Below are 144,179 nucleotides of genomic sequence, written 5' to 3'. Positions count from 1 at the left end.
GATTGTGAATTGTATTTTTACTTGGTGGTATTGGACAGCTTGGGACAGGAGGGGAAGTTTTTGTTTTTAAAGGTTTCAGAGTAGCAGCCGTGTTAGTCTGTATCCGCAAAAAGAAGAACAGGAGTACTTGTGGCACCTTAGAGACTAACAAAAAGAAGTGGGCTGTAGTCCACGAAAGCTTATGTTCTAATAAATTTGTTAGTCTCTAAGGTGCCACAAGTACTCCTGTTCTTCTTTTTGTTTTTAAACAAACACAGCATTAACAGAAAAATGAAAATGAATCACAGTATAAAGTCTTATATTCTCTAGAGCTGATTCAGAAATAAGTGCTAGGTCTTCTTCCTTGTGAACAAAAAGATTATCTGCGGCTGGCTGTTCTTTCCCACAGCAGCCAGTTACATAGCATACATTTTAAATCTGTGAGATAAGGTAACAGTTCCACATTTTCTTGTGACAGTGCTGCCTTGATTTTACTTTGTAAATCACCATATACATTTGACCTTATATAAAGGTTTTCCATAACATTCATTCCAGCATTTGAAAGGAGTATTTTAAAATTCCTGATGACTAGGTTCTAGGTGATGTTCACATACACACCTCCTTCCACTTAACTGGTGTCCTCTTCTAGATATAACAGAAGAAACCATTCAGCAGACTAGTGTGTGCTGGACCAGTTAGTGTACCGGATTCAACAGCCAGATGATAGCAGTACATTACTGCCAAAGCGTAAAAAGTTAGTAACATGCCATGTCGTAAGACTGGGCTACAAAAAACAATGTAGCCCTTTTTAAAAGGTGTAACTATTTAAGGCTCCAGTATAATTTATAGACATCTAAAAAGAAGCAAAACACCCAGACCCATAGGATGTGGGAAGTAATTTTATTTAGACAAAGGGCTCAAGTTATCATTCGACCTGCCCAATGATTTTATTTCAAGCAATTTCTCTACTGAACAAGGCTGATCATTTACAAATAAGAAATCAATGCACATGGCTGGTTACTGGCAGCTGGGCCAGACTTGGCTGGCTATAGGCACGACTCTTCACTGCAGTTGACTCAGGCTGTTACCTGGCTTTTAGCCCAATTCTTCCCCCCCCCCCCCCCCCCCACAACTGGGATTATATGAGCTTTGAATTTCATTACTAGTGAGTTGGCACTGGACCAGCCTTCCTGTTCACGTTCATTTCACTTTTACAAACATTTGCATACTTTATGTAATGGCAGCTGAGCTGACCATATTAATTTTTAAAGAGTAGTTGGTTTTTACACTACACATTGGTGTGAGACTGCTTGGGAAACAACGAAGAGGTAGGACATTGCATCCAAAGCTTTGAATAAAGTCTGACTCTTAAAAGAGATGAAAACACTAGCAGATAGCTAAATGGATATGCATACTACAACACTATACAGCATCACATTCCCCCACACAACACAAGGATGTGGGCACACACATCTCTTATTTCCATTGTTTGCATGGCCCCAGCCCCTGTTATCAGAGGCCACTTTCAGGTTTCCAGTACTGGGCCTGTAAACCAGCACCATCTTGAGCCCACTCGTGGTGAAAGCTCTCACCCTTATCCTCACAGAAGTTGTGTAGTGTGCAGCATGCCCTGATAAGATGAATGGCGTTGAGCACAGTGGCATCCAAATGACTTTGCAGGCCTCACCATCTTGCTGGTCAAATGTACATTTCACTGCCATCTGCAGCTGCTCAGTGTGTAGTTAACCCTTCTTCTGCCAGGTGCTCTTCCATCAGGGTATGGGCATGCTCTCAGTGCGTCCCACATTGGTACTCATGAATGAACACAGCCATCAAGTAGTATCCTTTACAATTGTCATTCATGTGCATTGTGTGGTGGGCAGACTATGGGCCTAATTGTGCCATGAGAGTCCCAGGATGTTTTGGGAGCCCCATTCTCTCAAAGCCACCTATTATTTTAGGTATATTAGCTATGTCCACCATCTGTGGGTAAATCACAGCAAACTGCCTCAAACTTCCATCCTCACAGCACCAATAGTTGATTTGTCAACAGGAAACTAGTTAGACACTGATCTGTAACAGGCTGGGGCAGCCAGCTTCCAGATGGCAATAGCAACCTGCATCTACATGTCCTGGCATTGGAGGGTCAGGCAAGTTCCTCACACAGCTTCAAGAAGGTGGTCTTCCTCATGTGGAAATTCTGGAGTGGCTGCTGGTCATCGCAGGTGTGCATTATCATGTGGCATTACTCCTCCTCCTACTTCCTGCACCAGAACCACCAGTCCACACAGGGGGAAGTCACAGCTATTGCAATCTGTATTAGCTGTCTCCACTCTAACATGTTAGCATACAATCTGCACGATCTCCTCACAAGACTGCCAACATATTCTGAGGGCTACAAGCCACTGCCCCAACCATTTCTTTCCCTCAGTAACAATTCAGCCAAAAGCAGGAACAGGTCATTGACCTATGCTGGATCCATGCCTTGGCACCAGCTGGAATGGACAGGTGAGGTGCGTACAGAACCAGAAGGGCTTTAGTTTACTGTGTTGGTGGACAAAGAATACTTCCACACAGGAGCTCGGGAAGCATATCATGAAACAATTCCTAGAGTAGCTCAAGTTACTGCAGCACTATAAACCATGGGATATGCCCACCCTCCATTCCCAAATCCAAGTGTCTAACCCAGGTTACTGTGGGTGCCTGTGTGGATGCAGCTACACAGCTATGGCTAAAGTGTGGCTCAGCAGTGTGGATGCTCGCAGCCGGGCTTGGCTTACTGAGGGGCCCAAATCCAGGTAAACTATGCACTGAAGACAAACTATATGCTGTATTTCCTACATTCCAAGGACACACATTCCCCCACATGAAATGCAACAACAGATTTGTACACTTGAGAAAATATAGGGCATGATAAAGCCCCAAATAGCTTTGACACATCCTCAAAGGTTCTAGAACTTTACTGATTTAAACAATTTGCAAGAGGAAATGGAGCTGTTTCCTGCCCTCAGGGCTCACACCCCTTTGCCACACAAGCCTCTCTCTCAAGCTCCTGCCATCTAATTCTCCAGAATCTATTGACTGGTTGTAGAAAAACACTCAAATTTTTGAGGTTAAGAGCTGGTCTACATAGGGAAATTTATTGGCATCTATACCATTCTACTTATCCTCGTTTAAATTCCCCATGTGGACACTTATTCCAGAATAAAAGAGTGCATGTAGATAAGCCCTAAATGAGACAGAGACAAGTCTTCACAGAGCTTGGAACCATAGCTCTGAGATGTGGACTGCCCCATTTATCTTAGTGAGGCATTAACTCTGTGATGATAATTTAGATGCCAACCTTGCTAACTATTCAATTCCTCATACAAGAGAGGAAGGGAAGGATCACAGATCTGCACAATTTACCACAAGGTCTCATTCTGGTGCCCCAAGAATATAGCATTTGGGAGATACCACCACTTATTTTTCCCCTTCCAAATCATGGAGACAAGCCCAAGAAGCCCAGGAGAGTCCAAAGACTACACAGGATCATATTTTGAACATATGTACAATTTTCTGTGAGCACTGGCTCATTTTGGTCATCTGCCTGGGAAGAACTTATTGTGGGGTCAGAAAGTGGAAGAGTACCATCACCTTCCCCCACCCCACCCCCATTGTGACCCCTGCCTGCACTCCATACTTATATAAAATCAGAAGCTCACAGAAGTGGAGCTGGAAAGGTTAGGGGATGTGGCCTTTCTGTAGCAAGACCGTGACTATGAAGAGGATCAAAGCTAAGTAGCTTCCATCACCGACAAGTGTTTCCTTTACTGCACACTGTATGAGAACTGCCTAGACAGTACACTTCTGCTGAAGCTCCTGACATTGCCACAGCTATTGCCTTCACAATTTCTTTGCAAAAGGAATATTTCAAAATCATTACCTGCCAATACATGCTCAGTGTAGCTCCAGCCCTATAAACTGGAACTTTGCATTAAACATGGCATCCTGCTGAAGCTAAGTCCCACTAACTAAAACACACAATAGGGTGAGCATTTTATCTTAGCAATCCATTAATAAAGATTACCACACAATTTGTAACATGAGCAATTAGGGTTACCAGATAGCAACTGTGAAAAAACGGAACAGGGGGTGGGGGATAATAGGCACATATATAAGAAAAAGTCCCAAAAAACCAGGACTGTCCCATTAAAAATGGGACATATGGTCACCCTATGAGCAATATATACCAGTGTTTCTCAAGTGTGGCCACCATTGCTGCACATAGCCACCAGGGGCTTTTCTTACAGCCACAGCCTCCTGGGTTGTGATTATGGGGGGCGGGGAGGGGAACAGGGCCCCTCCCTGGTGCTCTTGGATGCACGACCTTGGTGTTGGTTGCTGGGGCCGCTAGTAGAGATTGGGCCATGCCTCCCTCTGGAGACACCTGGGGCACAATGCTGAGGAGCAGGCAGCTGCTGAGTTCCCTACCATCCCAGGGTTCAGGATTTGGGCTTCAGCACTAGGGGGAGGGATAGCTCAGTGGTTTGAGCATTGGCCTGCTAAACCCAGGGTTGTGAGTTCAATCCTTGAGGGGACCACTTAGGGCTCTGGGGCAAAATCAGTACTTGGTCCTGCTAGTGAAGGCAGGGGGCTGGATTTGATGACCTTTTGGGGTCCCTTCCAGCTCTATGAGATAGGTATATCTCCATATAAGGTCACAAGCTCTGAGCACAGGCTTCGGGCTTCCGACTGTGCAGCAGGGGGCCCCAGGCTCTTGCCGCGTGACTTTGGGCTCTGTTACTCCTGCCTCCCCTGACCCCCTCATCCAGGGCTTAATTTGTTCCCAGGATTGCCAGAGCTAAGTCCGCTGTGAAAAGTGATACTTGTATGTCTGTTAATGTCATAAGTAACAAAGAGTCCTGTGGCACCTTAAAGACTAACAGATGTATTGGAGCATAAACTTTCGTAGGTGAATACCCACTTAGTCAGATGCATGTAATGGAAATTTCCAGAGGGAGGTATAAATATGCAGGCAGGAATCAGTCTGGAGATAACGAGGTTAGTTCAGTCAGGGAGGATGAGGCCCTCTTCTAGCAGTTGAGGTGTGAACACCAAGGGAGGAGAAACTGCTTTTATGGTTGGCTAGCTATTCAGAGTCTTTTTTTAATCCTGATTTGATGGTGTCAAATTTCCAAATGAACTGAAGCTCAGCAGTTTCTCTTTGAAGTCTGGTCCTGAAGTTTTTTTAATGTAAGATGGCTACCTTTACATCGGCTATTGTGTGTCCAGGGAGGTTGAAGTGTTTTCCTCCAGCTATCTCCGTGACAGCACTGATTTCCTGAGAAAACTACAATGCATTGGGGATCTTCCAGAAAACACCATCCTAGCCACTATGGATGTGGAGGTTCTCTACACAAACATCCCACACACAGATGGAATACAAGCTGTCAGGAACAGTATCCCTGATCATGACACAGCACAACGTGTTGCTAAGCTCTGTGACTTTATCCTTATGCACAATTATTTCAAATTTGGTGACAATATATACCTCCAGACCAGTGGCACCGCCATGGGCACCCGCATGGCCCCACAATATGCCAACATTTTTATGGCTGACCTGGAACAACGCTTCCTCAGAGAACCCCCTATAGGCCATCATTAAGCAGCGGTTTAAATGCACTGAAGTTTATCTGCTCAACACAGGAGACTCAAAACAGCAGAGAACCAGTCCGAAGTGATCTTTGCTCAGTGTCTGCCAGGTTCCACTGTGTAATGCTGCGCTGCATTACCAAAAAGTGTTCAGAACTTGTTTATATGGCATCTTAAATTCAAATTAAAGGCAGCTGAGGCAGTTCAAGGAGCAGTGTTTCTTTGGGGTGTTTTCAGATCCAAACGCAGAGGGACTATAAATAATTAAAATAACTGATTTCTCTTAACAGAAGAGAGCAAAGTTCTAATGGCTAAATTTCATGTGTCAAAGATGGGGAGAAATGCTGCTGACATGTATGTAGGTAAGGAATATAAAGTGCATAGAATTGTTATGCAAAAAATTTAATAGTTTTTCAGGCAAAAATGTCCAAAATATACAAGGTCATAATTAATACAAAATACATAAAATACATAAACACCACCACAATAGTATTGAAACAAATTGAGAAGCCTTTTTTTGCTGAACGGGACTGGTTTATACAAATACGGCAGATGTCACCACAGCTTGTTGTACAGTAGTTATGAAATTGGATTAATATCCTGATTCCCTGATGATCTCTTCATTCTGAACAAATGTTTAATGTTAAGCTGATGTTTAAATGATTGAAATAGACATCATGAAATTCAGTTACAGTTGCCTCCATCCTCAATTCTTAAATGTTAGGGAAGGGAGTGTCCGGGTACAGAAAGGAAAACAAAAAAGGCACACTGTGGCATGAGTTAAGGCCAGAGATGCCTGCCTTTAAACTTCCTGGCTTTTGTCAGGGTGTAACATAACATTCATATTATATTACTTTAAGATGTAGGTTTTGAGTTCATTTCTCTTTTTTAAAAGTGAAAAAATAACAAAATGTTAGATACTCATCCAGTACAGCTGTAGGTTTTTGGTTTTCTTTTAAAAAACAGACTCCACCCATGAAACATTAATGTTTATGGGTCTAATTCCATGGTTCTTAGACAGTTTCCACAGCTTCTTTTGGAGTTATGCACATTTTAAGAATGCAGGATCAGCCTCTACCTTATTTTCTTATTAGTCTAGTTCACTTCTGAAGGACAAACTCTGGATGAAATAAATGCATACTAAGTAGATCAAAGCCATAGTTAAGCTGTGTCAGTGTGCTAATCATGAAAAAGGGTTTACACAACTAAAAAGCTGTAAAAATTTTGTTCTAAATGTCTGGTGCAAACAGTTCTGTTTAACCTTATGCTCTTTTAAATATCAATACTGCTTTTCAACAAAGGAATGAAATAAAGCTTAAGGCTAAAAGAACTTTTACCAAAAACAAAATCCACTTTTGTAATAATTATTTTTAAAGTACTTTGTAGGCCAAAATCTTGTGCATCAAATTCCAGCACAAAGTGATTTTAAAATTGTCCTGACGCATGTCATTTATACTGTAATTATTAACTTAACTCTATTGATAGTGGCACAACTTGTTCCGCTCTCCGTAGTTATATTCTAAGCCTAGCTCTGTTTGTGAATATGCAAGTACCCTTGGACCTATCATGAGACATGAAAATTATATCTTGGACTAAAACTTGAAAAAACTAGAAATGGAAGTTACAAAAAGATACTATTCCAGAAATACTGCTTAACATTTAGATGTGATTGTTCAGTTGATACAAATTTTTTCTTTCAATACAGCACCTACTAAAAACAAAAGATTGAAAAGCTATGGAAAAATTCATTAAGTTCCATATGTTTGGTTCCCTGAGAAGAATGTTTTATTTAGAAAGGTCTTTGGAATGCAATTTGCAGGATGAATAAATATTAACCTGTTGGATAGCTAAAGACCATCTCCTATTTATATGTAGGGGATCAGAATCTAAGTATATGATTTTTTTAAAAAAAATTAAAAGGTAAACCTTAACTCCAAGACAATGCCATTGTGAATGAGAGCAAAGAGTGACCAAAAATAAACTAGATATATTAACTCATCCTCTAGTGATTTAACGACAAACCAGGGATTACAATTATTCAACATCAAGAATCTTAAGAAGTCAACGTTTCTAGTGTTTTTGTCAGATGTAGTTGTATCTGGTTAAATATACATTAGCCTGCATTTTACATTTGAATTTTAACACATTAAACATCAGTTCCCTGAATGCATGCTAGCAGGTTGTGTGTGTGTGTGTGTATATACATACCATAACAGGCAAAATCCAAAATTCTTAGCTGAGATGATAAATTCCAGAAGAGCAGACTTAGAAGTAAATAATAAAACAAAGTGTACAGGAAAAGAATATATAAAATCTGCAACCACTTTATTTCCTTCCAGTTTGGAGTATATTAAATAAAGGAAAGGGTAATAAGAGCTTCCCTTCAGCTCACACCTTGTAGACACATACCACTTAGCAGAAAAGAGAAAGCTTATGGTGTTTTTACAAGCACTTCTGAACTGCATGGGCTTATTTCCTTCTTCTTCTTCTTCTTCTTAAGTTGTATCTTTCCCTCTCCATCCATTAATCTTTGATGAAAAATTTTCACCAGTACATTAACACTACAATGGGGGTGAGGAGGAAGGAACATTGAGGGAGTCAACAATTGGAAGGTTAAGTGGCAAGTGGGAGTATACACCACTTACAGCTGGGATCCCCACAACTTACCAAACAATTCATGCCTGCACTGTGTTCCATTTGCCATTATGATCAATGAAGGTAGATATTATGGAATTATCAATTTATGTTGTCTCAGTTAAGTACATGTGAACAAAGCAAATATCTTTGTTACATGAACAGTAGCTACTTGAATACTTAGGGTTCTTCAGATTGATTTTTAAAACTAAATAAGCTATATTTGAATCCCACCTACTAGGCAAACAACATAGTTAATTAGCTCAATTTTTGCTACTTTAAAGACATAAAATATTGAAGTGGGTTGTAGAAGGGTGTGTAGAATACTTCTCCAACTGTTTTAATAAAGAGAGTCAAGTGGCATCTTCCAAAGTTACAAGTTTAACGTTCAACACTTTTGTCACATGAAAAAAAACCCATTAAAACTGTAAAATTACATTGTAAAATGATTTTCAAAACGCACGATGAACCAGTTAATTGTGTTATTTTAAATAGGATAGTCCTAACTTAACACATGCTACTCCAAGTCAGCGGTGAGTATATGTCTGAAAAAACAAACCTAGGTAATCCTTGCTCCCAATACAACATACGGTTAAGCCATTTAAAATTATCGTTTTCAGAAGAAACACAATACATTTTCCATGAAAAAATGAGATACTCTACAGCCAAGCAACCAACTCTTCCATCCCAACACTCGTGACCATAAACATTTATTACTGAAAGCACATCAGCTAGTAGAACCCAATCACTTACATATCAGGTTATTCACAAATGTATGTCTGTCTGCTAAGTCTACACTTTTGTTTGCTTGTTTTAAGACAAATGCAATTTTTTTCCTTTTCTTATAAACAAGACTCAGGGCAATACGGGTCGATTTAGACCTGAATTGTAAACTATTTGATACCTCTCTTTCCTTCTTTCCACCTGCACCGATCTTTACACAGATAGTAAGTCAAAGGCCTAAAGGATTTGTTGATGTACAGAGTCTCATCTCATTTAACATTTATCCAAGCAAGTCTGCAAGCTCTCTCTCACACAAGGTGGAAGCGTTTTTAACAACCTTTCTTCTACAATTAGACAACTCCGTTTCAGAGATAGACATTCTTCTAGTTCAGCAGGAAGCGATTCAAGGTAGTTCCCAATCAGCTCTAGCTGAACAAGGTTCAACAGTTGGCCGACACGAGGAGACAAACTCGTCAGGCTGTTATGTCCCAGAAGTAAACATTGCAGCTTTTTGCACTGAAATAATCCATCTGGCAGTATCTCAATCTACAAAGAGGAAGGAGGACATGCTAATTAGAGCTTGTTAACCTATACAAAAACTGCATATTTTTCATTACCCAATGCACTTTTTACCCTCAAAATGTTTTTAAATTAAAAAAAAAAGATAGATACAGCGTAAGAAAATGACAATTTTGTATGCTATAAAAGGGGTACAGTCAGGAAAAAGTCTACTTTCAATATTTGCATGAAAACAGTGCTGTGTATCTCCGGTTATGAATGTGGCTAGGTGAGAAAAGTTTAATTCTTCACAGAACATCAAGGAAATCTAAAAATCAAATTGCTAGTATGATCAGATTGTTTTTCCTACTTATGCTCCTTCTTAAGAATTATGCTTAATAAATGACATTCCTTTTGCACCTCCTAAGTACCCCACAATCCTTTTGACAACGCAGGCAGAACTGCATCCATGCAATACTGTGAGTACTCAGAGACCTGGTCTGCTATACAAACACTTTAATAATATTTGAACACAGCTGTGAACAGTCAAGTTATATCTAACACTGCTGAACCCAACTGAACAGTCATTACAGATTAGGCCAATTTACACAGAACATGTGTGTCAACTACCTGATCATTTAGACCCTACTTTGACCAGTTTTAAAAAAATCAGTTCCCCTCTCAGTTAACTGGGTTTCATGTCCCTGTTGTTTACAGTGCCATAAAGCTGGTGAGCTCTAGCAGGCCAGAGAGTCTTCAAGAAGAAACAGGATAGACAAAAATCAGAATTTCTAATGCTTAAAGTAATTTAAGAGTTCTACTTACATGGTTTTTTGTCAGAGCAAAGTACTGCAGATTTGTCAAATAACTGATTTCTTCCGGAATAGACGTTAGCTTGTTATAGCTAAGATCCAAATAGTGTAGCTTTTTACAAAGAAATAGCTGCAGTGGAACATTTTTAATGTTATTGTAATTTAAGTACAGTTGTTCCAGGTTTGATAATGCACCGATCTGCGCAGGGACATATGAAATGGTGTTGTGCCACAATTTTAAGCAAGATAGGTTCTTGAGATGTTGAAAGCTCATTATTTCTTCCACTGTTCTGAGATTATTCTCTTTTAAATCTATTTCATGCAAATTGTTTAGGGTGAAAATAGAATGTGGAATGCGCTCTAAATCACAGGAGATCAACTCCAAGGTTCTCAGGTTTACCAATTTTTTCAAGTTGTTTAGTACGACCAGTTTATTTCCCTCATTATTGATAGATAAGTTTTGCAGTGAAGGCAATAGGTCTGTAACCACCTGAGGTATACGGGAAAGGCTGTTCTTTAAGTAAATTGTTCTCAGATTCTTTAGATCCTGAAAACCTTCATTGTATATAGAGTTGTGGTAATCTAGCAAAAAGCATCCTGTTAAACACAATTCCTTGAGGTTTTTTAGATGAAAGACCCAAAGTGGAATCCTTCCGATTTCACTGGATTTTAGACGCAATGTTTTCAGATTCTCTTCTAGAAAGTTTAGTGCTGGGTAATCCACAGTTAATGATGAATGATAAATATTAATTTCTTTGAGATTGACTAGCTGAGTCACTATTGAAGGAAGCTTGGCTTCAGGAATGAGTTCCAAGCTTAGAACTTCTATTTCAGTCAGTTCAAAGACACTGTCTGGAAGACCATTTAGCATGAAAAGATGAAGTTCGATCTTGTCCTGGGAATTTCTTATTAGTTTACTTTTCAGTTTTTCCACTGACCATTTATTGTTAAGATTTATCTGTTTCAGTCTGTTTTCACTCAAATCAGACAGAAATATTGAGAATCGTTGTGAATAAAGTGGATCATACTGATCTGCTAAGTGAAGAATAAATGCGAAGTCATTCTTTACATCAGGGATATCACTGTAATTGCTTTTCTCTCTTAACTTTTCAAAAGAATATTGCTTAAGTGAATTTCTCAACATCCACCACAAACTGTACGTGCAGGTCAGGCCATAGAAGGTCACTAAAACAACATAAAATGAAGCTAATACTTTAAAAATTTCTGCGAGCGTATAAACACATTGGTACCTTTTGTAACCTGTAAAGGCTTGAACATCAATTACACAATCAATTTCAAGTGTAATAAAAGTTAAATAATAGGAGACATAAATCATTATTATTATAAATACAATTACTTTGATTATAATCTGTTTCATGTACACTCTATATATGACATCCTTCTCTTCAACATGTACTCTGAATCTTTTCACTTTTTCAAATATAGCTTTAGCTTGTTCCCCTTCTTTTTTGTCTAGAACACTCGAAGAATTCTCTCTTCCAGTTGTTTCTAAACCAGGCTGTGTATATGGCAGAGACTGCCTGTTTGCCTCTGTATCCGTTTGACTCCCAGGTGATGAAAGCAATATTTTGGATTTGGATAGTGGCAGACTCTTTACAGACTGCTCAGCAACTGTTTCTGAGAGGGCTCGTGTTGTCCATGGAGAATCAAAACACTTGTGAAGAATGGCTACAAAGTGCTCAAGCCTTGAACTTGTGCTAGGATAGTAGAGCCAAAAGTTACTGCAAGCTGCAAAAATGAAAGTGTGCAGAAGCACTAGGTATGGGAAAAATTTGGCAAACCAATGAAGCTGTCTCTCATAACACACTGCGTCAATGTAGGAATATTGCTGCCGATGAAGATCATTCTGGATTCTCGAAGGGAGAATTATTTGTGTGGCAGAGCTAGAGGACACGTTAAGGTTGGTTTTAACCAAATCCCAAGGCACTGCACAACGACTGTCAAATTCCAGCTTACAAGGAAGACAACACAACACTCTAGTTTGAGTGAGCTGGAGAGCCCCGGCTAGTACAGCAACCAGCAGCATAATCATGGTGAGGTAATACCAGAAGACATCCCACCATGGTTTTAATATGTGGTAGGATGACTGAGCGTCTGCTAAATATCTGAGTTCAGTTAGCGTAATCATGACTTTCACCTGTAGGACAGCAGCAACTAGAGAAGAGAAAGAGAAAGATCCTTAGAACAAGTGCTCAAATCTATTTACTTAATATAATCGAACTATGCAATACAATTATTTTAAGTCCTGATTATTAGGCAGTTTACTCCTTTATAAACAAGCATAACAACACTGATCTAGTGGACTGAGCTTTGGACTATGGCCCAGCAATTCCCAAATTGTAATCTTAGTACTTGCATAAAATTGAATAATGAATTGGTGGAAGTCATTTAGGGCCTGATTTAACCCCCAAAGTCAATGGGAGAACTACCTAAATTAGGCATGTTCTGAGTAGTTCCATTGATTCCTCCAATAGAACTTTACCAGTGAGACCAAAAACAAGAGTAGTCCCACTGAATTCAAAGTTAAGCATTGATTAAGTGCTTTGTTCAGTCATGGTCCGGTGATCTCAGTGTCACAGTTTTTCCATCTGTGAAATGGGGTTAAAACTTATGTGGCTCACAAAGGTATTGGAAGTATTTAGAGTAATATATGTAACATTCTATAAATACTAAGTAAATGTTTAGGAAAGGCTTCAATGCTGACAATCCGATCTCAAGAGAAGAACTCATTGAAGAGACCAAGTTTTGGTCCATTTCAGATAAAGTAAACATGTCTTACAATATGAACATTTAAACAAGAAGCGTTCAAACAGCATTATATGCATTAGAGATGAGACAGACCCTTTGGTCATTCCATTTTCTACTGCTCTGACACAGGAACAGCTACAAAAATGTGGAACTTAGCTAGGGAAATTCTTACTGAAAACACGAATAGCAGTTCACTTATTGTTTAGCATTTAAAGTTATACAGTAGTAAACATTATATTGCTCCTTTTGGGAAAGGCATTTGAATCACAGCATAAAGAGTTAAGACTACTCTTGGCCATTACTTACTCCTCAGGGAATTCCCTATCACTGCGCACATGCAGAATTCATCCCCCGCAGATTTTTTTTCTCCGCAGAATATATATTCTGCTGGAGAGGCGCTGCAGTTATACCTTTTACCCTCCAGGGGCTGCTTTGGTGCCAAAAGAGAGAACAGCCAGTCTTCGGAGCCAGGTGAGGAGGCACGGACGGATAGAGCAGGGCACATGGGACTGCTGGGGGTGGGGGTCACAGACTGGGGGCTCAGAAGGGCTAGTGGGGTGGACAGACTGGGGCATGGGCTCAGGAGCTAGTGGGTGATGGCATTGAGCCAGAGGCTGAATGGGAGGGGGGCTACATGGGGGCAGATGTGCCTGACTGAATGGGAGAGACTAGGAGTCTGCCAGGGTCTGCATGGGGGAGGCACCAATAATCCTCCCTCTCCTCCCCCTCCAACTCCCTGCAAAAAAGTCCCTGTTTCATATTTCTCCCACCCATACCAAACAACCCTCCAGGTTCACTCCTAGGCTTCTTCCCAGCAATTACTTCCCTCTCCCTCAGTTCCTCTATTACCCCTGCCCTGACTCTGCCAAGTCTTTGCACTGTTTCTGAGGGGTGCGGGAAATATGTTTCTGTATTGTAATGTAAATGAATTATTACTCAAAGTTTGTCTTAATATATCTAGTAAGGAATATATTTGTCAAAATAACACTTCCTAAATTTTTTTGTCTGTATTGTTACAAATTTGCTGACAGACATTTTGAAATAAATTACTAAAATAATTGAAACTGGTATGATTAAATTGTGTTATTTTGACAAATTCATGCAGAATTTTGCAAAATTTTAAAACATTGTGTACAGAACTTTTAAATTTTTGGGTGTAGAATTCCCCCAGGAGTAATTACCCTAGCCAGATTACTATGGCCAATTAGTACAGAAAAGGAGAACATTTCAATCTTGATAAGATATCAGCAGTACTGCCTGATATAGACTTGCTGATATTAGATGGAATTCTGTTCAACTGAGGAAAACAGAACTCCCCAAATGGACTAGAAATGCAATACAACTTTGATGGCTGACACCCAATAATTCACACAGGCCCCCCCCTCAACCCTTCTGTCTTTCCCCAGCAAAAATTTAGGAGCAGAGTTCTACAGACAAATGTATGGTTACCTACACTTGGTTTTATAAGATATGCTACAGAACAGAAAACTAGCATGGTATGATATTATAATTAAGCACAGCTAAGTGAAGAGAAATACGGATCATGACACATTGTGTTTGCATTTTTTGCTTATTCCTAATTCACAAAATTCAATAGTCAGGATGAGTGGCCCAATTAGTATGTATTAGCGAGGCTCTATTGTATTTTACGTGTTAATGATAGTAAATAGTTGAGTTTATTTTAATTCAGCAAGTGCAAATCAATATTTATTTATATACCATACATAAAATGTTCATACTTACTTTACTAGTTAAACAGAATAAGATACACAACAATCTTCAATCAGGAGGTCTACACCTTTTAAAATTCCTTGGACATGCCATCTTTGCATTTATCTTCATTCTGCATGGGAAAACATTGGGAGTACAGTTGAAATATCTGAGACTATTTTGAATAGAGAGCAAGTAGGTCAGCCTTAATCAGAATTCTTACCTCATTGCTGATGTGACCTGTTTAAAGGGTATGCTTTACAAGCATTTTCTCTAATTCAGCATGTTCTCCATTTTGCAGCCACAACAACAACAATATACCCAGAAACAATCTGAAGGTCAAGTTTTCTGCACCATGCCAAACCCATACGAAAAACAAACAAAAAGGAAACCACATAAAAGAACTTATCCCTAACTAATACTGGGTGGCAATTCTATAGTTTCTTACTAAATGAATATGTGGGAGGAACCTGCATGATTTCAAAAAACGCAAGGTATAATTTAGTCCATTTCAATATTTTTTCAGCATTGACATACAAGAGGTAATAGTTTCCATTACAAGAGTACAAATTCTACTATATGGGACAAGCTAGTAAAATATTGCCAAATACCATTAATACCCATACTCTGGATGCTACTAACCCAAAGTTACAAGATGCTAGAGCTGGGCAAACTGATTAGAAAGTATACCTTTGTCTGGTAATCTCTGGGGTGCCTCAACTCCAAAGAGTTTAAAATGGGGAGACAGAGGGCTAAGTTTCTAGGAACCTCTTAATGAAAAGCAATTGAAGGAGGGCTCAGATAGCTATTGTCCATCCCTAAAGACAGATAAAATATCAGAGAATCAAAATGCTAGATGTTAGACTATAGATATTCAGTCCTGCCTGTACAGGACTATACTTTAAGAACTTAGGTGTATTTTTATCACTTAGCTAGGTACAGGTGTATAAAATCAAAGAATCAAAATCACAGTCTGCCGGTGTCTGGGCCTTCTCTCACTAGGAGAGTCTGAGGCCTTGTTCTTAGGCTAAGCAGCAGGGGCAGCCATAAGCTGGGAAGCAAATGGTCGCATCCTCACATTCCAAAACACATTGAAATCAGGTGGTATTGGGCTGTTAGGAAGACAATCCTGTCCTGATTGTGCTCATCACCACCAGATAAATAAACAGATCTTAAGAGGGTTAAAGAAAACTTAGTTTGATAGCATCCTGACTGGCAAGAAATCACTTATCAATGGTTGTGAAACCTGCATTTCTGTATTGTTTTATCTTTATGGCCCCCACTTTTCTATTGTTAATCTGTCTGGTTCTCCAATTGTTTCTGTCTGCTGTATAATTAATTTTGCTAGTTGTAAGTTGATGAGGGTAGTGGGATATAATTGGTTAGAGAATTATGTTAGAATATGTGAGGATTGGTTAGTTAAATTTCAGTAAAAATTGGTTAAGGTATAGCTGAGAATATTACTATATAAACTGGGGTCAAACAGAAAGTGGGGGGAAGAGGGGAATGGGAACAGGGACACAGGCAAGGCTCTGCAGTGTCAGAGCTGGGAAGGGGGACACGGGGTAAACACTCTGCAGGGTCAGAGCTGGTAAGGGGGAAATGGGGTAAATGTTATGCGGCATCAGAGCTGGGAACAGAACACTGGGGAACAGTCTATCCACATATAGAGATAAGCTCGACTGGTGTGAAGGGCTTCGGAATATGCTTGCTTGGAAACTAACCCCAATAAACATTGCATTGTCTGCGCTTCGGACTTCAGGTCTTCTGCTTTCTGTCTCTGTGACAAGAACCAGGGGAGAGGGTGAAGGGAAAGCCCTCTAACACTAGAGCTCCACCAGATTTGAACATCTAGACAAACAACCTCTTGGTATATGCTTGCAGAGATCCATTCTTAAACAAGATGAAAGAATCAGGGATTGCTAACTTCAAAGATCCATTTCAAAATGAATCCTGATACTTTCTAATAACAAATTTTCTGTTGGTATAGCCCCCTCTCTTGCTTCTTAAAACAAAACACTTAAGTTCAAGACCATGAAAAATGGTACTGTAAATATCCAAATTAAGGCTTTGATCCTGCAAATGACTTCAGGTGCACCTAGCCCCACTGATGCCAGTGAGCCTCGGTGCAGGGGTCTACCTGCACCAAGTCTGCTGCAGAAAGAGGGCTGTCGAACTGCTGCATTCAATTCAAACCTAGAACAAAAAGGCAATTGTATCTTTCCTGCTAGTTTAAGTAATACAAAGGCATAGATCCCAATTAGCAGTGTTTAATCACATACTTAGGAGTGCAATGCACAGTAAAGGAGACAACATAAGAAACTCAGGGGGCTGGTCAGAAGTTTCTGTTGGAATGATTTTCTGATTTTTTGTTTGTTTGTTTGTTCTTCTGAGGTTCCTGATGGAAAATTGAGATTTTCCTACTAAAAACTTTGACTTAAAAAAACAACAACTTCCCAGCTACCCCAAGGGAAGGCTTTGTCAATTCTACTTTCTGCCTGCAGGTAAAAAGTGAAATTGACAGAAGCCTTCCAGGAGGGCTTCTGAGCCTTCTGACTCTCTGCTGCCTCCCTCCCTCCCCCACTCCAAGCTCGAGGGCCAGACAGCTCTGCCCCTTATGTCTCCTCCCAACTCTGAGACTGGAGAAGCCTCTCCACCTCCTGCTAGCTTTGGAACTGGGGAGGCTGAGCACCCCATCTCTCCAGCTTCAGGAGAGGTGGGGAGATTGAAAACATGGACTCTGCATCTCTGGCAGTTAGGCTGAAAGGCTCTTGTCGGTTAGACATTCTGCGTCCTACACTGCTGTAGTTTATCTGAACAAAGTTTGTTTTTTGTTTAACAGTAAAGTAAAACTGCAATTCACTTTCTATGTCCTATTTGGAGTTGGAGAGCTTTTCCTCCTTCTAGACAGAGAAGTCTCACTGTCTAGTAGATTACTTGCAAGTATTTTAAATGGAGGGGCTGCTTTCATATGGATTTTAAATTAAGGTAGTTTTAAATACAGTACCTGCTTGTGTTGGCCGCTTTCAATCCCTTATTTACAACCCATTTAAGAATATCCAGCTCTTGCCAATAGGTCCCTATGGCTTTGATTCCATAAAGCATCCCTATTCAGGAAGGCTGTGTATGTGTTTTCCTGAACTAGGGCCTATGAGAGGACTTGCTAGAATTATAATATACATGCAGCTCGTTTACTGCTTACTTGCAGTTGCTAAAGCCTAATTCACAGCTATCCTGGGTACCCACAGTCCCTGGCCTAAAATAGTCCATATGTTACTACTGCCTGCCACACATTAATAAGCCTTTGAAACTGATGAGGATCACCAACAGAAAGCTCTGAGTAAAATTAAGACGGTTTTAAAACAAAACAGAAAAAGTTGCCTTTGAACAGACTGCACATTAAAAAGATGTTTATTTACCTCTGCCTCACTGGACTCTCAGTTCAAATAGAAGAGAGAGACTGCTTGTACAAAACAAAGGGTTTTGCCAAGTAAATAAACCAATAAATTAGATACAAATGGTGTTTAGCAACTGTAATTGTGTCTGAATTCACTTATTCCATTTCCTCCTTTGGCTCAGAAATGGACTGCTTTTTATCATTTATTACAGGCTAAGAACAATCCAGATCTACTGTGGAGGTAAAACAAAAAATGAACTGGACACTAAAATGTAGAATATAACTTGGGCATATAGAATAATTGCAAGGAACACATGATATACTGTAGTTGTTACACCAAATTATGACAGATTCCTGACTAACAAATCAGCTAGAAGTCTCTCATTATATTTACAAAATATTCCTAAAAAATCCATACCATACTCTAAGAGGTGTTTCCAATCAGTCAATCTGCTACTATGAGTGGGTCATAAGTACCATGTTAGACCTCATCCTTTACACTTAAAGTGCGTCTATCCTGGCAGAATAATACTCCTAACCCTTGTGCATTGTTGCTCAAGCTTATTCTTCTTGTGAAATGAATCACACTTCCAGATTGTTCATCATTCAGCTTTTTAACTCATCCATTTTAAAAGGTTGTAGCATCGCCCAGAAAAAAATTCCTAATTTAACACAGTCAAAACACACAGCCTACAATATTTCAGTGTTACATGAATATACCTACAGGATGCCTACGGGCAGTGCTTAATTTGTTATGAAAGAGGTGTCGGGGCTCAAGCAATTAGGTGCCGGGGTCAAGCAAGTTTTTTTTACTTTCATAACAGATGTTTCAAGCCCAGAGGTGCCAGGGCTACGAACTGCCAAGCCTAGAGACACAAATTAAACACTGCCTACAGGGGACTGTGCTATAAAGATTTAAGAAACAGCAAGAAGTGTAAAGTTGCTGTCGCATTCTGCACAAATGTGCACCACTTCCTGTTTACTCTCCCAATCTTTCTTAGACAGAGAGAGAGAGAGAAACCAGTTCGGAAACTGAGACAGAAAATATAAGCAAGTCTACATTACAGCAGCATCAGTATGGTATTTAATCTCTTAGAAAGATTTCTTCTTGTAGCTATATAGACCTGCTTCAGTCACCAGTGAAATACTACAGGTATGGCTATGTATTTTACAGGGCTCTCATTCTCAGGCCTCGTCTACATTATGAACTTGAACTATTACTGACAAGTAATTAGCAACAATTGCAGCTGAACTGAACTGATTATGTGCCTGGCTGAACTGCAAATGCAGGGAAACTTCATCTACCCCTTTTTCAAATGCTAGCAACAGTTCTATTTCATAGTGTAAGCAAGGCCTCCACTGAATACAGCAGCCCATAGAACTCAATGTAAAATAAAGCAATACAGTGATTATCCTTCATAATGTTTGATAAAGAGTTTGCATGTCCTTTAAAATATGATGGTAGTCAAGACAGAAAATAGCAAACTCAAATCAATTCAAAGCAAAGACTGATGAAATATGTCCCAAGATATTTTTAATAAACTAAATATCGAGAAAGCATGACCTAGTGACAGTTTCTTAGAACAGTCCTATGAAGCAAAGACTACAATGCGTTTGTTTATACACTGATGGAAGTTTTCATACACACACACATACAAGTTCCCTTTGTCAGTTTGTAGTTCCCTGTAACACACATATCCAGAAGGTTGCTACGTTTTACTGTATATCCCAGACAGACCACATGTTTTCTCTAGTCTCTGAGCACAAGTACATTTTTCTATTAGAAAAATTCAAGTGTCATACTACTAAGTTTTTTAGTGTTTATACACCATCTGGACTTGTTAATGACTAAATTCTGAAACCTCTGGCAAACTATGCTTGTGCATTAAAATTAACTTATAGGCATTAATCCTATTTATAACTTCAGTGTTTAATTCTGTAATATTTAAGCAATTAAATGTAATATCCCACCATTTTGTACTATATTTAATAATAATTTTGCTTAAACCAATTTTATTAAAATACAGGATCCGTATTCCAGATCGGATCTGTAGTATGAATACGTTTGAGTGACTCATCAAATGAAATAATGTTTAAGTGTAGTGGGTTTGACAGTTCTAATTCCATCTCAGCAGCTTTTAACCCAATTCAAAGCCATAAAAGCTTTCCAAAGTGCTTTAATTTAACTGGAAATCTTTCCTAAAAGTGTGAAAAATTCATCCTTACAGTAATTCTGCCGATTTCACTGGAATTACATCACAGACTAAATTGGCCTGTCACCCTGACAGCAAAGCACTAATCTGTTTCCAGGTAAATAATTACTTCAGGTCTGAAAATCTTACAAGGGTGGTCAATGGAAACAAACAAAATACTAGTAATTAGTTACAATTTATAAAGCATGTAAGTGGCTCTCAAACTTTTTTTACGGTGACCCTTTTCACATAGCAAGCCTCCGAGTGCGACCCCCCCTTATAAATTAAGAACACCTTTTTATATATTTAGCACCATTATAAATGCTGAAGGCAAAGCAGGGTTTGGGGTGGAGGGTGGCAGCTCGCAACCCCCCAGTTTGAGAACCCCTGCCCTACACAATATTACAAATCTAAAAAGTTTTGTTATACTACTTTGTCTTGTGGTCTCTAGATTTTGCTATCACTTGTCAAAGTTGCATAATTTATGCCACATTATATATAAGCTCCAGAAGCTGCATTTTTCTCCTCTCCCCAAGAATGCTGAACTGGGAGAAAAAGGTGTGGGTGTGTGAGAGGAAGATTCACTGAACAGGAGTTGCAGTTCTAGTTTTAAAGAGATATTGCTTTTTGTTGACAATTCATAACTAGCAGTCTTTAATGAGCCCTGTTACGTATTATTTGGCTCAAAGTACAATTACATTCATCAACCAAAGAAAACAAATTTATGTAGTCCACACCTTGTCGAGCATTTTAGTTGACCCTCTAATTCTGTAGGTTCTCTTTTCCAGAAGAGCACACGCATCAAGTCTTTTCAACCAGTGTCTTTCAGAAGGCCCCCTTCTGTTATTCCAGTGAGACAGGATGTACTTTCTGGCCCTGATAAGAGACACCAACAATTTTTACTTAAAATGTATCCAATACTGTTACTGCCAGGTCACTGATTAGGCAAGCTGTAGTTCCTGACCTCCAACACTAATTGCAGAAGCTTTGGAGGAAAAGCAATGCTCAAAAGCAAATAAAGACTTCAAGCGAGAAGCTAAATTTAAACAGTTACATAAGGGATAATTTTTAGAAATCTGAGTTATAGGAACTATATTAGACACTAACAGTATTCCATACTAAGGGAAAAAGTGTGAATCCACAAGGAAACAAATCACAAAAACCCTATTTTTATTCTTTTCACTCATCTTCATGTCACCTTTCATGCAGTCTCTGTTCCATCCTTCTCATTACAACCATGCACTCCACCGCCAAATCCAATCTTTAAAAACAAAGGACCTGGCACTGCAATCAGAACTCCATGGGCAGATCTCTGACTGTGTGTCAGGCTCCACCAAAGTCAACAGGCTGCTGCATAATCCAGGCAGATTCAATTGCACAACTGGCTCCTTAATTCTTTCAGGATTACACCCACCAGTATATTTATAAAAATTCTACATGACTTGAAGTTTGGCCTTTCAATGTTGCATCATATTTGTATGAACTATTCCTTCTTTGTTTTCATGCAATTTAGATTGTAGGCTCTTTAGGGTAGATATTGTGTTTCTCTGTGTCTGTACAGCACCAAGCACAATCAGGACTCAGACAACAAAATTAAAACAAATCCTTTCCTAGCTCTTTCAGGAGGATGCTGTAAGTGAGAAATAGAACATACATGAGCATTTATCCTTTTGTATTCAATGCAACCAATAAAAATGTTCCCCAAATTCTACAACATTGATAAATCTCTGCAGAAGGTCTTTGAGACCAGAATCACAATTGCCTTGCAGAAAATTCTTAACTAATACTAGTGTTTCAATAACCTATGAGAGTAAATCCCTTATTGAAACTACAGCATGCATATTCTTAAACACATACTGTTGCTGTAACTGTACTTGACAATTTTCCAGCACTGTTAGCGCTGGATAAAACTGGCACTAGTTCGCAACATCGTTGGAAAATGGTTTCAAACACTGATACAATCCATAGGCGTGAGCATTTTTAGTTCTAAGATGAAGGGTCTGTCTATTAATATATGGATGAGGTCTTAAAATCAGACCCAAGTGGGGAGTCACAATGACAACCTTAGCACTGTACTGCTTGATTTTCCATACAAAATATTATGCAAGAGAATACACACGACATCCTAAGCAGACTGGAACAAAATCATCTACTTGTACCTTCCAATCAACTGCTTTTCTTTTTAAAATTTGAACTGAGCTAGATTAGGTTTATTTCAATGTGTTTCCCCACCTATTGATGTGCTGCTGAAACGTTCTAAAAGAAGAGGCTGTTCTCCTTGTTTGACCAAAAGTCAACTGATCACATATGACAGTGACTAAATTTCAGCAATGCGCAAGCTACAGAATATTCTCCCACGCTCAGTTAAGAACAGTCTGTGTTTAACTACAAAGGATTCAGTTTATCGTCGGTCAAGTAAGCAACCACTAATAAGATCAACTGTACCAAAACATCAGGACTGTAGAAGAGATGGAATAGATTACAAAACTTTGGGCCGAACTGTCATGAATTTACGTCAATGGAGATTTCTGCCTGATTACATCATCGGTCACTTTGGCCTTTAATCTTCAGCGGTGGGTGGGAGGGAAAACCTATTTGAGCTGTAATTTTCACAAAGCTCTGAACAAACTTCAGAAGTAGTGCAAATCACAAAAGAAAACTGTCTTACTGTAAGCTGCGACAAGATCATTTTTCTAACAGATCCTGTTTATGATCCACACGTGAAAACATCAGAGATTCTTTATGCAATTTCTCAGCATTCAAAAGCCATGTGATGCAGCGTCAAGTTCTAGGATGCTGTGTTGGTGTGGAACTACTCGGTCAATTCACTCCTGCAGCCAGCCCAACTGGGTGTCACTAGTTCCAACTCACGAGTATGAACTGTTGACAATCCCAATCACTGACGGCTGAGAAAGTTGCTAACATTTCAGGAAATGTGAATTTAAACCAAAATAAGTGTGTCTATGCAGAAACTGGTTTAACTGTGGCTTTTTGCAGTTTAGCTTGAACTGATTGGGAATCAGGTGCAGTTAAAATCAAAATAAGCAAGTCTATACAGAAGTTTCCACCAGTTTAACTAAATCAGTTTTAAAATATTTAAGTTAAACTAGTGCAACTTTCCCATGTAGAGAAAGCCCAAGACAATCATCAGCTAAGGGAGGGACAAGAGGCCTTGCCAGGAGAACAATCTGCAAAATAAATGGCAGCTAGAGGTTAATTTCATGCCCCTAAGTAGGAGTTCCTTCATTGGCTTCAGTGGGCATTGGATCACACCCTTCGTCATTGGTGATATCATCTGCCCCTTTATTCTTTAAATAAATTAGCTTCATCACACTCTTCATTTCTTTCTTTCACTTGCTTTCTTTCATCTGCCCTCAGTGTTTTTCTCTGCTATGTGCGGAAAATTCTGCTTATTTATGTATTGGTTAATTTCACACAAGACTGACTGCTGATGGCAATAAGGTTTATCAAATTAACCCTGCAACTGATTGTTCCCTGAATGAAACTGAGCAATACAATCAGTGTGGTGGAAGGGCCCAATATCTCAGCATGCAGCAGTAGAATAAAAGTCTGTTCTAAAAAGTACCACATAATTACAGCTGGATTACTACATTTAAACACAGCTTTGTGGCTCCCTGTCCTTTTCTTATCTCTCTTTGGAAGATTTTATATCCAGTCATAAGGGTACACCCTATTGTTTGCGAAAGCGCTCTAGGGACAGGTTTCTATGTTTTAATCTGTGAAATAACTGTAAATAGATACCAGCCCAATTATTAGAACAAATTATTCTAACCTCTTGAAATCCTTAATAAGGGCAAGTAACTAATACCCCTGAGAAATCTTGCTGGAGAGCATAATTATCTCAGTAGCTAAACCCTCTCCAGACTTCAAACCTATACAGTGAAGATATCACCTTCCCCTGCTAGATTTTCTTCAATTTCACTATTTTAGAGTGGAGAGTTTAACTTGTGCTTTTCTCTTCAAGTCCTCATTAGGCAACATGTGCTTTATGCTGGGTGTCTGGCAGTGTGGATCATACCATCTCACCATAGGCAGATATTTTTGGCCATATCTTTATTACCTTCTTGCAAGTTCTGTGTAAGCTGAGTCATGAGGACCATTACTAGTTTACTACTGAGACCTGAAACATAAGGCACACAGAAGACTTTTGTCCAGTTCATATGGTGAGGTGCTACACTTTGAATATTAGCCCAACAGGTCAGGCAGTGAAACTTAGGACCTGTCTACAAAGGAAATTTTTTCCCAGTATAGGTTTTTCTACTATAGTTATACTGTCGTAACTACAGTGAAAGTACATCCACACCGCTTTGCTGATGCCGCCTTAATGTACTTCCTCTGTGAGTCACTGTGTCCACATGGCTCTGAACTTTTTTTTTTTTTAAATTGCTCTGCATTTTGGGCAGATACCTCATGTTCTGCTGCCAGGCTCAATGCGTTCAGGGATTTTTCTCACAGAGCACTGTGGGATACCTACCAAAACCTACTGGAATGCCAGGACTTGGGGTCAACAGAAATACAAAATAGGAAAACTCCCATGATTCCTCTCCTGGTATCCCATAAACTCATCTGGTTTTAGTGGGCCAGGACCATTTTCCAACTGCCCAAACACCTCAGGCAGCATGGAAGAAGCACAGCTAAGCACCATGATCCTGACTGTCATTAATATGAATAAGGTGTACCAGATGTACTAGCAATCATACAGGCAGGCGGCTTTGGATGAGTTGGAGGAGTTGGCATTACTTCTGTGATGTCAAGCAGATATCGCTAGAAGAGTGGGAGGACTACCTGAAACAGTATGGTTAATTAAAAATAGGGATACATCCACATGAACCTTTTAGCAGTATAACTCATTGTATAACAGAGTTATTTCACCAGATCAGATGCCAGATAAATTGGAAAAAAAACAAAACAAAACTTGCATGGACACAAAGCAGTTTATACCAAAAAACGCTAAAGTGATACTGAAAAAAAACCCTTTCCCACATAGACAAGCTCTAAGACACCATGGGTCTCTTCATTCTTTCTGCAAGACAGTCTTCAGTATAAGCACATAACATATAGTTCTGTTTGTCCACCTGGCAGGAAAATACAGATTTGGTTTACATCTGTATTTCTACTAATTTAATAGCACTTAGAGTCAACTGCTTGCCCAGACCAAATGTGTCAAAACATTTATGTTCATCCTACGAGTTTTAAACCCCCGTCCTCAAACCTAAGCTTACTCTGAAGAGCACTTACAGTAACTTTTTAAAATTATTTTGTCAAATGAAACATGGTTGTACCTTTAATTTATTAACTACAAATTTGCCTGACAAAGATTTGTACAAATTCTGAAGCAAAAGTCCTAATCTATGGCATCTAAAATGTTGAATATAGAAAAGGCAGATATAAGAAGCTATCTTGCAGAGAATGCTCCAGATCAATTTTACAAGGAATCCAAATGGTGAATTCTTTGCTATTATAAAGGCATAGGTTTTATTTGCTCTTCATGTTTTATTTATTTGACCTTATTACAATGCTTGTTGAATTTTCTTTTAGTTATTTGGTCTATACACCCACATGGAGTCTATAGTGCAATTCATTTTTTAAATGCTACGCAGAAGAATTCTGCACTTGCTCCTTTTACTTAGTTTCTGAAGTGGTGAAACTTCTGCTTATCTTATTTTAAATACAAAGAGAGATAAGGCAGAGTTTTTTCAGCGTTCAAAACACTGGTCTTACCTGCTGAATGCCAGTCACTTGGGAGCTCTGCTGTTGGAATTTCTGCTTGACAATTCCTATAGAGATAACGCAAACCAGTTATTATACATGGACAATTATGAACTGTTTTCAATATCAATAAATGCTTTAAAAACCTTAAAGGGTACACTATAGAGAACACAATATAAGATTTATAAATTGATTCTATTGGAAATAATCACTTCCAACATTCGTACAAAATGAAAATAGGACCAACTTAACCAAACCACCGCCTAGTGGAATGCTGTACAGGACCGGCTCGAGGCACCAGCAAACCAAGCATGTGCTTGGGGTGGTACAATTGCAGGGGTGGGATTCCGGCCACCTTTTTTTTTTTTTTGCTTCGGCAGTCAAAATATCAAGCAGTTCAATTGTGGGGGAAAAGAGTTACCAATAGTGACACTTCACAGAACTGAAATATATGGCCTTCCCTCACTAGGACATCTGACACTTTTAAATATCACCAGGTATCTCAGCACCATGCAAAAACTTCCAATATGCAAAACATTAAAGTGTATCAAGAAAACAAAGCAGTCCAAATACACAGACAGGCAAAACTCTGCAAGTTGGCAAAGAGGAAAACGAATTCACGTTGGCCCTCGAGAAGGGACACTTGATCACAGCAGGAGAGGTTAGTTCGCAAACCGTACAAAGAATGTGGGTGGGAAGAATAAGAATTAAGCTAACAATGCTCAATGCACACATAAGGTACCCTTACAGATAAAAGCTAGCTTGTTCCCTAGATGTTTTACTGAATATACATAACATGGATTGCGAGAGCATTATGAACCCACAGTACTGCTTGAATCTGGCAAGTCAGTTTTCTTCTGTATGACTAACTTCTTTACAATCTTTCCCATTGCATCCACATTGAGAGGGTTTTCATGATAGGAGTTTATGTAATTATATTGATTTAATTCAAAAAGCCAAGTATTTTCTCTGACTGTTGCTAAAGGCAACTCCAGCACTGTATGCCCTGCCTTTGATCAGAGGTTGGATCCAGTTACGAAGCAATTCCTTATTGTAATAGTCCAAGGCCCGGAGAGAGAAGACTGGAAAAAAGAAGGATTTAGGTTTGGACTTCTACTTGATTTTCTAGCTGTGAAAAACTGTAGAGAGTATGTAGGAGTTGAGAAGAAGGTGGCTGTCAGTGTGAATGCATGGTTACAGGGTGGACTGATTTTAATCATGATTTAAACTCAGCAGGCAGGATATCTTGATTTAAATGAATTTTAATTGTAGCCATGTAATAATTATAGTAGATATTAGAAGATAAAGGGGTAAGGAACTGATAGCAGGGACACAAGTGACCTATAGGCCTGGAACTATAAGAATAGCTTAAGCAGTTAGCATAAAGCCTTATAGCCTGAGTAGGAATTGTTGCTCAATAAATTAAATTAAACTAATAGTGACCTTAAGTCATGAGATGGCACAAGACTTTGTTTATTGTTTTGTAATAATCACAAGTATTGCAATCTGTTGGTAGGTAACCGCAAGAAGGCAGATTGCACCAGTTTAGAGTATTTTTGGAAGGGGACATCAGCAGATGCTCAACTGCAGGTAACCATGGTAATTCAACTGACATTAGTATATACTAATGAGCTTTGCCTAATTAATATACTAACCTACAGGATAAGGACACCCAATATTATGAGAGTGAGAAAGTGAAGATATGGTAAAGGAGGGAAGAACGTTGGAAATCATTAGGAAAGGGATAGATAAGAAGACAGAAATTTTCATATTGCCTTTATATAAATCTATGGCACACCCACATCTTGAATACTGTATGCAGATCTGGTTGCCCCATCTCAAAAAAGATATATTGAAATTGGAAAAGGTACAGAAAAGGTCAACAAAATGATTAGGGGTATAGAACAGCTTCCATATGAGGAGAGTTTAATAAGACTGGGACTTTTCAGCTTGGAAAAGAGACAACTAAGGGGGGATATGATAAATGTCTATAAAAATCATGACTGGTGTGGAGAAAGTAAATAAGGAAATGTTATTTAGTCCTTCTCATAACACAAGAACTAGGGTCACCAAATGAAATTAATAGGCAGCAGGTTTAAAACAAACAAAAAGGAACTATTTCTTCACACAATGCACAGTGAACCTGTGGAACTCTTTGCCAGAGGATTCTGTGAAGGCCAAGACTATAACAAGGTTCAAAAAGAACTAGATAAGTTCATGGAGGATAAAAGCCATTTATGAACCTAGCCAAGATGGGCAGGGATGCAAAACCATGTTCTGAAGTGTCCCTAGCCTCTGTTTGCAAGAAGCTGGGAACGAGCGACAGGGGATGGATCACTTGACGATTACCTGTTCTGTTCATTCCCTCTGAAGCACTTGGCACTGGCCACTGTCGGAAGACAGGATACTGGGCTGGATGGACCATTGGTCTGACCCAGTATGGCCATTCTTATATTATAAATAGTCATTAAACTGAACTAGCTGAATAAATTCAAATGAAGAAAATATTCTCAATGCACCTGCGGAAGAGGCTACTGCTGTTAAAAGCTGGTTTAACACTTCAAAAACTCTGTTTTAAGATGCTTACCCAGTGACTTCCTCCAGTTCAGTGATGTGATGTTCTTCAGAACTTCAGCAGCAAATGTACTGCTGGAATGTTTTTTTAAATTTAAATCTTTCTTTTCCTTATCTCCTCAACTGGGGTCAGATCATTGTGTAAGCATCCACCATCTTTGTCCATCTGAGGTGGCATTAAGGTCCACCTGCTTACCATCTTCTTTGATGCAATCGATCCACTGCTTCCTCAGTTTCTCTTTTTTAGCACCCCCCTTCTGCCAAGCTATCTTCAGCAGATCCCTTTCATTCATCCTCTGCTTGCATCCAAACTAACGAAGTTGTGTTTCCTGGATTTTATCAGCCACATCATGGACTTGGACTTTCATCCTAATACTTCCATTTTGAAATCTGTGTGTATTTTATTTTTATTTAAATGATTATTCTATAGTAAGTTTAGGCCTTAACATAAGTTGTCATAATTTTAAGTATGTTTATATTTTTTAAAAGAAAATGTATTTAAATTAAAAAATCATTTTTTATTTTTTTATAATACATTGTTGCTTTTTAATCCACCCTGCAGGGCTGTCTGCCCTAAGCTGACTATGTGAGGTCAGAGTCACTGGTGAGCATGTTTGACCATGGCACACTGGAGAAAGAGTGATGACAAAGACAAGGATTGAGAGGTGGAAAGACTACAAATATAGTCAAGTATCTAATACATAGTTCCAGCAAATTCTATTTGCTACCCAGTGACTTGGGGCAATGTCCCATTTCAGTTTCTCTTGCTGCAGCCTTATAGATGCTGAGCTGTAAAATACTAGCATTCTTGGACTATTCAGTTCGGAGTCTTGCTTTGGTTATTCTGACAACCCAAACTATTGAAGAGTGCCAGAGGAATTGTTTCCCCATTGAAACCTTGTATGGGTCTCTGTGAAGGGGTGTACAAGCCACACCTGCAATGCATGCATAGGCTGGAAGAGGACCTTGAGCTACTCTGTTCCCCTTTTAGTTACAGGCTGCCTATGGAGGTAAGCAGATCTACAACCTGAAGCTCTGCAAAAGGAGCACTGTGGGAGGCCCAGCTACAGACGCCCCTGACTATTGATGGTCTGACCTGCTCAGGGAAAAGGACTCTGCAAGCTGGGAGATTTATTCTTTGATTTCTTTTGTTTACATGGCTTTGCTGTTCCCTCTTGTGTTGGGAGGCTGATAGGAAGTGATCCAAGGAGACAGACGCACAGCACTCCAGGGTGCAGGACTCAGCTGCCTACCTTGGGGTCCTGGATCAGAATTTGGTGAAGAGGATGGTCCTGGGTTCCCCAACCTGCCTCCTAATAGGGCTAGAGGCAAAAAGCCTATCCTTGAGACTAGACTCAGGATGAGGAAGACCCCATAACCCAGAGAGTCCTGAGTCTGGGACTTTGGCTGAAGCCTGAAGTCCCTTGCTGGGCAGTGGAACTAGCATTTGGTGGACCTTTTACATATCCCAGAAGGGGTGGACACAACTTGTGCCCTAAATGGAGGGCTGAATCACAGAGGGGACAAACCACTGCAGGGCTGGAGTGGCTATCATCAGGTGGCTCAAGACTGAAAAGTATCTGTCATGCTCTCACCCAACCACTAGGTGGCACCTCTGGGGTACAGATCCCTTCCCAGTCTCCTTATTAGCTGTCCCCTTCTCTGTCTTCCAGCAGTACATGCACTAACATAGTTTATACTTTGGAGAAGGGGCTAATTGCTATAGTTGATGGAGATTCTGGTTCTGCAGGATTTGCTCCAAGGGAAAATAATACAGACAAAAATGTCCATAGATATTTCTCCTACTTTCAGACAGCAGAATGATACTTTATCAGGATTGTATAATGCAAAAACATTAACCACTGCTACCACCATCCCATCAAATAATCTAGCTAATGCCGATATCAAATATAGCCAGGAAAGCAATGCATCCTTCATGCACAAACACTTCACAGGGAACCATTTAGACAGAGGAACATAAGGATACAATAAATAATTAAAAGTTAATCTGTATTTAAGAAACCAACAAGGTGTGCTACTGCTACTTAGCAAGCAAGGTACAATGATAAAGAACTGAATCCTACAGCATTTAGGGCTAAAATCCAGCCCCAACTGTCTCTTAGCACAGGGCTTCTGGGTCCATTTTGCAAATCCATAACCAAATCAGGGGAGGGAAGAGGAGGGAAAGGGGAGAAACCTCTGCACAGAGGTGACTGCATGAATGTTATGGAGCAACTTAATTTTGATATCACAGATTTCACCCCCAGTAAGCTCTGAAAAAGGGTATTAGGAAAGTGGGTGCATTCTCAGTGGCTACCTAAAGTCTGAACCTGGGGGAAGGGGGGGAAAAGAGTCCCTATAAAGGGGGCTATCTTGCACTAATTCAGTACTTCTGGCTGACAACTCTGAAACAGAGCTGTCACCAAGCACAGGATTCAAGACACCATCATTACAAACATCCCATACCAAGGAAACTTTTTTGACAAGCTTGGGGATTCCCCTTACCCCCTTATTTTCTCTACTCCTTCCCAGTATGGCAGCCCTATGAGACTTTACAATAATCCTGAAGCACCAGTAATCACCACAGGTCCATATCAGACAGAAAGATCAGGATCTGCGACGGGCTCCCCACATCCTTACATGGCTATGCAGGCCCCAGACATGGAGCTCCTTCATCCTGACTACCTCAGGCCAGCACAGAGCCAAGAGGCATACCTTCCAGCTTTATGAAGATTGTGGGCGGGGGGGGGGGGCCTTGAAGGCCTGAGTTCCAGCTCAAACAGCAACATTGACACAGCTATTTTTAGAGCGCCAGGAGGCAGGGCCGGCACCAGCCTAGCAAGCAGGTGCCTGGGGCGGCCAATGAAGAGGGGGGCGGCACGTCCGGTGGCAATTCGGCAGCGGGGCCGTCACTCCCTCTCGGAGTGAAGGATTTGCCGCCGATTGCGACTTTTTTTTTTTTTTTTTGGTGCTTGGGGTGGCAAAAACGTTAGAGCCGGCCCTGCCAGAAGGAGCCCCACTACCACAAGTCTGTGGACCCAGGCTTGGAGGCTCGCTCCCAGATGCAGTATAGACATCTCCTAGAGCAAGAAAAAGCTTCTTCAGGTAAGGTAGGAATCTCTTCTCTGTGGCTCCCATCTTACAGTCTCTACTGTTTTTTTTCCTTAACTACTTTCTGATGCGTCACCCAGGTCACTGAAAAACAAGCAGTGTCTTCAAATGCCCCTTGAGGCACCCCAGGAAGTGCAGGCCCTCATGTAAATCCACACAGGGCCAGCCTACAGTACTTCAAAGATAACCTCTTAAAAGCAGAGCTCTCAGTCAGAGGGGGTGTTTCTGAGATATGAGGTCTATGAGGGTTGTCTCTCCATATTTTGGTGCAAGGTAGGGATACAAGGGGTCAATAGTTCTGTTAGTAGCTGCCTAACAGATTAAAGCTGAAGCTAGACAAATTTAGACTAGATGTTAAGGTGTAAATTTTAACAGTGAGGATAATTCACCATTGGAAGGACTTGTTTAGGGGTGTGATGGAGTCTCCATCACTTGAAATCTTCAAATCAAGATTGGATGTCTTTCTAAAAGACATCTTCTAGCTCAGAAAAGAAGTTTAGGGCTTGATGCAGAAATTACTGGACAAAATTCTATGGTCTCTGTTATGCATGAGGTCAGACTAGATTACCACAATGGTCCCTTCTGGCCTTAAAATCTATGAAAATTATTCAAAAGCTGCAGGGATTCTGCTGGTCTTGCTCCAACATACTAGGACCTATGAACACCAAGAAACTAAGATTGAAATGTAATACTGTGCTTTGAAAAAAATTATGTCCAGTGCTATAAAATGTACAAGTGGTCATGGATTTTCGTCATCTCCATTTTACATGAACTTAAATTTCTTCACTTTTGGAACGGCTTTATACTATTGAACTATTTATGGTCTCTAGCACACCTAATTGTAATGCTTCTGCCTGGCCTGCTGGGTCACCTTGGGCAAGTTACTGCAACTCCCCCCCACACCATCTGTAAAATGGAGATATGATACAACCCTCCTTTGTAAAAGCACTTTGAGATCTGCTAATGAAAAGTACTACATAGGAGCTAGGCATTATTATTATAGCCAAGCAATCAAAGAGCAGGCTCACACAGAAATAAATAGCATGGCTCTACACACTAACGACTCTGCACAATTCATGGCCAGTACTATTCCATCTGGAGTATCCATAATGTGTTTATTCTCTCTACTCTAACCTCGGTAGTCTAAATGCACTCTTTATGCACTTTGTTCTGGTTAGAATAGCTTTTATATTGCTAAAATTACTTGAACGATTATCTGGTACAAATAAGCAGAATTTTTCAAGATCACTGAATCTAAACTAAAAAGCAAGCTGATGTTTTTCCAACATTGATAAGATTTACACAGCTTTGTTAGAAGAACAGTTGTTAAGAACAACAAATCTAAATGAGATTAGCAGGTCAAAATGTATTTTACAAAAATACATGCATTATATATATCAAATCAATTCCCAGCACACTGAAATACAGCTAAAAGTTTAAGATTAATGCTGATTTAAAAAAAAAAAAAAAAAACAAACCAAAAAACACTTGTCTAGAAAGTTTTCAAGAGCTTCTAAATTTTGCTGACAGTAGATGGTGTAGTAGGAAGAGAGCTCGAGACATAAGCCCTTGTATTAGAGGCTGGTATGAGGCCTGAGCTAAAGTAGTGGGCAAGATTTGTGGATATAAAGCAAAGTTAGCAAAAGTCAGGCTGTGGGCAAACGTCATGCTCTGTCTGCTTGCAACTTCACAGAATCTGGCAAGAACAGGGCTGATATTGCAGAAACACACATTCCTAAGAAGTGCTAGTCACAAAGTACTTATGCAAACACATTCCAGAAGAGTGGCACCAGAACATTCCAATATCAAGGATGATACAAAAAGGATAACAGGAACATACTGACCCCTCCTAAAAGATAAAGTCAGGATGACAGTGTAATAAATAAAAATGTTTTAATCAAACCAACACGTACAAGGAAACGGGTGATAACTAGCCACATCAGGGGGCAGTAACTAACTGTGTCAGAGGGGCAGGACATAACCTGTTTGTATCAGGGTATATAGAGGTATCTCTAAGCAAGTGTCTTGGTCCAGCCGAGAGGGGAATGTAAAGTTCCGCCATTCACTGAGCTGCATCCATTGTCACAGGCATACATGTCCTAGTATCCTCAAACTATCAGAGGAGTAGCTGTGTTAGTCTGTATCCACAAAAACAACGAGGAGTCCGGTGGCACCTTAAAGACTAACAGATTTATTTGAGCATTTATTCTTTTTTTCTTTCTTTTCTCTACGTAAAAGAATAAATGGACACAAATCAGACATCAGGAATGGTAAAACACAAAATCCAGTAGGAGAACACTTCAATCTCCCTGGACATTCAACAACAGATTTAAAAGGCGCCATCCTTCAACAACAAAACTTCAAAAACAGACTTCAAAGAGAAACTGCAGAGCTACAATTCATTTTCAAATTTAACACCACTAATTTGGGCTTGAATAGGGACTGGGAGTGGCTGACTCACTACAAAAGCAATTTTCCCTCTCTTGTTATTGACACTGCCTCATCAATTATTGGGAGTGGACCACATCCACCCTGACTGAATTGGCCTTGTTAACACTGGTTCTCCACTTGTAAGGTAACTCCCTTCTCTTCATGTGTCAGTATATTTATGCCTGCATCTGTAATTTTCACTCCATGCATCTGAAGAAGTGGGGGGTTTTTTTACCCACAAAAGCTTATGCCCAAATAAATCCATTAGTCTTTAAGGTGCCACAGGACTCCTCGCTATCCTTGTAAAGTGTGCCAGGTGCTATTACCGTGCTTTGTTGACAATAAATCTGACCTAGTGCCTTCGTAGCTTAACAGATCTTGTGGTCATTCGGTGGTTTGCTGGGGGTCTGCTGTGCTGGCTGTCTGCACAAAGCTGGGGCAGCACACAGGAAAAACACACATACGCAGCCAAAAATCTAACAACACTGGTGACCCACCACCGCTGATCTGATAAGTAAGTGAGCTGTCCTCTTAAAACAGCTTTTCCAAAAGGGAAGATAGGAGATTCTGAGTTTATTATTTCCAAGTTGTACATCAGGGGTAGGCAACCTATGGCACGCATGCCAAAGGCGGCACGCGAGCTGATTTTCAGTGGCACTCACAATGCGCAAGTCCTGGCCACCAGTCCGGGGGGGCTCTGCATTTTAATTTAATTTTAAATGAAGCTTCTTAAACATTTTAAAAACCTTATTTACTTTACATACAACAATCATTTAGTTATATATTATAGACTTATAGAAAGAGACCTTCTAACAACATTAAAATGTATTACTGGCCCGCGAAACCTTAAATTAAGAGTGAATGAATGAAGACTCAGCATACCACTTCTGAAAGGTTGCCGACCCGTCCTACACTGTAACTAAATCCATGGAAGTATAAGTATAGGTGCAACACTACAGAACAGAATATATATCATTCTAGCCCTGTCATTGGAAAGCTGATTTATTTTAGCTGACTAAGTTGTTCTTGGTGGTTAGTGCATCTCTTATTAAACAAGATGAAATATTTCTGGTTCTAAAAAGACTCAGCTGTGATTCAAAGTCAGCCTAGTAAGATTAAACTAATTTTGGATGTGTACTGTATGTACTCATTCAAAAGCCGAATATTTTTGGTAAAAACATGATGCATCAAAGAGCAGGGGTCAGCTTATAAATGGGTCTACACCAAAATTTGATGATTTTTAACTCTAAGGAATCATTGAATTGAATTTCTAATACAGGGAGTATCAACCTTTGGCACACGGCCCGCCAGGGTAAACACCCTGGCGGGGCGGGCCGCTTACCTGCCGCGTCGGCAGGTTCGGCCAATCGCAGCTCCGACTGGCTGCAGTTCACTGCTCCAGGCCAATGGGGGCAGCTGGAAAAGGCAGCCAGCACATCTCTTGACCCGCGCCGCTTCCCGCCGCTCCCATTGGCCTGGAGTGGCGAACAGCGGCCAGTGGGAACCGTGATCGGCTGAACCTGCGGACGCGGCAGGTAAGCAAACCGGCCCGACCCACCAGGGTGCTTACCCTGGCGGGCTGCGTGCCAAAGGTTGACGATCCCTGATCTAATATATTGTAGTTTTGTTTACCTGGAGCGTCTGCAGGCATGGAGCCCCTCAGCTCCCTGTGGCCGCTTTCCACAGCTCCCATTGGCTGGTAATGGCGAACCACGGCCACAGGGAGCTGAGGGGCTCCATGCCTGCAGACGCTCCAAGTAAACAAAACATCCCGACCCACCAGCAGCTTTCCCTGATGGGCTGGGAGCCAAAGTTTTTCAACCCCTGAAATATAGGGTCGGCTTATGAAAGGGTCATACAGCTATCCATTTTGGGGGGTCGGCTTATAAACGAATGGGCTAATGAATGAGTATATACGGTAATTACAAATTGATATAGTGGCACAAATTGATGTGGTGGTAGAGTATTGATATCAGCTCTATTGTATGCCCACAAATCTTGTAAGGTCTCGGGTACTATACTTATAAACATTATGCAAAAATCTTAAATCCACCTTACTATCACTGAGTGAAAGTGAATATGTATCAAATTAAGCCATAAAACCAATTTTTGTGAAGTAGTGGGGGGGCAGAGGAGAAAACTATATTTCTGAGGTGGCCAAGTAGCAAGAGATTTCCATTCTTCAGATAACGAGTGAGCTGCCTCCACGGTGTACTTTGGGTCCATGTTACACCCTGCATATTGTGCTGTTGCAGGACTGTAGGGCCAACTCTGTCAAAAAATTTTAAATGAAGTACTGCAATTTCCCACCCCTACTTTAGAGCACACATTAACATTGTTAGTGCCTAAATGTGACCCTTTATAAATCTTGTTACACACACACACACACACACACACCATCTCTTAATGTAACTACTAGCAATGTTATGTCTTCAAACTGAGCGCAAACACAAAAAGCCAAATATTGCACTGAGGACCTGGAGTAATCTCATTGAGTTGCACAAGGTGAATGCAAAACATGACTCAATATCTGTACACACACTTACTTTTTATACTGCCATCAAGGCCAAGTTATACATTACATAATATGGGAAGTAAAATACAATGCATTAAGTTCTTTACAAGAGCGCTACTCAAGTCACCTTAAAAAGTGGTTTAAGATTGACAAAATCTTTTACTTTTGAGATTCAATATCTGCTTCTTCAGTTAGCAATATTACAGGAACAATCACTTCTCTGTAGGTTGCCTTTGAAACACCACTATAAATTTTCATCTAAATACTACAAACTCTGAACCAAGTTTAATAAGCTTACTAACATTGATGTCAATTAAGAACTTTAGCAAATACAATACTGGAGGTCCTTACCTGTGCACTTTTAGATTGTTGGTGTGAGACAGAGTGCATTCTGTTTGGTCCACCTACACAGCTGGCAGCAGCGATCCTCTCAGTCCAGGTTGACAGACTCAGGCTTGAGGGACTTGCACTATCATGCTAAAAATAGCTGTGTAGACAGCGCTCTGAAGTTGCAGCTTGGGCTGGAGATCAGGCTCTGAAGCACACCCCCTTCTCTAGGCTTCAGAACCTGAGTTCCAGCCCAAACCACAACGGCTACACAGCTATTTTTAGTGTGGTAGTGCAAGCCCAAGTCTGTCAAGGCTGAAAAGCTGGCTGAGGTGGGCCATGTAGAGACACCATTGCCGATACTTGGTACTTGAGCATATCAGTGATCCCATCCCACTTCAGTTAAGCACATGCTTTAGTACTTTGCTGAACTGGGGTCAGTGTCACTACAACGTTAATATTTAAACAAGATGTCTAACATTTACTCAGTCAGTTTTCACATGATGCTAATCCACAAGCAAAGCAATATAGGAATTAGTTTCACTCTCCTCCATTTCTTGCAGATTAGAAATCATAAATTATCATGCTTTTGATCAATATAAAACCACTGGCTGGAGACTCAGACATGACAATTTCAATTCGGTTCCCAAATTTACCCCTCCACAATATAGCATTTAAGTTTTCAGATTTGTTGTTCTTCACAGGATAGACTTAATATTTTAAATTTTTTATTTATTCAGATTTTATAGTGCCAATAGCATAATCATTGTATTTCAAAGAGCAATATTTTCCTAAAAAATTACAGTATTAAATGTCTAAACTATAATATTTGTCAATACAATTCCTGAGCTAATAGGAAGATACATGTTGTCAAACTGTATACTGGAACTAGAATTACTTTAAATTATAGAAAGCTTATAATTTAATGTGATTAAGGGATTTTTAAAAAAGCTGGTATCACTTTATTATGGTTGGTGACAATATTGGTTTTGGATACAAGATTGAAATGTGCTGCATCTTTTAAAAAAAGGAAACAATCTTTCTAATGTCATCTGAGTGAGTCAAATGTTTTATAAACATGATTTACTATCTAAATAAATAAATTAAAACTACAAAAAGTTAATAAAAACAGCTGCCTCCCTACTACCATGTTATATTATAATCAGATTCCTTATTGATGGGTATGTATGATGCTGGTAGACCAGGTGCCAGCTCGTTCCCATGTCTCTATTGACCAATGACAAATAGATGGAATCCTCTGGCTCACCTGTGTGTTTATATTGTTAAAATAGGCAATAGAATTACAAGAATGTGTTTAGACTTTACGAAATGCTTGACAGTTGCTGTATGCTAAAAGCTGGGACTGGATGACAGGGGATGGATCACTCAATAGATTGCCCTGTTCTGTTCACTCCTTCTAAGCATCTGGCACTGGCCACTGTCAGAAAACAGGATACTGGGCTAGATGGATCATTGACCTGACCCAGTATGACCATTTTTTTGTTCTTAACAGGCATCCCTCTATCATCCATAGACTAACTGTCTGGTAGAAAGAGTCAATTGGACATTGAAGCCTATGCTGAGGATCTATGGTATCTGGTGAATGGTGAGAGATCTGAGAGATACCTGTAACATGGAAGGTAGTGTAAGGCAGTGGTCACCAACCAGTCGATCGCAATCGACTGGTTGATCCTAGAGGATTTCCCAGTCGATCGTGATCTCTAGCAGTGTAGCAGAGCTGCCACTAAGGCAGGCTCCCTGTCTGACCCAGCCCCACGCCGCTCCCAGAAGCGGCCAGCGCAGGCCCGGGTGCAGGGGTCTCCCTCTGCACACTGCTCCTGTCTGCAAGCACCCCGCCCCACAGCTCCCATTGGCTGGGAACGGGGAGCTGTGGTCAATGGGATCTGCGGGGGCAGTGCTTGCAAAGAGAGAGGCAGCGCACGGAGCCACGTGCCCCCAGCCCCCTAGCCCTTAGCGGCAGCCACACTGCACCACACACCAGGAGCCACTGGAGGTAAGTGGTGCCCGGCAGGAGGCCACACCCCAACCCCATCCCTGAGCCCCCTCCCAGAGCCAGCACCCCATACCTCCTCCTGCACCCCAAACCCCAGCCCTGACCCCCCTCTCAGAGCCAGCACCCTGTACCCCATCCTGCACCCCAACCCCCTGCCCCAGCCCTGCCCCTCCCCCTCCTACGCCCCAACCCCCCGCCCCAGCCCTCTCCTGCACCCAAACTCCCTCCCAGAGCTTGCACCCCTCACTCCCTCCTGCACCCCAACCCTCTACCTCACCCCTGAAAGTGAGTGAGGGTGGGGGAGAGTGAGGAACGGAAAGAGGAGGGGATGGAGTGAGCAGAGGGGGCCTCGGGGAAGGGGCAGGGTAGATCCTGGGTTGCCCTTAAATTCAAAAAGTGATCTTAGACGTAAAAAGGTAGGAGACCACTGATCTAAGGGGGTAAGACTTGGGTCTGTCATAATATTCCGAAGTAGGGTATAAGGCCTTGATCAATAATAAAGATTGTGAACTGCAGAAATATTAACAGTGAGAGCCTAGAACTCATGGTCTCCTGACTCCCAGCCCAATGTATGACCTTTCCATACATTACAAAGTATTTTATGGGGGAAGGTCTCTCTCCAGCACTATCTCTGAGAAGAGTGACACTTGGCTGGCCTGGTCATGCACTGGTGGAACAGGAGAAGTGTTAGGAACCCACCAAAAATGCTATACTTTGTGCTCCCATAATAGCAGCTTGCTCTATAGAATTTATCTTGTAGTGTACCATTCCCAATTCTGAGGGATGATTATTTAGTGTCGCTGAAAATTACCCAGAAGTTACTCAGCATGTTTCATCTACTCCAGATGTTCCAGTGCCCTCAGTTTGTTACAACTATACAGGAAATTCAACAGGAAAAATGCAATTGTCTTCCTCCTCATGAGCATTTTGACTTCCTGGAAGAAAGGGAAAGTGACAGAAAAACTTAGATCAACTCCTCTTCCCTTGGCCTTTGTGAGAGAAGGATCTGTTGGTACAGGCAAGTCTCATCTTACGTGGGGGTTCCGTTCCGCGGTTAGCACAAAAAGCAAAAACCGCGTATAGTCAAAATTACATTGCGTTGAATGGTGGGCGGAATCGCCCGCACTACAGGGACAGTATTAAAATTGTTATTTTTCTCGGTTTTTGTTTTTGTTTTTGCTGACCGCATAAAGCTAAAATCGTGCATGTTAAATGCGCGTAAGATGCGGCAGACCTGTACTACTTCCATTATCTAATGTTACTGAGTCCTCTCTATCTATGAAGAAAAGAGAGTTTGTAGGAGAAGATAGGCCGGGTTAGAAGATGGGAGAGAAGAACTGATAAAGATGTCAGCCTTCCAGTTTAACATCTGTAAGATAGTTACCAAAAAAAAAAAAAAAATCTTTTCACATCTCAACAGAGCCCAAGGGCTATGCCCTAATGGTTTAATAGAAAGGATATTATAAAAAAGGTTGTGCATGAATATAGACTAAAATGGCATCAGAGAAGCCAGAATGCAGTTTTGTAATACATTTTAACATCACATTATTATAGCAGCTATTCTGTTAAAGTAACCATTAAAAACATTTGGTTTTTCTTGTTTCATTAGGGTAAATCTGTTCAAACTAGGACCTGAATGATGTCAGTGTATACTTCATTTTTGTATGGATGAGCAAAAAAGTATGTTGTCACAGGCATCTTTGAAACTGTTTTTAAGGCAAAATTAACAAAATACAGTAAAATTAGGTCATTCTACATACCAACGTAAAATTAGGGATTATACTAAGAATTTAATAGCTAGGTACAATGAGATGCCATCCAAACTGCTTTGCAAGCCATACTGTACATATGATCAATAGTTAGGATTTGCCACAAATCACATATAAGAACCACTATTTAAACTAGTACCATGCCTCCGGCAGCAACTAGTACCTGACATTTTAAATAAAGGAGAGTGGGGAGAAAAACAAAGCTCCACCCATAACTCTCATAACCAGCTGGGCAAGATTATATATGGTGCATAAACATTTCTTCCTAACACACATATTCAATGCACATAATAATCATGATAATCTTTCAACTTATATCCTGAGACTTGTACTTAAATACTGGAGGATATAGTGAATTTGCACTTTACTTTTACCCCCATTTTATCTTTTTCTGAAAGATTTAAAAAAACATATAAGGCCACTAAACTTAAAATTAGACATACCAGCTGTGTTTTGCTTTGAGGATGTGCACATCAGGCAGGATATTAACATATGCAGGAATCCTGCCATCAGAAAGCAGGATCCTTACCCTATCAATTCAGTAAGAAAGGACAGAGAAGCAAAGCAGAGGCATAGCAGGATATGTACTCTCACACATGCAGGGCTGGTTTTAGGCCGATTCCCCCAAATCGGGCCCCGCACCTGCACCTAAGAGGGCCCCACGCCCTAAAGAAGAGCGCCTAACTTTTTAATTTTTACTCACCTGGCCGCGGTCTGGGTCTTCGGTGGCAGGTCCTTCACTCGCTCCGGGTCTTCAGTGGCAGGTCCTTCAGTGCCGCGGAAGACCTGGAGCGAGTGAAGGACCTGCCGCCGAAGTGCCACCGAAGACCCGGACCGCCGCCGGGTATTCGAATCAGGCCCCACACTTCCTAAAGCCAGCCCAGCACACATGAGAGTGTAAAGGACTCAGTGCCCTCAGTTTGTTACTATAGAGCAGTGGTTCTCAAACTTTTGTATTGGTGACCCCTTTCACATAGCAAGCCTCTGAGGGCGACCCCCTCCTTGTAAATTAAAAAACACATTTTAATATATTTAACACCATTATAAATGCTGGAGGAAAAGTGGGGTTTGGGGTGGAGGTTGACAGCTCAGAACCCCCTGAGGGGTCCCAACCCCCAGTTTGAGAACCCCTGCTATAGCATCAACTAGAAATTAACATTTTTGCTCTCATTTCAGAAACAGTTTCCATAATCAGGACAGTTTAAATGACACCCTTTTAAAGGTAGGTTAAGCTATAGGGCAGTCAATTTTGACAGTTTTATCACTGTAGTGTAATTTTAATTTTATTGTAGAACTCAAGTTCCCCATTTCTGTTCAGAAAACTGGATTAGCTTTGCTCTAGAGGGTGGAGGCACCACCACCTAATCAAGTTTCATTCCACCACTGCATTTTGATATTTCAACACCATGGCTCGGAATATAAAGAGAAGCTGTGTTTGATTTTAGATAGGAAAGCAGCAAGTGCAAGAAGCCAAGTTTCTTTGTTTTCTGTTGAACGGTTTCTTGGGAGGAAGCCCAGAGGTATTCATTCACAATACAAGCCTGAGCTGCTAATTTCAGATCTGATCTTTTCCTACTGATCGGATGTTCAGATCCAGACTTTGGGCCACTCTCTTTTGAAGATCAGATACTAAGTTCACACCTGGATCTAGGGGTTTGCTCATCTCTGATCATCAGTATTTTGGGGAGAGAAGAAAACAAGCTCTGAGGTAACCTAGACCACAGGGTCACCAGACAACACGCGAAGAAAGCCGAGTTATGTAAAGCAGAATAAAGCTTTGGGTCCCACCCATCCCACACACCTGCAGGCAAGGTTCACAAAAGGAACAGGTTTGTCCTCAGGCTAATTGCGCTATGGGACATGCACACACGCTACGGGTCTTTGCTCGCCGAAGGATAATCCCCCGTTTTTTGGGGGGGGGCGCACAGGTAGCCAGACCCACTGTCGCCCCCCCCCCCCGGGGCACAGCAATGTAACTAGGGCCGGACAGAGACACTGGCAGCAACTTGCGTGCCCCCGCCCCGCGCACGCAGGAGGCTGATCCCGGGAACCCACCTCCTATGGGAGATGCCCGGGGGCACACAGCGGGCGGGGGCAGGCCGCTCCCCCAACCTCCGGCACCGGGCGGGCAGCTCACCCCGGTGCTCCCGGCGGGCGGGCGAGCCGCCCCGCTGCTCCCGGCTCCCCCAGCCTCAGGCCGCCGCCCCGGCCGCACGTCAGGGGCAGCCAGGCGCTTGCTGCGGCCGCCGCCCCCGCTTACCTGGCCGGTCCGCGTCCCCCAGGGCCCAGCGCGCCGGGCGCTCAGCCTCCCTGCCGCACGCTCGCCCCGCGGGGGACCGGCTCCAACCGGCACCTCAGGCTCCGCCCGCCTCGCTGGTCACGTTACCGCCCCTCCGCCAATGGGGGCCGGGCTGGCGGAACCGCTGACTGGGGGGGCCTGGAGACAAAGGCGCAGAGCTTCGCCCACCCCCTGCGTCCTGCGAGAGCCGGGGGCCGCCCGCTGCGCCCGGGCCTGGCCGGCGAGACACGCCCCCAGCCCGCCGGGCGCCCCCAGGGACCCGGCCCAGCCCGGGAGGGAGGCGGCTGGGGAGAGCCCAGGAGCTGCCTGGGGTCCCCGGGCAGGGTGGGCGCCCGAGTGCCCGGCGGAGCAAACCCTCCCTTGGACTCCTCTCTGCTGCCGCCGGGCTGGGCACATCACTGCGTCCCTGCCCGCGCCTCTGCCCCCCAGGCATCCGCAGCGGGGATCGCTAGGCTAGCACCCCAAAGCCCCAGCCAGGGTAAGGGCCCCAGGGTGCTGGCTGGGCACCCGACCAACACCTAGCACCAGAGACAGCGACTGCTCGCAAGAGCTGGAGAGCAAGATCCAGCGGCGGGGGCGACGACGGACGATGTGAGAAGCAGCTGTAAGTTCGCATTGTGGTCACAGAGTCCAAGCATGTACTAGCCACAGCGGTGAAACACCACCTCCTTCACCCATGCGTGGCTGAAATGGAGGCAGTGGCCTTCTTAGGACCTGGCCTTTGGACTCATATATAGTCGGAGAAGTTACAGGTGGACGGGACCCTTTAGGTCATCTAGTCTAGATGTTCCCAAATTGTGATTTTAGATTTACTAGTGTTCTGCAGAGCACTTACTGATTTCAAGTCCATAGACAGCTGGCTCTTCATTTCCAACTGCATTAAATGCTAATGCTAAACTGCATTAAAGAATTAAAAATACATGTTTTACCCAGTATTCCTATTCTAGGTAAAGGAATGTTGCCACAGGAATATTGCCTGTTTATTAATGGGAGGGAAGCCGTCCAAACGATAATGTTGCTATTAAATGTGGTCCATATCAAGACAACTCCTGATCCGGTCCAACTCCCCTCTGCAGGGGCTAGAGCAGGATTATCCCCTATAATATATTCCTTGCAGAGGACAACATTTTTTGCCATGGGTAACTTTTTTCTAATGCTTAGGATTGCTATCTTTCTTGCTGTGTTCTGTGGGGAAAATATCTTTGCATTACAAAGATATGATGACGCATTGATCTATTCTTATGTATTTCCTGTGAAGTACCTGGCACATTTGTGCATTCGAAATAATAATAATGTTGCCATTCTGGAGTGTTACAATGGAGTTGTACTCAAAGTACATTTAACATCTTTACATTTCCTGCAAGCATAAGTGACCCATCAAAATCAAAGCTGGTGGCAGCAATCCTATGAGCTACTGCAGCAAGGATTTTCCTTTGTATCCATGCTTTCTGAGTCACAGTAATATGATCTCTCTGTCTGTGTGGATAGCTCTTCCATGCCAATTCAAATTCTAATGGGAACCCTAGAGTAAAATTAAAAGGTTCACTAATATGAACAATTCTTTAAATATATATCCACATATTTATTTGAATTTCCATCTTCACTTCCTCTTTCTATAACTGACAGTATAAACTTCCCTTTCAAACATGATTGCAAAGAGCAGCTTCCCCTCTGCCTCTGTCCATTAAAGACTGAAATTAGTTTTTTTATTCCTACTTAGATTTCTGCATCTAGCTCTTCTAATCTGGGACAGGAATGCTCCTGCCTCCTAGTGACTCAGACAGACAGCCCAATCTATTGGCAGAATTTTTATGCCCAGCTTTCATTCTTAGCAGCTCTTTAACAGAGATTCATTTTAAACTCAATTGACAATACAATATTACTCTTTATACCCATTCCACTATAAAAAGCCATTTATCCAACAATCAGGTTGGCTTCCAAAAAAGTGGATCTAATTTTTTTTCAGAAAGGCACCAAACTTTCCTTTTCTGTTCAGAACACGAGAGAACGGCATAAATCAAATGGCACAAACTCTAGATTTTGTGAAAATGAGTACATGCAAATCCTAAAAAGATAATTTTGTTTTTAGTTCCAACTAAAACAGTTATTTATAAAAATACACACTCCCTTGCAACCCAAACATCACAGCACTGAGATCCTGAAAATAAAATAGACTCAAAACAAAAGTGAAACTGACTTCATTGTCCAAGCTGAGAGAAATACAAACTGTAAACAAACATCATAAACAATGACATGCAAATTTCTTTAATTATTATTTTTAATAATCTAAAATGTTATTAGTAACCTAGGGAAGGAAATGTTTACAAAGTTACTGTTGTTTTAAATCCATAGTATCCCTTTAACCTGCAGGGTATGGACTCTGATTAGCATTACTCTAAATCATTTAAGTGATTACTGTCATGTCAACAAAGAAGATTGAATGGAATTGTCTCCAGTTACTGAATTCAGAATTCTTCTTAATTCCTGGCAAGCACTAGATAGCTGGCTGGCAAATTTCTCCTTTAAAAAACAATTGCCATTTGGCTCATTACATTCCTATCTCCTCGGCTGATTGCACCTTGATTTCCATCAGAAAGATAAATCCTCTGCTGTGTCTGTGCTTTCCTGATACATGATTTAATCTATTCAGTTGTAAGAGAACTATTGTCCCTCGTGTAAACAAAATAAAATCTCCTTATCATATAATTTTTAATTCTGCTAAATTTTAAAGTGTGAGCTATATCCAGGATCTGCCACATTGTCTCATTGTCAGCAACAGGATTAGAGCCCAAAGAAGATGAGTTAATATCCTGTTAAATTTCAAAACTAGGAATAGTTATGACAAACATTCTGTTGTAGTAAAAATTAAAGGAAATGTATCAGATTAAATCATAAAACTAAATCTGATACCTCAAAAGCTGCATAACAGCCACATTAACAACTCATAGGAGCCAACCTGCTAGATTTAGCAGTTATCTGTTCTGTTACTGACTTAACAGAAGGAAAAGCATAGGAGGATCACTCAACGCATCAATTGCACCTTAGAAAAGTCAAATGGATGAAGATTAACGGTGTCCAAAGAGAATAATTTGTTAGCCACCCACTGAAAGAATCAACATGTCTTCATTTGTGCACCTATAGTCTTACATTTAACAGGCCATATTCATTGTGTTCATATAACTTCATGTTGCAATGGTGTTACACTAGAAATGAATTTCTCCCAACCTTCCTAGTGTAGCACTGCCTCAATAAAAGTTCTCCACACTACATAATATGCATTGGAGATAGCTGGCTACAACATGACAATCCAAAGTGTTTAAGAGTTCACTTCTCATAAGCCATGCCATCAGACAAACCTTTTCTAGATTGGTGTTTGGACACTATGAAAGTAGTTACAAATCTGCCTGAATTCTGGTAAGCAACATCAATTTCAAATACTATACTCTGTGTGACCAATGTGAGACAAACATCTACTCTGATCCCTTCAATTTCACAGTTCTGAGAACACTGGGGAAATAAAAAAAAGACAGGAGCTATGATATACACAAGTGTCCCAATATATTTTAGAGCAGTGGTTCTCAATCTTTTTTTTTCGCGGGCCACTTGAAAATTGCTGAGGGTTTTGGCGGACCACTTAATGATCTTTCCAAATATTGTTTGTACCATTAGCTAACTATTGTAAAGCGCTTTGGATAAAAGTGCTATATAAAAAAAACCTTACTAATAATTAATGTTTTTGTTCTACAAATAAAAGCACACAACTTATTTTAAAATCAGTAGTCTTACCTTTCTAATGCGATGGATGTGCCCTCTCTCCCCCGCTGTGGCAGCCCCTGAACTGGGGCTGGGAAAGAGGGGGGTCCCCCCCCTGCAGCAGCCACCGAGCTGGGGCTGGAAAGGAGGCGGGCATCTCCCCCACCACAGCAGCCACAGAACTGAGGCTGGAAAGAAGTCCTGCATGGCCCAAATTCCCCCCACCCCTTCTTCTCACCCCACTGCCCCCTCCCACCTACCCTCTATTCCCCCCAAGGCCACCACCTCACCTTACATGTGCATCTTCTCCAGGGTCCAGGCACCTAATTAGTGGAGCCACGCCTGTGCAGCTCCACTAATTAGGTGGGTGGTCCTTCATTCTCTTGTGTGCGGCCACCCAGGCATGCACCTTAGAGGGAACTATCCACGGACCACCTGACTGCAGCTCATGGACCACTGGTGGTTCACGGACCAGTTTGAGAACCTCTGTTTTGGAGAAAAGCCATCCACTGCTCAGGTTGCTGGTTCTCTGAACCTACTGCAAACTGTTGCTAACTGAGCTTTCTTCACAGTGCCAGAGAGATCAATATGTGGCTCCCCATTCCAGTGCTGGATAAAGAGCAAGCAACTCAGGAGGACCTACATTTAAACTGGGGATGAAAGGGGAAAAAAAAATCCAGCAGTAGACATGTGACCTGTTCATTTTGTGAGGAACTGGACAGGATTTTGCACAACTACACACCATCTAACCCAGAAATGTTGTGGATGCTGCTGCCCACTCCTCCCCCTGCCCCGAGGACAACCAGCAAGAATTACTAGATGATGGAAAGACCAATGAGGAACTGTCCCATGACAACCAGATTCTCTTTGGGACTCAGGACCCGGATTGCAGCCAGGTTTGGGACTGAGAACCCAGATGCCAGCCAGGTTTGGGACTCAGGACCTGGATGCCAGCCAGGTTGAAAGAGAACCCGATACCTGCCATGCTAGCTTCTGTTCCGGGTGACGCAGCCATTTTAGGTGTAAGATCCTGTGTCTCCAGCCCCCACCTCCCTCCCTCCTATGGTCCACACTGTCTGTTCAGTCCCTCTAGGGACCCAGGGTGGCTGCCCTCTGAACATGAGGGTAAAGGGCCGCTCTCTCAGCCTGAGTGGGCGAGGCCAGGCCAAGCTCATTCCAAGCCCCGGAAGGGGAAGGGTGGAACGGGAAGTATAAAGGGCGGGGCCCTTAGCTCAGGCAGGGCAGCACCAGGCAGGGAGGGAGATGCAGACCGCGGGCTGCTCCCTTCAGACCCTGCTGCCACGCCAGGGGAGGCCCTGGACCAGTGGAAACCTCACCTGGAGGAAGGACTGGGGCTGCCAGGACAGCCCGCTGCTGAGTACCCCGAAGGACTGGAGGAGCCGGAGGGGGAGCTGGAGCTACCAGCAACCGAGGAGCTGGAGGAGCCTGAGCCAGAGGGGGAGCTGGAGCTGTCAATCGCTAACTACCCCGACGAACTGGCGGGACCAGAGGGATTCGGACGAGCAATCGGGTAGGAAGTAGCCCAGGGACAGAACTGCACCGCGGTGAGTCTATATAGCGGAAGGACCCCACGGACTCAGTGGCGGGACCCTCGTCCTGACACTGTCAGGGCCCTGGGCTGGAACGCAGTGGTGTAGGGTGGGCCTGCGTTCCCCTACCTGGCCGACCCACGTCGGGACCATAACCCCAACAGCGCTCCCCTGCCTGAGGGGCGCTATGGACCTTTGACGGCACTCCCCTGCCTGAGGGGCACGCTACAGACCTTTGCTGGCGCTCCCCTGCCTGAGGGGCGCGTTCCGGACGCTGGCTAGCGCTCTTCCCGCCGCTAATTCCCCAGTGGCAGAGGCGTAACCCAGGCCGGCCAGTGACATTGTAGCTCTCCACTGGCCCCTAGCGGGTCGGTGGACCGACCGACACCGATCACAGTCCCCAGTACACATTTCCAAGATGGCAGCTCCCCTGCCCCGGCAATTGGCCTCTGTCACATGCTAAAGACCTGACCATCAACCATTTTCAGGCCCACACAACAAAGGACACATGTCCATCTACCTATTTTCCTTTCCCCTCTCCTGCCCAGTGAAACCCCTTCTCAACTGCCATTTGCCATCTCTAAATGGCAGCTGGTAACATGGTGCAGCCGCGGCCTCTACCCTGTTGCTTAGGGTTACCATACGTCCGGATTTTCCCAGACATGTCCGGCTTTTTGGGCTCCAAATCCCCGTCCGGGGGCTCCGGGGCCAGGGGCTCAGGGGCCGGGCCGGGGGCTCGGGGGCCTGGTGGCCAGGCCGGCGGAGCGGTGCCGGGCCGGGGGCTCCGGGGCCGGGGGGTGCGGTGCCGGGCCGGGGGGTGCGGTGCCGGGCCGGGGGGTGCGGTGCCGGGCCGGGGGGTGCGGTGCCGGGCCGGGGGGTGCGGTGCCGGGCCGGGGGCTCGGGAGCTCCGGGGCCGGGCCGGCGGTGCCGGGCCGGGGGCTCGGGGGCGCCGGGGGATGGGCCGGCGGTGCCGGGGGCTGGGACAGCGGTGCGGTGCCGAGGGTCGGCCTGGGGACCGGCGGTGCGGTGCCGGGGGCCGGGGGTGCTCGCCCGGGGGCCCGGGGGCCGGGCCGGGGACCGGCGGTGCGGTGCCGGGGGCCGGGGGGTGCTCAGCCGGGGGGCCGGGGGCCGGGCCGGGGACCGGCGGTGCGGTGCCGGGGGGCCGGGGGTGCTCGGCCGGGGGGCCGGGGGCCGGGCCGGGGACCGGCGGTGCGGTGCCGGGGGGCCGGGGGTGCTCGGCCGGGAGCCCGGGGGCCGGCAGTGCTGGGCGGGCCGGGGGTGCTCGGCCGGGCCCGGGGCCGGCACCCCAGGGCCCGAACCGACCCAGGCTGGAAACGCCGGGGGGGGCCAGCCTGGGCCGCGCCTCCTCCCCCCACACACCCCCCTGCTTCAGGCTTCCCGCGAATCAAATGTTCGCGGGAAGCAGGGGAGGGGGTGGAGACTTTGGGGAAGGCGGAGTTGGGGCGTGGGCGGGGCTGGGGCCCCGTGGAGTGTCCTCCTTTCGGAGGCACAAAATATGGTAACCCTACTGTTGCTCGGCATCTGCTTTGTGGCACAGCCCTCCAGCTGTGTCACCATCCGGTTTCCCCCACTTCCGGGGGACTCCTCCAACAAGAGTCCAGACACTCCTCGCAGCAGCTTGGCAGTCCACAGCCAGGCCACTCCTTCAGCGGCTAGTGGGGGGGTGGGGGGGACAGGCCCACCCACTACTCTGGGCCCTGGCCCAGGGACTCTGGAAACAGCAGTTTCCTGCTGCCTCTTCCGTCCAGCTCACTGTCTCTATTTCCTCGACCACTTCCCCACAGCCTCAGTTCCTTCTGCTCCTGCCTCTGGCTCCAGCTCCTTTGCCTTCTTCCCAGGGCCTCGAGCCTGTAAGTCCTGGCAGCCTGTCAGGAGCTCTCCCTAGCTCCCAGGACCCTGCTAACACCTGCTCTTCCCCAGGTGCTGGTCTCTCTGTAGCCCTCTGGGAAGCCAGTCTTCTCCCTAGGGTTCCCTGCAGCAGACTAACTCACCCCCCCACATACACATATGGACATTGTATGAACATAAAGATACAAAAATGATTGCTCCCTGCTCAGGTATAAATGCCTATAACACACATTCTTACAGGAAAAGAACTGACAATTATTGCAGAACCTATCTATTTTTCTCTACACTTTCTCCATGTCTTCAGGGGAGAAAAAGAAAAATCTCAGTCTGATGACATGATGCTCTTTGCTGCAACCACTGTTGCAATGCAATGAATGTGGGAGTCTCTAAAACAGTTAATGAGGCATATGGATGTAGCAAGGGGGCGTGGCCTCCCTCCCACATGAACAGGGAGACTCCTTCACCCACCCCCTGATGGACGGAGCCAGGGCATCCACACCCCAATAATCTCCTGAGCATTACCAAGCTTTATAACCCCGGGTGACAGTACCTCTTCCATTGTGTGACACAGCTGCATGAAAATGGCCCAGCAGTTGATCTCCCCATGCCAAACTGGTTGACTATGGACGAGTAGCATTTGAGGATGGCCAGCTTCCAGATGGCAGTGGTGACCCACTTCTCCATGGATATAGGGCATTGCATGTTGGTACCCTTCCACTGCAGCTCCAGGGCTAGCTCAGCACATCTCTCAAATAAGGTTGCTTTCCCCATCTTGAAATTCTCTGGTCATCCTAGGTCTGCAGAACAATCCTTTCCCACCAATCCACACTGGTTTTGCAAGCCCAGAAATGGCACTACATGTTGGGAAGCTGCTCTATGAACCAATCCTCTAGCATCAACTGCTTTGTGTCCATCTCTTTTTCATTGTCCTCATCCCACTTCCTCTGCTGCTGAATCTACTGATGCTGGAGGAGCTGTTGCCACATCATCTGCTGAGTGGTGCAGTGGGCGAAGATCAAAGCTGAAAATTTGAGTGCTGAAATACAGCCCAAGTAGCCTTTTCCTATTTGCAGTTGCCACATAGTGGTATGGAGCACTGTTGGGTCCATGCTGGCCAACAACAGCAATTCAAAAAGGGTGCTAGCCCACCCAGAAAGGAAACATGGGCAAAGAAAGTGGGATTTTTTTTAAATTTTGAACCCGCCTGGCTTCTGCTTTGCATCCTACAATTCACAGGGAAAAAAATAAATCCTAGGATGCAGGCTGAGATACTGTCTGAGAACACCACATGCTTGGCAGGCAGTAAAGCCACCACTGTGTGTATACAAGATGCAAATTGAAAGATGGAACAGGTGTTTCATTTGCATGCTATTGGTGTGGCTTGCATACTGTGTGTTACCTTATGTGCACCCCCCCCCCACACACACACACACACCATAAACAAGCCCTGAGCCAATCCTCTTGAATGAAGAATTTGCCTGATAGATAACTTCTTCCGATGATCACCATGTGCATCTCTGACAAAGCTATGGTAGCAATGTTTTTTCTGGCCTGGTTTCTGCTTCTCCCCATCCCATTTTCTGACCCAGAAAGACAACAGCTGCATGGTCTGGCTGAAACAATATAGAATCAGCTGATCATCCTGAGAGGCCCATGGAGCCCTTCTAACAACTGTAATCTAAAAATACCATTGATATTTCTACTAGGGCCACTGGCTCTGATTTGAAGCATCTTGAAACCTGGCACCTCAACACTATAGTTTCACAAATACTTTACTTACAATCCTTTGGGCTTTCCCAATTGGTATATTCAGGAAATCTGATACTATTCAATTGCTTCTTGCTCTTAAAGTTTCTGTGTCTCCTTTTGTAATTCCTGAAATTGCATATCACATAGATTCTGATTTAAAGCTACTCTGAAACCTATCTTGAAAGGATATTTTAGAGCAACACTGACCTCTACTGGATATATAGGAACTTACAACTGAATCCACATGTGGATGGACCTGCCAAAATCTTGTGGCACTATATAGGCAAATAAGTAATTCTGCCAATAGCTTTTAGAACAGCATCAAGTTTGCATAAGGATTCTTAATTAGTTCATCTAAGGATTGTGGCAACCAGAAAAGTTTTATCCAGCATCCGTTGCCTGGGACGATCAGTGTAGTCTGCTTGCATGACAACAATCCCAGAGCCTTGGATATTACAGACTAAAATCAAATAGTCAAGTTTCTCACCATTGAATTGGCTAATCTGCACGGTTTGAAATTCTGAGACTCCAAAGCCTAGTCATATTAATCCTGTGCCTTAATTCCAGTCATTTGGAAAAGAAGAGACCAGAGCAGCCCTGGTAATATGGAAGGAGCCACTATTAGGCACATGGGGCCAGGATATCAGCTGCTGCTTTGTTAGTTGCAATGCAATGAGAAATGTAAGGCTTGTCTACAGAAGGATAGCCAAGAAAATTAATGTGAACTAACTAAGGCCTGGTTTACACTAGAAAGTTAAGTCATCTTAACTATGTAGCTCAGGGGTGTGAAAAATCCACCCCCAAGTGGCACAGTTAAGCTGCCCTAACCCCCCCCCCCCCAGTGTATACAGTACTAGGCTTAGTCTACACTAAAGAGTTAGATCGACCTAAGGCAGTTTACAGCAACCTAATTATGTCAGTGTACATGTTACAGCTTTGCTCCTGATGATGTAAGTGCCCTACAACACCAACATAATAACTCCACCTTATGTCGGTGTAGTTAGGGCGATGCAATGTCCGTGTAGACACTGCAAATTATTTACATCAGCTGTTGGCTGTCATTCTTGTCCATTTCACGGCTCCGGCAGGGAGCTGAGAGCCCAAGGGAATGGGGATCTTGTGGGTGGAGGGTGGAGCCAGCTCCCAGTGGGGAGCTGCGTGTGAAGCTGAGAGCCTCTTAGGTCGGGGAAAGCACTCCTGGGTAAGGACGCGTACCACAATTACTGGGATGGATGTAAGTCGACCTAACATAGGTCAACTTAAGTTTGTAGTGTAAACATGCCCCTACGTCAATGGAAGAATTCTTCCATCAACCTAGTTACCATCTCTCAGGGAGTTGGATTACTTACACTGACAGGGAGACCCCACCGTCAGCATTGGTAGTATCTACACTGAAGCACTACAGTAGTGCAACTGCAGCAGTGGAGCTGTGCCACAGTAGCATTTCAAGAGTAGATAAGACCTAAAGGTCTGAATTTGAAGTGGATTAATTAAACCACATTAAATCCCTGTGTGGACTGTTATTCAGAATTAAAGTGGCCTGAATTTGGTTTATCTTAATTCACTTTGGAAGTGAACCATGGGGCATGAACAGAAAGACAGACCAAATTTAGGACATCCTGCATTATGCAGGGCTTTTGAGAGATATGTATTTTCCTTTTCCTCTTTCACTCTGTGTTGTTTCCCATTTTCTGTGACTGTTTGTGATGAAGTGAATGCAAACAAGATAGCGATAGCAGCACAACAGCATCGGTTTTTGCCCTATTAAAGGGCAGAGGCCCTGAAAAATATAAACGACTCTATAGCATACATGGTACTTGGTAAGGACACCTCTATGCATCTGTTGTCTGATGGTGCTTTTTATGGATGTAGTCTATATCAATTTTTAATTCCTCTTTAGTGACAAGTGGAACCATATGATAGATGAAGCATGAAGTTAAGTCAGTGTTTAAAACTGCCTTCAACCTGGCAAGGTGGGTGAGATAATATCTTGGACCACTTCATGCTTGTTTCTCTCATTAACATAAATTGGTCCAATTAAAGATATTACCTCACCCATCTTGATTCTCTAATATCCTGGGACTGATATGACTACAACTACATTGCATCCAACCCTGATAAGCATGGGATTTCCTATGTAGGATGCATATATTGGGCACCATGGCAGAAGGTTACATTCCCCTAAAAGAGATTAAACACTGTTTATGCAGTTTGTGACTCATAAAGTAGCCAAAAACAATGGTACAGTATATTTACTGGGTCCTATATTTCCTGCCTGGCCATCTGTTCCATCCTGCTGGTAATAACCAGAGTATTTGTCATTTTAAATGACTTTTTGACAGAAACTGTCACATCCAGATGCATCTTCCTGTATTCAAATCACACTCCTGTTAGAATAGTGTGTTGTGGCCATCAAAGCTCTTAGTCAGAGGTTGCAATTACATACTAATCCAGAAAGACAGTGAGAGAGAGAGAGAAAGAGAGAGAGAGAGTGTGTGTGTGTGTGTGGGGGGGGGGTTAATCTGCAAGATGAGTAGATAAGAGGATTGTACCATGACTCAAACTGCCCTTTAGGTGGAGGAATATACTGATTTGGGCCCCATTTCAGTGAAGTATATATTTAAATCCCATTTAAATTAATGGGACTTAAGCATGTAATTAAGTACTTTGCTGAATAGGATACATGTAAGCATATGCTTAAGTTCTTTGCTGAATCAAGGCTGTGGCTGGGTTTCAAACCAGCTATATTTACACACTTCAGCAAGCATTAGTCTCACTCTGGTTCAACAGTAAAAAGTGCCAGCTCCATCAAAAACATGGATGTAACTTTAATTTTGGCTTAATTGTTCCTTTGATGTCTTAAATGTACTGTCCTCCAAAGAATGTGACTTCCATGCAGCATCTTGAAGGGGGCTTTTTAGAAATATTCTTTACACCTCAGTGGTTTAAAAATAATTACTTGAATTCTCCCAACTGATCATTATGTCAGAAAGAGGATTATTACTTCAAAGGGGTGTGTGTGTGTGTGCGCGCGTGCGTGCGAGGGAGTGAAGGGAGAGGGGGGAATGATAGAAGAAGCAGCAGGTACTGATATACTTTCAAAATAATACACAAAGCATGTCAATACAATAATAATTAGAGCTTGTCCCAAAGTGCAATGTTTGGGTCTATCCCTGTCTCTAATAATAATACAATACAATATTATTTGTATAGCATCTTTGATATAAACTATTTTACTAGTTAAAGCAAAACACTTTGAATTACATAACAGTTATAAAGTTAAAATAATAAATAACAGAGGAAAAGAGAAATTAAAGATGTATAAGCAAGGGAGAAGACAGATGAAGAGAGGTGCAGATGCTTCAACAACTTGGCTTTTTTGCCAAGTGTGATGTGATTGTGTGTAGAGCCCTGCAAATCTGCAGATATCCACTTTATGAGCTTGGTGGAGTTTAGAAAACTGACACTTGAGGGTATACTAAAAAAAAAAAAAAGAAGCTGGACTAGGCAAGGCAGGAAGAGATGAAGGCCTGGATGAGGATTTTAGCAGACTTAGACCTGAGGCAGTGGAATACATGAGCCATATTTTAGGGAGGTGATGGCACCTCCCTAAAATATTACACATGAGATGTGGGGGTTGAAAGGAAATTCAGCAATGCTGATGCCACAGTTACAGTCTGAATTAGGGAGGGAGAGAATGAATGAACTATAAAAGGATACTCTTCTTTCCCATTAAAATCATGATAATCTTTGAGACAGTTAGGATCTGGATCATGAAGCTTACTTAGTCAAGACAGATAAAGAAGTGGAATAGAAAGAAGACACTGAAGTTGTCAAAAGACTGAGTAAAAGTGGTACCTATCATTAAGAGGCAGAGTAGCTGACAGCTGCACTGAGGTCAAGGTGGATGAAAGAAGAAAGAAAGAAGTTAACTACATAGAGGAGAGTAGTTTCCATGCTGTGGCCAGAGGAAAACCCACATTGACAACACTTAAGGATCTTGTGTGGAGAGATGGTGAGAAAGATAAGAAATAAAGATATTTTGAAGGAGTGTACTGAGAAAGGGAAGGTTTGAAATAGAGCAGCAGCCAGCAATTGGAAAGTCAGGCGCAAGGAAGTGTTCTGAGTAATGAGAGGAAAAGGAAATACAAACAGATATGGTATATTGTAGAATAAGCACTGCAGTGCTTTTTCTAAACAGGATGTTTTCCACAGTCATCAGCTGTTCTTTAAATGCTGGTGAAGGATGAGCAGGGCCGGATTAACTTTTTGTGGGCCCAGCGCTAAACATATTTATGGCCCCCCCGGGGAATGATTGTAAAAGGGGCCGGGGGCAAACGCATTGTGGGGTGGGAGCTAGGGTTGGTCCCCAGAGCAAGGGAGGTGCTAGGGGAAAATTGCAGGCGCAGCAGGGCTGGGGAGAGGGTAAACAGGATCCCGCCCCCCCCCACCACCACCACCACCCACATAGAGTGGGTACCTACCTGGTTCTAGCCCATTCTCTTCATCTCTCTCTGCACTGAGCTGCTCCTCCTCCCGCAGCAGTAGGACAGGTTCTCTTCCAGTCCTCTGGGGTGGGTGTTGGGAGTGGGAGGAGCGGAGGCTAATGTGATGACTCCTATAACCAGACTTTTAGTTTCCAGTCAGCACTGCTAACTGGACACTCAGGTTCCGTTTTCTACTGGTGTTTCCAGTCTAAAACTGCATACCTGGCAACAGGGCTGCCAGAAAAGCCTTGGGGGCGGGGGAGGGAAGCAAGGGAGTAGAGAAGAACTAGTGGGCAGGGCCAGGTCTGCTGTACTGCCCAGGTAGGTTGGAGACTGTGGGGATCAGTCAACACAGTATCCCCAGCCCAGGTGATGTGACAGCCAGTGCTGGATTTAGATTTAGTGGGCCCCCCCCATGCGCAGCTTCATTTTTGGGGCCCCTCCTTGGGACCCAGCCAAGAAAAAGAACATTCTCTCTTATCTCCCCCTTCTCCCGTTTTCCATTCTTTTTTTCTTCATTCTCCTCCTATAAGTAATAGCAAGTAAATGAAAATAAAGTGAAGTACATTGATTGTTTTTGTAGTCTAACTTATTTTTTCACAGAAGACTTGAAAATCGCAGAGGGTCTCGACGGATCACTTAATGATCTTTCCAAATATTGTTTGTACCGTTAGCTAACTATTGTAAAGTGCTTTGGATAAGAGCGCTTTATAAAAAAAATGTAAATAAACATTGAGGTGCGGGGTCTGGCCAGGAGCTAGGGTGAGGGAGGGAGCTCAGGGTTGGGGCAGGAGGTTGGGGTGTGGAGCACTTACCTGGGGCAGCTCCTGTTTGGTGCGAGGGGTTGAGGTGGGAATGGGGGAGGGTGCAGAAGCTCCCGTTTGGTGCTCAAGGTGGGGATGTGGGGGGGTGCAGGAGTCAGGGCAGGGAGCTGGGGAGGTGTGAGGGGGTGCAGGGATCAGGGCAGGGGGCTGTGGGTATGTGAGGGGGTACAGGGGTCAGGGCAGAGGGCTGGGGGTGTGGGCTGGGGTCGTGGGGGTGCTCATGGCAGGGGGCTGGAGGGGGGAATGCCCCGATTCCAGCCTCTTCCCCAAGGCCCTGCCCCCGCCTCTTCTCCTCCACAGAGTGAGCGTGCTGAGGCGCCACTCTTCCCCCTCCCACCTGCCAGCAAACAGCTGATTGGTGGCAGGGAGGGGCAGGAACGTAGCATGCTGGGGGAAGAGGTGTGGGAGGGGGGAGATTGGCTGCTGGCGGACAGCGCCCCAGGAGCCGGCAGCACCAAGCTTCTGGCCCCGCAGGAGAGAGCAGGGAGCGGAGAAGAGCGGGCCAGGCTGGGGCCCCCTTGGACTGTGGGCCCAGTGCCATGGCGCCACTGTTCGGTACCGAGGATGAGGATTACACTCCACTACTCCAAGGCTTTTCATCTGGTGATGCCAGCACACTATTGTCATTTGCTAACACTGGTGTCTTTGTCAAAGATTTACCAAGACAACTTCTAACGCAGCCTCTAACCAAGCTAGGCTCAGAAAGGGGAATTTTCCTTCTCTTAGTAACTTTCAACACAAAACAAATATTTGTTGACTATGGCAGCCCTGCAGGTCCAGAAGGCTGCACATGACACTTTAGAAGAGCTTGATCATTACAACTATGACTCTACAAAATTGCAGTTTAAATCCTAACACTTTATCTGCAAATATTTGGAACAATTTTCTAGTGTACAAGAAAGGAAAATATACTTTAATGCATTCTTATTGAGATCCAGGCTTTTCATTTGGGCTCATCTCTTTCTTTCCCTTACCCTTTCTTGCTTTTTGCATTTAACTCAACTTGGACATAGAAAATAGCTTTCTTGCCCTCAATTTTGTTTGGTTAGTTTCAGTTCCTGGTTCTTAAGAACTAGCCATAAGACTATAATGTTTAAGCTACAGACACTGCAACTAAGTTGCTTACACCCAAACTAAAAATTGTATTTTTAAAGAATAATTTCCTTAAAACCTTTAGGTTTTGTAAAACCCTTTACAAAATAAAATACAAAATACAAAAATAAAATATCTGGGCCCAAGCTAGATGATGCTCCTTTGGCAGATAGAATTTAGATTACAACTTTGGCTAACAAAAACTTTAACTATCTAGCAAAAAGAGGCAATTACAATCTTATATAATATACTGTATTTACAAAAGGTTATAAATCCATATCTAGCTATAGGTTGAATCCAGATTAAGAAACTTCAGTGTCCAATATAAGACTGTAGGATACTTAGTAATACAAAATCTTGACTTATCTGTCTCCTATAATATAATTTATAATGTAGTATAATATTCTAGATTTTATTTAAATGTTTCATATACTGTGGTTGTATTTATTTTTAATTAGGAAGAGGACTAAAGAAATTTGTTTAAGAAATTGCCCCTTAAATGGCCTCCCTCACTCAGTGAATGTCATTTACTGACAAAAATAACATTAATAAAACTCCTTAAGAAACACATCTACAGTACTTAGCATCAACACTTCAGTGTTTTCAAATTGATGCACCTTCCAGCATGCATATGCCTTTATCCTTCACAAAAAGTGCTAAAAAAACTACCAGTGTGGCCTCCCAGCTCATCAGCTCTTAGGCTTCATTTCAATAAGCTATGTCAAATATCACAGAATCATAGGACTGGAAGGGACCTTGAGAGGTCATCTAGTCCAGTCCCCTGCACTCATAGCAGATCAAGCATTATCTAGACCATCCCTGACAGGTATTTGTCTAACCTGATCTTAAAAATCTCCAATGATGGAGATTCCACAACCTCCCTAGGTAAGTTATTCCAGTGCTTAACTACCCTGACAGTTAGGAAGTTTTTCCTAATGTTCATCTGTAATAGGTCCTAGCCGGGGCTCGACCCTTCCGGGCAGGAGGGGGAGCCACACCGACTCACTACTGTGGGAACAAGCAGTCAGTTAGTCCCGAAACTCCGGCTCTTTGGTGCAGGGTCGGAGCAACCACAGTTAAAGCTCAGGCCCTTGACTGCAGGGGACTGAGCGAACAAGCAGTTCAGGAGCCCAGGCCCTGGATCAGGGCGGGGCAAACACAGTTAGCTCAGGCCCTTGTTTGCAGGGGCTGAGCGAGCAGACAGTTCAGGGGCCCAGGCCCTGGATCAGGGCGGGGCAAACACAGTTAGCTCAGGCCCTTGTTTGCAGGGGCTGAGCGAGCAGACAGTTCAGAGCCCAGGCCCTGGATCAGGGCGGGGCAAACACAGTTCAAGCTCAGGCCCTTGTTTGCAGGGGCTGAGCGAGCAGACAGTTCAGGGGCCCAGGCCCTGGATCAGGGCGGGGCAAACACAGTTAGCTCAGGCCCTTGTTTGCAGGGGCTGAGCGAGCAGACAGTTCAGAGCCCAGGCCCTGGATCAGGGCGGGGCAAACACAGTTCAAGCTCAGGCCCTTGTTTGCAGGGGCTGAGCGAGCAGACAGTTCAGGGGCCCAGGCCCTGGATCAGGGCGGGGCAAACACAGTTAGCTCAGGCCCTTGTTGGCAGGGGCTGAGCGGATAAACAGTTCAGGTAAGGCACGCCTAGGCTTCTGTAGCTGAGCGTTGGGTGAGGGGGAAGCCTGCCACCCGTGCGGAGGGTGGCAGGGGGGAACGCAGGCCCACCCACTCCACTGCGTTCCAGCCCGGGGCCCTAACAGCGGTTGCTGCCGCTGCTGGTCAGTGGGGTATCCAGACCGCAACACACTGACATAGGCTCACACTCGGTTACAGCCGGACCGGGGTCGGCTACCCCCGGGCTGCTTCCATGATCCCCCTCAAAGCCTACCTCGTTCGTCATGCCGGGATCGGGCCAGTCCATCTGCATGGGCTCCTCTCTGCCCGGGCTCGGCGGCAAGTCCGGTAGCTCTGCCGGGAAGTCCGGCCAATGGTCCTCAGGCGGCTCCTCTGGATAGCAGCAGGGGCGAAGGGGTTCGGGTCCAGTCTCACCCTCAGGGTTAGTGGGGTGCGGTTCCCAGGGATTCTCCCAGTGGCGGGCGTGAACGGGCTCCGGCGGCTCCTCCTCGTAGCGGGCCCGGGGTAGCTCAGGCCAGCTAGGGTCCAGGCCTCGGTCTTCGACGGTCTCCTGGCCGGGAGCTCCCGGCCGCACATCTGCTCCCTGTGGTGGCTGGCCACAGACTGAGCTCTGGCGGCCGGCCTTTATACTTCCTGTCCCGCCCCTTGACTTCCGGGGGGCGGGGACAGGCAGTGGTGGTCCCACCCACTCTGGGGTCTGCACGTGGGCTCCCTCTTCTGGGCAGGAGGGGAGCCACACCGACTCACTACATCATCCTAAACCGCCCTTGCTGCAATTTAAGCCCATTGCTTCATCTCCCGTCCTCAGAGGTTAAGGAGAACAATTTTTCTTCCTCCTCCTTATAACAACCTTTTATGTACTTGAAAACTGTTATCATGTCCCCGCTCAGTCTTCTCTTCTCCAGATTAACCAACTCCAATTTTTTCAATCTTCTCTCATAGGTCATGTTTTCTAGACCTTTAATCATTTTTGTTGCTCTGCTCTGGACTTTCTCCAATTTGTCCACTTCTTTCCTGAAATGTGACACCCAGGACTGGACACAATACTCCAGTTGAGGCCTAATCAGCGCAGAGGAGAGCGGAAGAATTACTTCTTGTGTCTTGCTTACAACACTCCTACTAATACATCCCGGAACGATGTTCACTTTTTTTGCAACAGTGTTACCCTGTTGACTCACAGTTAGCTTGTGATCCACTATGACCCCCAGATCCCTTTCCACAGTACTCCTTCTGAGGCAGTCATTTCCCATTCTGTATGTGTGCAACTGATTGTTCCTTCCTAAGTGGAGTACTTTGCATTTGTCCTTATTGAATTTCATCCTATTTACTTCAGACCATTTCTCCAGTTTGTCCAGATCATTTTGAATTTTAGTCCTATCCTCCAAAGCACTTTCAACCCCTCCCAGCTTGGTATCATCCGCAAACTTTATAGTACTCTCTATGCCATTATCTAAATCATTGATGAAGATATTGAACAGAACCAGACCCAGAATCGATCCCTACAGGACCCACTCGTTATGTCCTTCCAGCTTGACTGTGACCCACTCATAACTACTCTCTGGGAACAGTTTTCCAACCAGTTATGCAGCCACCTTACAGTAGCTCCATTTGGTTGTTTTTCCCTATGCAGTAGGACTTCAGATTTCTGACCTGGGCCCCAGCAAGTCTAACACTGGTCCTGCTTGGTGGACCCCTGAAACCTGCTCGTGGCCCCCCAGGGGTCCCCTGACCACTGGTTGAGAACCACTGGTCTAGGATGTATTTCATCAGGCCCTGGTGACTTGAAGACATCTAACTGGTCTAAGTAATTTTTAGTTTGTTCTTTCCCTATTTTAGCTTCTGATCCTACCTCATTTTCACTGGCATTCACTATCTTAGATGTCCAATAGCTACTAACCTTTTTGGTGAAGACTAAAACAAGAGAATCATTTAGCACTTGTCATTTCCACATTTTCTGTTATTGTTTTTCCCCTCTCATTGAGTAATGGGCCTACCCTGTCCTTGGTCTTCCTCTTGCTTCTAATGTATTTGTAGAATGTTTTCTTGTTACCCTTCATGTCTCTAGGTAGTTTAATCTTGGTTTGTGCCTTGGCCTTTCTAATTTTATCCCTACATACTTGTGTTATTTGTTTATATTCATCCTTTGTAATTTGACCTAGTTTCCACTTTTTGTAGGACTCTTTTGAGTTTCAGATCAAGGAAGATTTCCTGGTTAATCCAGGGTGGTCTCTTGCCATACTTCCTATCTTTCCTACGCAGTGGAATAGTTTGCTCTTGTGCCCTTAATACCATCTCTTTGAAAAACTGCCAACTCTCTTGAACTGTTTTTCCCCTTAGACTTGCTTCCCATGGGATCTTATCTACAACTCCCTGACGTTGCTAAAGTCTGCCTTCTTTAAATCTATTGCTGTTTTAGCATATACATGCCTGTCTAAATGGAGATGGAAGCTCAAAGCCATTTTGGTAAGAAAAGATCTAATCAGAGTGTTTTTATTTGATCATTGTTGCCTTATTTGCTTTTATTAGATGCGTGTTTGCTCTTTCAATGTTTTGCAATTTCTTTTTTCATAAAACCACAGTCAGTGATCTACAAGCTGGGCTCTTGTGGAGTCTTCTATTATCTGGACTGTATCTTGATCTATCAGCATGATAGATACTTGATAACAGTATTGGTTACTTATTTTAGCAGTTATTTTTTATTTACTTATTATTCATGCCTGTAGGTAGATCATTGTGGGCATTTGTCTTACAAACAAGACCATGCACTGAAAAGCATCTAATTTTCATCCATCTATTTCATTGGATGTTTTGGGGCCATTGATATTATATCAGTCTCGGGGGAGCTGGCATTACTAGTTTCAGAATATTTGCAGCTCTTCATTTTACAAATATTCTTACAATTAAAGAAGAACCAAATTTATGGGTTCATAATCACTAGCATAGTTGATGCACTTCCAGTCGAATATAGCATATTATATAAGTAGTCAGCTTTATAGGGGTAATATAGCAACCTTTACAGACTGATCAAAGCACAAGAGTATGTGAATACTCTATTATCTTGCGGAAAATACATTATATGAAATATAAAACTAATGATCAGTTTTTCTTTTCCTTTGTTTTCTTATCGTTTTCATTTTGTGTTTGGGGATCCAGACATTAGAGTATAGGATCTTCCCCACCTAACTGACCCTACTGCAATAATGGGGTCCACTTAGCCTTATAGACTCAGACCATAAAGAAGGGCTATCAGGTCAAGAGAGTTGTAGATAACTCCTTTGGTTTTCAGAATGGCTTCATTCTGGGCCTCTACTTACCCTCACATTAGTTCTAGTCTTTCTTCTTTTCATATATCTGATCTGTCAGATAAGACACCCATATAGCCCCAATTAATTCCTATTACTCTCTACACAGGGTGAAAGTATCCCTTCTGTGCTATTTGTAGCCCTACCAGACTTTGCTATGTGATAGTATAAGAAATCACTAAAAGTAAATTCTACTTTGTGATATAGTAACTCATCACCAAAAAAGTGTTCCATAAATGCAAAGGGCCTGCCTTTTGCTGTCTTCAGGCTGCTAGAATGGCAAAGTGAAAAGATTTATTACCCCCATGTCGAAATTTTTCAGAAAATAGTTCACTGGCTCTGCCAATTGCAATGATTTATGTTTTGGCTCAGTAGAGAAAAAAAAACAACTTGTTCCATGAACTTCTATAGGATGTAAATCTGTGAATAATCTGATGAAGAAGTCAAAGAGATTTAAAAAAAATAATAGGATAAGATGGTAAAAACGGCATGAATATTAAGTAAAAAAAACTCAGACTGACAAAACTAAAAAATTCAGTCAAGTCATCCACTCCGTGCTTTACTCAGCAAGTATCATAGGGAAGGGGGCTATTTATATATATATTATATAAAAACATGTGATGTCATTAGGAACTGAGAGTTCTCAGATGCTAAGAGGATAATGAAGCAAAGCTAATCCTGACACTTGGCTCAAACTAACTGGCTGTGATATCTTTTTTAACATTGCTAGCGATCGTTTTTTGGTACAAACTGCTATTTCCTAATTAAATGTTATTCTACATTCCATCAGGCAAAAGGATCATATGTTTTGAATGAGAAAATCATGTGTGTAACATACACAAGAGACAAATGTGTGTGGGTAGTTTGGTGTAAAGAGTTTAGTGGCATGTATTTAGGATGCTTAGTTACAAAAGATAAAGTGAGTCATCTCAAATGAATGCTAACACAGACGCTTACCCTGCAAAGACTTCCGTACATGCTTAACTATATGCACTGTGAGTAGTCCCACTGAAGCGGAAAGCTAAGCATGTGTGTAAGTCTTTGTGGGGTTGGGGCCCCAATCTTTTTTCCACACCAGTTTGTGTTTTGTTTAATGCCACACACGAATTTCTTAGAGCAAACTCTTTTAGGAATGAGACAGTTCTCAATTTTTATTGATGCTATTTTTCAGATATCTGTGCCTCTGCTTGAAAACCCTGTGCTTAGTATCATGAGTGCAAGATACATTTTAATTCTCTACAAATAATCTAAAATAGTTTTTCTAAACACGTTCTGTCATGATTTATAGTTCAATATCATAGTCTTCCAGAGCTAGATACAAAAGGTTTACGTGATTGGAAAGGGGGTGATTCCTAGCTCTCCAGTGGTATATAGTACCTGTTTCTAGCTCTGAAGGCTTGTGAACTATTGCCCTTTAAACATGTTAATGGTCCTAGACTGAATACCGCTTGCCCTCCTCAGAAATGTATAGTTAGGAGGAAATTCTACAGTTGTGTTAAATAAAAACATTCTCAAGCTTGGCTTTTATAAAAAGAAAAGTGCTGTTTGAAAGCTACATAGGTCCCTATCCTGTACACACTTATTCATGTGCTTAACTTTAAGTTAAGTTTCCACAGGCATCCTCCCCACCCCCCATCCCTTTTCTAAGCATCCAATTTATAGGCCTTCCTCACAGGATCTCTGTTAGAGGAGGGGGAAACTGAGCTGAGGCTAAATAATTGTTCTCAGGGAAACTGGTAGTACCACTACAATCTGTCACAACTGTATATGGTATAAATCACATTTTTTAGATCTACCACTGTCAGGCAGACTAAAAAGCCTTCTTGTTCATACTAATGCTGCCACATGCAGAGACAAATAATAAATTATCTCTAAATATATAATTCAGTTAATTATAGTGCATTTGGCATAGAAGGAATTTATTTACATGGTATATGTTTATTTATGTGACTTTTCAAATACTTTCTTCGGTAAGGTTTGATATGTATGCATTGTATAATTCATGGCCTACAGTGCTGCTTTAGGAAGCACTAGCTATATCCCAAGAGGAAGCTGCCCTACATTCTGTGCTTTGCATCAATATGTTCATTGGACCAAGATGCAGGTACTGTAGGCTCTTGTCTGCACACAACTATGGTAGATAACTCCAGCAAACAAGACAGCTGTTCTTTCCATTACAGTTAAGAGTGTGATCTGAACTGCATCCAAGTTCTGCAAAGGAATTTTTTCCAGTCTAATTGAACTAGCTTACAATAATCTGTTATAAACTGTGGAGACTCTTGACCATAACTCCTCTTTTACAAATAAGATTTAGCTGTATTATAGTAAAAGAAAATCAGATTTAAAGACTTTATTTCTTACTTCTCATTACAACAGTTGAAGACAGAAATGAATTTCCTGCTATAATTTTTTATTATAAATTCAAATCCAAGTTTCGTTAAAAAGAAACAAACAAGGTGTTATGTGTGATAGTGTGTTAGGCAGGGATATACAGGATACAATACGAAATGTGTAAGAAACTCATAAATTCAAAGTCAATCACAGATATTTCCTGCTCTTTAAAATTATGCTATGTTACCCTTTGTGTGGATGTTGAGTTAATTAATTATTCTAAATATAAACAGTATCTTCTCTTTTCTAAATATGACAAAGAAATCCACAAATGCAAATATCTAGCCACACATCTAAAGGTGTACTTGTTATAGGTAGGTTTTGGGGTTTTGATTTGTTTTTTAATTTTACTAATACTTTGGAACGTACTAGTTATAAACGTTTATTTAATCCATCAGATCAATAGGTTCAAATGTCATTGTTCCTGCTTTCACTACTGTGGAATAGCTTTACAGTTACTGGTGTTTGAAAAATAATCTTTTAGTGTTAAGCTTGCCAACAACATGACTAAGGCTTTGTCTACTAGCACTTCTGTTGGCAAAACTTTTGCCAGTCAGGGGTATGAAAAAACACACCTGTGACCGACATAAGTTTAACCGACAAAAGCACCAATGTGAACAGCACTATGTTGGTGGGAGCAGCTACACAGGAGACCTTACAGCAGCGCAGCTGCAGCAACACAGCTGTGCCGCTGTATGGTCTGTAGTGTAGACATAGCCTTAGGCTTAGTTGCTTAATTAATTTACTCTAAAAGAATCAGGAAGCAAGAGCCTTCTTCAAAATCTTCTGACTGAGACATAAAAAAGTCTTTGCAGCACAGAGCACACAAGGTTACAATATGTAATTAATTAAATTGTTTGTCAAATTTGCTAAGAGCTTGTAAGATGTTAGAGTAACTAGAATTTTCAGTGTGGTCAGTTAACTAGTTGCCAATCACTATAGCAGACTTAGGGTATGTCTACACTACGAAATTAGGTCGAATTTATAGAAGCCGGTTTTATAGAAATCGGTTGTATACAGCTGATTGTGTGTGTCCCCACATAAAATGGTCTAAGTGCTCTAGTCGGCGGACCGCGTCCACAGTACCGAGGCTAGCATCGACTTCTGGAGCATTGCACTATGGGTAGCTATCCCACAGTTCCCGCAGTCTCCGCCGCCCATTGGAATTCTGGGTTGAGATCCCAATGCCTGAATGATGCAAAACAGTGTCGCAGGGGGTTCTGGGTACATGTTGTCAGGCCCCTCCCCCTCCGTCAGCGCACCGGCAGACAATAGATTTGCGCCTTTTTACCTGGGTTACCTGTGCAGACAACATACCACGGCAAGCATGGAGCCCGCTCAGATCAGCTCACCGTCACCATATGTCATCTGGGTGCCGGCAGACGTGGTACTGCATTGCTACACAGCAGTAGCAGCTAACTGCCTTTTGGTGGTAGACGGTTTAGCATGACTTGTAGCTGTGGGGCTGGCAGCCGTAGGGCTGCATTGCACCAGCCCCTTGCCTTTTGGTAGAAGATGGTATATTACGACTGGTATCCGTTGTTGTCGTACTGCAGTGGCTGTCAATCATGGGCACCTGGGCAGACCTGCAACTGTCTCGATGATGATGGCTATCAGTTGTAGTATGCTATTTTCTGCCAATCGCCCAGTATTGTCTGCTAAGCACCCAGAAGAGGCCGAGGGCGATCTGGGTGCTGGCAGACGTGGGGCTGCATTGCTACACAGCAGCAGCCCCTTGCCTTTTGGTAGACGATGGCATATTACGATTGATATCCATCGTCGTTGTACTGCAGTGGCTATCAGTCATGCTGCACCGTCGGCTGCCAGCTTAAGATGTAAAAAATAGATTTGTTCTGCATTCATTTGCTTCCCCTCCCTCCGTGAAATCAACGGCTTGCTAAACCCAGGGTTTTCAGTTTAATCTTTGGGGGGACCATTCTGTGTGACAGTTGTTTGTGTTTCTCCCTGATGCACAGCCACCTTTCTTGATTTTAATTCCCTGTACCTGTACGCCATGTCGTCACTCGGCCCTCCCTCCCTCCCTCCTTCCCCTGGTCCGTCAGATACTAGTTTCGCGCCTTTTTTCAGACCAGGCGCCATAGCTAGCACTGGGATCATGGAGCCCGCTCAGATCACCGCGGCAATTATGAGCACTATGAACACCACGCACATTGTCCTGGAGTATATGCAGAGCCAGGACATGCCAAAGCGAAACCCGGACCAGCCGAGGAGGCGATTGCAGCGCGGCGACGAGAGTGATGAGGAAATTGACATGGACATAGACCTCTCACAAGGCACAGGCCCCAGCAATGTGGAAATCATGGTGTTACTGGGGCAGGTTCATGCCATAGAACGCCGATTCTGGGCACGGGAAACAAGCACAGACTGGTGGGACCGCATCGTGCTGCAGGTGTGGGACGATTCCCAGTGGCTCCAAAACTTTCACATGCGTAAGGGCACTTTCATGGAACTTTGTGACTTGCTGTAGCGGCGGTCTCTGCTCCTGCTGCCTTTCCTGCAGCTCAACCATACGCTGGAGTATATCAGTTTGATGCTCCAGCAGCCGGAGCATCGACTCTTGCCTTCTGTCTGCAAGCTGACACCACCTATCATCTTCAGCCCGCAATTTGCTCTGTTCATCCCGCGATTCAGCCCGCCACCTCTCCTCTCGTTCATATTGTGCTTTTCTGAAGTCTGACATTGACTGCCTCCACGCATTCTGCTGTGCTCTATCAGCATGGGAGGACATCTGCAGCTCCGTGAACATATCGTCCCGCGTCCTCCGTTTTCTCTTTCTAATGTTCACTAGCCTCTGTGAAGGAGAAACATTTGCAGCTGGTGGAGGAGAAGGGAGAGGTGGTTAAAAAAGACACATTTTAGAGAACAATGGGTACACTCTTTCATGTTACATTTTGCTGTTCACATTACACAGCACATGTGCTTTCGTTACAAGGTCGCATTTTTCCTCTTATAGTGAGGGCCTGCCGGTTTCGTGTGAGAGATCACTCACGCAGTGCCAGGCAACAGATTTTGGCTTGCAGGCAGCCATGGTAAGCCACAGTCTTTTGGATTTTTTAACCTTCTTAACATGTGGGAATGGTTTCAAACAGTAGCGCCCTCATTTCCCATATCAAGGATGAATTGGGTTGGCCATTTAAAATGGGTTTGCAATGTAAAAGGAGGGGCTGCGGTTTCCGGGTTAACATGCAGCACAAACCCAACTAACCCCCCCCCCCCCCACACCCAATTCTCTGGGATGAGCACTTCACCCCTCCCCCCATCACATGGCTAACAGCAGGGAACATTTCTGTTCAGCAGAGCAGGAACGGGCACCTCTGAATGTGCCCTTAATAAAATCACCCCATTTCAACCAGGTGACCGTGAATGATATCACTCTCCTGAGGATAACAAAGAGCGATAAGGAATGGATGTTGTCTGCATGCCAGCAAACACCGGGACCATACGCTACAATGCTTTGTTATGCAATGATTCCAGACTATGTGCTACTGGCCTGGCGTGGTAAAGTGTCCTACCATGGTGGACGGGATAACGCAGCCCTCCCCAGAAACCTTTTGCAAAGGCTTTGGGAGTACATGAAGGAGAGCTTTCTGGAGATGTCCCTGGAGGATTTCTGCTCCATCCCCATACATGTTAACAGACTTTTCTAGTAGCTGTACTGGCCGCGATTGCCAGGGCAAATTAATCATTAAACACGCTTGCTTTTAAACCATGTGTAATATTTACAAAGGTACACTCACCAGAGGTCCCCTGTGTGCCCTCAGGGTCTTGGGTGAGTTCGGGGGTTACTGGTTCCAGGTCCAGGGTGACAAACATATCCTGGCTGTTGGGGAAACCGGTTTCTCCGCTTCCTTGCTGCTGTGAGCTACCTACATTACCTCCATCCTCATCTTCCTCGTTCCCCGAACCCTCTTCCCTGTGTGTTTCTCCAGTGAGGGAGTCATAGCACACGGTTGGGGTAGTGGTGGCTGCACCCCCTAGAATGGCATGCAGCTCCGCGTAGAAGCGGCAAGTTTGCAGCTCTGTCCCGGACCTTCCGTTTGCTTCTCTGGCTTTGTGGTAGGCTTGCCGTAGCTCCTTAATTTTCACGCGGCACTGCTGTGCGTCCCTGTTATGGCCTCTGTCCTTCATGGCCTTGGAGACCTTTTCTAATACTTTGCCATTTCTTTTACTGCTACGGAGTTCAACTAGCACTGATTCATCTCCCCATATGGCGAGCAGATCCCGTACCTCCCGTTCGGTCCATGCTGGAGCTCTTTTGCGATCCTGGGACTCCATCACGGTTACCTGTGCTGATGAGCTCTGTGTGGTCACCTGTGTTCTCCACGCTGGGTAAACAGGAAATGAAATTCAAACGTTCGCGGGGCTTTTCCTGTCTACCTGGTCAGTGCATCTGAGTTGAGAGTGCTGTCCAGAGCGGTCACAATGAAGCACTGTGGGATACCTCCCGGAGGCCAATAACGTCGAATTCCGTCCACACTACCCCAATTCTGACCCGCAAAGGCCGATTTTATCGCTAATCCCCTCATCGGAGGTGGTGTAAAGAAACCGGTTTAAAGGGCCCTTTAAGTCGAAAGAAAGGGCTTCGTCGTGTGAACGTGTCCAGGCTTAATTCGATTTAACGCTGCTAAAGTCGACCTAAACTCGTAGTGTAGATCAGGCCTTAATCAATTAACCATGGTCAGGGGTGAAAGTAACATTAAGCACTATGGGGCCGGCTCTGGCCCCCGCAAGGGGCGGGGCCTTGGGCGGAAGAGGCGGGCTGGGGGTCAGCATCCCCCAACCAGCCCATCTGCACTGCCTGGCCTGTGCCGCTTTGGGTTCCAGTGGTGATTTAAAGGGCCCGGGGCTCTGTAGCAGCAGCAGCGGCCGGAGCCCCGGGCCCTTTTAAATCGTGGCCCCGGGACAGCTGCTCCTTTTGCTCTTAAAAACAAGAGGTGTCCGTCGGTGGCCCAGGGGAGGGCAAAAGGGGCAACGACAGCAGTGCTTTAAGCAGGGTCCTTTGCTGCGGCACTGCTTTAACGTCAGCTGGGTACAGGCCGGTACCGGCGGCCACTTTTTACCGGTATGTCTTACCAGCCCGTACCCAGGGCTGGTGCAACCACTAGGCAGACTAGGCGGCCGCCTAGGGCGCCAAGTGGTTGGGGGCGCCAAAAAGCGGTGCCCCAAACATTTTTTTTAAACAGCGGAGCACAAGGCTGCTGCTGCTCCCCACCTCCCGGCTCCAGAGGGGCTGCCTGCGGTGCGGCCAGTCCCTCCCTGCAGGGGAGCAGCCGGCGGTGGAGTGGGGAAGAGGAGGGTCTAGCACTAGCAGCTGCGCCTTCTTCCCCGCACCGCGGGCTGAGTCGGGCTCCCCGCCGCCCCCGGGGCTTTCAGTGGCGGCAGTGGCAGCAAGCTCAGGCACGGGGGGGCTGGCTGCCTGTGCCGCCACTAAGAGCCCCGGGGGCGGCGGAGAGCCCGTCTTGGCCCGCGGGGCAGGGAAGAAGGCGCAGCTGCGCTCTGCTCTTCAGGCGGAGAAGCTGGGTGTCTACTCTGCCTGCAAGGTACCTAGCTAGGCCGCAGGGAGCTGCACGGGCCCGTGGAGCGCCGAGGGATGGGCAGGTCCAGTCCCTGGCCTGGGAAATGGTGTATTTGGGAGTAACCCGGGCACCCCTCCCCCATCCAGCGCCACCCCCTCCAACACCCACCGACCAGCTACCTTCTCCCCTGTGCACCCCCCGTCCCAACAACCCACCCTGTCCTGCCACTTTTGCCTCTGGGCAACCTCCACCCAGCAACACTCCCCCCCCCCCAGCCCCCGCCAGCCAGCCACGGTCATCTTCACGCCTGCATCAACCCCCCCCCCACCTGCCATCTCCCTTCTGCCCACTCCTCCCTTGTGCAAACCCCTCCATGCCACCTTCACCCCCCTGCAACAACCTCGGGTACAGACACCGCTGCCTGCCAGCCCCTTGCAACAACCCCCTTCTGCCCACTTCTCCCTTGTGCCACTCCCTCCCTGCCACTGCACCTCCTGCAATGAGCCCCTTTTGCCTCTGTGCAATCTCTTCCCTGCCACTACAGCCCCGCCCCCTCCACCTCTTGGCCACCTCCACCCCCTGCAACAATCCCATGCACCCCCTCTCTGCCACCTTCACCCCCAGAAGAGCACCCATACGACCCCCCTCTGTGCAGCCCCCCCGCTGTGCCCCCTGCACTTTGTGAACATCTGAGCCCTTGGGGGGAACTTGGCCATAGGAAGGTGGGGGTTGGATATTGGAGGGGGGGCGCCAGGTGGAAGTTTCGCCTAGGGCGCAAAATATCCTTGCACCGGCCCTGCCCGTACCAGTTTACTTTCACCCCTGACCACGGTCCTCCTTTAGTAGCTGGATCTGCTGTGTGTGTCCTACACATTACTGCAACTGAGACTTAAACCAAGACCCTCATGACAGGCAGGAAACAGCTGTATCAGGTTAGCCAAAAGGGACCGGTTCTCTAATCAAGGCAGTACAAGCGCTACTGGTGCTCTTTGCCATTCTTGCACATACAGTTATGCAATGGATTCTATTCACCCATACGTGTACAACCTCCAGTATCACAAAAAGGTTGTTTGGTGTCACTTAATTAGCTATTAAACTAGATCCTCCAGTTTGGCTGAGTTGTGATTGTTGTAGAACTAAAAGGGTGGGGCAAAAGTGGCTTTAAGCTACTTTTATGTTCCCCTGAAGTGGTGACCAGACCTGTCCCTGACATAATTTTTGCAATTCAGGGACTGATCTAGTGGCGAAATTGTTGTTTCAGCAGCTCAGGATCAGCCAGACTCAGCAGCATCCTACCCATGTACACTTCACCCAAGCTTGTGGAGTGGGAGGTTGTGTAGGAGCTGCTATGGGAGTATATACCCATCATTGCCTGGAGTTTTCAGATGTGTGTTGTCTTTGTGCTAGCAGACTTGTGCAAAGTTGCTGCATCAAGACCATGAATCTGGCTCAAATCTTTCTAAAATTAAGGTCTTTCCGGCTGTTAAACATTATTGTGGCAAGTAAAAGTTTATCATCTGCTGCCCTCTGGTGGACATTTTGAGAGGTTACTTTGAAGAGTAGTCTCTAAGGTGCCACAAGTACTCCTGTTCTTCTTTTTGCGGATACAGACTAACACGGCTGCTACTCTGAAATCTGAGCTCTGCTTTGGAAACATTAGATGATTAGAATGAAGTATTATTGCTAAGGCCTTGTCTACAGGGAAAATTTGATCTAAGCTACGTAAATTGAGTTACGTGAATAGTGTAACTCAAATTGACGTAGCTTAGACCTCCTTAGTGCGGGGTCCACACTACGTGATGCCAACGGGAGACACTCTCCCGTTGACTCCCCCTACTCTTCTTGATCTGGTGGAGTACAGGAGTCAATGGGAGAGCGATCTGCGGTCGATTTAGCGGGTCTTTAGTAGACCCGCTAAATCGACCTCTGATGCATCGATCGCTGCTTGTGGATCCCCGGTAAGTGTAGACAAGCCCTAAGTGTTAATGAAAAAAAGCTAAATAAAATGTTCATCTCTTTGCAAATCTTTTTTCACATGTGGCTTCCTCTTCTTAGCTCCATGCATGCTGCCTCTAGCTGTCTGGCTACTTCTAGCTATTAGAGAGACAAGGTGGGTCAGGTAATATCTTTTATTGGACCAATTTCTGTAAGTGAGAGAGAAGTTGGGCCAATAAAAGCTATTACCTCACCCATCTTGTCTCTCTAATATCCTGGGACCAATGTGGCTACAACTACACTACATAATTCTAGCTATATCTAGGCAGGTTTCTTCTCGTTAGTTTCTGACACACTGATTCTCTTCAACCAACTCCATCTCTCTTACTGTATATGTATTAACAGATATATACACACATTAAATATGTACTGGTAATATCCATGTAATACATTTATCATCTGCATTCCAGCCTGATAATCTCTCTCTTCCATTACTACTAGTGACATGTTAAGCCTCTTAGCAGCTTCACATCGTTCCCATTAAAAAATGAAATAAAATAAAAAATCACCAGAAAATGGATTCTTCTATCCCTCTCATGTGTAATTCCCCATCCAAATAACACTCATCTATGGTGCTGGATGTTGTAAAACAAGAATTGGATTTAAGGTCTAACATCTTGCAACATCTATGTACCCTTGTAACAGGAAGATTCATGCTGTTTCTTCTAACTCGGCAAGGTTCTATGATATTGGACCTTAAAAATCACCACATTATTTTGCACAGAAAAGCTACTTAAATCATATTTGGAGTTTTCTAAAATGTGTTAGTGTGGAGAATAAGGGAAATATCATGTACACCTCAATTCACCTGGCTGATATTATGCTGCCTGACTGCATAGAGTTAAATCAAAGGAGGCGGTTGAGGGGAAACAAACAGGTAACAAAACAACGGAAAAGATAAGGTGCAGTGAGAGAATACTAATGGTCTTTGATGAAACAGTGGGGAAACTGTTGATTGGGGGATAACCCCAGCCTGACTCCAGAGAGCCTGGCAAAGTTTATTTTTCCAGGACTCAAATCTAGGATCAACCGGTACTAAAGCCTTAGAGATCCTGGGCTAGAAGGAAAGGACGGGGGGAGTGAGCAGCAGCGACTGAAACGTTGACAGAGAAAGAGAAAGGGTACATCCTGGAGCAGGGCATCTTGCTTTTCCCAGATAGAAATTGGAGTAACTGGGCTGAAGGGAACTTACAGAAGCCTAAAAGGAAGGATTACCATATATGCTGTTTTCCTGCTTTGCTCTGTGTGCTATATATGTTTGGGTGAAGAAATAAATAATGCTTTGTTTTGAAGAAGCTGCTTTTTGAGTCATTTTAATCAGCTGCTGTCACAGGCTACTGGAGTAAGGCCTGGCCTACACTACAGAGTTAGGTTGACGTAATTACTCATAAGTGTAACTCTGTAAGCGTATACAGTAAAATGGAGCTCCCACCGATGTAAGTCGCCCACTACATCGACTAAGGCTATGTCTACACTACAGATCTTAAGGCAGCACAGCTGTACCGCTACAGCTATGACATTGCAGGAGAGAGCAACAGAGGGTCCTGTGGCACCTTTAAGACTAAGGCCTGGTCTACACTATGACTTTAATTTGGATTTAGCAGCGTTAAATCGAATTAACCCTGCACCAGTCTACACAACGAAGCCATTTATTTCGAAATAAAGAGCTCTTTAAATCGATTTCTGTACTCCACCCTGACGAGCGGAGTAGCGCCAAAATCGATATTGTCATTTCGAATTAGGGTTAGTGTGGCTGCAATTCGATGGTATTGGCCTCCGGGAGCTGTCCCACAGTGCACCACTGTGACCGCTCTGGACAGCAATCTGAACTCGGATGCACTGGCCAGGTAGACAGGAAAAGTCCCGTGAACATTTGAATTTCATTTCCTGTTTGCCCAGCGTGGAGAGCACAGGTGACCACAGATAGCTCAGCTCATCAGCACAGGTAACCATGCAGGCCGATAATTGAAAAAGAACACCAGCATGGACCGTACGGGAGGTACTGGATCTGATCGCTATATGGGGAGAGGATTCAGTGCTAGTAGAACTTTGTTCGAAAAGATGAAATGCCAAAACTTTTGAAAAAATCTCCAAGGGCATGATGGAGAGAGGCCACAATAGGGACTCAGATCAGTGCCGCGTGAAAGTCAAGGAGCTCAGACAAGCCTATCAAAAAACAAAGGAGGTTGGCCAATGTACATAGCAGAGGGGCATTGCTGGCACATGATGGCATATATAACATTGGTGGACATGCAGGTGAATGAGCAGGTGAGCCTTGTGTGGGTATCATAGTTTTGAGAATGGTTGGTGAAGATCTTGTAGGTGTTGGTCTCTGTCTGAGGGGTTGGAGTTTTACAACCGCATCTGCTCCAACCCCTCAGACAGAGACCAACACCTACAAGATCTTCACCAAGCATTCTCAAAACTACGATACCCACACAAGGAAATAAAGAAACAAATCAACAGAGCCAGACGTGTACCTAGAAACCTCTTGCTACAAGACAGGCCCAAAAAAGAAACCAACAGAACTCCACTGGCCATTACCTACCGTCCTCAGCTTAAACCTCTCCAACGCATCATCAGTGATCTACAACCCATCCTGGACAATGATCCCTCACTTTCACAGACCTTGGGAGGCAGGCCAGTCCTCGCCCACAGACAACCCGCCAACCTTAAGCATATTCTCACCAGCAACCATGCACTGCACCATAACAACTCTAACTCAGGAACCAACCCATGCAACAAACCTCGATGCCAACTCTGCCCACATATCTACACCAGCAACACCATCACAGGACCTAACCAGATCAGCTACAACATCACCAGCTCATTCACCTGCATGTCCACCAATGTTATATATGCCATCATGGGCCAGCAATGCCCCTCTGCTATGTACATTGGCCAAACTGGACAGTCACTATGCTAGAGGATAAATGGACACAAGTCAGATATCAGGAATGGCAATATACAAAAACCTGTAGAAGAACACTTCAGCCTCCCTGGCCACACAATAGCAGATGTAAAGATAGCCATCTTACAGCAAAAAACCTTCAGGACCAGACTCCAAAGAGAAACTGCTGAGCTCCAGTTCATTTGCAAATTTGACACCATCAGATCAGGATTAAACAAAGACTGTGAATGGCTATCCGACTACAGAAGCAGTTTCTCCTCCCTTGGTGTTCACACCTCAACTGCTAGCAGAGCACCTCACCCTCCCTGATTGAACTAACCTCGTTATCTCCATACTGATTTATACCTGCCTCTGGAAATTTCCATTACTTGCATCTGAAGAAGTGAGGTTCTTACCCACAAAAGCTTATGCTCCCAATACTTCTGTTAGTCTTAAAGGTGCCACAGGACCCTCTGTTGCTTTTTACAGATTCAGACTAACACAGCTACCCCTCTGATAACTGCAGGAGAGAGCTCTCTCGCTGGCATAATTAAACCATCCCGCTGACATAGTGCAGTCCACACCAGCACTTTTGTTGGTGAAACTTATGTCAGTCAGGGGTGTGTTTTTTCACACAAGTGGGGGGCTGCCAGACTGAGATCCAGTCTCAGGGTATGTCTACACAGCAGTCTGTACCCAATTATGTACCTACGATCCTGGGCAGGATTGTACTTTCATGGCTAGCCCATGTTGCTGCAGCTACACTGCTATTTTTAGCGAGTTAGCTTGGGTAGGCCTGCATGGGCTGCAATTGCACCTCCCAATTGCTGTGTAGACATACCTCCAGAGTGGTTGAACCATGTGGCCACACCCACTATAGAGAGAGAAGAAGCCAGGCCAGTCAGCCAAAGGGTCCACTCAAGGAGGACAAAATGGAGTCTAAAACATAGCTTGCCCTGTGATTGTGACAATTAGTTATAAACTTTCCCACTCTCAAAATCTTGTACAGTTGGATTTATGATTAGGGCCCTACCAAATTCACAGCCATGAAAAACACATCACGGACCATGAAATCTGGTCTTTTGTGTGCTTTTACCCTATACAATACAGATTTCATGGGGGAGACCAGCATTTCTCAAATTGGGGGTCCTGACTTAAAAGGGAATTTCAGAAGGGTCACAAGGTTATTTTAGGGGGCGTCGCAGTATTGCCACCCTTACTTCTGCGCTGCCTTCAGAACTGGGCAGCCTGAGACTGACGGCTGTTGGCTGGGTGCCCAGCTTTGAAGGCAGCGCCCTGCCAGCAGTAGCACAGAAGTAAGGCTGGCAATACCATACCATGCTACCCTTAGTTCTGCACGGCTGCCTTCAGAGCTGGGTGGCCAGAGAGTGGCAACTGCTGACTGAGGGCCCCGCTCTGCAGGTATCAATGCAGAAGTAAGGGTGACAATATCATACCATGCCATCCTTACCTCTGTGCTGCTGCTGGCGGCAGCTCTGCCTTCAGAGCTGGGCTCCCAGCCAACAGGCGCTGCTCTCCGGCCACCCAGCTCTGAAGGCAGCACCGCCATCAGCAGCAGTGAAAAAGTAAGGGTTGCAGTACCGTAACCCCCGCTACAATAACCTTGTGACCTCTGCAACTCCTTTTTGGGTCAGGACCCTTACAATTACAACACTGTGCTATCCTGTAACCTGTATGGTATTTGGTACCACACACAAGCTGAACATTGTTTACCATTTTGTATTTTTTAATAATTCTTTATGAACATTAATAAAATATTAATCACACACACAAATCGATCCTGGGAAACCTGGATAGGTGGCTACATACCCTGCTTGTTCCATGTAGGGATTGAAGGATTAATCCCCATCTTGTTGCTGTAATGAGGTGGGGGCATGACACCTGTTGTAGGGGAGATGAGAGAGGTCCCTGCATCTGTTTGGGGGGGAGGGGGTCACATGCCCTGGTTGCTCTATAGCAGTGGTTTTCAAACCGTGGGTCGTGAACCAGAATTAGGTCGTGGAATGGAAGGCACTGGGTCGCGGCGGCTCTGGTCAGCACCACCGACTGGGCTCTTAAAAGTCCTGTCAGCGGTGCTGCAGAGCTTAGGCAGGCTAGTTCCTACCTGTTCCAACATCGCGCTGTGCCCTGGAAGCGGCCAGCAGGTCCGGCTCCTAGGCAGAGGGTGGTGGGGCCCCACAGGGCTCCGTGTGCAGTCCCCGCCCTGAGCACTGGCAGTGTGTGTGTGTGTGAGTGAGGGGGGGCAGTACCTGCAGGTGAGAACCACAAGGAGCTGCTTGCGGTTCCTCTACCTAGGAGCCGGACTTGCAGCTGGCTGCTTCCGGGGCGCAGTGCGGTCTGCGGTGCCAGGAAAGGTGGGAAGCCTGCCTCTGCACCCTGGCTCTGCCGCTGACTGGGAGCTGCCAGAGGTAAGCCTGTACCCCAATCCCCTGCCCTGAGACCCCCCCGAACCCAGAGCCCCTTCTGCATCCCAAACCCCTCATCCCCAGCCCCACCCCAGAGCCTGCACCCCCAGCCAAAGCCCTGACCTCTTCCTACAACGCAACCCCCTGCCCCAGCTCTGAGCCTCCCCAAACCCAGAGCTCCTTCCTGCACCCCAAACCCCTCATCCCCAGCCCCACCCCAGAGCCGGCACCCGCACCCCACAGCCCTCACCCCAACCCTCTGCCCCAGCCCTGAGCCGCTCCCACACCGCAAACCCCTCATCCCCAGCTCCATTGAGTCACAGGCATCAACAATTTTCTTCAACTGGGTCACCAGAAAAAAAAGTTTGAAAACTGATCTATAGGGTGGGGGACACGCGCGTGGAGTGGGGAAGGGGCGCCCCCGGCCGTGCGGCGGGGCATTTCTCTGCTGGGGTGGGTCCTTCGGGGCAGTGACGGGGTCACAAAGGGGAGGGGAGGGGAGGGGAACCGGCCCGGGCACAGACAGTCGCCTAGAGCCTGGGGAAGGAGGCCCCGGCCTTGCCTCTCTCCCTGTCCCCGCCCCTCTCAGGTGGGGCGCGCCGGGGCTGGGCGAAGCGGAGACGGTGAGTTACGTGTCCCCTGCTCAGGCTGGCTGGGCCGCCGCACATGCTACGCCTGGGAGAGGCCGCGCGCGGACCCGGGGTAAGGGGACAGCTGGCCTCGGCCTGCCGCCCGCGCCTCGCTCCCTTCCAGCCATTTCCCGGGCTCCTGCGGACTCCGCAGAGCAGAGCAGCCGCCAGGGGTAGGCAGGGGGCTGCGCCCGCGAGGAGGCACTTACAGAGAGCCCCCAGACTGCGGGGGGAGAGGGGAGGACTGCAGAGAGCCCCCAGGCTACAGGGGAGGGGGAGCACGGGGGGCAGCAGAGAGCCCCTAGGCTACAGGGGAGGGGGAGCACGGGGGATTGTAGAGAGCCCCCAGGCTACGGGGAGGGGGAACACGGGGGATTGTAGAGAGCCCCCAGGCTACGGGGAGGGGGAGCACGGGGACTGTAGAGAGCCCCCAGGCTACAGGGGAGGGGGGGCTGCAGAGAGCCCCCAGGCTACGTGGGTGGTGTGGTGTTGTAGGGAGTACGGGGGGGCAGCAGAGAGCTCCCAGGCTACAGGGGAGGGGTCTGTCTGTGTGTGTGGGGGCTCTAGAGAGCCCCCGAGAGCCCCCAGGCTTGTTTGGGGGACATTTCCCACTGTCTTCTACTCCCCAAACTTCAGAGAAATGGGGAGCAGACTCCAAAGCTGGTTCTAGATTTTTGCCTCTATCGCTGTAACGATCTCTAAATACCAAACTATGTTGAGGCTCAAAATCAGGCTGCAAATCTAACCGTGTGCGACAATCCTAAATAAATAAATCTGTCATTTATGGAGTGGCTGATGGCTTGTGGGCATCCCAACAAAACTGAAATGGAGGTACTGGCATTGTAGCTGATTCAGACTGGGTCTACAACTTAGGCTGACCTTGGACTGGTCTACACTGGGGTGGGGGGATTGATCTAAGATACACAACTTCAGCTATGTGAATAGTGTAGCTGAAGTCGAAGTATCTTAGATCGATTTACCTGGGGTCCTCACGGCTTGGGATTGACGGCTGCGGCTCCCCCGTCAACTCCGCTACACCCTCTCGCTCTGGTGGAGTTCCGGAGTCGACGGGGAGCGCGTTCGGGGATCGATTTATCGTGTCTAGACGAGACGCGATAAATCGATCCCTGATAGATCGATTACTACCCGCCGATCTGGCGAGTAGCGAAGACGTACCCTTAGTTACATTGAATGGGGCTGTGGAAAATGTCACGCCCTTTGTGACATAGTTAGGTCAACTTGACCTCTGCTATAAATGCAGCTAGGTCTATGGAAGAATTCTTCCATCCATCTAGCTACCAGGAGGTGGATTTAGGCCATGTCTACACCACCTCTTATGTCAGCAAAATTTATGTCACTCGGGTGTGGAACCCCCCCACCCCCATCAACAACATAAGTTTCGCCAGCATAAGTGGTAGTGTGCACAGTGCTATGTCGATGGGAGAGTTTCTCCTGTTGATATAGCTACCGCCACTCATGGAGGTGGTTTTATTACATTGACTTGTCGGCATAGAGCAACTACATGAGCATAGGTGCTGGAACTAGGGCTGTGGGGGATGCTACAGCACCCCCTGGCTTGAAGTGGTTTCCATTATATACAGGATTTACTGTTACAGTGGTGTAGTCACAGTGCTGCTGCAAAGCTTGTAGTGTAAACCTACCCTAAGGCAGGTGTGTCTCAGTGATATGGCCTTTATTTCACTGTGAAAGCATTTCTGCAATTCTTCATGTTACTCTGCTAAATCATAGGAAGAAAAATTATGTTGAGAGCACTTAGGCCCTTATACTACAAGATTACACCCATGTGTAGCCCATTGAGATCAATGAAATTCCATATGAATTTAAGGGGGTTAGCCCATGCCAATCAGATTGCAGGATTGCAGCCACAGGGCCTTCCATTTCTGTGCTGCAAATGTTACATGCTTCAGGATGAAAATAATCAGAAGTGATTAGGCAGTTATCAGTGAAAGCATGAAAATAAATATAATATTAAAACTAAAATATAAAAACTTCCACTAAAGCTAGAGTGGAAATTAAAATTACAACTCAGCTCCATGCCATGCAGTACATTTTATGTTCTCTTCTCATGCAATATGAATCTAACATGGAAACAAAAATGATGAATCTTGCCTAGGATGACAACATAAAAATAGGCTTTCATGCACATCAAAGGCTTGTGTGTCCTTCCAGGGAATGGCCTGCCTGTCCTGACAGTACCCCCCTAATGTTAACTCTAGCAATAATTGGACAATGGATAATCTCTTGGGTTGACCTATCTTGTATTTTATAAAGGGTATAAGTAAAATCTTGGCGTGAACTCAGTCAGAGGAGACCCTTTCCTTACCTTAAGCCTCTATGCCCCAGACATAGCAGCCACATATGAAGGCACAAATCTTAGGTTTGGTCCTTGAAGCACTTGAAAACAGGAGAGAAAGCTGGTTTGAGATGTTGACAAGCTCCTATATTTGCAAGTCCAACAGAAAATGTAAATATACATTATTTTGAGGACTGAAGTGTTTTTAGTATTTTTGAGTATCATCTTCCTCACCAAAGCACACAAGGAAATGGGGCTACTCACAGTATATAAAACTACATGCAGGCTTAACTCTGTGAGATCAAGGCCCAGGAGAGTTTCTTCAAGCTCGAGAACAATGAACTTTAAAGGGAATTAGAATTGTTACAAAAATTGAAAGATAGCTGGAAAGTGAAGTGTTGCTTTTGGTCTTTTATTTAAAAGAACAAAACAAACAAATCCTCTCCCTCACACAAGTTAACTTTATTTTGATCTAACTTCTTGTCTTTTCCCACTAGATAGCTCCGTGTCCTGGTTACAGACCCATACATGAACTACCTTGAAGATCCTGTTTGGTCAAGAGGTTGAGCGATAGTGCAGAAGATGTTAGGTCTGATACTGGGTTACTTTGCCAGGAGGAGTCAGGTGCTGGAGATCAGGTTGTGGGTAGGTGGTGCAGAGTAGGGGTGGTTGGGATCTGATCTTGGTTAGAGAGGAAAGGTGTTCAGTTGTGTACCAGGCAGTGGGGTACAGATGCTGAGCAGAGAACTGAGGAGCAGCATGAGACCAAGACCAGAGGCAATTTACTTGAATGATAGGGGAGCAGGAGAACCAGAGGGCAGCACTAGGGATTGCCAATAAGAGGAGACCGTAAGAGCAGCCACTAGTTCTTTTCTCTTCCAGGTAGCTTCACTCTAGGGCCTAGAGGCATCAGGGGCTTGAATTTCAGAATCGCGGAACATCCAAAGCGCCCTTTGATTACAACCAGAGGTCCTCAGCTTCTGTGAAAATTGGGCCCCAAGTGTCAGATCTTCTCATCCACTGCTGAACACTTTGGGGCTCCCAGTCACTGCTTCTTGCCCATACAGGAAGCCGTCCCCAGGTAGTCTGGCCACCTAGTGCAAAAAGAGAAAACAAATTTAAGAGACAATAATTTAACACCTCACCGCCCCCCCCCCCCATAAAAGACCAACATTTTTATTTCTAAAGAACATCTCAAATTAGCATAACTATGATTGAGAACACCTCTAGAATTGTAGTACACTGCAATAATGGAGTTTAATGTTCTTGAGCTGGAAGAAGCTCTGCATTTTCACGAGCAAGAACATAACATAGGAACATAAGACCGGCCATAATGGGTCAGACCAAAGGTCCATCAAGCCCAGTATCCTGTCAAATAAAGGTTTATTCTGGGGCTTTATAAAGTGTTTCATCCCCCACTCAGAGCAAATTAATTGACAAACTGTTTAAAGTGACAGAGCCCAGAACTGAACTCACCTTAAAAATAACATTTAAAAATCCCCCTTGATCCTGTAGAATGTATCAGTCTATCTTGTACAACACAGACCTAAGTGTGTAGGTTTATGTGGAGGCAAACACATAGCAGGTCATGTTGCCTTTGCTTTTCTCCTGAGAGCAGAGTATGGACTTATAAAGTAACCGCTTGCTCTTCCCGCTGGAGAAGACTCTGTTTGGAAGGAGTTAATCTGTGTTACAAGAGGGAGAAGACAAATATTTCTGATGGGCTCAAAACTGAACACACTTGCACAATCTAAATAATGGTCCCCTTTAAATCTGAACAAATCAACCAAAACGTGGCACCAACAGAGGCTATCTAACAAGTCTAGTTTGGTAGTTATTGCATGCTGAGACTCTGAGCTTTCTCTGTTGATATTGTTCAACAAAATGTTGATAATTTTCCCCCACTGTGCCCTTCATAAAACTTTCACAATTCGGTGTATTTTAATGGTGATAACAAAGGTCTCCCAATTTTTAATTCCAGATGTTCTTATTGATAGCAGTCAAATATCGGCAGGGGTCCAGGACTGCTGCTCTGTACTACATCATAATGCATGCTACCTCTTGCTGTGCTCAGACTTCAGCTTGCTTGTCCATTATGGTGCTTATCATACTTTCTTTTTTGGTGTACAACATTTTTGACCCTGTTGTAATAATCACTTACATGCACAAGTAACTTCGCTCATGGGAAAACTTACTCGTGTGCATAAGGATTTGCAAGATTTCAGTCCTTGTTTATTCTTTTGTTCTGGTCTCATCTTCTGCTTCTGTTCCTATTAACTCAGCAACAGCAGTGCAAAGCAGACAAGCTTCAGTGTGGAATAACTGCTGAAAATGTTTGATGCAGGTGCTGCATGAGAACTAGAGGAAGGCTGTCTATGCCTAGCAGCTGGAAAAATAGTGCTATTGTGTAATCTTATAAAATCAATGCTATCCATGGTGTTTATACTAATATACACCTCTACCCTGATATAACGCGACCTGATATAACACAAATTTGGATATAACACGGTAAAGCCGCGCTCCGGGGGGTGTGTGTTGCAGGGCTGTGCGCTCCGGGGGATCAAAGCAAGTTCGATATAATGCGGTTTCACCTATAACGCGATAAGATATTTTGGCTCCCGAAGACAGTGTTATATCGAGGTAGAGTTGTATATTTAATTTATTTTATAAATACATACAGGGGCCTTCAAAATCTGGGCTGATTTCACAGTTACTATAAATGATCATATCACATGGACTAAGTGCTATTCTGAAAAATGTCTGTAAAGGTAGAATAGATACAAATCAAACTCAGCAGACCTGTTTCTTTTCTATATTCAGTCATATCTGCTGACTTTAGTGTCAAAAATAGGTTTTGTTGTGTTTTTTCTGTTAGCCCAGCAGTTCACAGAGCTGATGAGGCTACTGGATACTATTTCTATTTGTTGATCATCGACAGAATTGTTTACTGAGTTCCAATCAGCTACACCTTTGCAAATTTTTGAAGGTAGTAAGACTGCACAGATGTCAGTGAGGGTCTAATTTGGCCTGCAGAACTCTTATTACTGGTGATGGCTGCATGTGATGGAAAGAACCTATTTTGGCTCTGAGGACTGTGATAAAGTTTGTAGTTCTGGCATATAGTGGTGGTTGGGAATCGGTATACTTTTAACTGGACACATTTGCTATGGAGTCATTGAAACAATACATATGAAAGTTCAAGATGCTTTTTAAAAAAAAGAATATTTTTTTGGTATGAACCACACTTTAAGGACAAGGTACAATCATTTGTCTTTGACAGAGGATCTGTCCTCAATGCTGAAGTTCTGTGCTCTTCTGGAATTAAATCAGACCCTTTCCGTTTTATTTTCATAGTTTCCATTGCATTTGTAGTCCACTAAATCTTTCTAGTTTAGGTACATATGGGCAACCTACCTCTCTATTTTTTTTTTTTTAAGACATTATTTCTCAGATTCCCTTTAACATCTCTCTCCATCCCCCGTTGGATATACAGTCTGTAGTTTTCCTGTTCTCTAATCATTGAGCTTTGCAGTACAAAGTTAATAATTATATTGCTGTGATGTTACAGTTCTGAAGTAGGTCAGTTAGGCTACATTGGAAGTTATTAGAGAAAAACAATCATTTTGACATTGTCATCCAATACATTTACTTAAATACACATTCTAAAAGTGGTTGTCCTGTAGTACCAGCTTTTATTCCTTCTTTTTTGTGGTCATGATTTACTGGGCTCATTTTTTCAGGTCAGTGAATGGTCTGTTACTCACTACAAAATGTCTTCTGTAGGTATATTATTTTCTGCTCTGATAAATTTGATGTTTGCCAAACCAGTTTAAACTTGATAGTTACTTTTATATAAAAGTAACTAAATAATACATAGGTCTTGATTTCCACATTGACTAGTGATTTTTTTTTTTTTTTTAGGCGTCTCAATTTTGGCTTAAAAAATTTGACACACCTTAAAGGGGACTGATTTTTTTCAAGGATGGATTCTTAGTACTTTAAAATCAGTCGCCTTAATAGCGTTTCTCAGATGGGCACTACCAACTGTGATAGTAATTTTTTTTCTTTTTTGTTCGCTATGTGAACACTTGTTCATAAATAATCCATCTGCAACCACTAATTTGTTTCAAATATCCTAATGAAGAGCCATCAGATGATGGTAATTTTTAGTTGCTCCTGACCTGGCTGGATTTGAAGTAGTGGACTAGAAACAAGTTTCCATATCCTATTATCAATCCCCTAGCTGTATAGACTTTGGATTTAGGTTTTTGTTTTATTTTCATCATCTCTTGGTGAAGAGACCATTATTTAATTCAGTTCTGTCAAATAGATTAAAACTTCCTTTTACATTATATTAAAAAATGTCTTGCAAACTCACTATTTAAAAAGCTTTACCCCTATATTTAGGTATGATAAGGAAATAAGCTACTAGGGTGGGTGTGGGTAGGGTTGGGAGAAGAAAAATCTCAGGCTCTAAAATTGCTTAACTTTGTATAGGAAATGCACATTTCTGGTCTTGCATCTGTAAGTACTAGATAAAGGCTTACCTTTTTTTTAATCTTATAAATTATTGTGCAGGCATGTTTTTTGTTCAGCAAAGCCTCAACTGCCTTGGCATTAGGATACAGCTACTGAAGACAGTTTATCCTGTAAGATTCTTCAGATTTTCGACCTCTGCAGTATGTATTCCATCAGTTTGTAGATTACACTATATATATATGTCATGCTGTATTTATTTTAGAGATGCACTTATTTTGTGATGCTGCCGGTAAGTATATATTGGATTGGATGTCTACTTGGTTTAGTTCACTGAACTGATGATAAAAATGAAATTTTTGCCAGGCAGTTTAAGTTTCATCCATGTTCTGTGAGGAAGTCCACAAAGCATTATGTTTTCTCCATTTTTTGTTGCCTTAATCCCAGACATTTAATATGAAAACTGCAATAAATTATTGTTCAAATCAATCAAATATTAAACCACACTAGCATAGTTATTGTTCTACATATCTGTTTCATTCTTTAAGGCAATATTAGTGGACACTGGTGAGGAAAGATGGTCCCGTGGTTAGGGCATTAACCTGGGACTCAAGAGATGGGTTCAGTTCCCTGCTTTACCATAGATTTCGTGTGTTACTTTGGGTAAGTCAGTCTCTCTGGCCCAGATCCATAAAGGGACTTAAGTGCTTAACTCACAGTTTTAGACCATGGCAATTCATTGCTGTCACCTAACTCTGTAGTTGTCTAAACTCACTTGGTCCCTAAATTTTTCACTGTAGAAGTTCCCTAGGCACCTGTTTCTGAGCATGTGCACTGCTGCCTCACTCTAGGTATCTGGATGTTCATCTCCTGCTTAAGCCCTAGTACAATCCACAAACCAGGGGATGGTAGACATTTGCTGACCAGCCCCAGTCCAATATGCATGCTCAGAATATGCCTACCAGATCAGGCCCCATTCAAAATCAAAGAGGTGATGGTGATGCCTCCCTCGTGGTGATTAGAGCACTCATTCGGGATGCAGGGATCCCAGGTTCAGGACTCCCATTTGCCCGATGGGGAGAGAGGATATGAACTGGGATTTCCCACTTCTCAAGAGAGTTGTCTAATCACTAGGCTATGTGATATTGTAACATGGATATCTTAGTCTTTCCAATGTGGAACACCTTCAACAGGAGAGACTGAGAGCGCTCAGTCATTTGAATATCGTCTAGCCTAGTGGTTAGTGTACTCTCCTTAGAGGTAGAAGACCCCTGTTCAGATCTTCTTTCCCCCTCATGTGGAGGGGGGAATTGAACCTAGGTCTCCCACCACAACCACCTTCTCCTCTGGCATTTCTTACAAGAGTTGCCTAGACACCTAAGCCACCTGACTTCAGGAGAGAGGTTCCCAGCTGTGGACTGCAAGCAGAGATAGGTACTTCCCTGCACTTAAGCGCCTAACTTTTTGATAGGGGTGGGGCTTAGAACACACATCTTTCATAGGCATCTCCCATTGGCTAGCTTGTGTGCTTCCCATCTAGCATGCTGGCATTTGTCGATTACATTCTTAGGTGCGTATCTCTCCACATTGATTGTATAGGGACCCTAGATGCCTAACCTAGGCTTTGTGGATCCCACTGTTGTTCTAGTGATTTTTGTAGGTGCCTAAAGCTTAGGTGTTGCAATGCCTAAGTCCCTTTGTGGATCTGGGCCTCCATTTCCCATCTATAAAATGGGGATAATAGTATTTCTCACAGGAGTGTTGCAGGTCCTCAGATACTATGCCAATAGGAGCTAGCTATACGGGTACTTGAGAGAGAGCTATACTTGATTAAGTGTATTGTCTACAATATGTTCTTGAAGTCTCATTTAAGTTGCTTATGGAATCATGTGACACCATTTTATATCTAACTTTGTCAAAAGAAGGTGCAGTTTTTCACCATGATGGAGGAGATGCTAGGGACAGTGTAATGGAACATAGTAATTACGTTACTGGATCAGTCCAGCATCCTGGTCTCAGACAGTGGCCATCACTAGATACTTCAGAAATAGGTGCAAGACCCCCATACTGTACAGTTATAGAATAAATTCCCCTTGGGGGAAGTTTCTTAAAGTCCAAGCCAAGTTGGCTTATGCCCTGGAGCAGGATTATTATATGCATTGTGTTTTATATCTTATCTAATAATGGCGTAGGTGTTGTCATTGTCCGTACAGATCCTTTTTTTGAATCCTGTTAAGTTCTTGGCTTCAATAATAGTTCATGGCATTGAATTCCATAGGTTAATTATGCATTGTGTAAAAGTACTTCCTTTTATCCATATTAAACTTTCACTTTCATTGGGTGTCTCCTTGTACTTCTATTATAAGAAAAGGTAAATAGCACCTTCTCTGTCATGTCCCCTCTTATTCATCTCCTTTCTAAAACAACCATTGCTAATAGGGTCTGGATGTGCTTGGAGGCCATGAATTTAGATCTTGAAGGGGGAATACTTTGTGTTGCTTAACACTGATCCACTTCAGGTGATTAAGACTCTGCTAGCACTTCATCTTAAATAAATCACTTCCATTCCTTAGCTTGAAGGATGGGGGAACCAATCATGTAATTGAAAGAGTGGTGTATGATATAAAATAGGGAAATTCTCAGCATTCTCACTAGCATCTGGACACACTTCAGCAGTGTTTTTTCTTCTCCCTGGAAGAAAGCCCCGTTCTCTTAATTATATCTCATTTTAATAATTTCAGTTAATTGCTTGGCCTTTTAAAAGTTGAAGTAAGCAGAGCTAGAATCCAAAACTGAGCTGAGGCACTTGATAGCCAATACCGGGTCATCAATTCCATTTTATGACATCAGAATCAAAGCTAAGATCAAGGTACATAGGGAGAGAAAGCTCTAATTATTAACAATTGAACATACAATGTTCTGTGATATGAAGGCTGAATCTTTTAGTTCTCAGTAAGATTTCAGCCAGGAGAGAGAGATTTAGTACCGTTTAAACTTACTATAATTCAGTCATTACAATCCTGCTATTGATCAGCCAGTTGTGGTTAGCTAATTGAAGTGATCTTAAGAGTTGGTCAATACAATGAGCTACCCACTGGACCACACAGAATTCTGATTAACTAGAGAGATTCAGCGCTAGACTTCTCAGTTCTACATAGTAAAAAAAAAGTAGTCTAGCATGTGAAAACAGGGAAGCTGCCAGAAGTGCTTATTTGAAAAGGGCTTGATAAAATATTCATATTATTGGGGGGTGTATTATAGCCAAACACTAATCTCAGAGTGCATTGTGCTCATCAGGACAGAGGTTGAGTACTCTTTTAGACACCTGCATATGCCAGAGTAATCTGGTAAAGGACCATATGTAACCCAAGCTCCCTTTTAACCACTATTTGGATATGTCCCTTGGCACATTCACTTGCCAAGTTCTCCAAAAAGGATTTGATGTCTTGTTGGGATAAATGGGACCTGTGGTATGCTGAACTTCGTTGAAATTTGTGCCATGTGTCTGAGATTAGAATCTGGCCTGTGCAATAAAATTATAGTGAAAGAAGTGATTTGACATCATAGGCCCCTATCCTGCAAACACTTGCAACATGGGCTTAACTTTACTAGCACAAACAGTCCAGTCAAAACCAGTGGGGGCTACTTACACTAATAATGTTAAGCATGTGTATGTTTGCAGGATTGGGGCCTGTTAGTATTGAATTAGGTGGAATAATTGGGCCAAAGGTGTTAATATAACCCAGATACTGTCCGACATTAAACAGTTTTAAACAAGGTTTGGGGTTTGGCATACAAAGACCTCAGCCTCCTTAGTACAATACCATGGCAAACACACCATTAAAATCTTTCTAAGACTTTATTATAGATACAGAAAAAGAATGAAAAACAGTTAAAGCATTTGAAATGTAAAGTATTGAATAAGGCTTTTGTTTTACAAAATCCCTTGTTCCCTTCCCTTTACCTGGAGAGGTGGTTTGACAATCTCTTAGGTGGTATCAAAGATTGAAGTAACTGTCATTTTGGGTGGAAAGAGAAGAAGTTAGTTGAGATGGGCTGGAGCTGCTATTGCTGCTATTATAGTCAAATCCCATTTCCTAAGAGGAAAAAATAAGACACAAACAAAGGGGGAGAGAAAAGAATAGCAAAGAAAATGTAGCTTTTGTCTCTGAAGTTGACTTTCACTTGCAAACCTCACTGCTGGAGAAAACAGGCACGGCACACCATCTTATTAGCCATTCTGGGACTCAACAAGCTCATTCCAGCATTGGGGTGCTTCGGGCATTACTTTTAGCTGCCTCTCTGGTCATAGGCTCACAGCAGTGTTGCAAAATATGCAGTCTCGGCTGACAAAGCCAGGCTCATATTAGACAGAAGGAGAAAGGGGAGAGCGATAGGAAAGAAAAGAAACGTGGTATGTAAGGAAAAGAGCACAGCGGTGGTGGGGGGAGTGAAGTTTTACATCCCAGGTTGTGTTCAGGACTTAGCTGAAACTTCTGGAGGTGGTGATGTCATCTGGCTCCCTCTCTCTAGCCCAGCATGGTTAGGAGGGATTAGGATGAAGATGGTCATGGGTTCCAGGAGACAGTGGGGGGTGGCAGCCATAATGGTGAAGCTTGCTTGACAGCCCTAAGTCGCTTTTTTGAAGGACCTTGAAAGGTAACGATGGGTGGAATATCCCATCCCTTCAATATTTTTGTCCACCAGTTAGGCCTAGTTTCTGACACAAAAGTTTTGGTTCACTGATTTCTGATCCCACACTTTATGCAGGCATGATCTTAACGCAGTTATTGAGTTCTATCATTGAGTTACTGTCTGCACTATAAAGCGGGGGGCAGGGGGAATGGGTTTTCGCTTTTATTCTTTGTTAGACTGTATGAAGAAGGCCAGAAGAGTTTTTCCTGCTTTCTCTCTCTTTCGGTGTGTGTTGTTGTGTTTGTAAACCTTAAAGATACCACAAATATCGGGTCTGGTTATCCCTGGTTTTATAGGAAGGATCCTTGGAGGTCTATTATATGTAAATTTTCTCAGCCCCTAATTCAAGAGCGTGTGTGTTTATAACAAAACGTTTTCTCCCCAGTGTTTGAGATTAAGTGTTAAAAAGTTTTGAGTAGTCTGAATAAAAATACTTTCAATGAATCTTGATGACTATTGCAAATTGCTCCAAGTGCAATGTCCATGTCTTTGACCTTGTTAACAAACAAATAGCTATATATATTATATAAAATATAATTAGGGCTGTCAAGCAATTAAAAAAAAGTAATTGCGATGTCTCACACTGTTAATAATAGAATACCATTTATTTAAATATTTTGGATGTTTTCCACGTTTTCAAATATATTGATTTCAATTCTAACACAGAATACAAAGTGTATGATACTAACTTTATTTTTATTTTTGATTACAAATATTTTCACTGTAAAAAACAAAATAAATAGTATTTTTTCAATTCACCTTATACAAGTACTGTATTACAATCTATGTATCATGGAAGTTGAACTTACAAATGTAGAATTATGTACAAAAAATAACTGCATTCAAAAACAAAAATGTAAAACTTCAGAGCCTACAAATCCACTCAGTCCTACTTCTTGTTCAGCCAATCACTCAGACAAACAAGTTTGTTTACATTTGCAGGAGATAATGCTGCCTGCTTTTTGTTCACAGTGTCTCCTGAAAGTGAGAACAGGTGTTCGCATGGCACTGTTGTAGCTGGTGTCACAAGATATTTACATGCCAGATTCGCTAAAGATTCATATGTCCCTCATGCTTCAACCACCATTCCAGAGGACGTACATCCATGCTGATGATGAGCTCTGTTCGATAATGATCCAAAGTAATGGGGATCGATGCATGTTCATTTTCATCCTCTGAGTCAAATGCCACCAGCGGAAGGTTGATTTTCTTTTTTGGTGGCTCGGGTTCTGTAGATTCCGCATCGAAGTGTTGCTCTTTTAAGACTTCTGAAAACATGCTCCACACCTCATCCCTCTCAGATTTTGGAAGGCACTTCAGATTCTTAAACCTTGGTTCGAGTGCTGTAGCTATCTTTAGAAATCTCACATTGGTACCTTCTTTGCATTTTGTCAAATCCGCAGTGAAAGTGTTCTTAAAACAAATAACATGTGCTGGGTCATCATCCGAGACGTCTATAACATGAAATATATGGCAGAATGCGGGTAAAATAGAACCAGGGACATACAGTTTTCCCCCAAGGAGTTCAGTCACAAATTTAATTAACACACTATTTTTTTTTAATGAGCATCATCAGCATGGAAGCATATCCTCTGGAATGGTGGCCGAAGCATGAAGGGCATACAAATGTTTAGCATATCTGGTAGGTAGTTACCTGGCAATGCCAGCTACAAAAGTCCCATGAGAATGTCTGTTCTCAATTTTGGGTGACATTGTAAATAAGAAGTGGGCAGCATTATCTCCTGTAAAATGTAAACTTGTTTGTCTTAACAATTGACTGAATGAGAAGTAGTACTGAGTGGACTAGTAGGCTCTAAAATATAGCATTGTTTTGTTTTTGAGTGCAATTATGAAACAAAAAAATCTACATTTGTAAGTTGCACTTTCACAATAAAGAGATTCACGTTATACAAGTACTGTGGTGCAACTGAAAAATACTGTTTCTTTTGTTTCATTTTTACAGTGCAAATATTTGTAATAAAAATAATAATGTAAAGTGAGCACTGTACACTTTGTAGTCTGTGTTGTAATTGAAATCAATATATTTGAAAATGTAGAAAAACATCCAAAATATTTAATAAATTTCAATTGGTATCCTATTGTTTAATAGTGTGATTAATTGTGATTAATTTTTTTGAGTTAATCACGTGAGTTAACTGTGACTAATCTACAGCCCTTTTATAAATAAATAAAACAAACTGATAGAAAAAGATGCTTCGCTGCACATAGTTCTCTCCAGGGGCAAGAGGATGACCAAACACCAGAACAGATGTGCACTACTAAATGGTGCTCAAATACTCTGGAGATGAGCATAGTATGAGAAACTGTATAGAACAGAATCATGTTTCATTTCCATGGTATTTCTGATGTCATAATCCTACCTGTTCTGAACTCACCCATAGATTTTTCTAGGGAAAATTGTGTAGAAAATACAGATTTTCAAATCGGAAAGGGAGGAAAGTCACTCAGCCCTTCAGATCTTTATATATATTTTTTTAAAAAAGGGTTCAAACCCTTTTTTCCCATTTGTAGGTCACTGGCAAATGCTGTTGCACTAAATTCTGCCGTGACCTCCATCCCTGCCCTGACTTCAGTGAGTTTGTGTAGGGGTAAGTCATAATGTAGGGTATTTTGTTTATTTTCATGTTAGACTGAACTCAAGCTATTATGATCTATTAAGGCTTTTATAATATCAGCAATGTTATATTATTGAACTTGTTCAGTTATGGTATCTTTGAAAGGGCATAGGAGAGGGTTTCTCATGCAATGTTACAATGTCTAACAATATAAGACTTTGTAATTCTTAACAAAACCCCTTTGTCTATATATTTTGATCTTGTAGACAATGGCCTTCAAGCACAAAAACGCAAAACGAATCGAAGGGCTTGATGTCAATGTATGGTAAGTGACATATTCAAATATATGCAGAATTCTAAAAATCAAATAGTGTGTTATCTTTTCTAAATTGATTATTTATCCAGCACCACAGAGATATACAACTCTTGTTATCCCTGGTGCTGAATTGTATCCACACGCATACCTAGAAGATAGATTCAGTGGGCCAAATGTGGTGGTGGTGATGTGTATTAAGCCAATACAAGGTCATAAGCTGTGACTAAGTTAGAATTCTGAAGTGCAGAATGAACCAACGTAAAACAAAAGTAATTCTCAGCAGGGGTGCTGAAACAATTTGTATATTGGGGGTGCTGAGAGCTATTGAACCAAACTGTAAACCCTGTATATGATGGAAACCACTAGTTCCAGCATTCTTAGGTATGGTGGCAACACGGGGCTACAGATTTATAGATTAGTTTTGTTGAACAACCTAGCTTTGCTAATTTACACTGATTTCATTTAACCATCTTGAACATGTCACTGTAGAAATTAACCTAATATATTTTACTATATTTTTATCCAGGGCTTAAATTGGTCTCAAAGTAGCATCAGGTGTGTCATTGCCAACTAGTGGGATTTCATTAGTTTGTAACATTAACTGAGGGGTTGGACAGATTGTTTAAATGCACTTAGTGCCCTCTCGCTAGTGACCATCCTGCCTCAGACTCTTCGCAGCAATTTCTGTTATTGATGGCTGTGTCTGTGACCCTGTAACTGTAATTTTTTTATCTGGTTAACATTTGGATGGTGAGGGAAGGGCAGAAGGAAAGAGCACACATAAAAGGAGGAAAAATTCTATAATTAGCTTTTGGCAGGCTTAATGGAACAACTAACAAACTGTATGAATCGGCCCATAGACTGGTATGACTAGGAATGTTTACAGAGCTCAGTGAAAGCAGCAGAGAGTCCTGTGGCACCTTATAGACTAACAGACGTATTGGAGCATGAGCTTTCATGGGTGAATACCCACTTCGTCGGATGCATATAGTGGACCACTACATGCATCCGACGAAGTGGGTATTCACCCACGAAAGCTTATGCTCCAATATGTCTGTTAGTCTATAAGGTGCCACAGGACTCTTTGCTGCTTTTACAGATCCAGACTAACACGGCTACCCCTCTGATACTTGAGACCTCAGTGAGAGGACTGGCTAATGCTGTGAGTCTTGCTGGCTTAAATGTTTGCTAGACATGTCAGGTTAGATTCACCCTAGTAACTGTACCTGCCTGCTCCAGGAAGATCCAGTATGTTCTGAGTGGGGGGGATTCACCCCAGCAGTATTGTTTCACTGCTGCCTTCCTTCAGGGAGTACGTTGGGGATTGTCAGTTTTTGTTTGCAGCCAGGGTCCCATATGAGTCCTGGCAATACAGGCTGTTCAGGAGATACACTCTGGAGACACCATCTCACCAGATGATTCTGCTCACGCTTGGGGTTCCCAGTAGCTTTGCACTGCCCCATCCTCTCCTCTAGTGGTTTTTCCTTTGCTAGAAGCCATTTGGCCGACTGTGGATTCAGCCCATTGCTTTTATATTTAAAGTATGACAAATGAGCAGGATAATTTTCTTGGTAAAACTTTTAACACACATTTTTCCCTAGGGTTGAATTTACTAACGTGGCTGCAGACCCCTCAATTGTTAATCTTGGTCAAGGCCTTCCAGATATATCCCCTCCTAGCTATGTTAAAGAAGAGCTAGCCAAGGCAGCGACAGTTGATAGACTGAACCAGTACACACGTGGCTTTGTGAGTACATTGAACTTTGGGGAAAGTTTGTTACATGGAAACTTTAAGACTTGGTTTTAAGTTAGGTGTATAACTTTGTTCCCTTTCATCTTGGCTCCTCTTCCTCCTCCCAAGCGTGGGTTTCTGTAATAGAGCTTACCAGCTGCGGATCAACATCCCCAATGTAGGTTTATTTAAAGTAGAGTCCTTCACTCATATCTGTATCTTATAGTGCAGCATGTGTACCCTGCCAAACCTCTGGCCAGGTCACTTGTGGTCTCACCCCTTCCAGGGAATCCAATTCCAGTACAACAATAGTCCAGTAGCTTCATGCCAGGTCTTCAGTCCAACTTCACGTTTACAGGGGAGTCGCATCTTATGCGGGGGTTAGATTCTAAAGTCAGTGCTTAAGGCAAAAATAGAGTATAATCAAAATTACCCTTGAAAATTCCTTAAATCGCCCATAAAGTACAGTATACTGTACATGGTTTTGTGTATACAACTCTGTTCAGTAATATGTATAATGTATACAATAATGTACAGCATATAATAAAGAGTACATATGCAAAATATAATTTTATAATTTTTAATTACATGAGAGAGAGAGAGAGAGATGGAAGAATGAAAGAATAAAAAAGGAAAACAGTAAACCTAACCACTCACCATTCATCCTGGATATTCTTGCTAGTCTATGACGACGATAGTGGTGATACGATGACTATGACAATGGTGATGCGATGACGATGAATGATGAGACGATGAAGATGGGCGCCTGTATGATGAATGATGAGACGATGAAGATGGTCGCTGTACACACTCCGATGATTAGGCTTCCTCTTCCTCTTACAACACTATTGGGGGGTCGTCGGGGCTTGATGTCGATCCAGGAGATGGAGGTGACGGAGAGTGAGTCGTAGACGAAGTGGTTGACTCTGGTTCAACTTGAGAAGTTGATTGCGTAGGCTCATCTGCTGCTGGTTGTTTTTTCTTGAAAAACATGGTGATTGGCAACTGTCGCTGTTGTCTCTTGAGCTGCTCAAACATTTCTTTATACGCTCTCAAATCGTTCGTAATATTATGTGTGATTTTTGAGGCTTTGTTCCATAGAGGGATCATATTCAGAAATTAAATCATTCAAGTGTTTTGCTGCTTGGAACACTTCAGCAAATTTATGAGGATTATAGCTTGCTGGCTCTTCCTGTTCATTGTCCTCATCTTCGTCTTCTGTAAACGATTTTATCAGTTCCTCTAACTCTTCGTTAGTCAATGTTTCTCTATGGCCCTCAATTAATTCTTCAATTTCTTCCTCAAGGATGTCGACGAAGCCATCACCACCCACTTGCCTGGTCACCTGAACAATGTGTTTCACTTCTTTGTCAATGGTTGGGAAACCCTTAAAATCATTCACACGTTCTTTCCATAGGTTTCACCAACATGCATTGACTGTTTCAGGCTTGATTGCATCCATTGCCTGTTTAATATAAGTGATGCAATTGGCAATGCTGTAGAACTTCAGACACTCCATCACATTAAGATTGGGATCAGCATCCATAGTGCTACATATCCATGAGAACGTAAGCCTCGTGTACGTGGCCTTGAAACAGCAAATCATGCCTTTGTGGAGAGGTTGGAGGATGGAGGTGGTATTGGGGGTGGGGAGAAAGACTACTTCAATGTTGTTATGCATAAACCGGAGTGCTTCAGGGTGGCCAGGAGCATTGTCTCCGATCAGCAACACTTTAAAGTCAAGTCCTTTCTCTTCGAGGTACCGCTTGACCTCTGGAATGAAACACTTGTGGAACCAATCCAGAAATAGTGCTGCTGTCACCCAAGCCTTTTTATTTGATTGCCAGAACACAGGCAGGAGATTTTTGTTCTTGCCTTTTAGGGCACAGGGATTTGCAGCCCTGTATAGCAAGCCTGGCTTTATTAAATGCCCAGCCGCATTGCCACAAAACAACACAGTCACATGGTCTTTAGCTGCTTTGAAGCCAGGGGCTTGTCTTTCTGATTTCAAAGTGTAAGTGCGGTTGGGCATTTTTTTCCAGAAGAGCCCAGTCTCATCAGCATTAAAAACTTGTTCCGGAAGATAGCCCTTTTCTTCTATGATTTTCTTTAATTGTTCGGGATAGGCTTTTGCTGCCTCTTCATTGGCAGATGCAGCTTCACCAGTAGTCTGCATGTTTTTGAAGTTGAAGCAGTTCCTAAAACTGTTAAGCGAACTTTGGCTGGCTTTGAATTCCTTCTCGTCAGAAGGCTGTCCCTCTTCGGCGGGAGGTTTGAACAGCGCATAGAGGCTAAGAGCCTTTTTTCGCAATGTGTTGCCATTGATAGGCACACGTTTACAGTTCATGTCTTCCAGCCATAAATGTAATGCCTTTTCAATCTTCACTAAAGTCTTATCACGCACCTGGTTCATCACCTTAGTAGTTACAGGAGCACTTGATGCCACGGCTTGACGAATTTCTCTCTCTCGAATCTTGATGGCACGGATGCTAGATTTGTTGCAGCCATATTTACGCGACACGTTGGAGACCAACATACCGTCTCTCAATAAGTCTAACACAGACAGTTTTTCCTCCAGCGTTGGAACAGATCGCTGTTTCTTTGGTTGAGCACCAGATGAAGTAGTTGGCTTGCGTTTAGGGGCCATGTTGTATGAAAAATACGTATCTTTAAACACTAGAATCACACTCAGCGCGGTGAGATGCTCACACTATGAGAGGCATGCAGGAACCGAGACTGACTGAGGGAACAGCAGATTCATGTCTTCCATCTCCCGCTCACTCTGGGGCATACTCTCATTGAGTGAAATGGTGGGAGGAATCTCCCGCACAACTGTATTTAAATTGTTATTTTTCTTGCCGAGCGTGTATAGTTGAATTCGCGTAAGTTAAATGCGCGTATGATGCGACTTCGCTGTATTGGCCTTCCAGCCCTTGTCTCCAGGAATCTCCATACCACCATCCTCAGAGGGTCAGTAGGGGAAGTAGGCCCACCCTTCCCTGTGGGTTCCAGTCCAGGGACCCTGCAATAAGTTGCTAAGGTATGTCTATTCAGACTTTCGCTTCTTCCGTAGGTTACTTCCTACCTCAACCTGGCCTCAGATTCCAATAGGAGAGTAAATTAGTTACAGGGAACAAAGCAAAGTCAAAGGTTGTATACGAGGCCTACGTGCCCCAGAGAGACTCTGGCATCTAGCAGTTTCTAGTTTTCTGCTGGGTCCAGCTGGCCTCTCTTCAAGGGGCTAGCACAAGAAATCTGCATCTTCTCCCAGTTAGCCACTACTAAGTTGGGCTGAGGCCCTAGAAAGTTGAGACTTCCTTGTCAACTTCCTCCTGGTGCTGGCCAAGATGGTCATCCATTACACCAGGAGGAGGAATCTGGACAGGTTCTGATGCTCTATGACTATGGGGTTCTATTTCCAGTCTCATCCAGTTGCCTCCAGGCAGAATTCCTCTGGGCAATACACAGACTCCTTAGATGCCTTTAAGGAGTAGTGAGTGCTGTCCAGGGTTCGCTGCTTGGTGTCCCCTTCTGGTTCCTGACTTTTTCAACCTTTCTGTCTTTCTTTCTGTCTTTCTTCATTGTCCCAAGAATTCAGTTGTGGCCTGGGTTCAGGGTCCCCTTTGGTCTAGTTCTGGCAGGCCTAGGCCTGCCCATCTCAGTACCCACGATAGATACTTAAGCCAGGCTTTTCCTCTTTTATCTCCTCCCTCCAGGCTTGACAGCTCTCACAGGTGTAATGGGTTGAGATTTATTGAGCCCACGGGCTCTCATTACCCTCTTTCCAGCCAGTGGGGGGCCTATATACCCCATCAAAATACAGACAGATGGGGGAGTGCAAGGAAAGGAAACTCCCTCTCTGTGTCCCTATAGGGGAGGGGATGAAATGGGGTCATATATTATCCTTCATAACTATCCTAACACCCAGAGGCTCCTGGAGCTACTTTTGTGGTAGGATAATGCTAAACTGGTATTTTAGAACTCAAAACCATCAGATGTAGAAAGAATTGCCTGGTAGGAATCAAGAAATTGAACCTCTCCTCCTTCCCCATCACCCACAAACCCCTTTAAAACCCACTAGTGATTTTTGGCTAAAACTCCTAGAAGTGTAGGGGCTCACCTCGTATTTTTCTTTGTTTCAAACAAACAACCTCCCCCCACCCCTCATTTTTATTTTTGTGTATGAAAGAAATCAAACACTTGCAGCACAAAATCTCCTCTAAATCATCCCAGTAATCTCCTAACTATTAATAATTCTGCCCTCAGTTATTTCTATTTATTGAGAGGTAAGGCGTGTATGTGTGTGTAGATTTTTTTTTTTTTTTTTATGATCCGTTATCTGTATTACCTATTACTTAATACATAGCGCACACATCCAAGTGTGTTTTTTCTTTATTTTGAACAGGGCCATCCATTGCTGGTGAAAGCCTTGTCCCAGGTATATGAGAAGGTTTGTGGAAGGAAGATTGACCCTTACACAGACATCTTGGTGACAGTGGGAGGATATGGATCTCTGTTTAGTGCAATACAGGGGTTAATTGAAGAGGGAGATGAAGTAAGCTTTATCTGAAGTATTTTATTATAGCTACCAAAATAAAATTAATTATGTTGATGTTTTGTTTTTAATGTTTTTTAAAAATATATAAATTGCAGTTTTATCTATTTGGCCTATGCCAGACAATTAAGAGCCCTGTCATGTAGATGAGGGGCTGGCAAATATTTTTAGAGATTAGGCCAGTAGTCCCCAACCTTTTTCGTCTGGCGGGTGCCAGACGACGAGCCACGGAGGACCCTGGTGGCGGACGAGCATCCGCCGAAATGCCGCTGATAAGCAGCAACGTCAATAGGCATCACCGCCGAAATGCCAGTACGTGGGCGCACTTAGACGCCCCGGTGGGCACCGCGTTGGGGACCCCGGACTAGGCCACATCTCAATAAGGAGACTGTCTCATGAGTGCCTCCATCCCATTCACCAACATGTAGGCCTCCTCTCCTATTTATTGTACTTTTTGTAGCTTCTACATCATTGTTGCTGTTAACCCCCACTGATTCCTATTTTACGAACTTTGTGGGCTGCTGTCTGCATCAAGAAGCTAAATATGGTGCAAGGTATCTGTTCTCAATGTTTGAATAGCCATTATATTTCAGATTTTGTTTCAGACTATTATATGGTACCAATGTGAAGGGGGAAAAAAAGTATACGCATTTTTAAAGTTAGGATCATACCCCAGTATTTATGTTCATATGTTAGGTCTGATGATTTATCCTTTCATTATTGTTTTGTTTTCCACTGCTACCAGATACTTGAAATGGCTTTTTGGGAGGCACTGTAACTGACAAGTGCTTTTTCTGGTGTGGTACATTGGCTTTTTTCCTTAAGACTACTTCTGTTTTGTGTTCTCCTCTGTTTTCTCTCGCTTCCCGGTTGCTTTGATCTTCTCTCCCTTTTTGTCTCCGTCACTCTTTGAGTCTTTCGTATTACCCTAATCCTTTGCCATTCTTCACTACCCCTTTGGCCTCCTCTCTCCACATTTTAATACCTTTTGTGTCTCTGTCTGTAAGCAGTTCTAACATTATATGCTAGTAGCAACTGTAGCGTCTAACTTGAGAAGAACTGCCCACGTCTAACCTCTGAAGTACTACCAATAATTAGTAGTACCTCTAATTTTCATATTGAGAACATTGCCATATGATGTCCTAAGATGATGAAAATTGTGCATTATCAAATCAAGGTTGAATGCCCAAGGTGCACAGTAAATTCATATGGCCAAAGTAAATCTGAAGAAAGTAATATGATGTTACTACACATAGTAATTTCTCAATTCTAGGTCTTGCTGACTGTGTTTTAATTGCAGGTGATAATAATAGAGCCATTTTTTGACTGTTATGAGCCCATGGTGAAGATGGCAGGAGGAAAACTTGTTTTAATCCCATTGAGACATGTATGTTTTTTTTTTAATTATTATTAATCACCAAATTCACAATTCTTTTGTGAGACTAATAACATTTGATAATCACATTATAGGAGATGGTCTCTGTCTAGTTTTTTCTTAACACAACTATATAATAAATGAGATAAAATGCAACAATATAAGGCTCAGAGGTGATGCTATCCAAAGCATTATAGACATAGTGTTCTACAAGTGTTGTAAAGAGTAGGGCCCTGTTTCCCATTTAATTCAACTTCTGCATGCTGAAAGCTCCTAAAGTCGTTTTGTTTGACACCATCAGAAAAGTTTTGAAACACAAAATAATGGAAGGGTGATCACATGCCCATACAGTTTACATATTTTTTATTTTAAAGAGTTGGTTTCTGATCCTGTTCAGCAGCTTGTGAAGTGATGGCATATAGTCTCTATTCCAAAAACTGCCTACTAAATTAGGAATGGTCTTCCATTTACCACAAAAAGTGGAATGACTGTTTCCTTTTTAGTTATGGAGATGAGCAATTTCTCTGTGGTTGATTTTCAAATAGCAACACCTCAGATATTTGAAAGAAAACTACTAATTAGTTGTACTGAAAGGACCAGAAAACTTTTGTTCTTTGGAACAAAAATCAAGAGGGATGGGTATTGAAGCATCCTAGTATTATTCTTCCAGTCTATGGAAGGCATTATGCCTGCACTCTGTGCAGTTGAGCTCCCACAGTTTTGTGGGCAGCAGAGCTGGGGATAACTGTTCTACAGCATTAGTAACATCCTGAAGACTTGCAGGGATTTCCTATAAGAAATTTTGACCCTGTCATTGTGAACATAGGTGAACTCCAGCAGTTCTTATGCCATGTCCCTCACTGTAATGTGTAACTGTATGAAGCTTAGAAGGGTCATGCTCCCTATCTGCTCCATGATTGGCTTCAGCTTTCTCCTCTTGACTACATGTTGCAGCAGGGCACAGATAGTTTCCTAACTTTGGTCTTCCTGTGGGCTTTGCATGGAGAAAGGCATGGTCTGGGCTAGAATGTGTGTTGCACTTAAGTAGTACAGACATTTATTTCTATTCTAGAAAACTGTTGTTGGGAACTCTGCATCTAGTGCTGATTGGGTCTTAGATCCCACTGAACTTGCAAGTAAATTTAATTCCAGAACAAAAGCTATCATACTGAATACTCCTCACAACCCTATAGGCAAGGTAAGACTTCCATTCTAGTTGAACATAGTAGCTGTAATTTCAGAGTGTATCTTAAATACACTGATTAATGCATTGGCCCTCCCTTTTTGCATTCTAGGTATTTACCAAAGAAGAACTCCAGGTAATAGCTGATCTCTGTATTAAACATGACACCCTGTGCTTCAGTGATGAGGTATATGAATGGCTGGTGTACAAAGGAAATAAACACATTAAAATAGGTACTGATTTTTGTATAGCCACGCAGACGGTTGTGGAAGGATATCATAAATGTGCATCTCAAAGTTAACTCCTGCTGTCAAGTAGTTCAAACCATAATTTTGGTTTAGTTTAAAATGATGAAACTCTGATGAGGAACGTCCTTTATTTTCTAAAACTTTATTTAAAAGATTGAAGGTGGCATTTTCAAAAGCATCTAAGTGACTGAGGCATGCAAGTCCCATAGAAAGTGGATGGGCCTTGTGCTCCTAAACCACTTGGGTCCTATTGGAAATCCCACCCTAATTCAATTCTTTGTTGCCAAGAATAAGATAATCACGGTTTAAGTATCTACATCTCAGTGGTGTGCTTTGTTGCAGAGCTAGCTGAGGGAAGGGAACAGGAGATCACTAATAAACCTCTTTCCTGGAGCTCTTCTGATATAATCTGTGAGGCTAGTGCATAATAAGGAAACCACATTATTGCTTGCCCCATAATAAACAGGGAAAAAAAAAGATTGGCAAAAGGTAAAGAACAAAAGTGTAGGAAAGATTATTTCCTACACCCTCCTCCCAAGCAGAGGGTATTAAAAATAATGGGCATTTCAAACAGTGAAATAACTCTGGGGGCTATGTGGAGACGTGCTTCAGTAGTTCTCTCAGGCAGAGATGCTATGTGGACAAACTAAACCATTGCAAGGACAAATCAGACAACTAAACATTTAATGCTATCATGGTCCCTGCAATATTTTAATTTCGTAAGGCCTGATCCATCTCTAACTGAAGTCAATGAAAACCGTTCCACTGACTTCACTAGGAGCTGGATCTTAGTATAGGCACATCCAATATATGCTGCCAATAACCCTAATGCAAATTCTGCAAACACTTTTACATGTGCTTAGTATTACGTTTATGAGTAGTCCTACTGAAGTCTATGGGATTGCACAAGTGCTTAAGTTAATCAAATGTGTAAATGTTTGGAGGTTGTGGCCTTAGTTTGAATCCTAGTTAGTGGATTGTGAGAAGTCTGAAATTCCTTGCCTTGCTAATTTAGTACTAAGGATTATCTTCTCAGCTATACACAGGTTTTGGTTCTGGAAGTAGCTACTTGCATGAACACCCAGCTGAAAGGTAATGGACTGTAGAGTTATGCAGTCCCATGTTATCACAAGGAAGGTGAATTTTAATGATGCCCAACAAAGTAGCCCTGTTGAAATTAAAATGTTAACCCAAAAGGCATAAAATTAACTTTCCTGACAGTCGGAAGAACTGTGTTCTGTTCCTGGCTCTGATGCTGATAAAATGTGTGGCCTTGAGCAAACCATTTCATGTTTCCATGCCTCGGTTTCCCCATCTTTTAAAGTGGCAATCATTATATCCTTCTTTATAAAGTGCTTTGAGATTGACAGATGAAAACCACTAATTTTTATTAATGATAAAATTGATATAATTAACTAGGATGCGCAAATATTGTTTTTTTGTCTACAATGACTTTGGAATGCTGGTAATTAAGATGAGTTTAGTGTAACTGAATTAACGTATTGTTTTCTGCTTGCTGAAAATGCAGTCCTTTCGCACGCTCAGCTTCCACTGATACCCGTGGGATGTGCTGGCCACAAGTTTGTTTTTTGCTTTCTAATGCTATTTAAAAAAAATGGTGGCCTAATGATAATATCATGCAAGAGGCCTGTTGTCCACTGGGACATGGAGGAAATAAAACTCTTAGTTTTATTAGTATATTATTAGTATAACTTTGTTTTAACATTTTGAAGGAAAAATACCAGATGAATAAAAAGCATTTTTATTGCACAACATAAAATTTACAATTCCAGTGTGATAATGACTCAAGTTAAAGCTTACAGTGTTAGTCAACTGGGTTTAGCTACATGCTCTAACAGATCCCATCAAATGATCTTACAATTTATTGTTAAAAACCTACCAACCATAAAACCTTCAGAGTAAAACTGTAACTGATAAAGTCATTTTACTAAAAGAAGCAAGACTTTTTTTTTTAACCTCAGCTTCTTAGTTTTTATAACTGTACATTAAAAATAATACAAGAAAAAAGATTCACTATTTAGAAGCTGCAAGGTTTTTATATTAAGCTTTACATACTCAATCAAATGCAGTGACACTTCTTACATGAAAGATGCAAAATGGATATTACAGAGTCTGGTGGTGGTTCTTATTATATAATCTAATAGGGTAGCTAGTCATATATCATAAAATTAGCATAGTCTTTATTCTGTCGCCCAGGCAGTCTTCTCTAATATAGAACACTTCATCATGTCTCTAACCCTTATCTGACTTTTGTAAAAGTGCAAATCTCTTATGAGTAACCATTAGCGGTATAGTGGCAGATTTAGAGTTCTCATATCATAACTGAGGATTCTGTTGGCATTTCAACCAACAGAGTGCCAGCCCAGGTAACATGCTTATATGTGTTACCTTACAGATAATTCCCAGCACTTGATTGGTGTTAAAATGATATTAAACCATACTGAGTTTGAATATAATGATACTGCCATATGGCATGGAAAAAATGCTCCCCATTCCATTTAATCCTGCGTATTAATTTATTGCTTGTGAAAGTGATAGACTGCCCTTTTCCCCTCTACTTTCTCCCTGCTATTATTGTTTGGAATGCTCCTGCTGTCTGTCCCCAAGCTTGAATTCCTGGGAATATGTTGCAAAACAGTCTCAGGTCTACATTTAAAAGTTAGGTCAATGAAGCTATGGCGCTCAGGGGCTTAGCTGCAGCTTCCATTGACCTAGCTACCACCACTTGGAAAGTTGGATTATCTACTGTGAAGGAAGAACCCCTTCTGTCACTGTAGGAAGTGTCTCGGCTAAGCGGCGTGCTTGTAGCTGTAGCACCTATAGTGTAGACATGGCCTAAATAGAGGGCACCTGGCTTTGAAATTCACTCGTCCTTGCAATATGCTAGAGACAGTTTGTCAGCCTTTAGGACATGGTGCTTAAATACTACAGCCTACATAGCTGAATCGAAGATGCATCTGTTCAAACTGATTTTTTGTTTTCAAGATTACTGGTCAGTTGGAGTGGGTAAATGCTGGTTAGGGGGAAGATCAGGGCCGGCGCTTCCACTAGGCGACCCTAGGCGGTCGCCTAGGGCGGTCGGATTTGGGGGGCGGCATTTTGCCGTCCTCAGCGGCAGTTCGGCAGCAGGGGTCCTTCCGTTCTGCGTCTTTGGGGCGCTTCAGCGGCGGGTCCTTAACTCCGGGACCAGCCGCCAAAGCGCCCCGAAGACGCAGAGCGGAAGGACCCCCGCCACCGAATGCTCAGAGGAGGAACGCAACCGCCTAGGGCGGCAAAAACCCTGGCGCCGCTCCTGGGGAAGATGGGTCTCTCGTTTGCTAATTGTTTTGTGCTTTACATTTGTAAACGTGCCCCAAAATGACAGTGATGGGCACTGGCTTGAACCAGTTCTAGTACAGGGAGGTACTGTGAAAACTTGCCTATGGAATTTTGCCATTACGTCTATGACAGCCTTGCTTATGGGCCTCCCTAGAGAAAACTCCTGACAGTTGTGCTGGATTTGGCAATAGCTCTTTAGTATGACAATATGGTAGAATGGGATGCAACAGGACCACTAAGATCACTCCTCCTTGTGCCCTCCTCTAATCTTATATGTAACAACTTTGGGAAACACATCTGGGTTTATCCTATGAAGTGATCCATGGATTGTGAGAGTCAGAAAGGACATTCCATTGAAGCCATCTGTGAAAAAGTCTGCAGCTACAAGAAAAATCTTTTGCTCTACCAGAATTAAAATGGCCTTAATTTGGTTTAGCATAATTCACTATATATTAAACCAACTGACGGTCACTTTAATGCTGAATGGAGTTTCCACACAAAAATTTAATATCAGGGGGTAGCCGTGTTAGTCTGTATCTACAAAAACAATAAGGAGTCTGGTGGCACCTTAAAGACTAACAGATTTATTTGGGCATAAGCTTTCGTGGGTAAAAACCTCACTTCTTCAGATGCATAGAGTGAAAGTTACAGATGCAGGCATTATATATTGACACGTGGAGAGCAGGGAGTTACTTCGCAAGTGGAGAACCAGTGTTGACAGGGCCAATTCAATTAGGGTGGATGTAGTCCACTCCCAATAATAGATGAGGAGGTGTCAATTCCAGGAGAGGAAAAGCTGCTTCTGTAATGAGCCAGCCACTCCCAGTCCCTATTCAAGCCCAGATTAATGGTGTTAAATTTGCAAATGAATTTTAGGTCTGCTGTTTCTCTTTGAAGTCTGTTTCTGAAGTTTTTTTGTTCAATGATAGTGACTTTTAAATCTGTAATAGAATGACCAGGGAGATTGAAGTGTTCACTTACTGGCTTATGTATGTTAACATTCCTGATGTCCGATTTGTGTCCATTTATTCTTTTGCGGAGGGCCTGTCCGGTTTGGCCAATGTACATGGCAGAGGGGCATTGCTGGCACATGATGGCATATGGGACTGGGAGTGGCTGGCTCATTACAGAAGCAGCTTTTCCTCTCCTGGAATTGACACCACCTCATCTATTATTGGGAGTGGACTACATCCACCCTGATTGAATTGGCGCTGTCAACACTGGTTCTCCACTTGCGAAGTAACTCCCTGCTCTCCATGTGTCAGTATATAATGCCTGCATCTGTAATTTTCACTCCATGCATCTGAAGAAATGAGGTTTTTACCCACGAAAGCTTATGCCCAAATAAATCTGTTAGTCTTTAAGGTGCCACAAAAATTTAACGTGGTTTGACAAATTCACTTTAAATTCTCAACTTTAGTTAATTTGTATTAACTTTCCTGAGTGTCCCCGGCTACCATGTGTTCGATAGCATGAGTTAAGAACACACCTTTTTTCCTAGTGAAGAGGCACCCTGAAAGGTGTGATCGCTCATTCATCTCAATACACCATTAATTCTGAGGCCTGGCAATGACAGTGTAATTGTCAAGTATTGGGGGTAGCCGTGTTAGTCTGTATCCACAAAAACAACAAGGAGTCTGGTGGCACCTTAAAGACTAACAGATTTATTTGGGCATAAGCTTTTGTGGGTAAAAAACCTCATTTCTTCAGATGCATGGAGTGAAAATTACAGATGCAGGCATTATATAAAAACAACAAGGAGTCTGGTGGCACCTTAAAGACTAACAGATTTATTTGGGCATAAGCTTTTGTGGGTAAAAAACCTCATTTCTTCAGATGCATGGAGTGAAAATTACAGATGCAGGCATTATATAAAAACAACAAGGAGTCTGGTGGCACCTTAAAGACTAACAGATTTATTTGGGCATAAGCTTTTGTGAGTTAAAACCTCACTTCTTCGGATGCATCCGAAGAAGTGAGGTTTTAACTCACGAAAGCTTATGCCCAAATAAATCTGTTAGTCTTTAAGGTGCCACCAGACTCCTTGTTGTTTTTGTAGATACAGACTAACACGGCTACCCCCTGATACTTGAGGCATTATATAATGACACATGAAGAGAAGGGAGTACCTCACAAGTGGAGAACCAGTGTTGACAGGGCCAATTCGATCAGGATGGATGTAGCCCACTCCCAAAAATAGATGAGGAGGTGTCAATTCCAGGAGAGGCATAGCTGCTTTTGTAATGAGCCAGCCACTCCCAGTCCCTAGTCAAGCCCAAATTAATGGTGTTAAATTTGCAAATGAATTTTAGTTCTGCAGTTTCTCTTTGAAGTCTGTTTCTGAAGTTTTTTATTGGGAGTGGACTACATCCACCCTGATCGAATTGGCCCTGTCAACACTGGTTCTCCACTTGTGAGGTAACTCCCTTCTCTTCATGGGTCATTATATAGTGTAAATGTCAACATTCCGTACTTCTACACTAGAATAAAAGCCCTGTGGCACAGTTGTGGCTGGCTCGAGTCAGCTGATTCAGGCTTATGGGGCTCAGGCTGCAGGACTAAAAATTGCTGTGTTAGGGCTTGGGTTGGTGCCCGAATGTCTACACAGCAATTTTTCAGCCCTGGAGCCTGAGCCCGAGTCAGCTGACCTGGGCCAACTGTGGGTTTTTTATCCCAGTGTAGACATATCCACTGTTAACTAATTCACTGCTGATCATTGTAACAGACTTGTCCAGCTAACAATCCCCGTGTAGCTGGATACTACAGAAATCCGAGATGAAAGAGCTATCAAGGTCTGTGGCATAAACCAACAGCCCAAGAACCATCCAAAAGTGTTGAGAAAAGAGCAAATAACTCCTGGATTTAGCCACACTGCAGCTGGGAGGTGTAATTCCGGTAAATCTGCCAGCTCTGATCAAGTTAGTGCGCTAAAAATAGCCTGGGTGGCAGCTCAAGCTAGCTGCACAAGCACAATCATGTCTAAGATCCTAGGTATGTACTTGGGTGGCGGCTCTGGCTAGCTGCCTGCGCTGCTGCAGCCACATTGCTATTTTTAGCACACTAGCTTGATCAGAGCTAGTGCCTGTATGTCTACCTGAGTTGGGAATCACACCTCCCACCTGCAGAGTAGACCTATTGTATATGCTAGATAGAACGGATCTGGGAGTTTCAACCAAAAGCAGATAGCCAGGGATGCTTTTGGAAGGCTCATTTCTGTAGCTCAGGTCAGCTCTACAATGCAGACTTCTGCCAGCATGGTTATGTCTGTCAGGGGTCACACATCTGCACACTCTTGACAGACATAACTATGCTGGCAGGTCAGGAGTGTGAAGAGGTTTGATCCCTGACAGATAAAGCTGTGCAGGCAGAAACCCCTGGTCTAGATGCAGACATGCCAGCAAACCTGTTTTCATTCCTGGGAGGTGGTTTTGCTATATTGGTACGAAGCGTAGCTTTGCCAGTATCTCTGCATCCACACTAGGGCACTTTGCTGGTATAGTATAGCACTAGTCCTATACCAGTAAAGTGCTCCTAATGTAGACATAACCTAACTCTGCAAAACTCAGTGAGGAATCCACTTTCTGCAAGTCTGAAGGCACATTTTGACTCTCAGCAGCTGATGAAATCTATTTAAGTATGTTAATATTAAATTTTGGTGGGAAATAGCACCAGTACCTGTAGTCATAAGGATTTGACATTGATTTTTTTTTTTTTTAAATTAAAGCTTAAATTCTACAGAAATTGACGTGTTGAGAAACACTTTGGCTGGCTGCAGGAAGGCTGAGACTGTGCATTACAGGGATACAGTTGTGAGTCTCAGTAGTAGATGTAACAGTTCAACTATTCCCGTGTATTTTATAAACGGTAGCGAAGATTGGCAGATACTATGGATTTTGAGATACACTGTAATCAATCCCATGATGATTATTTGGATTTTGCTGTTATCCGGTGACAGCAGAGAAATTACTTCATTGCCCTTTCTTTCACCCCCTCTCAGTTCGAAACTTATTCTCAAGGGATAGATGTTTTTCGAGTTGCTGACGTAGAATTAGTAGATGTCTGGGGGTGTGGATGGCTCAGTCACCACAACTGGCACTGGTTAACATTCCTAATGGCAGCACCAGCAGAGTGGACAAGGACTGAATGGCCATAGAGGAGGTAGATTTCTAGGGGTGATCCCTCCAATTCAGATTAAAGCACAGTGAGAGGGAAATGTAGCATAGCTTGCCAGTGGTCATGCAGCATTTGTTCTGTGGTTAGATGAAGGCCTTGGTCTCCAGGGCTGACAGTCTGGTACCTTTTCACAAGAACAAAATTCATACTAAAACGAAAGATGTTTTCACTCTGTGTGTCTTGCCTCATTCCTTAACTTTCTTCTTTTGTTGATCCTTGCCTAATTTCTATTCCAAAATACATTTGTCCATTTTTCATTTAATTTAAGAATTTTTCTCCTAGCTTTGTTTGTTACAATATTATATTTAAAATACTGCTGCTCTGAGCTAGGACCAGTACAGGTTTTGTGATTGTATGGAACATGAATGTACACTGGCAACCAAGTCACTTTATTTTATGTACAGCTACACTGCCAGGCATGTGGGAGAGAACAATAACTATAGGAAGTGCTGGAAAGACATATAGTGTCACTGGCTGGAAGGTAAGAATAACAAGAGTAAGAGATCTGTTATATAAATAATATGTATTTATCTGACCTGAACCCTGTCTATTTTTGCATTCTATCATTTGAAAGCTTACTGTGTATCCAACTCACAAAAAATTACAGAGAATATTCACTTGGAGATGCTACCTACCTTTAATATGCACTCTCTAACAATGCTCTTATTAATTGTAAAAATAAACGCTTGTGGAAATGAAACAGAAGGGTGAATATTAAAAAATTAAGTACAAAACACTATTTGCTTTGCAGAAAGAGCCAAGACTGCCGAAGGATAAACACAGAGTATTGTTTAAAACCTGTTTCCAGTTTTGTGAAGCGGGTGTAAATGTTGGCATTAAAACATCTAAGGATCTTATGGTTTCCACAGATCAGTCTAGAACACCATTGCTTGTGTGCACAATTATTTTAGCCTACAAAATTGCACCCGTAATACATTGGAAATGCAACAATTCAGGCTAGCTTGAGGTCCCATTATTTGTGACCAATAATATTTTATTTCGCTCTGGTAAAGTAATGACAACGCTTTATACTGATTACTAAAACAAATACAAAAATATTAAAACATCTAGCAGCAGATTTTCAACTTCAGTTGCAACAAGTATGTTAGCAAAAATATCCATAATCTGAGCAGCACCTTTCTCTTCTTACTTATTTATCAGCTGTATCCAGTCTACACCATGGCACACTAGTTTCTGTATGGAATTTGGCCAAGTGTATATTTGGTTGTGTATCACACACAAAACATTTGTTTTTGCCTTTTATGGCTCCTTTATAAAGGTGGCTTGAAACTTTAATTCCGCTACTTCTGTCTACCAATGATTTGGGGGAAGGGGAGGAACAGTTCAAATCATGGCCCCATATAACATCAGTAGTGAAGTCCTCCAAAAAGAGAGCGAAGCAATTAACTCATACTTCTAACAGTTTAAAAAACACCAACAACAACAAAAACCCAAACTGGCAGGGTAGGAAAAGAATAAGAAATTTGACGGCATGGTTACACACTACAAAGGGACAGCAAAAGAAAATACCACTTTGTGAGTAAGAGACAGTCACTCGGCTGCCATTTAGGGACTTGTATACCATTGTATAGTTTTTGATATATTTTGGGGCAATTCCATGCATCTAAAACACCTGTGTGACATGAAGAAGGTGCCTAGGAAACAAAAGATGGAAGTGTTTATATAAAAAAAGCTGGAATAACTTTAATTATTACGGTGTAAACACTCAGTTTGTTTTCTGCCCGATGGTATGTGATGCATTAGGTTTGTGCTACACAACAGCAGAGTTCAAGGTAATTTTAATTAGTATATATGAGTCTGATCTCCAGCATTTCTAAACCTGCCATTTAGCAAAACTTGTGCAGTTTCTATGTCGACAAAAGTGCACTGTTGCTTCTTCCCACTGTGAATACCTCGAATTCTTTCAACTTTTAATTCTTTATTATGAGTTCTAATTGCTAACTTGCCTTATGTTTAAGATGTGTCTGTGTTTTCTCCTCTCCCTTAGCTTGGATGGTCCATTGGTCCACAGCATTTGATAAAACATTTGCAAGTTGTTCAGCAGAATACGCTGTATACATGCCCAACTCCATTACAGGTAGATACAGATGGGAGAGGAGAGAGATTCTGTTTGTACTGTGTCTTCCATAAAGGATCTGGGGCCTCTAGGCACTACTGCAATACAATTAATACAAATCAATATGAATTTTGAGATGTCTAAATATTTTTATGTAGTTTCTTGGGGATAAGCGTGCTGGTAGAGAAGGCAAATTTGAGAGTCACTAATGAGGCAATTTAAAAAATTCTTGCAAATTCTCACTGCATTAATCTGCAAAGGTGAGCATTGTTGCACAAAGCCTGGCAGCCTCACTCCTTTCTCCGCAAAAATGTAATTACAAGATGCTGCAGTGACAACTCATATTGCTGTGAATTACTTTTACCAAACAGTCTACAGTTTATTTACTAGTATTCTATCATGTATTAGCATCAATAATTAAAGCTAAACTATACTTCAAATTACACTGTAAACTCTTGAGGCAACGACTGTGACTTCCTCTGTCTGGAGCAATGCCTAGCAGAATGGGGTCCTGATCCTGATAGGGACTTTTAGGTGTTACAATACTAGAAAGAGTAAATAATAACTTGTCAAAATAAATACACAAGTTACATTTTGTGATGCAGTGGTTTGGGGTATTTGTGGACTCAGTAAGACCCTGGTCCTGCAAAGGGATCTATGTGAGAAGGCCCATACACCATGCAACGTCCCAGCGACCTCTCCCGGTAACTTCAGTAGGACTCTCCAGGGGTGCAAAGGTCCACCTGCAAGAAATCTTTGTATGCTGATTATGTTTGCAGGAGGCGTTGGCACAAGCACTTTGGATTGACTTTAAACGCATGGATGACCCAGACTGCTACTTTTACTCGCTGTCTCGAGAGTTGGTAGGCAAGCGTAATCGGATGGCTCAGCTACTCCAAGAAGTTGGATTGAAACCTGTCATTCCAGATGGAGGATACTTCATGATTGCTGATGTTTCTGCACTCAGTTAGTGAAGGTTTATTATGGAGGGAGTGGGAGCATATGCTATAGTTAAGATTAAAGTGCAACTTCCATTTTAACGGCCCCCCCTTTTCTCAGTTTCTCATAACACTTTCAAGCAAACTCTGTTTTGGGCTAAAATGTTCTGTGTGTGAACTTGGCCCAGAGGTGATTATAATTGTAAGTTTTGGTAAAATCCGTTCATCCATTTTTGAGTGGTTTGATTTCTAATTACTGCCTTTGTATTACTTTTTCATTTAATCAAGTCTGATGGCTATTGCAGGGAAGATGTGTAATTAGGGTTGGGAGAGAAGGTGGTTAACTGGATTTCTATTTTAGGAAGGTATATGATTTGCAAAAGTTTGAGAATTACTGATCTGCGCCTTAAAATCTTGGGCCCACACCCACAGACTTTCCTGTTCAGTTTTTCCCCTTAATCTAAAGTCACTCAAACACTGGAGGCACTGTAAAGCACTTTAGTTCAATCAATATTTAAAAGGACTTTCAAATTTCACCAGAGTTTACCAATCCTTCCAAAAGTTTTGGATATCATAATATCAGAGGAAGAATTTACCCTAGAATTCATTCCTCTAGGGATTTATACATTTAAAACACTACAGAGGCACAACTGCAGCTGTTGCACTTCAGTGTAGGTAGTACACTGATGGGAGGGATTCTGCCAATGCCATAGGTAATGGACCTCCTTGTGTCAAAAGGAAGAATTCTTATGATTATGCTGTCTACGCCAGGGGCTAGGTCATTATAGCTGCATCTCTCAGAGGTGTGGATTTTTCCTAGTTCCTAGTGTAGACCTGGCCCCATTCTCATGTCTTCCATTGACTGCCTGTAATAGCACTTTGCACTTATGTTAATTAGGCCTCATAGTACCCCCTTGAAATAGGTAAATATCCCATTTCCCCCCCCCACCAAAGTCATACAAGTCAGTGTCAAAACCAGGATTAGACTCTGAATGGAGTTTTTGTAGTGATTCTAGTATCAACTGTAATAAAGAATACTGAGAGATAAGTGTCCTCCCACTGGAATCTGGGAGGTCCTATAATGTTATGCTCCATTTTACATTCATTTTTATTTTAGATGTGGATCTGTCTGATATGGAGGCGAATCAACATTATGATTATAAATTTGTGAAATGGATGATAAAATCTAAGGTAAGATGTCTCTTATACCCAGTCACTCTGATATAATTAAAAATTAGGAATATTTTTATACCTAAAACAAAAATATACCTGCACCTATAAAAGGATATAGCTCAGATATTTACATTTTAAAGCATGCCTAGAAGTTTTGCTGTGCATATCACACTAACTGTGGGAATCTAGTGGCTAAAATCCTGCTGAACTATAACATCCTACTGAAAATGTAGCTTGTAGTCTTAGCGCAAAACAATAAAGACAAGTCCCAATAATTGGTGTTTTCCACACTTACATGTTTGTAGTAGGCAAGATCCTGCTACCAGTCTTGCCTAGAAAAAGTGGTTGAGTTTGGGTCAGACTTAGCTAGCACATGCCACACCTAAACTTGATCACTCTTCCTAATCAAGATAAACCCATTGATTTCACTGGTGCAGGATTAGGTACTTATATTTGATATGTGAATTCTGAAAATTAAGTCAATTCAATTCTAATGAAGGAAGGGAAGGCTCCAAAATCTTGGCTGAACAATTTATCAAACCTAAAATTGACTTTATCTGTGTGTAATAGGCAAATCATTATGTTTCATCATTTCAGAAACTGTCAGCAATTCCTCTTACAGCATTCTGTGGCCCAGAGACCAAAAAGCAGTTTGAGAAATATATACGTTTTTGCTTCATCAAAGTAAGTTTGTGTCCTGCTCTAGAAGACCGTTCTGATAGCAGTGTTGCTTATTACTAAAGTGTTTGTGCTAGTTTAATCTAAAGGAGTTGTTTTGTGTTGTTTTTTGCTGTTAAGCAGTTAGTTATTTGGTTGTTTTTATATTGACATTTTTAATAGCATTACTGAAAAGTTAGTTTTATTAAGAATGCAACAATAAACACATAGAAGAAAAAAAAATACAAAATACAGGCCCATGCTGATTTGAAGCAGGAACAGAAATGGCGAGTGGTGAGGTTGCAGAAACACAAAGCAACCTGACTGCCTCTTTTCCCTGCCCAGTATGCACAGAGATAATTTCTAAGAAAATTCTAGGCAAATCAAGTTATAGACTACATATGCAACTCACAGGGCTATAGCCAAGTCACAAAACTGTCCAGAATATGGAATACCCATGCTTGGAGTGGGGGGGAATTCATAGCACAGCTTCATTACATGGGTATTTAAAAACAAAAAAACCCACCTTTACACACAGGGTAGGTTAACTATGCTAGCATGACTTCAAATGTAGCCTGGACAAGCCCACTACTGTAAATGCAGTAGATAGCAACGCAAATGTAATGGGAGTGATTTCTACATACGTTTGATAGTATTGACACTAAGGAAAGCAAAGGAGTTGTTTGGAAATGATATTTTTAATGTACGAAATGTTATAATAATTACAAGAAATCTTAACTTTGAATTCCTTTCTTGGTGTACCCTCTAGATATATAGTTACAAAGTTTAGTGGCAAATTATTGAATCCTTTGGATATTTACAAGATACAATTGTAACTTTGTCAAAAAATACTAGTTTGTAGTGCTGAAAAAATGGCTGATACTTTATTTTGTAGAGCTCTGTACCTACAATAATTGTGGCATTCTATACTTGCAGCAAGACAGCACACTGGATGCAGCTGAGGTGATCCTGAAGAACTGGAATAAACCTACATCTTGATTTTTATATTTGTATTAGTTATTCCATCTGGTATAATTATTTTATACATAGGTATTTCATTATACCATTAAAAGCTAATGTACTCTAAATACAGTACATGATTCATATGGAATTGCAAATAACTCTCTGGGAGGCTACATGCTGAGTAGCTAAAATAACAATTTATCCATTGCAAATAATGTGATCCAAGGAATTATTTTCCGTCTTTCCAAAGTATTGGCTATTTCACAAAATAATCACGGGAATCCACATTTTGGGGGTGGGAGATTTACTACGGCACTGAAAAAATAAATACATCATATAACTGTGTTAGGGCTTAGGAGGAAGAAGTCAGAATTAGAAGAATAAGAGCTGTTCTGATGTAATGGTATAGGAGCCAGTTGGAAATAGCAGGATTTGAAGATGGAACGTTGTGTTTCACATATCATCATAGCGTGATGTGAAGGGAAATTGAGAAATGCTTCGAAATGGTGAATGTTAGCTAGCTCCAGGGACTTAGTACCTAACAGCTTATGAACACACACAACAAAATTGATTTACTTAAACCAATGCAATTTTTGGTGAGTAGACAATTCTAAATGTGTTAAATCATTACTGTTTTACTTTCAAATTACTATTTTTGAAAGTATTTAATCTTCAAAGTTCTAAAATAGCAGGTGGTGTAAGAGTTTAAAAGTTTAGTTTGATTTATATATGCACACATAAAAATAAGAGACCTTGCTCTAGATGCTCCTTGACAATCCTTAAATATACAACTCTGGAATAGATCACTCCTGTAATTCCTTTTCAACTCTTAATCAGCCTATCCCCAACCACCACCAGTAACTCCACAGCAAAACACATATTTAGAAACCTTAACTAAGATCTCTGGAAAACAGGAATGGGCCTTGCATTGTGCTATGAAGGTTAATAAACTTAGGTTATTTCAAGCTAAGGGGATGAGGGGAGTGAGTCCTAAAGAAGAGGCTGTTATGGAAAGTGCTCTACCAGCTGCCTCATCTTTGAATACCCTTGAGGCTTTGTGTGGTTTTACCAACCTCAAACTGGTTCCCAATTGAATCGAAGTAATCCAGAGCAGACTGCTTCTAGAGGATGATTCCTTGCTCTTTTTTTCCCCATGACGTTCATCATTGTGGTCTTGCACTGCAGAGTTGGAACAAACTCAGAAAACAGTTCTAGAAATATTCCCTTCCATGTTCTGGAATCTGGAGTCAGTGCGGATTTTCTGAAGTCTTGAGAACAATTTAGGATATGTCTACTCTGCAATCAGAGGTATGATTGCAGCATGAGGCATATCCATGCGAGCTTTAATCTGGCTAGCACAGTTAAAAATAGAAGTGTAGAAACAGCACTGACTTCAGCACAGGTTAGCAACAGGAGTACAGGGTTCCTGGCAGATTTGTATAGCCTGTGCTGAAGCCTGTGTCACCACATCTTCACTGCTATTTTTATGTCAGTCCATGATGCAATTACTCCGACTGCCATGTAAGCATATCCTAAATCCAACCAATCAGTGGTCAGGGGTTTAGTCCAACAGTGCCTTTATCCACAAGTAAACTGTACAGCCATGGAGTGGGCTGGTAGCAACAATCTGGCTTCTCTCTCCGTTCCTGATCTTGGTCCTGGTCTTTCAGCCAGAACATCCTCCATTGTCTTTTTAGTTACTTTGTACTGCCATCTCAAAAAACAAACAAACAAACAAACAACCCTCCACCAGAAACCCCTTATAATAGTGGAGATTGAGTAGAGTTAGATCAGGTCTCCATGCTGAAAAAATAATTTGGCAATGAAATTGGCTCCAGATGAGTTATGGAATACATCCCCGGGAAATTCTGAGATTCCAGGGGCGTTATGGCAGTTTGACCTCTCCTTCCAAAAATCCCATAATCTCGGAGGTAACCCACACTACCTTCTGAAATCTCCCAGTGTGAACTGTACCTGGGAGCTGTGCCAGGAACTGTGGGATATCTACTTAGAGCAGTGGTTCTCAACCTTTCCAAACTACTGTACCCCTTTCAGGAGTTGGAAGCCTGAGATCTGCTGCTCAGGGCTGAAGCATATAACTTAGCTTCACAGGGGCCCCTGTCGCATGGGACCCCGAGTAATTGCCCTGCTTGCCACCACCTAATGCTGGCCCTGCACGTGACCTAGAGGGCATTACAGCAGAATCTGTTGAGCAGAGTCCTAGTTTGGGTGCAGGACAAAACTGTTAATGTTGTTAACATGCTTCAGCTTGTAACATGCTTGTACCTCAGTTGGTGCAAAACAATTGGCTCAATTACAAACGGTCTACACTAGAGAATATGGAATTAAGCACATAGGAAAAGGCAGGTGGAGTAGAGAAAGGGGAAACAATACTGAGGCTTAGAGCTGCCATTTTTTCAAGCTTTGTCAAGTCTCTTAAAATTTAACAAATCTGCTAATATAAATATAACAAATATATAATTTCTGTATTTCTGTGAGAAACTGGGTTCCTAGGGTATAGTATGAGTTAAATTTTACTAATCCCTTAGACTGATGATACAAAATAATACAACAGTGGAATTTTGGCTTCTGACCTTAGAAACAAGAGTTTTAGTACCTAACACAATTCAATAGTTTATAATTGCCTATCAAAATGTAATAGTAAATAACCATAGAGCCATATCTGTATTTGAAGATAGAAGATTTGCAGCATAACAAATGTAATAGTGATTAGAAATGCCAATTATTTCTACAGCTTATGTTGAGATGTCCCCAAGATAGCTGTTTTTATGTCCGCAGATGAGCTTTCTGAGTAATTGGGATGAATGAGTGATTAGACATAGCCTCACAACAGCAATAAAACATGGCACAGATTACTCCATGTGAATCTCAGTGCTTGTGAAAGTGCAACTTCTCCAGGGCAGAGTCTATTAAGGTAACGCCACATAGTTCAGGGCGGATCTGTGTTACCCAGGGTTCTCTCAACCCAAAGCTTGGGGGTAACAACTCTTTGCAACGCAAGTCAGGAACAAATCAAAGGGGGACATAGTGCATCCATCTGATTAAAGCGTGGCACAAACGCAAAATGCTTTCATCCAAACTTACTATTCCATTAGATTTCAAGCACCCACATCTGCAAAAGGGTTGGAGCACCCGCAAGGAATAGTGACCCACAGTCTGCGGGGGTCTTGAGTGGTCGAACGACAGGGTGCAAATGATCAGCGATCTGCCTGGTGCTGGGGATTGCAAGAGCGGTCCAGAAGGTCAGACCCCAATCCCCCAGCCCGCTCTACTCCTTTTATGTTAGTACCGGCTACAATTACTGCACCAACATGTCAATCAAATAAAAACCATGAGGCAGCCACTTAAGCCGTTAGTCCCGCAGCTGTATTTCCACACGACAGTCCAACAACAGCCTCCAGAGGCGGGACAAAGTGAGCGTCAGACCCAGAGCCGGGCTGAGGGAGAACGCGTGACGCCAGCCGGCGCCCCGCCCCGCCCCGCCCCTAGTCATTGCCCCACAGGCGGGCACCGCCTCCAGGGGCTCAAGTTGAAGCAGCTGAATGCGAACTCTTTCGTTTTGTCCCTTCGCGCGGCCCGTACTGACGACCTGGCAGAGCCCCGCCCCCCGTGGCGGAGGATATATAAGGGAGTGCGCTGCGTACTATTGACCCGGCCCTGTTCAGAGACAGCACTACCTGGGACGAGGCAGGAAGGAAGGAACATGGCGTCTACCAGCCGGTGAGTGGAGCGAGCGGTGGTTGTGGTCGTAGTAGTAGTAGTAGTAGTGGTGGTGGGTGGTAATAGAGTGTCTGACGGGAGCCCGGGAGCGGGCGTGTGCGGCGATTCCGGACTATCTGCCGGGGAGAGAAAATGGCCGCGTCTTCCCCCACGTTCAGCTCCTGGGACAGCAACGCTGATGGGTCCCCCGCCCCCACCTGCTTGGTTCCTGCTCGTCAGTCCCGCTCCCTTTCCCCGCCTCGGACCCCTTCGTTTCTTCCCCGGCCCCCTTTCCCCCTCCCTGTCCCTGCGGGGGGAAGAGGGGCCCGGCCTCGGCCTCCGCCAACCACCCCCTTCCTTCCTTGTGCGGCGGGGGGCGCTTTGATTTTCCTCTCGCTTTGGTGCCCCATCTCCGTTCCCTGTCCCATTCCTGGCGGTCCTTCCATTTCTAGTTTCTGCTTCTCTTTCTCTTCTCCCCCCCCCATTCCCCCCTCTTTCCCTGACTACTTGTGGCAGCGATGAGCGTTTGTCTAGAAAGGCTCATGGTCTGGTCTCCGGTCACCTGTGAGTGATTTGCAGCTTGGCCAGGGTGACTGGTTCTGCCTGAACTCTAGTTTCAAACGTTTTTATAAAGTCTGGAGTCCGTAAGTAATCGGGTGACATGTAGGCTAGTGACGGGAGCTGCTGCTGCTGCTAACATCTCCTAAATATTGAAATAGGAAGTCTGCGATCTCCAGCACGGGGTTCTCAAGCTTCATTGCACCGTGGCCACCTTCTGACAACAAAAATTACTATATGACCACAGGAGTGGGTACTGACTGAGCCTGCTGTGTCCTGCAACCCTAGGTGGGAGGGCCAAATCCTTTGAACCCTGCTGGGGGCAAAAATCAAAGCCCAATCTGCCCCTCCCCCTTCAAGTTTTCAGAGGAGAGGAAGGTGTATGTGAGGGTCTCTGCTTGGCATAGTGGTGTTGGCACTGACCTGCAGGTTGGGTAGCCTGCAAAGGTGAGTCAAGGGTGGAGGTGGTGCTCCCTTCCTGAGCCCTGCTGCTCTGCCCTCCCCACCCCCACCTGTTCCTCTGGGTGCACCTACCCCATTTTGAAAACCTCTGCTTTATAGTGCTTTTTAAAAAGTTTAATTTACATCCTTGATGGTTTGAATAAAGATGCATTCTGGTCCGAAACCAAGGCCTACTAGAAACTGGATAGTCTGTTACCCCTTTGTTGCTGTATAAAACTCTTTACACATCTTGTATTTTAATGTAAATGGAAGAGTTGCCACAGTATGTCTGGATGCTTATTCTGTTTCTTCTAATTTTTCCCAGTAAAAAGCCCCTTTCAGACTTTTCAGGGCTTACTATAGAAAGATGTTTACAACCCCCTTCAGTTTCCTTTCTTGTTTTTTTGGGGAAAAGAGTATTTCTTCACACAGTGCTTAGGGAGACTCATTGTCAGGGGATATTGTGAAGGCCAGAAGTATAACTGAGTTCAAAAAAGAATTAGAATAATTCAGAATAACTTAATGGAGGATAGATCCATTAATGGCTGTTAGGCAAGAAGGTCAGGAACGTAGCCCCATGCCCTGGGTATCCCTGAATCTCCAACTGCCAGAAGCTGGGCCTGGACAACAGGATGCATCACTTGCTAATTTTCCTCTTCTATTCATTCCCTCTGAAGTATCTATCCACTGTCTTGAAGACCGGATACTGGGCTAAATGGACCATTAGTCTGACCCAGTATGGCTGTTCTTACGTTAAAAGCTCTTCCATTCCACACCCCATACAATTCGTTGTTAGGTAACATTCCGTCATCCCCAATTTTCCTTGTCATGATCATGTGGTGTAGGTAGGCCCCTGTTTCGGCCCAGATTAGCAGCACTGAAAACTATATCTAATTACTCTTTTTGGGTTCCTGTCACAATTTCCCCTTTTTGACATCAGCAGATGTTAGTGATTGAATGGACCCAGTGCCTGAACTATCCTTTATGGGTGAACAGTGTTCTTTCAAATTAGGTACTGTGATGGGACAGCAGAGTGAATCTACTTCCCCTTCTGTATCTGCTTTAAATTTAGTGAACATTTTCCAGGGTTATCACAACTTCTAGCAGCAGTGAAATAAATGCCATGCTTTAATAAATGGCCATGAATTTTATTGAACTATTGCAGTGTACAGGACATATAAACTTCAGGGAGAATAATGTATATGTCCAGAGAAATGAGCAGATTTTACACTGACATGCTGCTGATAAAAGATATTGTCAGAAACTGCTGTTCTGCTTTGTGGATCTGGATTCAGTTTACCTTTTATTTAATATGCAGTCAGCCTTATGAATATGGGATGCCTATTTAAATGCTCCACATGGCAGAGAGTTGTTGCTTACGGACCAACACCCCTTTTGTGAGCTCTCTGAAACTGTTTCTTCATAGCTCGTTTTGTTTTGTATTAAAAATGTGATGCAGCTGGAATCTGTTGAATGTCTTCAATAAAATTTACTTATTTTAGTTCTTGCTGCTTTAGTATGTGCTTCTGTGAATTGCTGCTGCTTTATTATCTTACTAAAATGATTTAATGTAAAGATTTCCCGACTAGCAAGTTATGCTTTAATTTTAATTACTTTATATTTTAATCTGGTTAAACTGTTTTTTTTTTAAATTTATTGATCAAGTTGATGATTTTTTTTTCTAAAACAGTAAAGAATGCACTGCTCACTAAAGGAATAGCCTAATTGGATTAAAAAAAGTCTAGCCAATTGAAGGAGTGGATATTTAGAATGACATGGTCACCACTAACTTTTGGTAGGCATTTATTTAGCAGGAATGGATTTTCCGGTAGACTAGTAATTCAACTTTTTTTTTTTTTTAATTAGAGCACTTTATTCAAAGGAGGTAGCCTTTTTTTATTTTAGATGGCAAGATGTTTCAGAGTTCTAATTTCCATAAATCCTAGGCTACCAAATTGTTCTCTGTCCTAAATTACACAGCTCATTTGTGCTGTATGTTAAAAATAGCATTAAGGGCATGTGGCTTGAAGTTTTCTTCCATATAGTAGTTTTAAATTGCTTTCCTCTAACTTGAAATCTTTTTCTGGAAATAAACTTTGTTTGAAATATTTTGAATGCTGTGTTCAATCTTTTTCTTTTAGTTTGGATGTGCTTCCCAGAGTGACATGTCCAAACCATCCAGATTCCATTTTAGTGGAAGATTATAGAGCTGGAGACATGATCTGTCCTGAATGTGGACTAGTAGTGGGTAAGTAGTTACTCAAGTTGTTGTGACTCACTCTCAAAATGGAGATCAACTATCTGAAGAAGTAATTTGTTTTTTTTCATGGTTGATGTGTAAGAAATTAGCACCAAATAGATATTTTTCCTTTTCTAAAAAGAATCTACCATTTTGAAGAGGCAGTGTTCTGGTAATGGCTGACACATGTAAATTGGGATATATATTTAAACATGATATAAAATTAAGCATGGAAACTTGGATTTCAAATGTGATTACCACCTAGTTAGAAGATCTAACAAAAGGGATTTGATTAATGTATTGTTTTCAAAATACTTTGAAAATGTTGGTACAAAGGAATGCAGTAATTGCTATGTTGAATCAGACCAGTGTGTCATCTAGTTCAGTCTCATGTCTCCGGTAGTGACCAGTACCACTTTTTTTCAAAGGAAAGGGCAAGAAACCCTGAAGGTAGTTAAGGAATAACCTGCTCATAAGAAGTTTCTTGCTGATCCCCATTTAGGTTGGCTTCTTCCCTGAAAGAAGCTTTATATCCCTTCCAAAACTTAGTAAACTTTTAAATCCTCAGTGTTCTAACTTTGGTTATTCTTATCCAAACAAATGCCCACTCCTTTTTAATCCTGTGAAGTGCTTTGCCTCAGTGGTATTTTGTGACAGTAATTTTTATGGCTAATATTTTATGATGTATGGAAAAAGTATGTGTTTATTGGGGGATGTCCCAGACAATTGGAAAATGGCAAATATAGTGCCCATATTTAAAAAAGAGAAGAAAGAGAACCCGGGGAACTACGGATCAGTCAACCTCACTTCAGTCCCTGGCAAAGTCATGGTGCCAGATCCTCAAGGAATCCATTTTGAAGGACTTGGAGAGGAAGGTGATTAGGAACAGTCAACATGGATTCACCAAGGGCAAGTCATGCCTGACTAACCTGATTGCCTTCTATGATGAGATAACTGGCTCTGTGGATATGGGAAAAGCGGTGGAAGTGATACATCTTGACTTTAGCAAAGCTTTTGATATGGTCTCCCACAGTATTCTTGCCAGCAAGTTAAAGTGTGGATTGGATGAATAGACTATAAGGTGCATAGAAAGCTGGTTAGATTGTCGGGATCAATGGATAGTGATCAGCAGCTTGATGTCTAATTAGCAGCCAGTATCAAGCGGAGTGCCCCAGGGTTCGGTCCTGGGGCTGGTTTTGTTCAACATCTTTATTAATGATCGGGATGATGGGATTAATTGCACCCTCAGCAAGTTAGTAGATGACACTAAACTGGGGGGAGAGGTAGATACGATGGAGGGTAGGGTTAGGATCCAGAGTGACCTAGACAAATTGGAGGATTGGGCCAAAAGAAATCTGATGTGGTTCAACAAGGACAAGTGCAGAGTTCTGCACTTAGGAAGGAAGAATCCCATGCACTGCTACAGGCTGGGGACCAACTGGCTAAGCAGCAGTTCTGCAGAGAAGGACCGGGAGATTACAGTGGACGAGAAGCTGGATGAGTAATCAGTGTGCCCTTCTTGCCAAGAAGGCCAATGGCATATTGGCCTGTATTAATAGGCGCATTGCCAGCAGATTGAGGGAAGTGATTATTCCCCTCTATTCGGCACTGGTGAGGCTACACCTGGAGTATTGCTTCCAGTTTTGGTCTCCACTACAGAAGGGTTGTGGACAAATTGGAGAGAGTCCAGCGGAGGGCAATGAAAATGATTAGGGGGCTGGGGCACATGACTTATGAGGAGAGGCTGAGGGAACTGGAGTTATTTAGTCTGCAGAAGAGAAGAGTGGGGGGTGGGATTTGATAGCCTTCAATTACCTGAAAAGGGGGGGGGAGGGGGAGGGTTCAAAGAGGATGGAGCTAGGCTCTTAGTGGTGGCAGATGACAGAACAAGAATCAGTGGTCTCAAGTTGCAGTGGAGGAGGTCTAGGTTGGATATTAGGAAACACGGTTTCACTAGGAGTGTGGTGAAGCACTGGAGTGGGTTACCTAGGGAGGTGGTGGAATCTCCATCCTTAAAGGTTTTTAAGGCCCAGCTTGACACAGCCTTGGTGTTGGTCCTGCTTTGAGCAGGGGATTGGACTAGATGACCTCCTGAGGTCTCTTCTAACCATGATATTCTATCAGTCTTAAATGTGTCATCAGTCACTTTCACTGAATTTGTGTGTGAATAGAAATGTTCTGTATATATCTTTATATCATTCATTACCCTATACATTTTTATGATGTCCCTTATACCTCTCTTCCGTAAGGTAAACAGTACCATTCTTTTCCATCTCTTCATATGATTTTTTTCCATGCCTTTAATCACTCTTAGTCTGTCTCTGAACCCCATGTATGTCAGCTATATCCTTCTTGAGAAAGAGTGACCAGAAGAACACTATTCCAAGAGAGGGCATGCAACTGACCTATACAGTGGCATTCAATTTTCTATATTCTTATCCCATTCTTTTAGCATCATAACATTATTTTTTTACTGCTGTCACACATTGAGTTAAAGGTCTTCATTAAGTGCCAAAATCTCTTTCCAGAATTATAACTAACTCAGAAATAATGCTTTAAGGGAAGTGTGGTAAACAGGACCTATTGTACACTCTTCTAATGAAAAGCAAACTGATTTTAATTCTCAATTAAATTACTGTGGAAATTCTGTTTTAAGTCCACTGTATATTAACTGATCTAGACACCCTTTTAAAATGTCTTTAATGCCTACAAACCCAAATAAACAGTGTCATTTTAATTAAATGGGTCTAGTTGAAGTATTGTTAATTCTGAAGGTTTGGATGTAATTCTTGGCTAATTTGGTGTTGAACATGTTGAACACCTAATATTCCTTTTTTTAAATGTCATTTGCCTTCTGGTTTGTAGCCTAATAAATAGTATTTCCAAGTCTGTGTGAATTTGTATGTAATGTTGAATAATGTATGAACCAGGCTGAAGCTGTTCCTTGGATTATTCTAACAAAGTCATAAAATACTATCTTAGTGGTATAACCTTAGTTATAGGTTGATGTCAGCCACCTTGTGTTTGCCTATAGGGAAAAAGGACGAGTGCAGCTGACATAGTTTCACAAATAAGTGCACCAACTGTAAGTTTCAAATTTATCAGAAGTAAATATTGAAAGCCCGTTTCTTGGATTTGCCCTCTCGTTTCCCATTAGTGAGATGTTTGCTTTTGGGATTCAGTTTGGCCTGGGTAGTGGGGCGCAGACTTCAGCCCCCGACCCCTGCAAGTCTAAGCCAGCTTTGGTGACACCATTTCAAAGGAGGTCATGACACACAGTTTGAGAACTGCTGTTCTAAAGCAACAAGAGTTTTTTGTGGCCAGGGATTTAACAAAATACTATGTTAACACAGGGGTTCTCAACCTTTTTCTTTGAGGCCCCCCACACCCCCAAAAACCTGCTATTAAAAACTCCATGGCCCACCTGTGTCCAATAAGTGGTTTTCTGCATATAAAAGTCTGGGTTGGTGTTAAGGGATAGTAGGCAGGGCAGTTGTCCAGGGCCCCATGGCACAGGGAGCACAGTGAAGCTAAGCTCAGGCTTCTGCTTCAGCCCCATGCAGTGGGACTCCAGCTTTCTGCCCTGGGCCCCCGGATGTCTAACACTGGTGCTGCTTGGTGGACCTGTGAAACCTGCTCGCGGTCCCCCAGGGGGCCCTGGACCCCTGGTTGAGAACCACTGTGTTAACACAAGCTTGACTGCTGGTTGAGTCATATTGTGGAGTGGTTCAGAGGGCTTCTGGCATGCACAAAATGAACTTAAATCTTCTGGTCTTCTGTTATTGGGAAAACATGCTTTTTTTCCCCCTTCACAGGTAGAGTTCTAAGCTTTCAACAGTATTGAGGTGTGGGGGGGTTTGTATGGATTCAGTGTTAAAAGGATCTAGCATTTACATTTATTGTGCAAAATAGTGAACTTAGTTGTTCTTATTTGGACTGCCCTTTTTAGCTGTTCAGTTTTCCTGCATGTGTTGAAGTCTTTACTTTGGGTTTATATCAGTTTGCTTGGAAAAGTAAGTGTATTAATTAAATGGAAGTTAAAGAAAACTAAAAAAACTGGAGAGATCACCAGACTGGAGAAATAAGTGTGAACATTTATCATAACTTCCCTTCTATTAGCCTCTAAAGGAATTTAAGTGAAGTATCAGGATAGCAAACCCATAAATAAACTCAAATCTTGGTTCCTGTACTTGATAAGTATGCAGAGTCTGGAAACTTTAAAAGTGTGGAGTCAAAATCTTCCATTCAGGCCACAGAGCTGCTCTGTCTGCACTGCTATAGACTTAAGGATGAAATAGCCTCCACAAGACATGCATTCCCTCTATATGAGAAGCTGTAGTTGGGCCTGCTATTGGAGCCACAAAGTCATGATTTACAGTTCAGCCTCACCAAACCAATGTAGATTAAGACTAATATGGAGCACAGCTGAATGGTGAGCAATCTTTGTTGGTTTCTTATTCCCTGTACAGTAGAAATGGTAATTTCAGTTGCCCATTGCACCTGTGTGTGTGCAACGCGCAGGCTGAGGATTGGTAAGAATTTCTTTAGAGTAGTAGGTCAGTAAAGTAAATAAGCCTCTTGTAAGAAAGTGGTGAATTCAGTTTAAAACACCATTTCTATACTTCAGCATAGAACCAGATTTTTGCCTTTGTGTCCAACTACATTTGTGAAGTATACAATAAAATACATTTGTGTATAATTTGCTTTTTGGAAAGATGACAGACCAGGCGATACATTAAAAACCACATTGGTAATGAAATCCTTTTTGAGTGAATGTCAAATTGCCATTTTTCTTAACTCGCTACTTTAGCTGTTAGGAATGTCAAAAGGTGTATTTTTTTGTTTGTTTAATTACAAAACAGAAGTTCGCCTGGAATAAAATACCTGTAACACATTGGTTCCTGAAACCTGAAAAGTCTGACTTCCTTGATTTTTTTTTTTTTGTTCAACTTAGACAAAATCAGGAAATCAGTACTGTAATTCAGGTGACAGATTATATATCCCCATAGCCTCTGAGAGGGAAAGAGGGAGAAAAGGGAAAGGTGGAGGGAGGAATGGGGGGAGTTGGGAAAGCTGGAGAAATGCACATGTCACTTATTCTTCACACCATTATTTTTGCCTTTGAGTACTGCAGGAAATGCATATCCCTTTTTTCATAGAAGGTAATTAAGAAATGTTGGTAGTGATTTGATTGGCACTGTTCTGTGTCACTACTTGAAACAGTGCTTTATCTATGGGAAACTGCTGTTGGAGATGTTGTCTTTTCAATGGGATTTTAAACAGCTCTTGACTACTTTTAAGGCTGAGGATTCTTTTGAACCACTTGTAAAAGCTGAGGTTTTGCCCTTAGTGTCCTCGTAAAATTCAGTTTGCTTACAGTCCCATTTTCATTGCACAGTATTTGTCACTTTGTGTCCTAAAAGTTGGTATGCATTGTTAAAACAGCTTTCACTTACTTTGTAGTGGTAATTTGTAGTGAATGAAGGTCTTAAACTGCTTGAAAGTGGTATTATTATATGTTAATTTATTCAAGCAAGGACTCGCCTTCAGCTCCTCACTACCCTTCCTTTTACTTTGGCCCACTACTGCTCTTGCCTTTCCTTTCCTTGCTGCTCAGGAACTGTTACTCAGCTGCTAATGTTCAGCCCCTCTAGCTCTCAATTAAGAGTGATTATGGGCCAAAATTGCAGCTATCAGTGAGATTTGTGTGTTAATGCTAGAGTCTCAATCTGGATTGACCAAAACCTGAAATGCTATGGGGATATGATCAGGTTAGGCCCCAGATCTGTTAGAATTTTATTCGTGAAATGCAGGAATTCCCCTAAGTTCATCTGCACTACTATTGCCAAAAAATCAACTAAGCCACTTTTTTGTAGGATGTACAGTACAATGATGTGTTGTGCTTTGTGTGCTGGTTCAGTAGATGCTCATGAATGAAGCTCTCAGAGTTGAGTTCATCTCCTGAAGAAAGTGGCTGTTAATTTCAAGTTTGTTTCAAACACAGACCACAGGGCAATAAGGGAGGCTGGGATAGTGCTGAAAAACATCATGCTCAGCAGCATTGACCTGCCAGTAAGTGCAGAGTGTGGCTACAATTGCTGAGTGGGAGTAAAGTAGAGAGTACGGAGCTGCCTTTGGGATAAAGGATGAGGTGGAGCCTAGCAGCTAGTTAGACGGGAGAGGCCTATGTGAAGTCAGCCACATACTTAATGCATTGGGCGAAAGGGACCATGGACCTGCTGAGCATACCTGAACCCCAGTTTTAATATATGGGCTGTTAATATTCTGATCAAAAGTCTCTGTGGTGACTAGGAAGAGTGAGATTGTGGGTTATGTCTACACTGCAATTAGACACTTGTGGCTGGCACAGGCCAGCCACCTCAGGCTCATGGGGCTCAGGCTAAAGGAATGTTGAATTGTTTTGGAGATGTTTGGGCTCAAGGTAGGAGACCATCTCATAGTGCAGGGTCCTAGAGCCCAGGCTCTAGCCTGAGCCTGAACATCTACACCACAATTAAACAGCCCCTTAGCCTGCATCAGCTGGCATGTCAGCTGCAGGTTTTTAATTGCAGTATAGACATACCCTGGATCTTGTCTTTCCATCTGCAGTCAGGTGGCTCAAAGACAGTTGCCAGAAAGGCAAACAGTTTAATTTTTCTAACTAGGTGAAGGTGGCAGTGTAAGCAACTTTTAGAGTTCTTTTAAGCCCTATGTTAAGGAAACTAGTATTCCTGTTAACTCTCTGATATTTTAAGTGAAAAATAGTGGTTATTTTTCTATTCCTTGAAAAATTTGTGATTCTCGTATTTCAATGTCTGTTCCTATCGCAGAGTTATTAAATTTGCCATAAAGATGAGAAAAATGCAATAAGATAAAGTTCCTCCTAGTCTTGGAATAGAATTAAATTAGAAGTGATGCAAGAACAGTGCTGAAAGTGTGTAGGTTGTAGTGAGGTCCTTGATTGACAAGCTCCTCATGCCTGCTCTCTGAGCAGTAAAGCGTCTTTACAGACTCCGTGTAAGCAAGCTGCCTGCAATACAGTTAATCTTGTGGGTCTCTTTAGGACACAGGAGAGAACCAGTGTCTAGTTCAAATTAGTCATCTTTGCTTTCCACCTTCACTAGATCAGCAGTGAAGGAAGGTGACCTAAACATTATTACCTTTCCATTTCAAATGGTGGTTCATTAGACGTAGTCCTGGTATTCTAGCCTCTTCAGCGATCATCTTTATGCTTAATGTTCATTTCATGTTTTTCTTGAACTTGTCACACTAGCTTATCCTTTTTTTAGCTTCTTCAATGGCTGTATAGTGCCAAAAGAAAGAAGACCAAAATAATTTCCTTGGTTAGCCTCTTTGGATAAAGGAGAAAAGTCTTATTCTTCAGGTAGTAAAAAAAAAAAAATCCCGAGGCACTTAACCTGGATCCAAAGCTTCAAAGTCGTAACTGCCCATATGAATTGAACAGATGTTTATTAGCTATATCTTGTCTGTCAGTTTAGGCAGTTATTTCATGTAATTTTCATTTGTCTAGGGTTTCTGTTACAGTATGAGCTGTAAGTGGCCTACTGTCTTCATTTAGATTATTTCTATACTTCTAAAAACTTGGATTTGATTAACATTAGCACATCTTTTGCATGAAATATAAATCTGTGGCACCATAGGACTTCATGGTTACCACTATATTCCATGTCAAGACTGGAATTTCAATGACAATCGGCTAGAACTCAAGTCCTCATTTCAAGAATTAAGGTTCCTATAATATGAGAGAGGGAAAATTCCTTTCACTGTTAGTATAGTCTGTGTCTGAGAAACATTTGAGCAGCTCTGATTTTCATTTAGTAGAGGGCAGTTATAGGCACTTCACTTGTAATGTTTGTTCATTGTATGTGTATAATACCATATGAAAAATCTGTTCCACTTTAAAGGTTTCCTTGTCAAAACTGCAAACATCTAAAATTTGAAATGCCAAATCTTAAATTTTACTTACTGGTGATGGAGAACCGAGCATTAGTGATAAAACAGCTATTGACTCTTAAAGAAAGCAGGGAAAAGCTTTGGTTCAAAGTTTCCTAGCTCAAGCCATTAACAAAGGAAGTGTTCCTTGTCAAAAGTGTCATTGGAAACTTAATATCATCATCTGTTACAGAAATGTACATTAATTATGAAGAATGCTGATACTTCTAAACATACTGAATGAAGTTAACCTTTTCATGAACATATGGTCACTAACTTGTGTAGGATGTGTGAATAGCAAGCCCTTTTATTAGGCACTTCGGTCGGTATTTCAAAAATGCTTAAGTTGAAGAACCAATTTTTTTTCTTTTACTTAAACTTTAAAAAAAAAGTCTGAACAAGTAGAGAGCATGAGTGCCAAACAATTTTTTTGATTCAAAATGACATTGTGTGAGACGGGGGAAATAAGGTGTATAGTTGAACCCTGGATAGACCACTGGCAGTGGGAAAAGGGCTCGCCATAACCATGTTCTTTAATTAAAACTTTCCCTATACAGTTTATTATTTTGAAGACTTTTGCCTGAGAGTGAAGCATGAGGACACCTTTCCAACATACTCCCTCCTGAAGGAAATGAAGAGTCTGAGAGCTTGACTTGCTTTTATGACTCAAACATCTCAGGATAGATAAACATCAGTAGTTTTCAAATATGGGGTTTTTATTTAAATCAAAAAACTCTAAGAACATTTTGTGTTTAAAAATCTATTTAAATTAAATTTGAAATTAGGACAAATTATGTTGAAGCCTAAATTTACTATAATTTTTTTATTTAATTTTTTTAAGTGGCACATATTTGCTGCCAAAGTATTTTTGAGTCAAACCACTGAACTGGTGGAAGACACTGGTGAAGCACTTGGGACCAGTTTAAAGTGCTACCATCTATTGACAGCAATAGCCTCTTCTGCAAATGCAGAGAGTATATTTCTTCATTTCATTCAGTTTAATGACAAGATCATTCAAAGTTGAGAAAAGGATTGGGAGTTGAAAAGTCAGGAAAGCTTGTTTTTCTTTTTCTAATATGACTGAAAGCTAGGTGAGGATGAGATCGCCTGGCTCTAAAATCATGAGAGACAGGCGACCAGGCACAGTCAGTTGAATTCACTAACTAAAGATAGTTTTTACTTGACTAATAAAGTTTTTACACCCTTTTAATTCCAAATTTCCACCAAATAGAGCTTAACACAAATCTCAAATAAAAATGAAACTTCTATTAAATAAGAAATGCATCACTCACTGTTTTCCAACATAATTGTGTGGTTTAAAAAGAAAAGAGCTAAGCTACATAATTGCTTAAATGTATCTCTATAGATGTAGCATCTTGTCCTGGTTAGCAAAAGGTATCCAATTTAGTGTAAAAGCTATATTTAGTTGCAGACAAACATCCTTATTGGTTGGTAAACATTAAAACATCAGCCTTCGTTTAGAAAAATAAAGTACAAATTCAAAGTGTGATTAAAAATCAACTATCTAAATCAAGATTTCTGACTTGATTTAAATTAAAATCTGATTTAAATTGCTTTTATTTAAATCCTTCCATTCTGAAACAGCTTGTTTGGAGTCAAGTATTGGGTTAGTGTTTCATAGTGAGCCAGTACACCTTACTGACCTGTTTCAACAGATGTGTTCCTATCAGGTCAGTAAGGAATGGTTAATTTAACTGGTGGCATTTAAGATTAAAGTGCGTGTTCTTCCATTTAAGATATCAAGTGAACTATTTCAGTCTTACTAGACTTAAACCACCAGAAACCACCCCCCACCCAGCTCTCCAGTTCTACCTGTATCTGAGCTTTTTGATTGGTTGTAGTGATGTTTACTCTTCGGAGTAGGATTCTTGTCTAATCTAGCATAAACAGAGGTAGATATCTTATGTATACGTATGACATGCTTGTACTTGGTCTAAAAGTATTTTAGGTTTGTGTGTAAAGTTGCATTTTTTTTTTTGAGGTAATCATTTTGCATACTTGCAAGTACTGAAATTTCTAATAGATCTTTCATACAGGATCGTTAGTTACCTGTAGGTAGAGCCTCTGTTAAGAGGGACTACCATTTAACATATTTTCTCAAAGGGAGTACTATTGTGAAAAAGATTGCCAGAATATATTGATGTGTTCAGAAGTCACTGGTTGGTTTTCATTCTGTTTTTTGCTTGATGCTGCAAGATCATGGCTCTTAAAAAGAGCAATAATTTCAATGATCACTAGATGGCAGCACATTTCTTAATTAACTATAGGAACAAAATTAACTTTAATAGAATTTTAAAATGGTTCTGTACTGTATTTACAGTGCTCTTGTAAAATACAAATTTTACTGATAATTGCACATATTTAAGACTAAAGTGCTGAAGTCTATAAGGTGTACTTTCTTTTGGATGCAAATTTATAGCTTCCCTTAAAGCACATCAAGAGTGAAAATGCACCTAAAACCAAATTGCAGTATTTCCACAAGGGGAAACTTTAGAGACTATTTCAAGGTGCAGTATGACTAGTAAACTGTGAATCTGTTACTTTAGGTTCTAATTTTAATCCTGTTGATCTTTATTTTGCTTAAGCATTTCCAGTTTAAGCTATGCTTTCTTTGAATTACAAATAAGATTAAAAACCCATTTTTCGAATGGAAAACAATCAATAAACATGCATACCATTTCACATAAGGTATTACAAATGGGAGTGTACATTTACTATAAAGTAGTTGGCAGCATTCCTTTAAGGTGTATAATTGCAGATAAAACGTTCCCAACACTAAGTTTTGTTGCTGCAAAAATATTTTCTTCATTGAGAAGTCATGTTTACTATCAGTTTTTTGTAAGACTTCAGTACATATAGTTTGTGACAGACATTTCTTAAACAAATCCTAAAAAGAAAAATGTGAAGTATTTTAATTTTAGATGCTGACTTGAATAGACTGTTGGATTCCTGTAGTATTTCCTCCACTGCATTTGTCAATTGTGGAAAAAGGCAAATGTTAGTCTGTTTTCTGTTTTGAATTCTACTAAATGAGCTTTTCAGATTGGGTAACGTAAAATCAAAGTGGAGTTCATTGTCTGAATTTGTTTGAGTCTAATTAACTTCAACGTTTGGGTAATATTTTTAAAATGTAGCTGCATACCAGAAGACCTGCTTACAGAATGGAGAAAAAGAAATGTTCAGGCAAAGAGTGTATTCATTTGTCCCATAAGATACTTCATTAAATTAGTCTAGTAATGGCTTTCCTTGAGAACGGACCCGATCTACTGAGGATTTCCAAAAAGGGGAGAAAGTACTTGGAGTTAGTTGTCTTACCGACAAAAGTTAAATGGATTTTAACCCTTCAGAGTGCCTATCACTGCCTCCAGCTGGCATTACAGAAGTATGTATTAACCGGTTTGGGGATTCTGCATAAAATGGGAGAAGGAAATGTATACCCTCCCCTGTATTGTACATACTCTTCCACTACTTATGACAGTTGCAGTAAATAGTTATAATCCATTTAAATCGTCACTATGCAGAAATTTAAAAATACATTTCAAGATTTCAAAAGTGCTGACTCACTATTTCCAAAACATTGGTGCTAGTAATGAGGTGCCATTTTACAGATGCTTCCAAACAAGGAAGTTCTTTTGGTAGGATTAGACCTAGGAATTTCAGCTCAGTATTTGGATGCATGCCTCAGGAAAATTCAGTTCTAAATTCTGTTGCTTTACACTGTGGTTTCTTTTTAAATATACAACTTTATTAAAACTTTGTAGTTGTCTGCTTTTATCATTTATTCAAGGGTCACACTTAATTTTGTAGGCCTCAATCTCATCAGATTTTTAAAACAGCGGCTTTGTTCATTTAAAAAATTTTTTTTAGCAACTTGTTGTGGTTAAATTGGTAATTAGCTACTTGTAAGAGTACATATTTTTCTTGCTAATGGAAAATGTAAGAAATTTGCATACTGCATCTAAATACATATACCACCTTATATTCAGTGATTGTTCTAGTTAATCCTTTTTTACTATATTGGCATAGTAATTTTGGTCTTCTGTTTGTAATATTTTGTGAAAACAGGCAGTGGTATAATGCTTTTTTTCATTAGCGCAGGAATGGCTCATAACTCAAGGGGCAGATCTTTGAGTGAGTCATTTAGGTCATTCCCATTTGTGTGGAAAATTATTACATCATTCCCCTGTACTCAGTGTTCTATTTATACCATGCCAATACTTTTAAGTACATTTTGCTTTTTTTAGATGCAGTAAACAGTATTTGGGGAGGTTGTCTTGAAGTGAAGTTATTACTAGGCCATAGAAGGAGCACTACTTAAATATTTACAGAGTTCAGGAGCCAGAGGAGCATGCTGTCTGCTAATATGAGTTGGGAAGATGTGAGTGGTGGAAAGGATGGAAATCTGCTTTCCTTGCACCATACATGCTATATTTTCTTAATCTTCTACCGCTATACTTTTAAATGCAGTTCTGGTTCATGCTGATGGTTTTTATATTCTTTGGTTTGTGTCAAAGCAATTAAGCATCCAGGGTGGATTTGATTTAAATCACTAGTCAGGAAGACTCGATTTAATCATGGATTTCTTCATAAAAGTGCATTCTTATAGATTGTTATAACCTTAATACATATTCTTCACAACTCAGATGTAGGTTTCATTTTTAGAAGGTATACACTATACATTTTTAAAGTGATTTATTTTGAAAACTTTTCAGATTAGTTTTGCAGCTACACCTCTATCCCGATATAACAGGGTATAATCAGGTTTGTTTAAAATTGTTTAACTAAAAGCTAAATAGGCTTATGCTATGTTGGTAAGGGAGATATTTCACTAATAATTATTCAGTATTATCTAAAGATGTTTGTCTCAAGTTGATTAGCTTAATGAACTTCAGACATGCTCCTCATGGTCTTCATGAAGAAAATGTTCCCTTTACAAAAAAATTTTCCTATGAATTTTTGCAGTTGGGCCTATGTCCATTATTCACACATTTCTTCCAAAAGGTCTTTCTGAGGGAAGTTTATGCTTTATAACTTGGCAAACTATTACTACCTCAGAGTACCAATGTCTGTCTTGCTATTAGTTGCTTATGGTTATCACCATTCTATTTGAATCCTTACCTAATGACACAATAATTGCTAACAAGCCTGCTTTTGAGGGTCTGAGCACTGTTCATTATGACTGATGATGAATCTAAAAATCAGACTCCAGTTTATACTAATCAGATTTCCATAATGGAAATGTATCATGCAGTCTAACTTATATTCTAGATAATACTTAGCACTGCCTCAGTGCAGGGGACTGAACTAGATGACCTGTAGCGTTCCCTTCCATTCCTACAGTTTGATTCTAGTCAGATTTTTGCAGACATTCCCTTGACTTGGACATGAACAGTGTCCTTCCGGAGAATTTTATAGAATCTTTCCTCAGATTTAGTTATTTGCATCAGTGTTACTGCATTGTAGTTTTTTTCTAATTAAAAAAGAGAGAGAACTGAGCTACTTCCCAGGTCTTACTGGGTTATATCTATTGAATTTCTCCTTTTCTTATATGCTGGTGTTCTCAAATCTGGCTTAGTGATTAGTCCAGGAGGCGATTGGGACAGACAATGGAGTGGAGCAATAGGGGTGGGAAAAGCTGTCAGGAAGGGACAACCACAATGTTCCTCAGACCATTACCATTTGTTCCCTAAACATGATGCGGGTATAGAAATCCAAAAGTGTATCTGAAGCTGACAGTCCAGTCACAGAACATGGGTTTAGCTCTTTCTTCTTAATCTGAATTAACACTGATAACTTAAATCACATAAATAACATAAATATTCACATACACATACACACACACACACACACATACACACACACCCTGTGATGCTGCCAGATGTTAGATTAAGCAGGGTTAGACTGGGTCAGGATTTAGGTGGGAGCATACTAAGGAACATAATTGATGCTGCAAGAAGTGGTGGTGATGGTCTAGTTAGGTGACACACTTCCTTTCAAGTTAGTATTTAATCAATGCCTTAGAAAGCCCACAGGGAGCAATAGGCTCCTGTACAGCCGCCTTGAAACGAAGGTCTTAATTCCTTTTGGTCATTAAAGATCCCATGGCAGTCTGTAAGAGTAGGAAAGTTAACCCTGTGTATCCTGGTTAAATTCCTACATAGGTAATTATATTCTCCCTACTTAAATCCTTCCGGCAGTTTCAGTTGCACTTTTTTATTTCCTGCCCCTCTCGTGTTTTGCCAAGTTAAATAGCTACTGCACACTAGCCCAGAAGTGACTGTTCCAGTGGTGGATGACATGATCCCTAGTTATAGCTGATACCTCAGAGGGTTGCCGTCTGCATAGTGAGGCTTAATGTCTGCAAAATACTTTGAGGTAATGTGTTGCAGTAATGCAAATTATTACTTTTTATGAATTCAGGTGACCGGGTCATAGATGTAGGGTCAGAGTGGAGAACTTTCAGCAATGATAAAGCAACAAAAGACCCATCTCGAGTTGGAGACACCCAGAATCCTCTCTTGAGTGATGGGGATTTGACTACAATGATTGGCAAGGTAACATTTTAAAATACAAATGTTTTACATGTTTAATAAAATTTTGTTAAGTACATATTTATATGGCAACAGGAAACCTATGCAGAGATTTGAATGCCATAAAAATAAAATGTTTGGTATGAACTGAATTCATGACAATAACTACTTGTTATGGTCCAGATTTGGCAGTCTCCCCAACTGTGTGTAGGGAGGGGGTAGTAGGAAGGAATACTTGACTAATCGAACCTTCTAGAAGAGAAGTAAATCTCATTGATAGTGTTGCGGGACTACTTGCATTGCTGCTGCTAAGGAAAATGCAGTTACACAGCAGTCATTTTTCTATCCCTAAGGAATCGTACGTAGATTTGGAATTGCAGAATTTTTCACAGTTGGAATATACCAGAAAAGCCTGAAAATACTTTGAGGCATCAGTTAAAATTCTGTACTCAAAATAGGCTGTTTAATGAGAAATTTTGTATCAAATATAATATTCAAGATGAGAGAGAGCATTCCTGATGGACTATACATGCCGTTATATCGAACTGTTCTTTTGGTATAACAGTATTAAAAATACAAATTTGGAATTCTTTCCTAGTTCCTGAATGTTCCAACAGTGTTTATTTGTAGTGTACATTATTTCTGACTGGCTTAATGTACCGTTATCCTGCTGCATTGTACATGTGTAGGATTGTAAAACTGGTCAGATGGCAATTTAGTACCAGTTTGAGAAAAAAGTGTGACCCATGTAAAAGTTTGCTATTTGTTTTGATACTGTAAACAGTTTTCCATACTTCATGCCCTGAAGTGCATTTTGCACTGTGAAATCCCATTTTATTCAGTGAAACGTTTCCCACATAGATAGTGCTGGTTGACCTTCTAACTAAAATCTGCAATCCATCTTCCTCCAGCACACTTAATACATTTCATGAGCTCCTAACTAGAACAATGAAAAAGTTTCAGTTCAAGATTGTTTTTTTGAAAAATAAAACTTAACGATGTGATAGGTGAGCCTGTCTTCTTAGGAAAGGTGTTCCATACTAGGTTTAATTTGATTGACAGGCAATTGTGATTATCACTACCAAAGGAAATCTAACTTGCAATGATACAGTGAAAACTAAGAACTTCTGTAACTAAAGCTTGGTATTCCTCCTTTAGAGACTACAAAATCTGAGTCCAGTAGAGAGAGTTAATTATGGGCGCTTGTCACAGGAGAGGTGTCTTACAATGGTCAGATCAATGCTATAGAATCAAGAGCACCTGGGATGAGGGGTGGTTGGTCCACCTTTCTCCTGTGTGGCTCAAAATAGAAAATAATCATGCACTGAGTCTGAAGTTTCCTCAGATGTTTGAGTTGCAGCGGTTTCTCAAGTTCCCCAAAAGCCTGAAACCAGGAGGTAATCAAGTTTCTTCTTGCACATGAAGATAAATTTCTATTTTTATGATCTACCTTGTTGTGGATAGAGAACACTTGTATTCTCTCTGGAGTGATGAGTTCTGCCTAAGCACCCAAAAATGTCTGAGCAAGTTAAGTTGTGTGCTACCCACAATGAATTATTTGAAGGTGTTAGCAAGGGAAGATTGCTGATCATTCAGAAAAATCTGAATTTGTCCATAATTTAAAGAATTGTTCTTTACTTTGGGAGCCATCTCATTTCAGTATGAAAGGAGTTAATAGTGAAGGAGACTTGTCACACAGACAGAGTCAAAAATTAATTGAATGGCCTGCAATAATTACTACAACAGCTGGTTTTCAGGCATTTGAAGGCAAGAAGAGGCAATAGGTGCAATGTTTTGGATTTGTGTAACTAAATCACTGTTCTTCCCTGACATTCTGTAGTATATGTGCACATTGCAATATATCACTCCCATCGAAGGTGGAAAACTGATTGCTTCTTGAAATGTTCCAAATAAGTATTCTCCTGTTATGCATCCAGGCACAACTCTAATAAAGAGCAAGGTGCTTCCAAGAGAGCCATCTGACATAAACTGTGTGACACCAGAGATATTGGTTAATTCAAGACGAATTACAGTGTAATCATTTTTCCTTCCTTTAGAAGGCAGTTGTTCTTGGGCATCTTCAGCCATGTTGCTAATCAGACATGCATTGTTTGACAAAGGTGCTGTTTTCAATTTGGTGTTCCCTTCAAGTCCTTTAACTTTTGAAAGCATCTGTATTGGGCAGGAATGATAAGATTTTTCACAATGGCAAGCACCTTATGCTTATGTAAATTGTAGAGACCTGGGGGCGGAAATGCATACAGGGAGTATGCATTGACATTGCCAAGTTGAGTAATTTTTTTCTTAAATTTTTCTCAGTTTTTCTTGGCGTGAGGGTGGGAATCCTTAGTGTGTTTTTTGTTTGTTTGTTGCAGGCATAGATGTTTGGTTTCTGAATATGGCAACAACATAAAATACTTCATGTTCTAAGCAAGCAGCATACCACAAATTGGTTTTGGATCAATCATTATGAATTGATTCAGCATTTGACTTTGGATTTCCACCTTTTCATGTGAGCCATCGTTGGAACAACTTGTCACCGTCCTAATCCTAAAACTTCATCTTTCCAATCTACCATTCAGCCAAAAATGAGCTGCAACACAGACCGAGTGACACTCAAGCATTAGTTGTGTGAGGATTAGCACTGCCCTTGGGCTTTAGCAATTGTAATGGGTGCATCCAGTGTTCCAGTTAAGCAATATGGCTTGTGCTCGTTACACAAAACCTCCATTATACTATTGTGTACAAGGTATCTAGGCATGCTTACAAAGGCCTAGGTTTAATAATGCTTTATTAGCAGAAGCGCTAGCAAATTGTGCTAGTCTACAATGAACCAGTGGGATGTCGAACTTCAACAGTAAGGTTGTTTAAAGGGACAAATTACCTGTTATGTATCCGTATTTTCTTTTAGATTGAAATTTTTTTGCAAGGTCTCCTGATAACCCTTCTCCCAAATCTTCTGATTTTCCTAGGAATTGAGATTCATGGTAGTATAGATATTACCCGTGCAGTTTGGAAGGCTGTTTGATTTTGAGATTTTCACTTGTGTATTTTATGTAATTGTTCCGACTAAAAGTCTTGAAATAGAATTTTATAAACCTGGAAAATTACTTCTTGAAATATTAAGTATGGAATCAAATTCAAGTTTAACAATAAAATTATACTTTTTCAGGGCACAGGTGCAGCAAGTTTTGATGAATTTGGAAATTCAAAGTACCAGAATCGCAGGACTATGAGCAGTTCTGATCGAGCAATGATGAATGCTTTTAGAGAAATTACTAACATGGCAGACAGAATCAACCTTCCCAGAAATATAGTTGTAAGTTCATGTCTACCTTCCTTAAATTGTTCTGGCATTGACTTAGTTAGCATAATATAATGAGCACATGAATTTTTGATATTGCTGCTAATTAAATGGCCTAGAGTTAATTAAATTTAGTCTTCTTGCTTTAAAGGATCGAACAAATAATTTATTCAAGCAAGTGTATGAGCAGAAGAGCCTGAAGGGGAGAAGTAATGATGCCATTGCTTCTGCTTGTCTCTATATAGCCTGTAGACAAGAAGGTGTTCCTAGAACATTTAAAGGTAAGTTTTCAGTTGCACAGATTAAAGATATTTATTTTTGTATTTGATAAGTTTAGCTAGTATTATAGCAGTATGTTGGTAGTATCCAGAAATGGGGCTAATGTTAATTTCAGTAATAGGCTACATTTGATTTTGATTATTTTAATTACTTGAATAGTACTACTAATTAGGATTTTCCTATATGCAGCCCATTACTTCAAATGGACTATTGGGCTTAGCTATCTTGGAAGTTAACTGTATTAAAGATATTCCTGAGTTACTATTTAAGATTATTCAGAATCTGACATTTGAATACCAATAGTAGTATCTAAAAGGTGTTGCCTGACGATCGGAGCATTGCAGGGATTGTTCCATCTAAATTTGAACCAACAGCACCATGACTGAATGGAACACATTTTTTGTGCATCACATTTTCCTCTTATAAGATAGTCAAACTCAATGGGCATTTGCAGAACTGTTAGCAGTGGATTTGCATGATTTGAAAATTGCCTAATTTAACATTAATACTTCTACCACATTGTAAAATTATTCTTAACTGTTTATGGTGGTGGCCTGCTTTTTGTGACAATTCTTTTATAGAGAGGGGCTGAAAAATACAACATATGGAGAAATTTACTTGCTTAAATTGTAAAACAGACATAGCTAAGCCTACATTTTAATTCTCTTTGTTTAGAAATATGTGCAGTGTCCAGGATTTCAAAAAAAGAAATAGGTCGGTGTTTTAAGCTTATTTTGAAGGCTCTGGAAACCAGTGTGGATTTGATCACAACTGGTGATTTCATGTCAAGATTTTGTTCAAATCTGGGTCTTCCTAAACAAGTACAGATGGCAGCGACACACATAGCACGTAAAGCTGTGGAATTAGACTTGGTTCCTGGGAGGAGTCCGATCTCGGTAGCAGCTGCAGCTATTTATATGGCGTCACAAGCCTCAGCAGAGAAAAGGACCCAGAAAGGTAAATCTTCACAATACATCTTTCCTACATATTTCCTGTTGAAATAATGGATAAACTTAGTTTAAGGCAAAAAAGAAAATCTGTTTCACTGAAGTCTACAAGAGCTTCATAAGCCACCAGTTCATGGGTGGACAGTGAGACCACAACTGGCATTTTTCTCATGAAGCTTGAAATATAAAAGAAAGTTAAGCACCATTTAGCTGTTTAGTTCCACAAATTGACTTCCAGTTTGGGTGGTTTAGTAATTGGAATGTTTAAATTATGCTAGTTTGAGTGTACAGCCACTGTTTGCCCAACCAAGCATTTGTCCACTTACAGCCTGCTTTTCTGAAATATTCAGAATGTAAACGTGGTGGTGGTTATATCCCTATTGTAATTATAAACTATTCTGGCAGCTGGGGTGGGCTGGAGATTGCATCTTGGCTGTGCCATTTTCCTCCCACCCCAAATCTGTGTTCAGAACTGCAAGGGAGGATGGCTCTAGGCTAAAATGGTTTTGCACAAAGTCTAATAAAGTCGCCTTAGTGGAACCAGAATCTGGTCTTTGGTATTCACTGTTACCTGTGAACAGGGCACAGTGAAGCTGTAAGAAAGGACAGCTGCTTTGAGATTGTGAAATGTTTTTGATTTATGAATATTCCCAATTTACAATTAACCTGCTAAAACTGGAGTTGGGAGTGCTAATGGGTTGTGGAATCTTCTAATTCAGAACTATGAAGAACTGAGAGTTGTCAAAATTGAAATGAGGAGTTGGTCTGAGGCTAGTTCCTAGTGGACAAGAGCTTCTCTTGGGTAAAGAAATCTCAATCTTTCTCTCTGACCTTCTGTTGGCCTCCAACAGCTGTAACCTTGGCTTTGTCCTTTCCCCAGAACTATTCATCCCATCCCTCATGTCTGCAAATCTTTCATCAGCTCTGCAATATTTCCTGTATCTACCACTGCCTACACTTCAGCTCTGTGCTATGCCTTTGTCTCTCACAACTCTTGTGTGGTCTTCAGACTCTAGAATGCAGCTTGCCTATCTTTCACATACACAAGTAGAAATGACATTCCTCTGCACTTCCCCCATATCTTCAAACAATTCCACAGGCCTTCATTCACTTCATGATTAAGTTCAAAATTACCATCCTTATTTAATTCATACATGAACTAGTTCCTGCATACCTCAAACTGTTTCCTTCCCTTACTTCCTCTGCTTGTCCTAACACTAGCTGCTTCTGTAATTTCCTCTGTTGGGGAGTGATTTTCTCCCATCTCTTCATTTAGATTCATTGCAGATCTTAGCCCCCAAAAAAGTATTTTCTTCCTTACTTTACCTCTAGTTGCTTCTGGTATTTTTAACTCTAATCGTGGTTCTGATCAAATGCAGAACTCAGGAACTTGATAACAAAATGGCTTATAAAATGGTGTTTGAGTAAACAAAGCAAGAGAAAATGGTTAATCATGCTTAATTTGCTTCTATTCCTTTCCCTAGAAATAGGAGATATTGCTGGTGTTGCTGATGTTACAATCCGACAATCTTATAGACTTATCTATCCACGAGCTCCAGATCTCTTCCCAGTAGACTTCAAATTTGACACCCCTGTGGACAAACTACCGCAGCTGTAAAATTGCTAAGTTACATTTAATTTCTAAAGAACATTTGATTTTTGCCTATAAAAGGATGTGTATATATATAGTGTTGCTACTGAGCCTTCATATTGTGGAACTGGAGGAGGATATGAAAATCAAACTGCTGGAACACAGCACACATTCCAAGGGTAAACAAAATAATTGTGTGGCATTTTGTATGTATATATTAGTGGAAGTAAATATTTAATGACTGTTGGAACAAGTTAAATTTCATATTATACTTTAGATTTCTTTTGTAGGGAATCTAGTAAAATGTATTTTGGAAAACAATTGAAATTATGTAATTCCCAAATAAACTTTTCCAAAACATTTACTGGCTTGCATATTTCACTAGAATGTGATGTAGTTGGAGTAGTAGAAGATTGAACATAATCTGGCAGATCTTAATACTAAGATGGGTCCTATCAAGGATACTTTCACACTCACTTTCTTGGCAGTTTTTAATCTCTAGTGTAGTAATATTTGTAGTTAGCTGCAATTTACAGTATGGTAGATTAATCCACAGTGCAAACAGTTG

General features: G+C 42.3%; 3 protein-coding genes and 1 long non-coding RNA gene across 22 annotated transcripts; 2 read left to right on the top strand and 2 right to left on the bottom strand.

Annotated features, from left to right (window-relative positions):
* Window positions 1-5,999: 5,999 nt before the first annotated feature.
* On the bottom strand, window positions 6,000-43,218 carry LRRC8B (leucine rich repeat containing 8 VRAC subunit B). Of its 3 annotated transcripts, XM_065554210.1 has the most exons (7): window positions 43,079-43,214; window positions 39,861-39,984; window positions 26,091-26,146; window positions 21,086-21,224; window positions 14,793-14,892; window positions 10,294-12,455; window positions 6,000-9,516 (listed from the first exon to the last, which is right to left on the bottom strand). In XM_065554210.1, exons 6-7 carry the CDS (start codon window positions 12,427-12,429, stop codon window positions 9,244-9,246), a joined length of 2,409 nt encoding a protein of 802 aa, XP_065410282.1. In that variant the 5' UTR covers window positions 12,430-12,455; window positions 14,793-14,892; window positions 21,086-21,224; window positions 26,091-26,146; window positions 39,861-39,984; window positions 43,079-43,214; the 3' UTR covers window positions 6,000-9,243. The 3 variants fall into 3 exon arrangements, with proteins under 3 accessions (XP_065410282.1, XP_005298168.2, XP_005298169.2); XM_005298111.5 differs by lacking the exon at window positions 39,861-39,984 and having other exon boundaries at window positions 43,079-43,218; XM_005298112.5 differs by lacking the exons at window positions 21,086-21,224; window positions 39,861-39,984 and having other exon boundaries at window positions 43,079-43,218.
* Window positions 43,219-79,050: 35,832 nt separating this feature from the next.
* On the top strand, window positions 79,051-119,336 carry KYAT3 (kynurenine aminotransferase 3). Of its 17 annotated transcripts, XM_065554205.1 has the most exons (15): window positions 79,213-79,312; window positions 86,132-86,232; window positions 93,257-93,333; window positions 93,567-93,625; window positions 95,218-95,362; window positions 99,753-99,902; window positions 101,203-101,289; window positions 102,350-102,475; window positions 102,573-102,693; window positions 110,625-110,701; window positions 112,229-112,318; window positions 113,077-113,263; window positions 114,353-114,426; window positions 115,006-115,092; window positions 116,002-116,153. In XM_065554205.1, the coding sequence occupies exons 4-15, from the start codon at window positions 93,570-93,572 to the stop codon at window positions 116,062-116,064; spliced, it is 1,263 nt and encodes a 420-aa protein (XP_065410277.1). In that variant the 5' UTR covers window positions 79,213-79,312; window positions 86,132-86,232; window positions 93,257-93,333; window positions 93,567-93,569; the 3' UTR covers window positions 116,065-116,153. The 17 variants fall into 17 exon arrangements, with proteins under 17 accessions (XP_065410273.1, XP_065410280.1, XP_042696473.1 ...); XM_065554201.1 differs by lacking the exon at window positions 93,257-93,333 and having other exon boundaries at window positions 79,051-79,233; XM_042840535.2 differs by lacking the exons at window positions 93,257-93,333; window positions 116,002-116,153 and adding an exon at window positions 119,145-119,319 and having other exon boundaries at window positions 79,103-79,233.
* On the bottom strand, window positions 115,745-119,270 carry LOC135973013 (uncharacterized). The gene is made up of 2 exons (XR_010589697.1): window positions 119,134-119,270; window positions 115,745-117,207 (listed from the first exon to the last, which is right to left on the bottom strand). It is a non-coding gene; the product is annotated as an uncharacterized LOC135973013 (long non-coding RNA).
* A 212-nt stretch (window positions 119,337-119,548) lies between the features above and the next one.
* On the top strand, window positions 119,549-143,971 carry GTF2B (general transcription factor IIB). The gene is made up of 7 exons (XM_005298110.4): window positions 119,549-119,769; window positions 122,889-122,995; window positions 137,381-137,514; window positions 140,663-140,809; window positions 140,946-141,075; window positions 141,749-142,030; window positions 143,505-143,971. Exons 1-7 carry the CDS (start codon window positions 119,753-119,755, stop codon window positions 143,636-143,638), a joined length of 951 nt encoding a protein of 316 aa, XP_005298167.1. The 5' UTR covers window positions 119,549-119,752; the 3' UTR covers window positions 143,639-143,971.
* Window positions 143,972-144,179: the final 208 nt, after the last annotated feature.

Source organism: Chrysemys picta, chromosome 8 (assembly GCF_011386835.1).
Source record: "Chrysemys picta bellii isolate R12L10 chromosome 8, ASM1138683v2, whole genome shotgun sequence".
Taxonomy (NCBI): Eukaryota; Metazoa; Chordata; order Testudines; family Emydidae; genus Chrysemys; species Chrysemys picta.
This window is presented reverse-complemented; position numbering and strand designations above follow the sequence as displayed.

What these genes read in the sequence shown, in the direction of transcription:
- LRRC8B (XM_005298111.5), bottom strand. Translation starts at nt 12,429, where the DNA reads ATGATTACGCTAACTGAACTCAGATATTTAGCAGACGCTCAGTCATCC. An exon ending in TTGCTCTGACAAAAAACCAT is followed by an intron (nt 9,517 to 10,293) that starts GTAAGTAGAACT and finishes TCCTCTTTGTAG; the next exon opens with ATTGAGATACTGCCAGATGG.
- KYAT3 (XM_042840534.2), top strand. Translation starts at nt 79,277, where the DNA reads ATGCTACGCCTGGGAGAGGCCGCGCGCGGACCCGGGGTAAGGGGACAG. An exon ending in TGCTGATGTTTCTGCACTCA is followed by an intron (nt 113,264 to 114,352) that starts GTTAGTGAAGGT and finishes TTTTTATTTTAG; the next exon opens with ATGTGGATCTGTCTGATATG. An exon ending in AATGGATGATAAAATCTAAG is followed by an intron (nt 114,427 to 115,005) that starts GTAAGATGTCTC and finishes TCATCATTTCAG; the next exon opens with AAACTGTCAGCAATTCCTCT.
- GTF2B (XM_005298110.4), top strand. An exon ending in TGACTACAATGATTGGCAAG is followed by an intron (nt 137,515 to 140,662) that starts GTAACATTTTAA and finishes ATACTTTTTCAG; the next exon opens with GGCACAGGTGCAGCAAGTTT. An exon ending in ACCTTCCCAGAAATATAGTT is followed by an intron (nt 140,810 to 140,945) that starts GTAAGTTCATGT and finishes CTTGCTTTAAAG; the next exon opens with GATCGAACAAATAATTTATT.